At 48.4% G+C, this 120,424-nt stretch overlaps 3 protein-coding genes across 15 annotated transcripts; 1 reads left to right on the top strand and 2 right to left on the bottom strand.

Moving 5' to 3' along the window:
• Positions 1 to 12,651: 12,651 nt before the first annotated feature.
• OLFML2B (olfactomedin like 2B) lies at positions 12,652 to 28,469 on the top strand. Of its 2 annotated transcripts, none has more exons than XM_037403880.1 (8): positions 12,652 to 12,795; positions 13,593 to 13,856; positions 17,372 to 17,479; positions 21,085 to 21,261; positions 22,944 to 23,172; positions 24,111 to 24,764; positions 25,231 to 25,407; positions 25,709 to 28,469. In XM_037403880.1, the coding sequence occupies exons 1-8, from the start codon at positions 12,652 to 12,654 to the stop codon at positions 26,308 to 26,310; spliced, it is 2,355 nt and encodes a 784-aa protein (XP_037259777.1). In that variant the 3' UTR covers positions 26,311 to 28,469. The 2 variants fall into 2 exon arrangements, with proteins under 2 accessions (XP_037259777.1, XP_037259776.1); XM_037403879.1 differs by having other exon boundaries at positions 22,944 to 23,181.
• ATF6 (activating transcription factor 6) lies at positions 27,753 to 109,339 on the bottom strand. 3 transcript variants are annotated; one of them, XM_037403881.1, is made up of 16 exons: positions 109,211 to 109,338; positions 109,058 to 109,134; positions 107,184 to 107,271; positions 106,763 to 106,857; positions 106,133 to 106,262; positions 105,683 to 105,889; positions 102,956 to 103,176; positions 97,013 to 97,198; positions 96,524 to 96,615; positions 84,600 to 84,743; positions 82,671 to 82,790; positions 81,643 to 81,745; positions 80,398 to 80,462; positions 76,475 to 76,589; positions 47,514 to 47,598; positions 27,753 to 30,185 (listed from the first exon to the last, which is right to left on the bottom strand). In XM_037403881.1, exons 1-16 carry the CDS (start codon positions 109,278 to 109,280, stop codon positions 29,977 to 29,979), a joined length of 2,007 nt encoding a protein of 668 aa, XP_037259778.1. In that variant the 5' UTR covers positions 109,281 to 109,338; the 3' UTR covers positions 27,753 to 29,976. The 3 variants fall into 3 exon arrangements, with proteins under 3 accessions (XP_037259778.1, XP_037259779.1, XP_037259780.1); XM_037403882.1 differs by having other exon boundaries at positions 76,475 to 76,586; XM_037403883.1 differs by lacking the exons at positions 27,753 to 30,185; positions 47,514 to 47,598; positions 76,475 to 76,589 and adding an exon at positions 79,586 to 79,846 and having other exon boundaries at positions 109,211 to 109,339.
• Positions 109,340 to 109,536: 197 nt separating this feature from the next.
• LOC119155343 (P-selectin-like) lies at positions 109,537 to 119,517 on the bottom strand. 10 transcript variants are annotated; one of them, XM_037403868.1, is made up of 17 exons: positions 119,405 to 119,517; positions 118,771 to 118,861; positions 116,148 to 116,537; positions 115,943 to 116,050; positions 115,648 to 115,830; positions 113,327 to 113,512; positions 113,003 to 113,188; positions 112,685 to 112,870; positions 112,369 to 112,554; positions 112,049 to 112,234; positions 111,728 to 111,913; positions 111,408 to 111,593; positions 111,038 to 111,223; positions 110,757 to 110,879; positions 110,331 to 110,361; positions 110,083 to 110,138; positions 109,537 to 109,863 (listed from the first exon to the last, which is right to left on the bottom strand). In XM_037403868.1, exons 1-16 carry the CDS (start codon positions 119,405 to 119,407, stop codon positions 110,084 to 110,086), a joined length of 2,472 nt encoding a protein of 823 aa, XP_037259765.1. In that variant the 5' UTR covers positions 119,408 to 119,517; the 3' UTR covers positions 109,537 to 109,863; position 110,083. The 10 variants fall into 10 exon arrangements, with proteins under 10 accessions (XP_037259765.1, XP_037259767.1, XP_037259766.1 ...); XM_037403870.1 differs by lacking the exon at positions 112,049 to 112,234; XM_037403869.1 differs by lacking the exon at positions 112,369 to 112,554.
• Positions 119,518 to 120,424: the final 907 nt, after the last annotated feature.

The raw sequence follows: 120,424 nt of genomic DNA, 5'->3' as shown, positions 1-120,424 counted from the left end.
GAGCACCCCTGCGAAGTATGGGGTACTGCTAGCATGGTGGTGTCTGTAGTAGGAAATAGTTCAGTTCTGAGTTTGGGCTGAGCAGCACCTCTCAGCTCAGCCCTCACGTGAGGCTACCTGAGCTCCCAGCACCGGTGTGGGGGGGAGCACGGTCTGTTTTGGCCTGACATCCGAACAGAGTGAGAGGTTGGCCATTGTGGAGTGATGCTTCCCTCGGCTATGGCTGTACCTGTTCAGAGTTGTGAAGCAGCTTGGGGTGTGCTCACGTGGACTTTTACATAAATGCGATAGTGTCTGTCCCAGCACCACATCTGGGTGCTGTGGCTTTGTTCAGTTGCATCCTGAAACCCCTGGGGCTAGAGGCCCCCCCCCTTTTTGGGTGCCTTTCCTTCTCCATGGGGAAGGAGTCAGTGGCTGCCTGTCCCTTCAACTTGGTGTGCTTGATCCTCACAGCATCTTACAGCAGTATTTGGATCCTTGTTCTGGAGACTAATTAAGCAGGTCTTCTTGATTGGTTTTAAATTAGCATCCTGAACTTTGCTGTGCTCTGCCCTGGGCTGTAGCAAGTATCCCTCACTGCCTCCACCTTTAGGATTCCCCACCTTATCCCTGCTCTCACTGTTCTGATACTGCTCCTGCCTCATTTTCTTTCCAGGGTGAGATAAACAAAATAGCAAACATTACTCAAAACGGTCTGATGCAACGTTTCACGAAGCACGTGCAGGTTACCAGGTGATGGGAAGGACAGGGTGCTTACGCTAAGCTGATCCCTGCACTGCCTGCCTGCTGGCTCTGCGGCTGTGGCAGCCTGAGGGTTAGAATGCGGCAAGGTCTGGAGATGCTGGATGAGGTAGCTCCGAGTAAGCTAGTATAGTTAGGAAAAATAAGTGTGTTCTGGTACATGTGGTTTTGGTTTTGTTTCTTTTTCTAGAGCCTGGAATAAAGCGACAAATTTCTAGGGTGGGCAGGGATCGATGACCACAGGTAGGACCTTTGAGGTGTTTTTCTCAATTGTGTGCCTGTGGGCTGAAGTTGGGCATTTATCGGGGAAGTTGTGCCTGATGGGATGGGGCGAGTGCTTTTTGCCTGTGGAGCATGTAGGGGCTGGTGAGTGGAGGGGGCATGTGATACACCACCACTACTTTTGAGCTCTCCATAATGTTGGTGTCAAGTAGAGCTATGAACAGGTTTCTGGTCTCATCTTAGAAGCACTCTGTAGCTCTCACTTGAGGATTTGGGGTTCAGGGTTAGAGAAAATGTGTAATTCTGTCCCTTTGTGTCTGAGCTTAGCCTGCTGCGTAGTCTAGTTTCACTTGAGCTGCTGTGGAGGCACCTGGTATGCTGCATTGTTACATCCTGGGAGATGCAAGCATGGGATTCAGGAGTTGCAGAGCATCTGCTGCGGCATGTAGTTCTGGTTGGGGTGGATGCAGAGTGGCCTCTGGAGGTCTCTAGCTCAGCCTCCTGCTCAGAGTTACGTGAAGAAGAAACAAGAAGTGCTAAAGCACAAGCTGAGCCTCTCTGGAGAGATGGGACAGCCTGAAAAGATGGGACAAAGCTTGCGGTTTCCCATGCGTTGGGTGCTGCATGGAGCTGGAGATGCACAGTCATCCCAGGTGTCTCCAGAAGACTGGTCTTCAGTTGGAGGAGGTGCTTTAGTGGCCTACAGAACTTGTCACAGCACCCCACTGCTCCATAGGCATTTCTGCCTGCTTTTGTGACCCCAGGCATTATTGTCCATGTCCTTCCGTTGAAGGAAACCTGGCTGTGCTCAGCCTCACCTTCTGCTTCTCTCCTCCATGTTGTGAGAAGCTGGACATCTCTGCAACCAAAAGATGGGACTGTTCTGTGGGATGGGAACTGTAACCACTTCTGAAGCTTCATTTTTCATCCTGACACCACAGGTAGACCTGGTGCCTTGAAATGTAGACTGCCCAAAGGACAGCAGGTGGCTTGCTGTTTGTTGCTTTCTGTGAACTTTGCCGGCTGAACCTGGCCCAAGGGGTGCTATGCCACCTGTTTGGCTGCCCACCACGCAGGTGACCATGGACAGAGCTGGCTAAATGCTCTCGAGCTGCCAGGCTGCAGGGAAGAATGGCTCCTCGCGCCCTGCTCTTGGCTAACAGATGCTGATGCATGGAGCTTAATCCCCCAGCCTAATCCCTTTTGGCCGGCAGGCACATCCAGGCATGAAAGCAGTAATGGAGAAACAGCAACTGGGTCAAGGAGAGCAGGCAGGTACGCACATTCCGTCAACCTCTTCCCAATGCGCTCCTGTCCCCTTGCCTTCACTTGCCAAGGGAGCAGAGACACCGCTGATGCCATTGCATGAGTCGGACGCCTCTGTTGAGGTCATGCACACGGAGTTGTTGAGCGCTTTGTGCAATGAAAACAGGTCCTGCCCAGAGCATGTGGCCCCGTGGTGGAGCTGGGGGTGATGCAGGGCGGTGAGAAATGCCAGGCGTGGGATGGGGGAAGAGCCTGCAGTGGCAGCTCTGAGTCAGTGCTAAGACAGGAGCCTTCTGTTTGTGGTCCTCAGATACGGAGCTTTCCAGAGAAGTTCCAGGGCAGGTCTTGAGCCTGAACACACGTTGCGGTTGCTCTATGACGTCCTGCGCAATCGGGCTGTGCAATCTAATATCTAACCATCATACCTCATCCCGAGTCACCAGTTTCTTATCTTCATAGGCAAACGTGTCGCCTTGCTTCAAACACAGGGCAAGTCCTCCATCGCTTTACAGCTCAGCTGGCTTTCAGCTATGTAGGGCACTGATAACAGGAGCGTGGGTAGGAACTGCAGGCCAGCTGTGGCCCAGGGAGGAGAAAGCTTGAGATCGGCGTGGTAGGGCTGAAATCCCCACAGCTGGGTGGCATTTGCCTCTCCAGGAGGGGAAGGCAACAGGATTAAAGGAAACAAGGACCAGGATGTGCCCTGTAAACAGAGGTGGATGTAAGACAGCCAGTTTGTTTCCAGACACCCAGGGGGTCACCTTCAAATGGCAATTTTGATGTTGACAGTGTTTGGAGGGGAGCTGCTCTGAGGGCGGGGGAGGGAGAGACATAGCTCTGAAGAGCTGGGTGAGAAACAGGGAGCAGAAACCCCTCTGGAGCGCTGCAGGAGCATGGTGGGTCTGTCTGGCAGGGGGCAGCCAAGAGGGACATGGATCCCGGTGGGTTTTGCTGAGAATGGGCAGATTGTAGAACCCCACGAAGTTTGTGGCTGGGAGGGAGAGCTCGCACCTCCAGCCAGCCCCACTCCAAGCAGATGGCCTCGTGGCTGGCCCAGGCAGCTCAGGAAAATGTCCAGGTGAGTTTTGAAGTCTCAAGGGATGAAGACCCCACAGCTCCCCCGAGCTCTGTCCCGGGGCTGCTCCCCCACCCCACCCCACCCCACTCTGCAGCTCCCCAGGGGAGAGGAAGGCTGAATTGCTTGAAGGGTGAGATGTCGGAGGCTTGGGGCAGGCATGTGCCACACAGCCAAGGAAATGGGAAAGTCCATAGAGAGCCAAGTCTGCCTGCAGGGTCAGGGAGGCTTTCCAGTGTTTCTTTGCAAGACATGGAGCTGTGCCCGGAGGAGAAACCAGGAGTTTAGGAACAGTGTATGCGAAAAACTGGAATGAGTAATAAATCCTTTATCTAGCTCATCAACAGATGCTCCTGGGTAAGAGCAGAGCTTGGAGAGGCTACAGTGCTGTAATTAACGTTTTTGGCATTGGTGCTCAGTGAGAGGAGTCTAGGAAGGCTGCTTGGCCAGAAACGCTCTTGCAGATGCAAGGATTTACTTCAAACCAAAGTGCTAGCAGGGCAGGTGGGTGAATGACCAGGGCTGGATGACTTTCATCTTGAGGCAAAGTAGCTGAACTGATCACTGTGCATTCATTTCTCCCTTAAAATTGCCTCAAGCAAAGCAAACAGGAGGAGGGTGGCTGGATACTCCGCCTGGGGTCAAGCTGTGCAAGGTCTTGCTGAGAGGTGGCACTGATGCTAAACGCTTATATAAGATCCTCCGCTTATATAGGATCCTCCTTCCCAATCGAGAAGCTACTAAAGACAAAGACGACCGCAGGGTGCAGCGGGGAGGCACAGCTCCAGTCTTGCCCTGCTCCTTTTTTTCTGTCTGTCTCAGCAGAAGCTCTGGTCAGTTCCGTTTAGTTCAGCACATGCCTGCCTGCAGGAATCACGTCCCCTGGAAGAAGCTGCGTCAGCTCCTCCAGGGCAGGGGCAGTGGGGGAACCTGGCAGTCTGGCAGAGTGGAGGCAGTGGGGTGTTCAGGGCTCCCTCCGGGGCTGGCTGCATGGGGACAGCCCCCGTAACCCAACTTTGGTGCCATGATGTGAGACGGCGTGTTGTGCCACCCGCCGCTGAGCACAGTCCCACCCTCAAGGGACAGCACCAACATCGGGGCGGGGGATCCAGCCAGTCTCTACAAGTGGCTGTGTGGGACAGGGCTGAGAGGACAGCCATGCTTTTGAGCATCAAATTCAGTTGCAGAGACCTAGGCATGCTCGCCCGCAGCTCAGGTACTCCTGAGATTCACCTCTGAAGTAGCTCCATGAGTCACTGTGGCCTGCGCCTCTTTGGGAGGCATAAGGCGGGTGCAGCAATATCTTATGTCCTTGTGATCTGAATAGATGGTGGCTCATCCATGGTGAGCCAGCAAAAGCCGGACCTGCTGAGATGGTTTGGGTACGTCATTTCCAAGCAGCGGCACGTGGAGGCTGCAGGGATGCTGCTCGGCACCTGTCAGCCTCATGGAGCCCAGGGACATGTGCTGCTTAGCCTCCAGGCACTGGGGATTTATTAATGATCTTAAAATGCAGTGGCACCACTCAGGAGCAGAGCAGAGCCTCACACTGCCTACCCATGCTCTGCCTGTCAGCAGCTGCCACAGCTCGGGGGTCAGGCGAGCTGCATCACATCCCTGCCTTGAATTCCCTGGATATCTTTCAGCAGGTCATGGCTTCCTTGGCCTTGAGCAGCTCTTGGGCTGACTCAGGGTCTCCCTGCTGTGCCCAGCAGCTCCCCGTGCCATACTAGGCATTCTTGTCTGGAGAGGAATGTGTTGACACCTGGGGCTGGGCTGCATGGGTGGGAGCAGGCAGAACATGCTGGGGGGGGCCACCTGGGTCTGTGGCACAGCAGAGGTGTCGCAGAACAGAAAGGGTTGGAGGCCAGCTGTGAGGATGGCTCCACCTCTGGGCTAGCTGCCAGGCAGCGGCAGAGGCTGAGGTCCATGGAGTTAGGGAGAGGAGGCTGTAGCGTGCACATGGCCTTGTGTTTAGTTGGGAAGGGAACGTCAGATCTAAGGCCAGAGAAGCTGGATGGGTGGGAGCAACTGGTAGTTTGGGCATTTCTCTGCGTACAGGCAGCGTGATGTCTCCAGATGGTTTATTCTAGACTTACTGGAGTGTTGATGACCGGAGGTCCCTTGTTGAGGATGTCCTTCTTGGAGCAGGACTAGCACCCGCACTAATAATCCACCCCTCTGTCCCCTGCAGGGCCCCACGGTGCTTATCATGTCCTTGGGCTCTCCTGCTCTCCTTTCATGCCCTGAGTCACGAGGCTTTTGCATCCAGGGCCTTGCAGCTCACACCTGAGGTAAGAGATGCATCCTCACACCCAAACACCTCCTGTGGGGTGAGCACTCTCCAAGGGGGAAGATGTGCCAGGGCAGCGTAGCCCCCGGGGTGCTTAGCCGCGGGGACCCCTGTGGCAGGGCTCCTTGCTCTGCATGGGATGGGTGTGTTGGCAGCTGCCTTGTCACATGGTGGGCCTTTTGGAGACCCCTCTGCCATTTGCGGTGGGACCAGAAGTCAACAGAGGTCCCCCTGGCTGGGGGGAGGCCCGGCCAGTCACATGAGTAGCACTCAGTTTGGCTCCCACAGCAGACACCGGGAATGGATTTTACCTTTCTGAAATCCAGCCCTTGGGCTGGTGAACCACCTGGCAGGCAGCTCTCGTGGGATGCCAGAGACCTGCCTCAGCACCGTGGGCATCAGTGGCTTCCTCCCACCCACGTGGTGATGGCCCTTGGCGCTTCCTTCACCAACAAAGCCCTTGGCAAGTTTGATGGCTCGCGTCGGGGCTGTTGGGGTCCCGGGCATGGCATTTAATGAGAAGGGACCGTGAGTGTGGGAAAGCTCCTGCAGGTGATGTCACTCCTCGGTGTGCACAGTTGTCCTCTGACCGCAGAGGCTGAAAGCCAGGTCCAGCCTCTGCTTTCCTTTCTTTCCCCAAATGTGAGGACAATGCTGTTGGGATGTAGAGCCATAGTGTTGGAGAGGTTATAGGGGAAAAGGGTGAGCACACAGTCTGGGTGGTGGGATTAGAAGCTGATGGTGTCTTCCCAAATATCCCTTGGTTCCCCCATGAGCCTTCAGGATCCTCAGTGAGGCGTGGACACCGAGCGCAGCAGGGTGAGCTGCTGCTGCTATCCCAGGGCAAAGAGGGAGCACATTGGGACAGGTTTGGTGATGGTGGGGCTGGTTCCATCTCCAGATGTCCTGCCAGGGGCATCTCACCAGCAGGTGCTGCTGGCACGTGGTGCTGTGTCCCAGAGTGACCTGCCCTGGCGCATCCACCTGTTCAATCACCTGCCCTGAGTGCTGCAGATTGGGTTGATACTTGCTGCTCACTGCCTGACTAGCTGAACTTAGTAATTAGTTACAGCTTGACCTGCCAATACTCCTTGTGACCCAGACCTCTGACAGGGAGAGGTCATGTCTTTATCAGCCCTTGCTAATCCCCATTTTCTCCCCACCTTTTCCTCTTGACTGTGCCCACGTGTCCCTCTCTGAGGTGCTCAGCAGTGACGCAGCTGCTGCAGGACAAAGGTTGGCCTTTGTGGTGTTTAGCAGGGCACCGGTATGTGAGCTGTGGGTCCAGCCACAGTGTCCTGGACACCACAAAGCCAACGGGCAGCTCACATACCCATGTGTGTACGAGTGTTGATGGAGCAGCCACGGCAGCGTGTGGGTGTGCTGGAAGCGTGCTGATGCGGCAGGGCATTGGCATTGACTACGTGGCCTCAAAACCCAGGGATGGTCTTGCACAGCCCCACGCAGTGGAGAGGGCACATTGTGCTACTGTGATGTGCGTGCTCGAGGGTATTTGTATTTTGAAACATAGCAAGGTGGAACCTTGCCTTGATCACAGGGGCTCAGCCAGGTTTAATTACAGCGTGCAGTGGGGCCGGGTACAAACAACTGGCATCTCAGGGAAGCAGGATGTGTATAGCTGCATCCCTGCACCGGGGAAGGCGACGGTGGGTATGAGCTGGAGGTCAGGGGTGAGGACACTCCCTCCCATTACCCTCTGGCTTTTTTTGTCACCTTTGGTGCTGCTCAAAGCTGGGTTCCTAGCCAGACCTGTTTTCCTGGCCATGCCAATTGTGGGGTAGCCACAGAGCAGAAGTTTCCATGGATAAAGAGCAGGGCTGCAAGGGTCTCCAAGGCTACCCTGGGAGCTGTGCTGCCTGCAGCCCGCAGGTACCGGTGCCGGCACAGGGCAGGCACCCTCGTGTGCAGGAAGGCCCAGGCGAGTCCAAAAAGCCTCTGACACTGACGGTGTCAGACAGGCCCCAGAGTCTTGCACTGCTTGGTGAGCGGGAATAGGAAGCCATGAATTTCAGCATAATATGGTTTTAAGGCAGAACTTTTATGAAGTCCCACTTTTCTCATATTACAGTAAGCTGTCCTGAGCTTTGTACTTGGTGCCTGTGCCACTCAGCTTGGTGCAAGTTCTCCTAAATCCAGCTTTCGGCTGCTCTCATAAGCTCTTACCAGCTCAAACAGACCTGCCTGGGAAGCCTGAGGCTCATCCCAGCCAGCTACCCCTTCTGACACAGCGCAACTCTCCTGGCCTGGCCCAGGTGTGAGAAAACACTATTTTAAAGTTGTTGTTGTTATTATTATTAGCATATTTTTAAATACATCTCCTATTCTGGCTTGGACAGACCTCCTCTGTCTGCCCAGGGCTTGCTGAAGGAGGGATGCTGAAAGGTCAGGCTCGATGCAGTCGTGCCTCCCGCAGGTGACATGGCTTGGACAGCCTCCCAAAGGCTGGCTGCTGGGCCGTGTGCCTGTTGACCCAGGTCTTGTTTGACTTGCAGGCATAAACACAGGTGTCACCGCCGAGGTCTGTAGGGAAACCTCTCAAATTGCTGTGCAACTCAGGGCCATGTGATGGGCTTTCCTGTCTAGTCAATTTGCTTATGGAGATGGATTTCCTCCTTCAGCAGATGAAGGTAGGAGGGAGCTTCCCTCCCCCTGGGCACCTGCAGCAAAGCTGTGTGGTGGAGCTGATGCCTGAGAGACTGCTTGCTGCAGCTCCTCGCCAGGCTGCCTGTTCTCCTGCCATCCAGCCCTGTGCTGTCCCCAAGTGAGTGGCATCTGTTGAGTCCACCTCTCACTTCACATGCTCAGCTATCTCTCCGCTGGCCCTTGGCAGCTACAGAAGCATTGCCTGTTGGCAGCAGGCACTGAGCTGCAGAGCCCAGGGCCATGGTGGCATGTCCCGCCAGCCTCTCTGTACGTGACCTCTGGAAGGCACAGCTGGACTAGCTAGTGCCTGGCAAAATCCAGCCTGGGAATGCTGACAAGGAGACCTACCTCCTGCAACATCAACAGGATGTGGTGCTGGCACCTGAGGCCACGGGACCAAAAGCCACAGGAGCTGAGGCCACAGGGAGGTGCTGGGAAGAGCAACAGCACGCACAAGGAGCGTGCGGGGATCAGCCACAGCCTCTAGCTCACCTTGCTCACCTCTGGGCCACACAACAAGGAAGATGACGTGCACCACTGGCGATGCTAAGCATCACTCAGATTTTGGCCCTAAGTGAGCTGGGGTGTGTGCTCTGCAGGTGTGTGTCCTTCTCGCCCCCGCCATCAATACCAGCCTGGCAGGAGTGGCTGACACAACAGAGGGTCAGGCTGCCATCCAGAGACAGGCGGGAGAAATGGGCTGACAGGGACCTCATGCAGTTCGGTGCAAAGGCCTGTGCTTGGGGAGGAACAGCCCCCCCCCCCCCCCCCCCCCATCCCCACATGCTGGGGGCCACCCAGTTGGAGAGAAGCCCGTCGGAAAAGGCCCCGAGGGTGCTGGTGGGCACCAAGCTGCAGCTGAGCTAGCACCCTGCCTCTGCGGTGATGAGTGGTGTCTGGGGGTGCCATGGGGGAGTGCTGTCGGAAGTTGAGGGAGGGGATCCTTCCCTCCTGCTCAGCACCGGGGTGCTGTGTCCAGTTCTGGGCTGCCCAGTACAAGAGAGACATGGGTGTACTGGAGAGGGTCCAGCGAAGGGCCACGAAGCTGATGGAGGGACCGGAGCATCCCTCCTGCCAGGACAAGCTGAGCCAGTTGGGCTGCTCAGCCTGCAGAAGGCCCGGGGGGGTGGGGGGGGTGGGGGGGTGGCTCGGGCAGGCAGCGCTGCCCCCTGCCCCCAGCAGGGAGCATTTTAATTGCAAAGAATTTTACCGAGCGACAGCCCCGAGGACCCGGGCCGGGCCGTGCGGCGGTGCCACGCGGGGGTGCTGCGGCCCCGCGCAGCGGGATGCGGCCGGCGGCGGGCACGGACCGGCAGCGCCGGGACCGCCCGCCTCGGTACCGGGCATCCCGGGCAGGGGGCATCCCGGGACACCGGGCATCCCGAGCACCGGGCATCCCGGGGCACCCAGCATCCCGGGCAGTGGGCATCCAGCGCAGCGGGCATCCCGGGGCAGCAGGCATCCTGGGAAGCAGGCATCCCGTGGCACCCGGCATCCCAGGGTACTGGGCATCCAGGTCAGCAGGCATCCCGGAGCACCAGGCATCCCGGGGACTAGGCATCCCAGGGCAGCGTGCATCCTGAGGCAGCAGGCATCCCAGGGTACCAGGCAACCCAGGGTACTGGGCACCGTGGGCAACAAGGCAGCGGACATCCTGGGGTACCGGGTATCCCAGGGCAGCAGGCATCCCTGGGCAACAGGCATCCCAGGGCACCGGTCATTGCAGGGCAGCAGTGCCCGGGCAGCCATTCCAGTGCTGAGGATGGCAGCGGTTGGGTGCTCTGCCACTGTATGTGCTGTCTCCCTCCGTCCTGCCAAGCTCAGCATCCCCTTGCATCAAAATTAATAGCTCATGATGGCACTAGCGTCGGGGTCAGCCCAGATCTTAAGCTTCCCACCATCATATGACCTGACTTGACCCACAGTGTCACAGTCTCCCTGTTGCTGATGCCTCTCACAAAGTGCTGCCCAGACCTCATGGGGGAGGCAGGGAGGTAGAAGGTGCCCAAGGACATGCTTTCCAGGGGGGGAGTTGGAGCTGGGGGCAGGTTTTTTGCACTCACAGCTTCAGACACAGAGATGCTGTGTTGCTTGTCATGGGGCTGTTAGATTCCCTTTTTCCCAGAGCTGGCGATGTCCTCACTTGTGGCACTTGAAGAGCACCATGTGCCTGCTTCTTTGGGCAAAGCCCAGCTTTGCACAAGACCAGTCACATGGGATGGGGTCAGGCATGGGGACACTGGGGCCCCCTGCTTGGGCCAAGGTTTGGGCCAGTCTTCTTCAGCAAGACCGAAAAGCCAGAGCGACACTTGCTTGCTCCACTGTCCTCCTCTGTTTGTGGGTTTGTCTTGCTCTTGTCTTGAAGGGGGAATGCTCAGCCTTTCCAGATGATCACGGTGGATCCAAAGTGCCTGTCACTGTGTCCTCTTGTCCCCAAAGGACCAGCTGAAACTTGCCTTAAGCCAAGCTAAATACCACCAGAAAGGCTTTCTTCCCCTCAACAAAGGATGTCAGTAATATGTGAAATCCTTCCTTTTCGTTTTGAAATACTGTGGTCGATTTGTTTTCCTTCTTTTCCCAGCCTTTGGAAGTGACTTAGGAAAAGGCTTAAAGAGTTTTAGGTGCTGTTTGCCATGGGACCTCTCGGGGCTGCTCTCAGCTGCCAGCCCGGACAGTGATGTGACTGTCTGGGGGTCTGGCGCCCTGAGCCAGCTGGGGACCCCGGAGCTGGGGGCTCAGGGAGCCCCTGTCTCGCAGCCCCAGGGCAGCCTGTGCTGACAGATGGAGCAGCTGCCCCCAAGGAAGCTCGGCTGCTGTCAGCACGGAGCAATGGAAACAGAAGTGAAGGAGCTGATGCCCAAGGGATGTTTCATCCTTGAGAGAGGTTGGTGGGGGGAGGCTTTTAGGAATGACTTCCCCCTCCTACTGCTCTCCAGATACCCAAAGGCTGGATGTCCTTGTCCTCCCATTCTCCCTGGCTGCTTGCCCTTCCGCTCTGTTCTGCTCAGCCTTGCTGCAGGGATCTGTACATCCCTTCCCCCTTCTCCACAAGCTTCATTTCCCAGGGAGGCTGGAGGAGAGGGAGGCACAGCACCATGCCACACAAAGCCTGCGGTCCTGGCCCTGGAGTCAGCAGCTTCTGCTGGCCTCAGTGCCACAGCCGCTTCCTCTCTCACGGTAGATGTTTTCCTTGTGTCTGCCAGCTCCATCCCTGCAGACTGTCCCTGGGAGAGAGTGATATGGGATGGGAGAGCTGGAGCCCCCCCAGTCCCAGGGCTGCAGGCACAGCTTTTTGGTGGTTTTGGGATGCCTGTGCATTAAGGTCTGGGGGTGCTTCGCTTGTGCACAGCCGTGCTTCAGCAAGCGTTGGTGTGGCCTCCTGTGCCACCCACTGTGCCTGAGGCTTCTCCCTCCGACCTGGGGGCAGGTTTGGAGGAAAACGTGAACCTGTGTCACACCTGGGCGCGCAGTGCTGGTGTGTCTTTGATTGCATAGGTGCGTTTGTAAGAGTATCTCATGTTGCTTCATGTGTCAGCGAGGCCTGTTGTAGACACCTACATGGCGGAGGATGCTGTGCCCATGCTTTCCCCGGGAACAGCACGTCCAGGACGTTTCCCTTTGGCAAGAGGTGCAGAAGGATGCGGGGCTGCCAGAGCACGGCTGCTTCCCGATGGCGTCAGCTGGGATTTGAGTGAGTGCATGGAGGTCTGCGCTCATGGCTGGGAGCCTGGCTTCTGAGACACGAACTGCGGCATGTTCCCAGCGCACGCCGGGTTAATGGAGAGCCACAGGCGCTGTGTGCCACGCCGTGCCGTGCCACGCCGTGCCGTGCCATGCCATGCCGTGCTTTGACATGCCTTGCTGTGCCATGCCATCGAGGCATGTGACCCCAAGCACATGGAGGAGGGAGCCAGGCTTCGGCAGGGGATGGACAGGAGCCGGGCGGGCTGCGGTGCCTTTCCACCCCGCAGCAGCCCGGGGCGAGCCGCAGGGATGCGCAGGCCGGCTCGCTGCGGTGCGCCCGCTCCGGGAAGGTGGGTCGCAGCCCCCCGGGGCAGCCCCACGTGCGGGACCTGCCGCGGGCAGACTGTGTCCGAGTCCCCCCGTCCCCGGAGCCGGGCTCGCCCTGTGCCACGGAGGCAGCCCCGGGGCTGGGGGGGAGCCGCCGAGGGGCCCCCGCCGCAGGTGGGAAGCACCGCCCGGGGCGGCCCCGGTCCCGCCCCGCCGCCCGCCCCGGCCCCCCCGCCGCGGGGGGAGGAGGACCGGAGGGAGGAGCGGGGAGGGCGGCCCGGCGTGGGGGGGGGAGCCCGGCCCCGCCCGCGCCCGCCGCGCCGCACCTGAGCGAGCAGCGGCGGCTCCGCGCCGGCCCCGGCCCCTCCGCCGCCCGCCCATGGCTCGGCCGCTGCCGCTGCTGCTGTGCCTGGCCGCGCTGGGCGCCGGCTGCCGGGCGGGGTCCCCCCCCGGCGGCACGGCCGGGCCCCCCCCCCAGCCGCTGCAGGACGAGGCGGACAACCAGGAGAACATCCTCTCGCAGGTACCGGCCGGACGGTGCTGGGGGTGGGCTGCGGGGACCCTTATGGCCCGGGGGGACGGCCCGGGGGGGGGGGGGGCAGCTCCCAGCCTCCGTCCTGCAGCCTGCGGGGGGGAGGATCGGGGCAGGGGGAGCCCCCCGGGTGGAGCCTCTTTGTGTGCAGAGGGTCTTCCCCCGCCGGCGGGACGCGGTGGGGCCGCGCTGTGCGCTGTCCCCAGCCCTCGGAGGCGGCTGGCGGGGGTCAGTGGGGGCTGTCTGTGTGCCTGGGCTTCCCGAAGCGCTGCCTGCAAAGCTCCGTGAAGGAAATTCCTGGCATTGTACGGGGCTAATCAGAAATGCTGCTTTGCCACCAGTTAAGCTGCCTAACGGGTGGCTGTGGGTCGCCCAGCCGGCGCACACTCGTGCTCTTCGACCGTGTAAACCCACCTTGCTCAGCGCAGCAGGTGACTTACTGGGGTCTGGTGGACACGGAGTGGTAAAATCCAGCAGGGAGGGTTTGTGTGTTAAACCCTCCTGTTTGCAAACCAGAGCGGCTTGGTCCGATTTGCACGAAGTGGAATAAAAAAATGCCCTGTTGGAAGAAGGCAGGTTTTATTCCCCGTGTAGGCAGGGATGGGAAAGCTCTGTGCTCTCTAGAAAACCTCCCGGTCAGTGAATTTTTGGGAAGAGCTGGCCAGTTTCCTCGAGGCTCAGGGTGTCCAAAGTGTCCTTGTTTGGCTCTGGAGGCACAGAGTGTCCTTGTCCCTTGCTGGGCGGGTGGCAGAGGAGACCCTTGCTCACTGCCGGTGCCCTGTGCTCAGTTGTTAGGTGACTACGACAAGGTGAAGGCGGTGTCCGAAGGCTCCGACTGTCGGTGCAAATGCCTGGTCAGACCCCTGGGCCGCGGTGCCTGCCAAAGGATTAACGAGGGCACTTACAAAGCGGAGGATTTTTACACGGTGGAAACCATCACGTCAGGACCCAGCTGCAAGTGTGCGTGCGTGGCCCCCCCCTCAGCGCTCAACCCTTGCGAGGGGGACTTCAGGCTGAAGAAGCTGCGGGAGGCAGAGAGCAGCGACCTGAAGGTAGGAGAGCAGCTTGAATACAGGGCTCTCTGGGGAGGGGGGGATCTTCTGAAGCCTCTTCTTTCAGAGGTTTTGTCTAAAACCCTTTTTTCCTAAACTTTTTTGTCTCTAAACCATCTCTTAGTTACTTTTATATCTGCGTGTTTGATGTAAAAATCAAGCTCAGCTTAAGGGATTGATTTCAGCAGCTGCAGTCGATGATTCATTTGATTCATCCCGTGCTTCTTGGGGTCCCCGGTGGCTGCCTCTGCTGGAAGCCCAGGAGGGACTAGGCTGCTCCCTGCCCTTTGTCCAGTCGAAGTGTCCCTAGGGGACGGCTCTGCTCCGCTCACCAGCTGCCAGGTCTTTTTCCTGTCGCAGAGAGGGGCTCCCAAGGACCCACGCAAAAAGCTGCTCTGGCTTGCAAGGGCCGAGAGCCACTGATGCGTCAGCGTGAGGGTGTGTTACACAGCTGGCTGATGGCAGGATGGGGTTTGTTGTTTTACAGTGATGAAGCTTCTATACCGTTCAGTATGTTATCTCTTTAGTAACATGTACCTCTTTTCCAAATGTGACAGTGTTTGTTCTAAGTACTTGTGACTTTTACGGGATGCTGACTTTGCTGGTCTACCCGCTGGCAGCAGACCCTGCTGCATTTTCCAGTGTGTTACCTGTACGGGGCAGCAGAAACCCTCCCTGAAGGGCCACTGGCTTGGTCCAGCCCTGGGGAGTGCCCGGAGTAGAAGGCTGAGTGCTGGTAGCACTCGTGTGCAAGGTGATGGGACATACCCCTAGGCCGTGCTGCTAGCCCTGGCTCAGGCGGGAAGGCAGGCAGCATGCGAGGTGGGGTGTGTGGGGCAGCCTGCCGCTGGGGCCACCACGATGGGTTTCTTCTAATTAATTTGGAGCTCAAGGATGTGTTTCATCTTGTCCGACTGCAGACAGTTAGAAGCTTCTTGTCCAAGCTCCCCTGCAGCTAGGGAAGATAAACAGGCACAGGCAGGCAATCCATCATTTCAGGGAAGGAGGAGTCGCAGCCTGGAGTTGTTTGGTGGTCCCTCATCTGCAGGAGAAGCCAGGATGTCCTGCTTAGCCTTAGATGAGGAGCGGTGGGCCCTCAGTGGCTAGGGGAGCGGACAGCCTCCGAAGTGACCGAGCCAGCCCTGTAGTCCCTTGCCGGGCGGCAGGCAGAGCTGCTCCACCAGCAGCTCACACCTCTCTCCCTGTGCTCTCCAGAGCCGGGCAGCCTCCAGGAGGAGCCGAGCAGCGTGGCGAGCTGGGCCCTTGGCTCCGGCTGCCTCTTCCCACCGGGGAGCTGCTCACAGCCAGCTGTGGTGTGAAAGCTTGTCCTCTAGGAACTGGCCCAGGCTCCTTCGCTCGTTTTGCAGGGATCTGCGGCCAAACGATTTCACAAGGTTTATCCAAATATACACATGTGGGGTTTTTCTTTGCTGCAAGTCAAACCCAAGGAGCTGTGAAAACAGGCTGGCTCTCTCGCCGAGCACAGAGCCCCTCCTGGGGTCGAGCATGCTGGGAACGGCCACTTCTTGTAGGAGAAGCTGGGAAGCAGGAGAGGATGCAGCTCCAGTTCCTACGTGACTCATGAGGAGCAGCTCCCGTGCTCATGGCAGAGGGGGAGCTGGGGCTGGGAAGGATGAGCCAGGCCGCCTCACCTCATTGCTCCTAACGGCCCCAGGGGCTTTGCTGCCCGTGCTGGTCTGATCAGCATCGTTCTTGCCCGCTCCAGCAGTGGGAAGCACATGGAGTTGTGCTTTACGTCTGTTGTGTTCTACTGGGCTTTCTTATGCTCCAAGACAAAAACTCTGGGGACCCATGTGTGGGAGAGCCGTGGGAAGTTCCCCCAAGTGGGAGCCCTTCCTTATGGTGGGTGGGCTGGGGGGATGCATCCCCGAGGGAACAGCGAGGAAGGGAGTAGAGAATCCCAGGCAACAGGAACGTACCCTTGGGACACCCTGACTCAGTCAAATGGCTGTGCTGGGCATCCCAGCTGAAGGGTCAGTCCCATCTGTGCCTTTAGTAAGGTCCCATGGGAATTCATGGACCGTTAGAGCAGTGAGAGCCGAAGTCTGCGCTGGGTGAAGGGAAGGAACCATCGAGCTGATGTGTTCAGGGAGGGTCACCTTAGTGTTGGTGGGGGGTAGTGAAATCTAAGATCTGTTTTTTGTGAAATCGCAACGTGCTGCTCCTCTGCTTTGTAGGCACAGGGTGCGTTTTGGGGGTCTTGGGTGCAGAGTCTGGGCAAGGAGCCTGTGCTCAGGAAGATTTGGAAGGTGGTTAATAAAGTCTGCAGCCTTTGTGCGCTGATGGAAGTTATCCAGCCTGGAGGGAAAGCGTATGTCTCCAGTGGCTGTCTGGCAGGTTGCGCGCATTGTATCGGTCGTCTCCGTCCAGTTCTCAGTGGAAAGTGGATGCACAGCCATAAAACAGTCCTTGTCTCTTACATGCTGCCATTTTATCTGGCCCAGCAAATCTTTCCTTTGCTGTCAGCTCCACAGGGAGACTGCAGAGGCTGGGCTGGAAACTCAGAGTGCTGCCAGCAGTGCTGCCTGTACTTCTCCCATGTTTATGGAGCTCTGTCAACCAGTTTGTAGCTGCTGGGAGAAAATGTCACCTTGTAGTGATTCCCATGCATTGAAAATACTTCTCAGCCATCAGGGCTTTAAGTTCTGCAGCACCACGCTGGACACGTGGGACTGGGGGAAGCAGGAGTGTGTGGGAGCTGAGGCAGGGAATGGTACCGGAGTCCTTCTCACCATCCTGTGCCTCCCTCAGCACTGTCCTCTGTGGAGTGAGCACTGAGAACCCTGTGAAATGCAGACCAAGGGTATTGCTGTCTGGATCCCCGGGATCGGTGAGCAGGGGCTGATGCAGGACAGGACACAGGGATGTGACCCTTCCCGCTGCGGGAAGGGGGTGAGTTAAATACAGGGTGTCTCTGAAATGGGTGGCCGAAAAGAAAGCAGCACCCCTCTGACAAAGCTGTTCACCAGGGAAGCAAACTGTTATTACCAGGCTGGCACTGTGTTTCAGTTGCTTCACTCTTGTGTTTGTGAATATTTTAAAATTTTTTAACAAGTTTCTTCTTGTTCCAGGGGGAAAAAAGCACGGGACGGCACAAACTGAGTCTGATCTCAAACTCACTTTTATTTGAGATGCTGTTCTTTTGTTGCCTCTTTTGCTGCTAGTCATGTCACTGATGGAGTTGCTAAGCCTTTGGGCTTGTGAGAGAGCCTGCCTTGAGCTGGCAAGGACAGTGCTGCTCCTTGCTGTGCTTACAAATCCCCAGCACCCAAAACGTGCTCCTGAAGCCCTGCAGAGGTGGTGTGTGTTGCTGTGCATGCTGTGCACTGACCGCAGCAGCAATGCCGCAGGGCTGCCTGAAGAAAAACTTGCTTTTTAGTAAACTTCTTGCACTCAGACGTGTGCCTTGCCCTTGACTTTTTGGCTGTAGAAACCATGCAGGGTGTTTTGCAGCAAGTGTCTCTGTCTGATGGTGCGCTCCCTTTGCCTTGCAGCTGTCTTCCATCGTTGAGATGCTGGAAAGTGCCTTTTATGGCTTAGACCTTCTGAAGCTGCACTCGGTCACAACCAAGCTGGTGGGTCGGGTGGAGAAGCTGGAGGAGGTAAGATGAGTCCTGCTTTCCTTCGAGGTTATTGCCTTAGGTGGGACTGGCCTCAAATAGAGTCCTTCGTGCCTTTGGTGCATTCAGAGCCTCGTTCCTTTTGGAGGAAATGTTAATTAACTGTTTGGCTGAAACTAAACTAGACTAGACTGTCCAGACTAGACCCTCCATGGTTCCTGGTGGGCAGTGCCCAGTGCCTCCCCTGTCAGCCTCCCCGACCCTCTCCAGTTCCCCCCATCCCTCCTGGCCCAAACTGGGTGTGGGGTCCCAGCTGTGGTCTCGCCAGGACCAGCACCTCCCCGGGGGCAGAAGAGCCTGCTGCTCAGTTTTTCCTTGTCTCTGTTTTCTGCCTGTGCCGGTTGCTCTGAACCGGCTGCTTTTGCGCTGTGTGATGTGGGGGCAGGAGGCTCAGGGCTGGTGCTGGGGCATGCTCCCCAGCGCTGCTGGTAGCTAAGGAGGTCACATTCCTTAAGGACCAAGATGGTCTGCATTAAAAAAGAGCTGAACCCTCAACACTCCTAAAAAGATATATAACGTACCTTCAATTTTTTTTTTTTTCTTAGTGCAGACTTCCAGTGAAATAATTTTCACTTCCATACAGTTTAATATTTCTTTGGCTAGCCCAGCGTAGGGTTTGCAGTCTGTTAAGCTGTGCTCAGCTATGTAGGAACAGGTTGCCAGATTAAATACTGGAGTTTTCTCCCGTGGTCCGTATCTGGGACAGTAATTCTACATTCTTGTCGGAGCGGAGCAGTCCTGTTCGTCTGCAGCCAGGAGCTGAGAGGCGATGATTTATAAAGCCAAAATTCCACTTGCAAAGTGTTTCGGGAAGGCACAGCGTGCTCCATCCCGGGGTCAGGAAGGAGACAGCCGAGAGGAGCATGCCTGCCTGGGGGCTCTGGGTTTCCAAGCACGATGGTTGACCCACAAGGGGGAAAAAGGGGGTTTGAGGTCTAAAAATAACAAAGCCCCAATGTTTTTGTTTGAATCCCACCCTCTTCCTCTGTGGTTTAGTGTATTCTCCAGTTTTCGTTGGGTTTGCCGCTGAGTCTTTGCTGATTAGGGGTGAGGAGCAGGGGAAGTGGAACCATGCCGCCAGCCCCATGCCGCGCGTCCCCACTGTGGAGCTTCACTGCTGCGGCACTGGTGGCCACAGGTCTGGTGGCAGAGCGAGCCCTGTCCCCCAGCATGGCAAGCTGGGCTCGCCTGGAGCAGGGGATGCTGCACTGAACGCAAAGGGCCCCATCAGGGTTAGCACCCACAGTCGGCTGGGTTAGGGATGATGGTGGGGAGGAGCCTTTTTTTTGGGGTATCGTTTATGGATCTGTGGCCCATGAATTGGTCTCGCCCTGAAACTAGCTGAGTGAAAACGGTGCTGTTAGACATTGTCACCTTTAAACTGGTCAGACCAGACTGATGCAGCATGTCAGCCCAGTGAGTTCCTCAAAGACCTTGCTGGTGGCTGAGTCAGAGGCTAAGGTAAGGGTTAGAAGTTTGGGTGTTGACAAATGGCGTAAGGCATTACTTCACGTGAGGGTATCGCTTCTTCGGTACCAAAGCGGCCCTGTCTCCTAGCTGGTTCCTGCACAGGGGTCTCAGCACGAGCAGTGCTGGTGGCACTTGTGTGTCTGGGTGTGTTGGGGTGACCTTGCTGTGTGGCTGTGCTGCTCGCAGCCCGTCGCAGAGAGGCAGGCAGGCAGAAAGCTCGGTCTGGCTGAAGTAGGGTGACTAGGGATGGAGCAGTGAAGGCATAGGATGGGGGAATTCACAGGTTTGGGTCTTTAATTTCCCAGAAGCGGGGCTGCTGGATTGTGTAACAAGCAGCTGAAGCTGCCTGCGGGCACTCAGCAGGATGGAGAAGGGCAGGAGGGGTCCGGGTTCGATGGAGATTCCCCAGTGCCGCTGGGGCAGGGCAAAGCTGATGGAGACAGCAGGTGTGAAACACTGGGTTAGCACGTAAATTCCTGTTGAGAGGAGGAGGAGGAGGATTGCACCCGGCATCGGCCATGGGATCTGATACAATGGGCAGCTGAGATGCTGAAGAAGAGCCTGGCATGGCTTCTATAAGCATCAGCCTCCCAGGCGGGTGCGCGTTTAGCAGCTGCTCCCCGGTGAAGCAGCTGAGCGGCCTTGAGCAGCGTCACAGGCCAGGCTTTGGTGGTGCCCCCCCACTCAAGGGGGAGCAGATTTTATCCCGAAGCAGGCCATAAAACAACCGTTACACAGAATAAACGATAAGGACACAAGGCTGTCGGAATCTGTTCTCCTCCCAAAAGGAGGCTGGTGTCGAAGCTGCTTCTGCGCTGCTCCTAGAAGAGCATCATGAGATTCCCTGTTCCTTTTCCTTCTACAGCAAAACGCTTGCTGCAGGGTCCCTGTGTGATTGGGCTCAGCCTCAAAACTTGCATGACAAATCTGTGGCTCTCAGTTCCTGAGTAAAGGCTGGGAACTCAGATGCCCGTGGAGGGGGTTGGGGGTTAACTGAGCTCAGGATGGTATTTTTGTAGAGATGAGAACGTATTGCGACTTGTTTCCAGTATAATGAGGTATTTTACACCAACGGTGTTGGTAAAGGGAAGGAACCCCCAAATACTTGGTCCGCAGGGCTAGTGCCTTGGCTAGCGAGGCAGCTCCTCTGCTTTGTCTTTAGCTTGCAGCTGTTGCATCAGCTGCGATTCTGAGGTCGCAGGTGGAGGTCACAGTGCTTTTTAGCAGAAATTAATGGCAGGGCAGATTGAAAATGAAGGATTGGGGGAACTGGCCCCGGTCTCTGTGCAGAATTGCTTTGATGGATGTGCCATCTATTCAAAACTGTCACCATTTAAGATGTAAAAGACCAAGGAGTGATAAGCAGAGACCGCAACAACCCCTTGGATACAAGGTGCGCCTGTGGTTGGGGGACTGAGAAGGGCGAAGGGGATTGCCTGCCCTGGGCTGCCTGATGAGCTGCAGCCAGCCCCAGCTCCCTCCTGGTCCCAGTACAGCTCTCTGAGGGTCACTGGCTTTCTTCCTCTCCCCAAATACTTCCTCTCTTCTGTGGGAGTGGAGAGCAGTGGGGAGGAGCAGTGCTAAGCATGGGTGGCCAGGCGGCAGGGCAGGACCGGGGGAACAGAAACCAGAAAAGTGGGATGCCCACCCCAAGGACTTGTCTCAGGGGTCAGGCAGGCAGCAGCCAGCCAGGACGGGACCCTGCTAGGAAAGTGGGTTTAATAAATGGGAGATAAACTGGCTGCCATAGGGAAAGGAGGTGAAGCTGGGACTCTAGATGTTTTAGCTTGTCTTTTCCTCTTCCTTCCGTAAGCCAGCGAGCATGGCTGAAGATGGATGTTGAAGAACCTCAAGGCCACTCTCCTGCTCCATGGGGCCCTGTGGCAGAGCAGATCTGGGATGTGCACACCAGTGATGGGGTTTCTGGATCCCACTGGGGTCAGGGGCACCTTCTTAGCATCTGAAGTGCCCAGCTCTATGGAGAAGCACAGCTGTGAGCCCAGGGTGGGAGCACAGAGCTTGCTGGCTCCTGGGCTGTGGTTTGGGGACTGTGGAGCATCCCCTGTGGGTAAAACATCCCTTTACACGCGGTGAAGTCTCCTCTCTCCCTTTTCTAGGGCATATCCAGGAACTTCATGCAGGAAGGCCACCGGGCAGGAGCCAACGTGGACGAGCATCTGCAGGATCCCCACCACAGGGACAGGGAGAACTGCTCCAGCCTCATCACCAACAGCCTTGCTGACATCGAGAGCTCGCTGCAGCGGGATGCCGAGGCTGCCTACACGCACACAGAGGTGCGACCCCCAAGCGCGTTGCATGTCTCGAGGTCACTGCTGCCGCGCAAAGCAGCCCAGAGGGTGTCTCCTGGATGTGGCCCCTGGCAGGCCACCAGCCCCAGGTTATTCTCTTCTTGGCACAGCTGACCCCATTTCTGTGCCTCTGGCTCCAGCCTGCTTCTTTCGGCAGAGCCCAGCTGCGCCGGGCGGTGGGAGGGAGCAGGAGCAGGAGCAGGCTGCGCTCCTGGCCTCCCCCCTTCCCACGGGGCTGTTGGTTTTCGAGGTCAGCAGCGGCTGCGCTGCTCGGGAAGCGTGATGTCATTGCGGGGCCGGCTGGGAAGCACTGGGAAACGTGGAGCCTTTGATTAGCAGGGCTTGGGGGCTCGGTGGAGGGACAGCCTGTCGCCCACCTTCCTGGGCAATTACCCCTCCCAAGGCAGCCCCTGTGCCTGGCAGGCTCCGGGCAGAGCCTTGGGCATCCCACTGGCTCCAACACCCAGCCCCAGATTGCAGGGGGTCCCAGTGCAGGGACATCCCCTGCCTGAGACAGTGGTTTCTCTGCAGCCCCAGAGAGAGGTGTTTTGGGAAAACGCCTGCCCAGAGGGTCCTGACCCCCTGGCTGCTTCGGTGGTGCAATCTAGCCTGGCATCGTGCTGCTCTGAGCCATGCTGGGTGGCTCCTGGAGCGTCCTGCCTTCACCCCAGGGTCCCCTCTGCAGGGCAAAAGGAGGTGTCTGGGGAGGGGGGAAGAAGTGCCACATCGTTTCCAGCTCCAAACAGGGGTGCTCAGCTCCTGGGAGCGAGGACAGCCTGCACATGCGACCCCCCAGCACTGAGAGCGGGGGTTGTGGGCCCTACGCTGGGGTGGGCTCCCCGAGCCCTGGTGGGGACAGGGGTGGGCTCCCACGCAGGCACTGGGGGTCAGCATGTGGGGGAATGGCATGTGGCGGGGGGGTGCCTGGCCCCTCTCCCTCTGCTCCCCATAACCTGAGCTGAGGCTCCACTGCCCACTGGAGAGGAGCCAGCCCTGGCCAGGCAGGAGAGCGAAGCGCCGGGCTTTTATTACCCCGAGTGACCTCATTTCCCAATGTTCCCCTTCACTCGCTGTTAATTGCAGCAGGGTTGTGAAGGAACCCTGGGTCCATCTTCTCAGCCAAATGGGCACCGTGTCAACCCTGGGGCTGTCTTTCCGATTTCCTTTAATGAGATGAAATCCTTCAGGCATGAGGTGGCTGCCTCAGCATGGAGCTCCTGGTCCCTGCCCCGCAGGGGGTTTTCCAGTTCTGCTGGGACGGTGCCTTCGGCCTCTCTGCTCTGCTGGAGCTGGGTCACGTCGCACGCTCCTGCAGATGGGCTGCTGGCACTGGTCCCCGCTGCGCGAGGGGGTGTGCGTCGGGTGCGTGGGCGAGTGGTGGTGGTGTGGGTGGACCCCTGCATGCTGCCCCCGTGTCCCGCAGCCTTACGGAGCACAGGGTCCCGGGTTTGCAGGGAGGCATTGGGGTCATGCAGAGGCAATGCTGGCCAGCCACCCCTGCTGTCTCCTGGAGGGTTTCCTGCAGCAGCAGGGACAGAAGGTGACCCTGAGAAAGGAGGGAGGACCGAGCATCCTACCTGCGCTTGGCTAGCCAGCCTGACCTGCCCCATCCCCCAAAACGCTGCTGTTCTGACCCGTCCCATAACAACCTCCTGTATCTCTTCCAGGGAAAATATGAAGAAAAATTCCTGAAAGATGAAACCATCTCCCAGCAGATCAACTCTGTTGAGTCCCTTGCAGAGCTGCACCTCTCTCCGGAGGACGACAAACCCAAGCAGCTCTTGCAGAGGAAACTGCACGTGAGGAGCCGGCCTCCTTCCAAGCCCACCATCATCCGAGGGGTCACCTACTACAAAGCCCAGTCCACGGAGTCAGAGAATGACATCGAGGAGCAACGTGAGTCAGGTTTGCAGCTGCGTCCCACAGCAAAACCAGCGTCTGCCCTCAAGTCCTTTCTCATCCCCTGGGAACATCTGGGCAAAGCGCGTGGGGTCACGGCAGCAGGGAGGGCTCGGAGGCAGGAGGAGGTGGGATGGCTGGTACCTCACCACTGTGCAGCCTTTGTGCCCTGCGGGGGGGAGCAGGGCAGCATCGTTATTTGGTGGCAGATCCCTGCTAGCTAAGGAAACGGCTCACTGCTTTGGTTTAAAACACCCAGCACCTTTCCAAAAAGTTGATGTGTGTTAGTCCTGCAGATCCACCTGTCTGATGGCACCCAGGGAGGTTTGTGCAGTGGTCCAGGTGGTGGGAGGCAGCTCTGAGCTCCTGCTGGCTGCTGCTCGTGGCTCTGGCCATGGCAAGAGCCCTGGGGCTCAGCCCCCCAGCACCGTCGGTGCCTGGCAGCACGGGCCAGCAGGGCAAGTGCCCTTTCTCTGCAAAGCCAGCTCAGCGGTGAGGTGGGCCAGCACAGCCACGCGTGGGCTCCTGAGGTATGAAGGAGCAAAGGGTGGCCGGGGGGCCCAGGTGGTCCCTGTGCCCTGGTTTCCAGCCTGGGTTGGGTGGATGGGAGCCGGCTGGGCGCCATGGCTGTGTCCCCATCCTGCCCCGTCTCTGGGAGCTGACAGGACGGAATCGCTCTCTGTCACCTCCTGCTCTGCCCAGCCTGCAGCGGTGGATGTGGCCGTGATGGGGTCTCGCTGACCTCCTAACGTGGGCATCGTCAGCCCCCGCAGGTCATGCGGCCCTTCTCTGGCTGGAATTTAAGCGGCGGATTTAGTCCAGGACAGGCTGGAGGAGCAGGCGGAGGAGCCAGAGCGGTGGGGCAAGTGCAGAGGGGCTGTGGGGGAGTTGCTCCTGCTCGCTGTGGGGCTGACACCCGTGCCTGTGTTTGGCAGCGGATGAGCTGTTCAGTGGGGACAACACCGTGGACCTGCTGATCGAGGACCAGCTCCTGAGGCCCAGCAGCAGGGCGGGTGAGGGCGTGAGGAAGCCCTCCCCGGTGGGATGGCCACCCACCCCCGGCAGCGACCCCACCACCCCGCCAGCCGCCGACACTGCTGCAACGGCCACAGTGCCCCTGTCCCCTGCCACGTCCCTGGGGCCCACGCCAGACCCCACTGCTGTCAGCAGGTTGACCCCCACCCCGGAGACCACAACTGCCTCGGTGGGGCTGGCAGAGGAGGCGACCCCGCAGCTACTGGCAACCTTGGCCAGCACAGTGGTGGCCACAGCCACAGTGAGCCTGTCTGCAGCCACCACCGCTGTCCCCACCACCGCTGTCCCCACCACCGCTGTCCCCACCACCGCTGTCCCCACCACCGCTGTCCCCACCACCGCTGTCCCCACCACCGCTGTCCCCACCACCGCTGTCCCCAGCCCTGCCATTCCCACCACTGCTGGGACCCCGAGGGACGTGGGGACAAGCCCTGCCCCAGAGAGCAGCTCAGGAGCCTGGGGACAGGCGAGCACCCCTGCGATGCCAGTGAGCCCCAGCATCCCCGCCACCCCGAAGCAGGCCCTGGAAGAGGAGGACATCAGGAACATCATCGGTGAGTGCCTGCAGGTCCTGCACTGATCCAGCTGTGTGCGTGGGGGCTGGCTCCTGCCCACAGCCTGTCCTGCTAGGCGCAGCACACCTGGCTTTGCTCATGGGTGGGAGGTGTCCTGGAGATCGAGGCTGGACAGCACTTTACTGGGGCACCAGGTTTACTTGCTTGTTAACTCTGGAACCTCCTGTAGTCTCCTCCAGTTTGAGGGGCTGGGCAGGGCGGAACGAGGCCTCCCTGGGGATGGACCCGAGACAGGCGGCAGCCTCCACTGGGGCAGGGACACTGCTGAGGACGTGGGGAGCTCTTTGCAGGGTCTGGCGGGCACTGCTGGGCTTCTTGAGGCTGTGGCAGTGGGGGTACCTGCTGGGTGGGTAAGGGGCTGGGCGGGGGGTGATGTCCCCCAGCAGGAGCAGGGAGAGCATGGCTACATGCCTCGAGCCTCACGAGCCTTTCTCTGTCCACGCAGGTCGCTGCAAGGACACCCTGTCCACCATCTCGGGGCCCACCACCCAGAACACCTATGGGCGCAATGAGGGGGCCTGGATGAAGGACCCCCTGGCCCGGGAGGAGCGGATCTATGTCACCAACTACTACTATGGGAACACGCTGGTGGAGTTTAGGAACCTTGACAACTTCAAGCAAGGTAGGCTTGCACCATCCACTGATCTGCTGGTCCAAGTAGTGTCCCTGTTCCCTGGGATGCTGCACCGTGCGGGGATGCCCTGCCTTCCCTCCTGGGGGCCAGTGCCCAGCATGTGGGGTTTGGAGCATGGGGCTGGTCAGGCTCCTGCGGTGGCTCTGGACTTTCTTGTCACCGTGCCAGGCTGGGGCTGGTGGCTGGGGAGAGAGTGCAGGCAGTGCGGAGGGCGGAGTGTGCTGGTGGCAGGGCCACCAACCCCAAAGCAAAGGGAGGGTCTTGCCAGCAAGGTGTCTCTGCCCCGCAGGTCGCTGGAGCAACTCCTACAAGCTCCCGTACAGCTGGATTGGGACAGGGCACGTTGTCTACAACGGCTCCTTCTACTACAACCGGGCCTTCACGCGCAACATCATCAAATATGACCTGAAGCAGCGGTATGTGGCCGCCTGGGCCATGCTGCACGACGTGGCCTACGAGGAGTCCACCCCATGGCGGTGGCGAGGCCACTCGGATGTGGACTTTGCCGTGGATGAGAATGGCCTGTGGGTCATCTATCCGGCCATCAGCTATGAGGGCTTCAACCAGGAGGTGATTGTGCTGAGCAAGCTGAATGCAGCCGACCTCAGCACACAGAAGGAGACCACGTGGCGGACAGGGCTGCGGAAGAACTTCTACGGGAACTGCTTTGTCATCTGTGGGGTCCTGTACGCGGTTGACAGCTACAACAAGAGGAACGCCAACATCTCCTACGCCTTTGACACACACACCAACACACAGATCATCCCCCGGCTGCTCTTTGAGAACGAGTACGCCTACACCACGCAGATAGACTATAATCCCAAGGACCGCCTGCTCTACGCCTGGGACAATGGGCACCAAGTCACCTACCATGTCATCTTTGCCTACTGAGACCCGACCCCCCACAGTGGGGCACTGCGAGTCAGGGGCCACCAGCACCTTTTATTATTATTTTTATTGTTATTATTGTTATTTTGTACAAATCAAAGAGTAAATGATGGGTTTTGTTTCAATCTGGGTTTTTTTTTTTTTTTTATGGTGGATTGTAGATCAATCCCCCGGCCAGAGCCACCCTCTCTGTGTTTGCTGTAATTTTGCTTCTGGATTCTTCCCTTCCTGCAGGGAGGAGGTCCTCCTTCAGGAGCTCAGACCCAGCTCTCCTGCCCTGGGAGGAGGAGGAGGTGGCCCAGACATGGTCCTCCTGATGAGGGTGGGGTTTTTTTGGTTTGTTTTTTTTTAGCTAAAGATGATCAGCAAGAGACCCAGAACTAGTGCAAAGCTGGCCTTTCTGCTGCAGGCACTGGGTCCCAGCGGGACGCCCGTGCCTGTCTGTCCTGGTGGAGGATGTGTGTGTCCCGTGGGAAAGTCCCATCTCTCGGGACCACCTTGCCAGCAGGCCCTTTGGAGATCCTGCTGTACGATGGGGCTGTGAGCTCAGCTCTGACAGCCCCTGGTGCTGGCACTTATGCCGAGGACTGTCCCCTCCGGCCAGGGCTCTGCCCTTTGCAATGCTCTGGGGGGGCCGGGTGCACTCTGAGCCCTGACTCACGTCTGGAGCGAGCTGGCGGTGGGAGGGGGACACTGTAAATACGTGTAGATGGCTTTTATTTGTTCATTTTGTAACCCAAAATAGTCCCCTTTTGGCATTTGCTGGGCGAAGGCTCTGCTCGGCCAGGCGCTGGGCTGGGGGGCTGGGGGGACCCCTCGGGGCAAGGGGAGCCCTTGCTCCCCATCCCACTGCCACTCCGTCTCCCACGTGCCCTCTTGCTGCCGTGCTCGCCCTGGTCCTGGCTGCTGGCCATCGGGAGCCCCTCACGGAGACCCAGCCCCCGCCCCTCTGCCCGGCAGCACCTTGTATTTACCTGCTGTCAGTAATAAAACATCAAGTACCTTTGCAGCTGTTCGGGACTTTCTTTGGGTCTGGCTCACCCTCTGGGCGCCCAGAAGGAATACACAGGGGCTTTGGGGTGGGTTTCGGTTGGGGGAGTGCTGCTTGACACACCAAGGGGCGGTGCTGGAGGGGGCCTCGGGGTGGCTGGAGGCTGCTGGGCCCTGGCCCTGGGGCAGGGTGGCGTGGCTGGGGCCAGCCCTGCGAAGGGCTTGGCTCTCTCGTGCCTGCAGCCACCCTCGGGCTGCGCTGAGACCCCTCACCGCCTCCTCTTCCCTGGGCTCTGGGTGAGATGCCCCCTCCCCAGGAGCGGAGTTTGGGTGCACACACCTTGGGCAGTGCCAGCACCGTGCTGAGCAGAGCCGCGCTGCGGCCCAAGAGACAGTGGGAGACAGCGCTGCCCTTCTAGTCATTTGCTTAAGTAAGCCAGTATTAACAAGCAAAATAATAATAAATAAAAGAACCGTTTTATTGCCTTCAGTGCTAGGGACACAAACAGAGCTACACGGGACGAGAGGTGCTCTCCACCCCTGGAGCCCACGGGTGCTGACTGAGGATGCAGTGCCGCAGTTGCCCCCAAGCCCCTGGCCCCCCACAGTAGCCCCTTGCACCGTGCCAGGCTGTGCGCCCACCACCCCAGCTCCCCTGCGGCAAACACCCTCCCGGAGCAGCCTCTGCCCAGGGCTGTGGCGGAGCTGCGCGCCTCCGGCTGGGGCACCGCTGGGGTTTTGGGTTTTGCCTATTGTGTGAGCTGGCCCACGGTCAGGTGGGGCCGAGGGCCAGGAAAAGGAACTGGTGCAAGGAGCGCAGCCAAACCCCTCGCCGAGCCCGGCTGCTTCCCAGCAGCGCGAGCGCCGAGGGGACGGGGGCCTGTGCAGCTCACGCTGACTACGTGGCAAAGGGCAAAGCTTTTCCATAGTGTTGCAAGGCACATACTTCACAGGGGTGTATTACTCCTCGCTCTCCTCCTCACCTCCGCTGAGCTGTTTGTCTTGCTGGAGGAGCAACCTTTATTTCCTAACAGTGCCACACACAAATAATAATAATTATCAACAGTAATAAAAAATCCACATCGGTCAGTGGTTCAGACAATGAAGGAAAGGCAGCTGGCTGTCAAACTGAAGCCCGTCATCTGTGCTAAATGCAAAGGGGGGAAAAAAAAGTAACATGCTGAAGTCATTACAAAAGGCCGATGCTCTGCTGGCGCCTCATCCCAGCTGAGCACCGCAGTGCACCGTGCACCGGACCCCTCAGCCCAGCTCTGGCCCAGGGCTTGGCTGACAAAATTGGGACCATTAAACAGAGCTCTGCAGTAGGCTCTGTAACAGCAGCAGGCGACTGCAGCAAGAGCCATGTCTAGTAGTTCAGTGCTTGGGGACAAATGGCATGCTCCCCTGCTGCGTGACGGGCGGCTGTCAGTGCTGGCAGGGCAGAGGAGGGGTGGCGTGGGGGTGTGTGTGCGTGTCTCTGGGGCTGGGTTTCAGGAGGAAGGTGCTGTAGCTGCGTCCCGCTGAAATGAAGCAGCTCTTCTGCCCCAGCAGGGCCAGCACTGCTCTGTAGGCTGTTAGCAGCAAAAAGCATCAAATATTACACCCTTCCCCTGCCCCCCGAAAACAACAAAGCACCAAATCCCAAACAAAACGGGAAGGGTGGGGGGGACACCAACGAAAAACCCAAACGAAAGTACAATCTTTAGAAACACTGCAGTACATCACCACCCTTGGGCAAAGCCCCAGCTGCCTGCCAGCTCACCACGCTGCTGCGCGGGCTGGGGACGGCAGCAACCGGGCACAGGAGGGCTCCGGCAGGTGAGGGAGGGATGTGTACCCCGCCCCGCTGGCAGCGCAGGCTGCTCCGCTTGTAGTGTTCTGACTGTAAGCGCAGCTCCCCACCACCCCACCGGCTGCTGGGGCTGGGCTGCCCCACAGCACTGCTGCAGCCCTGGGAAGCAGCCCGGGGCGTCCCGGCGAGGGAGGCTGCTCGGGCAGGGATCTGGGCGGGCATGCGGGGCTGCCGAGGAGCGGGGCTGCCTGGCCAGGCTCGGCACAGCCACTCTGGCAGAGAAGGGATGCCCCTGCTCCTGCTCCTGGGGCACAGGGCCGGGGCTGGGGTGCAGGCCTGCGGCTGTCCCCACACCCACAGCTGGGAGCTGGACACCGCTTCCTCCTGCTGCCCCGAGCGCCCTGCGGGGAGGGGAGCCTCATCCCGAGCACGGGCCCTTCAGCGGTGTCTCTGGGCCAGGGCCCCAGTGCTCAGCGCCCCACCTCCAGAGGTGGTTTAACAGGGACAAAACAAAAGAACCAGCAAACCCAACAATTTTACACAGTGCATAAGTATCAAGGATGGCCCACGTGCCCCCCGACGCCAGCCCTGGGCACCTGCAGCTGATGCAGAGCCCAAGACTGCAGCAGCATGCCTCACCCGCACCTCTGTCACCAGGCACTGCACGCTGCGTGGCTCTGTTCCTGGCAAGGGGCCAGCTGAGCTGTATAATCCATGGGCAGGATGCGGCCACCGGATAGGGTCAGGCGCAGGAATGGGCTAAGTGGGCCTGCCCTTGCTGTGCCGAAGGGCCAGGAGCCCCAGGGACCTGCTAGCAGAGAGGCTTAGCCCGGCAGCAGGACCTGCTGCACGCCGGGTGCACAGGCCATGCCACTACGCCGCAGGAGCTACTGCAGGGATTTGACAATGGCTCTCAGGGCATGGGGCGTCTCTGGGACGGAGGGAGACGAGCTGTAGAAGGTGTCGGTGTGGTTTCTGCGCTGCTCTCGGAGGTACGGAGGCACAGAAGAACTTTTGATGTGGAGGATCCTGGTGTCCATCACTTCACAGTCGATCTGCATCATCACCTCATAGTCCTGCCCATTGATAACATTCTCTGCAAAAGTAAGGACAAAAAAAAAAAAAAAAAAAAAAGTTTGAGTTAGTCCTGTAGTCTAGTGACCCAACAGAACCAAGAAGAGAGCTTTCTGGACCTTCTTCTGTCTGGTAGAGGACGGCAGCCCCCTTTCTTTTTGCAGCTCAACACATGGAGCTCCATCTCAGGCAGTGCAGCCCCAAACTCAAAGGGCCCAGGCCACGCTTAGCATGTGCAGTCACACGTAGAAATTCCTGTCCTTTTTTTTCTGCCCTTCTTCATCTGCACATAATTACCAACGGAGTTGGCGTTGTGTAACTTTTAATACTGAACTGTTGTTCTTGAGCCACTAAAGTATAGGGGTGATTGAAGATAGGGCTTACTTAAGCAAGCTGAACGTTTCGCTTTCTTTTTATTGGTTTAAGAATACGTATGTATTCTTAAAAAAAGGTATGTAACCCCCTTGACACTGAGGATCTAGAGGAATCTCTTCACCAGCTTATTAATAAAAAAAAAGTTAAAATGCAATTTCTGGAAAGAATTAACTGTCCCTAATTACCATCCTATTGTACTTGCATGACATTGTGGTGGCACTGGCCAAGGCCATTATTACCCCAAGACCTCCAGACACAGGGAGACCCAGGCTAGTGCATGGGACCCTAGCACAGGGGCATGCCGGGCTGCATCACCCCAGCGCGGCCCCAGGCTGGGCACATCTGCTGCTGCAGAAGCTGCTGGGCTTACAGGCAGGGGCTGTGCACATGGCTAGCATCTGCTGCCTGGATTTAAAGGTGGGAGACTATTCCCTGCATAGACAGTATGTCCAGGAATGTGAGAGCTGAGATTGGATTTCCAGGCACGACCAATCCTCGCCTTTCAGAGTCAGAAGACTGCCATCGGCAGGGTTTTCTTTCTGTGCTAAGGAGGATGGAAGATCACCTAATGGAAAGCGTATGGATTGGAGGAATGCAATATACATTACTGATTTTTACTGTTTTCCTGGATTAAATCTGACTCTGGATGACAGCTGACAACCGGGGCTGGACCTGCTTGTACCCCACGCCACCTGTAGAAGCCATTAGATCAAGTATGTCTGGTGTAGTAATGAAAAGCAGGAGCAAACCCTTGCTAAGGGGGCTGAGAGCCTGCAAGGGAAATCAAAGCTCCCACCTGCAGAAATGAAATGGAAAAAGCTCCGTATGTGCCACCGAGCGACCGAGGCCAGGAGCAGCTGTGCATGTCTGCGCTGCTGACCCCAACACCCTGACAAGCACCTCATCCCTTCCAGGCACAGTGCTGCTGCTAAAGCCCTACCATGGCTCGGGGTGCCGTATGCCCAGCTGGGACCCTTTTAGAGGCTGTTCCTCCAGGTCACCCTTTCCCTCATCCTTTGGATGTGCTCTTGGTTCCCACCCGACAGGCTCAGGAGAAGATGGTGGAGGGGGCTGGGCTGGTTGGTGGTGCTGCTCAGGACAGGAGGTTGCATGGGGCAGCAGAGGGGCAGCTGTGAGGGGCAAAGAGCCTGGAGGCAGCAAATGGGAGCAGACTGGCTCCCTGCGACACAGCAAGCTGAAAACACCGCTCCTCAGCTCTCACATTGCATACGACAGCTTGATAGGACCCTGGCTATGTGAGAAAACGTGCTCCAAAGCCACAAGTGGGTGAGGTGGGATGGGACAGCGGCCAGGGCCAGGAAAACCTCTCGGTAAAGCAGTAAGGCTTTCCCACATCTGCCCGCAGCAGCCAGCGCGGCGGGGTATCATTAGGGTCCCTGGCATTACACAACACGGAGGAGAGCAGCAATCCCAGGGAGCAGCCCGTGCGAGGGAGGGAGCTGTGCTGTGTGGGTGGCGGCGCCCAGCATGGGAAACACCGGCCCACCTCGGCCGGCTGGGATCCCACTTCTCCCCGCGCTGACACAGGCTCCCCCTGCGACTAAGTGAACCACGATGCAGTAAGCCACAGCTCTGCTACCCGCTGCAAGAGGTGCTGTGTCTTCCGAGGCCACCACAGCTGAGATGATAGCTGGGAGGGATCATGCTCACAACGAACCTCTGGCCAGCAGGCACGGAGGGGGCTCACACACCCAACTCGGACATCCACAGAGTGCCTGAATCCTGCCCGGTGTCTGTACGCTCAGGTTTAAAGACAGGTATCTGATTCTTTCCCCTTTCGGGTTGAAGGTGTTGTCTATGAAGAACTGCTGCAGGGAGCTTCTGCAGAGGGTCTCACCTCACAGGGATGAGGACAGTAGCAGGAATGGCTCAGTTCCCACTACAGACGTTTCTAGCAGCCTTTCCCATTACCATTAGCACCGAAGTGACCTAAAAGAGGAGGTGGGATTTCCCACAAAGACAGCAGTTACTGCTTGGTGATGCTGCTGGGCACCTGGACCAGCTGCATCGCAAGGCGCAGTCTGAACGCCGTGCCGGCCCTGGGACAGCTGGCCACCACGGGACAGCCCTGCCCGGCCCACCCTGGCCCAGAAGGTGGAGGGGCTGATGCTCTGCCTAAGCCCACGTGATGCTCTCAGCAAAACAACAGGCAAACGTGACCTGAATGCAGCCGGCACGATCCGCTGTTTGGAAAGACTAGCTCACTGTCAAAGGGGCAGGCATTGCAAAAATGATTCCACATGGCTCCATCCTGAGCTTGATGCCATTAAACTGTTTCATGACCTGGATGAGGAACAGAGAGCATACTTATAGGATTTCTGGAAGATGCAAAACTGGAGAGATTTCAACCACCTTGGAGTATTGGATTAGACTGCAGTTTCGATAAAACAGAGAAGCTGTCCAAAATCTTCAGGATGCATTTCAACCAAGGCGAGAGCGAAGTACAATGCTCAGGAGAATTGGAAAACACGAGTACAAAATGGGGCTGGGCAGAAGCACTGCAGAAAAAGCCTGAGGACTGCAGAGGATCACTGTGGATAAGCCAACAGCAAGGCAGGACTAGAAATGACCAACTCGAGTTCAAGAGAAACAGGTTTATCTTTGACCAAGTTTCTAATGACAAGGAAACACAAGCCCTGTGTGAAGCTACCTCAGGAGACCACAGCATCTCCGTGACTGGCAGTTTTGAAGCACAGGCTGGGTGACCGCCTGTCGGACAAGACCCAGGGTACTTGACCCTCGCTCTGCAGAGGCACTCGCAGCCACTCGTGGTCCCTCTGGCCCTGCCTTTCTGTGAGCTGCAGGTGCCTGTTCATGACTGCAGCGCCTTAGGGTAGACTGCGACCCCTCACTAAAGAGCTGAGGTCCACAAGGCAGCCAACACATGTCAACGGAGCTCCTCTTTGCTCATGACAGACAAGGCAGTGCAACTTGGGCAAAGGCCTTTCAGTGAGACTCGAGCTGATGTTTGCCACAGGGTAGGGGCACACACCTGCAGCGCCCATGGCTCAGACGGCAGTGAGAACTGTGCCCTGTTGCCTTGAGGCCCAGCTTAAACCCAGTGGCCATGTTCAGCTGCGCTATTCCTAATCCCTTGTCAGCAAGTGGGCACTATCTGGATGGAGTAGAGCTGTGGGTTCTCCATGGGACCCTCAGTCTGACCTCATCCACAGAATAGGCCAACAATTTTGCCTGGTGATTCCTGCATCAGATCTTTTAAAAATAGCCCAGTCCAGCTTTCTTCCCTTCCCCTCCCATGAGGTCACCCAGCAGCACCAACATCTGGAGACACCAGCGGAGCACAGAGAGGCCCTGGCGAGTGCTGAGCTCACCAGTTGCACGTGGCCGATCTCTGGAGGGGTCAGTGTAGGTAACCAGAGCTATCTCTCAGCGCTCAGGTCAGCAAGTACTGCCCTGCCTGAGGCACAGCAGGCAGGGGTGTCTGTGCAGGCAGGGTGACAGCCCCAAGGTGCTGCTCCACCGCTGGCTGGAAGGTCGGCACTGCTAACGTGCCTTACACTGTGCCGCCTAATCGCCCAGGGCAACACTGACACCGAATTATTTCTAAATTTTATTGTCTTGAATTACCTATGACTGGTATTTTTGGGGATTACCTAAGTGAAAACACAGGAGCGGATCTCCTGTAGAGGTGTCTGGATTTATAAATAGATTTACTGCTCCTCTTTGAAGTTCAGAACATACGGCCTCTCACATGGTACAGCCTCGGGCTTAAGAAGCTATCCTTCCCAGGCCAAAAGGCTGTGTTGCAGTTAATTATTTTTTAACAGGTTTAAAAGCCGTGCTTCAGATGATAGACTATTTCAAATTAACAGCAAAGGTAACCGTGCCAAGTGTTGCTGTTCCCTGACTGCACCTTCCCAACGAGGCTCACTGGCTCGCACAGGCAGCACCGAATTCCCAGCACGAGCTTGGTCTAGGGAACAGAAATCTAATTCCCCAGTGCTGCTCTCTAGGGTTTAAGGCAGCTCCTCTTAAAAACAAACATGTTGCAAGATCCAACTGATGAAAGCTGAAGTCTGCAGTCCAAACCAAAAACATTTAGCAAATAAGGCTGAGGGTAATAACTACTGTTACAAATTACCGAAGATGATGGAAGATTGTCTTCATACTGGAAGCACTAGATTTTCAAAATGGGCTTATTAGAAAGACCGTAAAATCAAAATCCTTCTTCTCCCCTTAACGGTACTGACACATATTAATCAGCTGAATGTTCAGAAGTCCATCTTCTTGGTATTAGGCACCTACTTCTACAAGAGATGCTCTCTTAGAGAAAAGCAGAAGGCAGGTGGAGAGCTTTGACAGGCATGCAATGAAAATCTTAGTGTCTGTTCTGGAGTAAGTCAGAACAGACGGTGATGTCAGTTGTCTCTCTAGAGTTAAACTCTACACATGTCAGTGGGCTGTTTGGCCCTACAGATGCAGCCATAGAACAGGGACACGTTATTCTGGTAATTTACCCTTTCCCACCTATATGCACCTTCTTCCCTAAAAAGCTTTGCTGCAGGAAAATGCTTGTCTTGAGAACTGCACGGTTTGAGGAGAGGCTGAAACAGAACTCCTCTAAAACGCTGCCTGACCCTGCTGGAGAGTTCCAAGGCTGTAACCAAACACCATGGAAGAGCTCCTTGGCTTTCTGAAGGTGTGCTCACGCCTTAGGTACATGGATAAAGCCTTGTTCTACCAGATCAACTATGAATTTTACCTTATTCTGGGCAGCCCCACAGTGGGCTACCTAAAAATCATTCTGACAGACCACTACAACAATTCAGGGCCTGGACCACCGAGTTGACATCACCGATTCTCAGACTCTTCTCCAAGGCCCCAGCTGCCTTTGCAGCAGATAGCCCACACACCTACTGGCTGCTTCCTTAGTCAGTGACTTCTAAAAGTGGTCAGAACCTGCCCAGCTCTACTCCCACTGTGCTCACTGAGTACACAGCTAAGCTAGTGTCAACCACATGGATGTTAAACATGTCCTTAGCTCTTCCAGTAAGACAAGGAAGGGAAATCGCTTGCCCCGTCTTTAATTTAACTACCTGTCTTTGTCGGTAAGGCTAGAGGATCATCCCCTCCTTGTGGATAATAATGTAGAGTGATTTTGCTATCCATGGGACTAGTTTAGTTGATGTCGAAGTAGGTGCCAGGGAATTATCTCTGCGTAAGGTGATACAAAACCACCAGCTCTTTTAAAACCACTTTTGCTGAACAGCTACTCATGCCCTTTATACTTTCCACATTTCCTTCTAATGAGAAAGTTTGCTTTGCCACACCAGATTCCAAAGACAGTCTGTTCCAGTGTTAATTTACACTTGGAGCTCCTTCCGCAGCCCCATCTACCTCACCAGCAGCCAATGCAGCTTTCAAAGAGCCACCAGACGTGTTCCAGTACCTGGTTGCTTTGTGCTAGCTGCGCCAAGATGATGACGCTAAAGTTTGGTTTAAAGAATGATTTAGCACCAAATTACCCAAATGATTTATACTGCAACCTGCCCTGGCCCAAAACAGAGCCAATGTTCAAGGCAGCAGAGGGTTCAGAAAGCGCAGGCTTCAGGAGAAGGCGAGGGCACCAGCTGCAGGCAGCTCTGGGGCTGGCCTCCTGGAGGGCTGCAGCTGTCCCCAGCCATAACGCAGGGGGCTTCCTCCACACTGTCACCTCTGCAATCCTCCACCCCATCTCTGCTGAGCAGCCCTGACTGTCCTACCCAGCACATCTGGACGATGTTTCCATCTGAAGGGTTGGTATACACTACCAAATAAGTATATAAATGAAGCAGTGTTACTCTAACAGCTACGCAGACTAAAAATACACTCACTGCAACAACGCAGCAGGGCTCCTAAAACATTTACAGATTTACTTGCTATACGGGATTATTTGAGGCAAAGGAGAAAGTTATACTGTGACCAAAATAACTTCTCTTTTTAAATGTAAACTCCCGCTTAGAACTGTTTGCAAACAAACCAGATGCAATGGTGTCCCCTCTCAGTCCCTGACACAGGTTAAGTGAGACCCTGGGCATTGCAGGTCTTCAGGTGTCCTAGCACCCCTCCATCAGCGAGCCAGGCTGCTGGGTCTACATGCATACAGGAGCAGGGGTCGCAGTCAGAACCACTGGATCTGCACAATCAAAGTCACTTTGACAAGCCACAAGATGCTAGCAAGGAGACAGGGGCTGTCTCCATGTCTAAGCTGTTGGAGCACTGGTGCCAGGGGCTATCCAAGGGGGATACATACAGGCATGAGAGGTAAAACAAGAAACCTGGAGGAAACAAGCTCTCTGTGACCTCCTAAGTAAATAATGGAGCTGCAGGAGAGATTGGCACTGGCTGTGGATGAGGACCAGAACATGCCCTGAGGTTGCGCCACTATGTTATTTTTGGAAAAGGCCAGTGCCTGTGGGCACGTGGTCAGTGGCAGGTTTGTGCCAGACGGTGACCTGCAGCACCTGGTCCAGAATGGGAGATCTTGGGGAGGGGGAAGGAAAGTTGGCTCTTCCCAGGGACCACTGCCCACCTGATCTCCTCCCATTCCAATCTTCTTTCATGCTGCACAGTCACTTCCCTCTAAGAGAAAGAGCAGGAACTACAAAGGAGAGGGCCCGCCATTTAAAGCTCCCTCAGGTAGAGTATTTCTCAGAAATACTGAGATATTTTTGAGAGCACTGGCTGTGCATATGTGTGTTGTTGGCAGAGTATCATTGCTGCAGGATGGCCATACTTGAAACCTAACCAGCTGTGGCAACGCTAATGACAAGGGGAAAAAACAGAAGAGGAAAATAAGACAAGACGCAAAGCAGTTCTGCTGTGCAGGAAACTCTGTTGGGAGTGAAGGAAAGAGGCTGGAGAAAGAGCAGCTCTGTCAGGCAGAACCATCCCGTTCCTGCTTGGGAGGCACAAAAAGTATAAACAAGCTCCCCACACAGCCTGCAAACCCAGACATACCCACTTACATGACAAATCACTGTACACAGGAGAGCAGACCAGAGAGCAATTCCAGTAAAGGCTTCTTTCAAGAACAAGGGCTGGAGGGCTTGTCCCATCACCCAGGGGACTGCTCCCTTTGAGAGTGGCAGGGAGGGACTGGGAGGCGTGGGCACAGCCCCTTTGGTTCCTACCACAGCCATAGCATCCTACAAATGCTGTTATTGCTGGAAAACCCTTCTGGCCCAATGCTACCTTTAGTTTTAAAGGCCAGAGAGCTCCTCTTTTTCCCACTGTGCTGGTAAACGGGCTGCTCTCCTTTTCCAGCCTTGGTGCTGCCTAAGGACGGCGTGTTCTGCGCAGGCAGGAGAGCAAAGTCCCGGCAGCAAAGTCCCATCCAACGTTCTGCCTCTAACACTGACCAGTAGGACCAGCAAAAGTCAGGGCAAGCGTGTACTTTTTGGCGATATGTGAAACAGTAAATAACTGCTTCCTAGCTACCTCATCTACGCCGTTCATGGTTCTTCAGGTCTTGTTATAACCCTTCCCTCAGCCATCGCTGTCAAACTCAACAGTCGCTGTGCTAAGGGAGCTGTTGCACTTGATGTTCATCACTGTTGCTTTTTCCCTGCATCTTTCATTGTTTTATATACATCTATAAACATCTATGACAAAATATGTATAGCACAGAAGATGGGGATTCAGCAGGGCTGTAAAGATGGTTCATGTTTTGTTTTCTACTTCCTCTCTAATAAATCACAGTGCTCTTCCTCCTTGGCTAAGCCAGTGCTCCAGGGAAGGATGCACAGTGCCTCCTCTGAGCAGCAGCAGCTTGGTTAGAACCTGCCATTGTATGTTTGGTCAGGAACATTTTTCCCATGCAAATCCTTTTGCATTTTTTTCCCACCGAGTTTCAACTACTGAACAGTTTTGCTCCCTCCCAAGATCTTCCAGCCTGTGACTGGAGATGTACAGGCATCTCCCCAGCACAGACCTGCGTGGGAGTCTCCTGGTAACACCCCCTTTATTGGGGGAACATCTGTTTCCACCTTTTATTTACACCTTGTAGAGGGATACTAATCCACAAGGCAGCCTTCCCTGTTGTCTCACAACAGCTTGGTTTCCTTTAGCAGTCGCTGAAGAACTACCTTTTCCCAAGTTTTTCAAACGCTCAGGTATGTTATTGTGCTGAAGAGGCCACCCTTATCTTCACACTTGTTATCCCTCTGAGGCCTCTGATGGAGCACTGAGGCAGGACCTTCCCCTGCAGCAAGCTGTGCCAACTCTTCCCAATCTATCGCATGTACCAGGGCATGCCCAACTCTCACAGGTTCAGCCAGCTTGTGCAGAAGCCAGACTTGATTTTTCACAGTTGCTGAGGCTATTTTAAAACAGTTCACCTTATTTGTCACTTGCAATTCTCCTGACACTTACACAGCCTCAGTGGTTAACATCAGCACAAGAACTTTTTGCTCTTCCCTTTGACAGTGCTGATTTCAACTTCAAGTGCTCTTTTACACCTTGGTCCTCCACAGGCACTAGAGATTCCCTGGCAGGCTTCCTCTGAAAAATGTTTTGGTTTTTTTTTGGTTTTTTTTTTTTTGCCTCAGGCACACTGTTCCTCAGTATCTTTTTCTGGCTTGACTTCTTATGGTTTGACATTTAGTTTGCCAGAAATTGTCCTCTTTTCTATTCCCTCACTTGGCTACAATGTCTATTGTTTAAAAGATATCTTCTTACTTCTATGAATCGACATTAATGCGTTACTTAAGCCCGCTGGATTTTTTAGGGTCCTTTTAAAGACTTTTGCAGTGAACTTTTAATCTTTAATCAATCTTCATAACATTTGCCAGCATTTTACCCTAACGGTTATTCTTTTAATATGTTTTCCTATTCTTTTTTAGCCTTTACCTTTGAACTGTAGTATGTACTTCATCATTTCACTTAGTTAAACTAATTCTATCAGTAAGTGTCTACAATTTGAGTTCATTATTTTTTTCCAAGAGGCAGCATCACTTTTCCATTGACATGGACCTTCTCTATCACCCAATATCATTTGTATCCTAGTCCTAAAGAGTCTCACTGATTTAAGAGCGAAGGCTGGTGAAAGCCTGTATTCACTTCTAGTTGAAATGGCTTTATAGGTTGGATGGTATCCAAAGCATGAGCTGAATTTTCCACCTGTCTCACTTGGACACGTAAAATTACCTCATTTATTTAGATACTGTGATCAGCTCTTGCTTATAGAAGAATATTTTTAACACCACCTCTGTGAAGATTCTGTCTGTGTGGGGTAAGCACCTTCCTCCACATGAGCTTCTCTGATTCAATGCATTCACCAGTTAATTAAAAAGAAATCATACACACACGTTGCAGAGCACCTATCTGAATGCTGCACACTAATAAAAGCGAGACATCTGATTCAAAGATTTCTGTCTCCCAGCTACAACAGCAGGAGATTCACACCTTTAATGTGAGTCCTGCTCTGAAACAGAGTGCATCCTTTCTCATGGTGAGGGGCAGCTCGGGCTGGCAGTCTTTTTCTTCATCCACAATCACCCAGAAAGCATTTGTGCTGTACACGGACTCTTCGTCTCTTCATCTGGGGCTACTACAGACAGGATGGAGGTAGGTGGTTTGCAATGAAGTGCTGGATGACCAGAAATGTTCTTCAGATGCTCAAGATGTATTTCTCAAGTGCTTTCCTACAGCAATCCCGCTACAGAGGATCAAGCCCAGAGGATGCCCAGGAAGCACACCATGAAGTGCCAGAGGTAAGGTGGACAGTATGAAGAAGTTGAGGAAAGCTGTAGCATGGAGGACAGACCTGGGATATGAGAGGAAAGCAAAAGCCTCTCCCAGCCCCGCTGGTGGCAGTCTCCTTAGAGATTGCAGTCCAAACGCTGAAAAAGACCGTCTTAGATGGCTGTGTTTTTACTGATCTCTAGGTTTACTCCAGTGATGTTCTCAAGACAGTACTCATAAATATGAACCTCCTCTACCAGGTCTGTTGCAGATTTTTATGTTTTTACAGGGCGAGCTCATTATGGATAATTATGTTTCAGATCATTGCAGAAATAAAGAGCTACCAGAGTTGGCCTGTGTATCGCAAACATAAAACTGTTTTAACACTAAAAGGAATTATGTAATCCTGAATTTACAACATTTTAAAATGTATTAAGGCAGATCAGCTGGGCTCAGGGCTAGAATTACGATGTGCTGCCCAAACACAGTTCAGCGTAGCAGAGATGGCAACGGTAATCTGACGGATTGGGAAGCAAATCTTCTCTTCGCTTTGCAGCACAGCTCTCGGCACAGGGCCTTCTGCGACGCTCGGTGGGAGAGCATACCTACATGGCAGTATGGGCATCCAGGGTTAACGGACACCTAGAAGACAGGGTCTCTGCAGCGAGAAGCATAAACATTCAGTTCTAAACTGAATTTGGCTCCTTCTGCAACTCCATACTGGCATCCATACTGGCAGCTAATGTCACGGGTTTCTTTTTTCTTCTACTTCGCAGATTTTATAGAAGTGTGTCTTTTATATGGAAAAAACAATCTGGTGTAATAACTCGAACACTGGCGTTGGAAATACTAAGTACGAAGTCCAATTAATTTATGACTCATTCTCTACCCCCTTCGTGAACAACATGTTCCCAAGAAAATGCCATCTGCAGCATTTATCCTGCCTATACAGGGAAGACCAGTCACACTGGAGCTTGGCCTGCTCCACCACACAAACCCCAAGAGACAGTCTTTTTTTGTATTAATGAAGGGGCAAAAAGGCACAGAAGATCCTCTGAAATCATCTTCCTGTTCTTTTGAATACACAAAAATAGGTTACTCATTTAGCAATTTAGGTAAACAGCTCGTTATGAAAAGTCATTGGGGAATAAGATATTATGATTTCATTTCTTGATTGTTTCCTGTCTAACTAAATAAACATGAACTCAAGTGACACAGATTCCATTACTCTTGTGCGCAGATTCCTGAATGATGTCTTTCATACTTTTCTGAATAATTTAATCTCCTTTCTGTCAAAGACAACATATATTAACAGACAATGGTTGGGGAGAGCAAAGTCTCTCAAAGACAGCAAAATCTGTTGAAAACTTCTCTTTAAGGTTGAATCTAGGCAATGATCGATTCTGATGTTCAAAGAAATGTAGGAAAGTTTGGGGGAGGTATTATGTTTCGATAAACTGTGCTTTTACATCGCTTTGAACAGAGAATGGGAGTGAGAACAGCAGCATCTTACAACATGACTAAAACCTGTCATTAAAATTCCTTGATAAAGTATGTTCTGCCACGATTCCAATCCTGACCTCTACAGCACAGCTTTACCTGAGCACGAGAGCTGAAGTACAGCTGTGACATTAGCAAACCATCCTAATTACAGCAGAACCATAGCGACCTGACCTGATACTTGCCCACAACTGCACACAAGGGGTGGCAGAATCTCCCCGTTTCTCAATCCAGGTTCAGTAATCGGTTATTGCAGTGAGGTCTAACCCAGAGCTAACCACAGCTCAGATTCCTCCCTAGTCAGGCTTCACCAAACTACTTTTATCCCGCAACTGGCAGCCCAAGAAGCAGAAGGGTGGCGTTTTCAAAATAGCCCGTAGGTTTACGGCATGGAGACATTCTCAGATATATTTCCCTGCATCCTGGTTTAGAGATCTTGATGCTTTGAAGGATTCTCAGTGACCTTCCTGAAAAACCTTAGCCGTCGCCCTTCTTTCATCTCACAGATAGGTTGCAATCCTACATACACAACTTCCAGAGCCTTCTGCTCACACACTATAGCTTATAAGGCTGTGCTGAGTTCTCAGCACTTTTTGCTAAAGCCAGATATAAAAGCAGAAACAATGAGGGAAGTATCTCTACAGATCATGCTGGTGTGGCCAAGAGATGTGCTCTCTGTACCTACTAGAGTGGCTGAGCTTCTCAGCCTGGGGCCAAGGACAGCAGCTGGGAGATGGAGCCACACAGACTGAGTTGTGGCTTCTAAGCGTGATGAGAAGAATGAACCAACAGCTAGAGATAGCTGGGGCCATCAGCCTCCTGGAAACCATTCCCAAGCCATCCCGAGTGAGAGAGAAGGATACCCAAAATGTTAAGCAGCAACCTTCAGGGAAGCAGCTGCTGTTGAGCGGTACGTATTGTTTTAGATCTTCCTCATTCAATGACTGACTGAGAATTTTACTTCTTGCTCTGAAAGACGGAAATGGCATCTTTTGTTTGCTTGACCCTGAAAGGCAGAGGAAGTTGGAGACTTTATTTATTTAACCCCAAGACATGGGAACTTACAGAACATTGTCACTTCCCAAAGAGCTTTTGTTTTTATTTTCCTTCTCAGCCTGTGTGGGTTCTGTTTGCCTTATGGATTTTTCACAGACAGTTTGCTACCAGCCTTGGACATCTGTGAGTGGCCTGCACATGGCTGCAAGTTGAAAAGAAGGTTCTTTGTAGCTGCATGCAAATAATCATGCTGCTTGATGGCAGAAACAGGTCTAGCTTTGATCAAAAAGCCTTACCACTAGATTGTTATTGACCTTTTTCATTAGAATGGGTGTTATTTCAGAGCACTTTTGAAGTCTGTAACATCAGTATGATGATGGATGCTAGGAAAGAAGGCTGAGGAAACTGGTTGCAATCACAAGCTGGCCAGCACAACAGAGCACACGGACTTTGCAAAACTCACCATCCCATTCGCAGTACATTTCTGCCCTTAGGAGACTACTTTGCTGTTGTGTGTCACGACAAAAAAAAAAGGAGCAGGGCTCCTTAAGAACCCTGAAACATACAAGCTACAGAGGGTCAGGCACACAAACAGCCCTCTCAAAGGCAGACTGTGACATCTATCCAGAGTCTTTGTAAAAAATTCAAAACTCTCTCTGTCATGGCTGCCAACTCCCAGAAAATGAGCCTCAGACCTCACCAGGGGCTTTCTCATCAGGTCTTTCACTTTTGTTTGGCTGTGAGTGCAGACACCAGCCTTCAGTTTAGAGACAGCAAACGACGGAAGGACTTTCAAGTAAGGGCAACTGTTCTGCACAGGGATCCTAGTGAAAAAGGCCGCCTTAGCCTTAGTGCTGCTAAGGCCACCAGTACTCACGGTGAGCACACACCTGCACAGACATACACAGCTGCTCCTACCAAGAGGACGTGCAAGCTGTGAGAGTGCCTAACCTCACCCTAGGGAGAAATGCATTAACAGAATGGGCTAAATGCTGAATGCTGTCTCCTACGCTGAACGGCTGTGCACACGTTAGCACTTTAGTGTGCTGCAAGGAGAGGACTACTGGTGGCGTGTGTGGTGCTGCAAAGCTGCAGGCATTCTGCAGAGACAAAGGCTTGAGCTTTGGGCAGGAAGAGTGGCTTAGCTATGCTGTACTCTATAGATTATTTTGATCCAAAGATCGATCTTATAACCCACTGCATTTTTTACAGAAGTTAAGTAAATAGAAAGCTAATCGCAGATGTTTTCATTTAAACTTCAAGAAAGGCACCGCCTATATGTCAATCTGGAATTGGTGTAATGAGCCAACAAGACTCTGAATTACAATAAAAGCAAATTTAGGAATGAAATCTACTGGAGACTTAACTGGTCTCAAGTGCATAGTTAGATTTCTAAAATAATAGCTGCGATCCAGCATAACAAACATGACTTGCTTAAAAACAAAAGCCAGAGTTTAATTGTACATTGCAGTTGGCTTTCATTCCCATGAGAAACTGCAAGATATTTCTTTTTGGAATGATTTCTCAGTAAAGGCACACCAATGGTGCCCGCAAACCCATGTACATCAGGACAAGGACTACCCAGTCCTGCCTTTTTCCTTCCAGGCTTACCACCCCTAACGTCCTTATGTACCATCAGGCAGATATTCTGCGGCACTGCTTGTGTCCACAAATGCCGGGGCTTTGCCGTTGGGCAGAGGAGGTCAAAACGTGGACATGGCTGGCTGCAGGGGCCAAGGGGAGAGCTGTACCCAGGGAGAGCAGCCAGCAGGGGAATGGGAGAAGGGTAAAGGGCTCGCGAGAGCATCTGAGGAGGCAGAAAGGGAGGAGCTGACAGCAAGTACTGGCTGTGAACTGGGGGTGGCCCAGCAGGCTTGGAAAGGGGTTTGGAACAGGGCGGGGAAGGAGGAGAAGAGGGTAAGAGGGGGAGAACTAACAGGTACTGGCATGTAATGAATTACTATAGTTTTAAAAAAATGATTAATACTTAAATGTATTTAACATGTTAACATATGAAACATTTAAATATTTAAACATACTGCTGTGTACCTGCACAGAAGCCCACAGAAGGGGATTTCGCTGGCTTACCATGCTTGCAAAGGGGCATGGGCGATTCAGGCTGACCAGGAGAAGAAGCACATAGGAAAAAGTTACATGGTAATGGCCATTTTTACTTTTTTCCAATATGCAACAACTGAATAGTTTTTATCAAGTTTTTAACTTGAAAACGAGTAACATACTGTTATTGCTTTGTACAATATTGTTCTCTTATTTCCACCTTATTGAATGCATGCGTGTGCACATACACGCATCAGTCTACTACAAAATTTTTGCCATTAGCTGCACAGCACTGGGACTGCCACTGGCCAGGCTTACCCCAGTTCTTCCCTCCAAGAAAAACTCTCCCAACTGTAAACCTGATTTTGCTTCGTACACTGGTGAAAACTGCCAGACCGATCTCACACAACCTCCATGCAGAGTCATGCAGGACAGTGACTGACAACTCCTTTTACTTCCTAATCTTTGCCCATACCTGTTCTCTGTCTCTGCAGCTGGTGGTAGGAATGGCTCAAGCCAACTGAAGGCAGAGTCTCTAGCGAAGCTCAGAAGGCACTCAAGCAACCAAAATGCAATCAGAAAAGGATGATGGTCCTACTAGGAAAAGACTGTCCAAGTAGTTCGAAGGGTTCTTGGATTAGCAGTAAGCTGTTTCGTGTTTGGAAAGTGTCACGGCTAAACTGTAATACACAGACAAATAAAGATCCTGCAGAAGAAAGCAAGTGACGGAAGTCCTGAAAAAGTTCCAAAGCACAGACCACTTTCATTCCCTTTATCTCCTCTGCCAGGCTGGTGGCAGCAAAAAGGAAGAGCAAGGAAGTGGCAGTGGAAAAGGTTTCCCTTCCTCCACAGAGATCTAGCTGAGGCACAAGAAAAGGCAGGAGGGGACAAGTTCTTTCTCTGAAAGTTTTGCCAGTTCCTCCCAGGGAGACCTGTCCTCTTCTAGCAGCCAACTCTCTGCAGGTGGACAAAGAATTAAGGTGGGCTTAAAGAACAGCAGACAGCTGGGAGGAAAGCTTTGCTGTCAGCTAACTTCCAGATGCTTGTTCAGGACGTGCTCAGTCCCCACGGAGGCAGAATAGGGTGTAGAAGCAACGTTCTCAAAGGAGAGAAATGGGTTCTTCTCCAGGCAGAATTTTTAGTGAATCATCTCCAGGTAATCTACTAATAATCAAATTAAAAATCAAGACAAGTTACCTACTGGCTTCTGTGTATCTTGTGATTTTTTTCCTAATACCTGGCTGAGTGTCACAGAGGAAACAGTGTTTGATGCTGTTGTTTACTTAATGCTATCCTTGTGTCTCATCTGTTTCAACATCTCTGCCCAAATCCCTGGACGTGTTTTTTTTTATTTCCTGGATTATGCTGATGTTCTGAAGAACTCAAGTAACTAGAATTTCACAATGTTTCATTATTAACAAAGGATAAGATTTGTCACTGGATTCTGATGTGTATTTTCCAAATTCTATTTCCTCCAACAACTGAAAAGTTATTTCAAGTGATACAAGACTCAGTAACATGTAAGAAGAAATACTTTGCAATCTTGAAAGAGTGTTTGTTCTTCAAGTGATAAAGTGCCCATTTGCATGTGATAATTCAGCTCGGCAAGAAAAGGATTTTTGTAAAGGACATGAAAAGGGAATTTCAGGCAGATAAATGCCAAAAATAATTCTGATACATCTAATAAAAATTCCCCTAAGATAGCTGGTTATAGACTATCACACCCTACTTACTGTATGGCATGGGAAAATTTAATTATCAAAATGCTGAAAGCCTGAACTGGTATTTTTTTTCTTAGTTTATGGAAATTTGCATCATCAGATAATGTTCTCGGCATGCCTGAATTTAACAAAAACATTTGAGTTTATGATTCACTTGTACTGTTAAACACTTAAGTTTTAAAAAGCATTACGTCCACAGATATTCAGAAAGTAAAGTTTATACTACTACAGGATTCACGATGTGTTTTGATGACTGTGACAGTGACCCTGTGCCCCAAACATGTCCTAACTTGGCAGCTCCTCACCATATGAATTAATGATATATTTATACAGTTCATGTCCTGTCTTTCACGTGGGACTAAGATGCAGATCAAGAATATTTCACTAATAAGCCTGTGCTCCTAGTGCAAAGCTGTTTTCTCTGCCATCCTGCAGCACTGTAACATGATTATTATTAATCCTGACCATGCCGTGCTGAGAGGTCCCACTCACGCTGAGTGTTGTATAACAGAGCGGTAAACAGCTGAGGAAGCTGATGGAAGGCAGTCAGCATCCTAACAAACCAGGAAGGCCAAGGAATTTACCCTGCTAAGCAGGCGCAGGAAAAACCCAAAGGAGAGGATGAGGACAGTCTCCACACTCGACAGGATCTTTGCAGCCACCAAGTTAGAGAAACTAGATCACATTCAAGTAACCCTTAATCAGCTGTGCATAAATCACTGGGACTGGATGGCACCGCCCCCGTCCTCGCAGGAGCTAGAATGAGATACTGCAGAACTGCTGGCCAGGCCATGCAACCTCTCATTACAGTCCCGGTGACCAGGCTCTGGTGATTTGCCAGCACCCCAGCTCCAGCGGGGACCCCAGCAACTAAAATGACCAGCCTGACTTCTTTTTCAAATCTACAAAGACAGACATTTGGTCTAAGTTTGGTTTCCACATACAAGTTAGGCACATCTCTGAAATTATCGTTCTCTCTCATGTTTTGGACTTACCATTGATGTTTACAGCTGGCAAAACTATAGACATCTTTGGTCTTCTGGTCTTGTTATGTGTGGTGGCTGGCAATAACAGGTGGTCCTGGAAAATAGGGGAAAAGATGTGTTAAATCTACCCTGGAAGTACAGAGCTGGGAAAATTCCTTTCCATTCTGTCTTACAGGCATTCCACATAAAACTATTTATGACAGCTTAGCAAACTCAAATTGTTGAGGGAGTCTTCCAACAGTCACAGCAATTGTTCATGCTGTGTAACAGAGAAGAAATCCCTATCGCATGCAGCAGAATATGAAAAAGCCTTGATCATGTGGAAAGAGATGGAAACTACTATTAGGCCCTTGTTCAACAGAGTACTTATGTATATGATTAAAGTAATTCAACTTGACTTCAATGATATTTAAACATGTGGTTAAGGGCTTTGCTGAACTGGAGCCTTTACTTGCAGCGCTGTCTGCTTTATAAATAAATGTCATCTTGCTGTATCTATGTCAAGCCCTACACCGCATGCCTCGTGCAATAGGACTGTATCAGTCAGGGTTGTGACGGGGTGTGAAATAGGAGCTCTGCTGACAAAACGTACCAGAGAAGTTCAACGGCAAAGCTGTGCTTTAGTAGCTTATCTCAGCTTCGAGGTGGCTGGATGCTGCTATAAGACAGCAGTGTTCAAACTAACTACCCCAGGTTTTGGCAGTGCAACCTGCATCTGCAGGAGATGCTCTGGATGTGGACCTGACTTGCCAGGAAAAATGCAGCTTTTCTGCAGTTTTTTAGCTGTTGCTGAACTCAAGTTGCTCAACTTGCAGCCTGGGAAAATATGGTTCTGCCCTTACCAACAGAAGTAATAGAACGTAAAGCGCCAGTCCAAGCATCTCCCATATTATTGTGCTATGCTGATGTAGACAGACCAAAAAAAGACCGCTAAGGACAGGGGAAGCATCGCATGCCTTGCAAAGCTTAGCTTCCCTCACAGAAGGTTGCTTCACTGCACCGCCTCAGTATGCAGTGGGCGTTGCAAGGGAAATGTATTTGCTCTCTCTTAGTAATTAGGAACAAAAGACTGTGTTTAGACAATTGACAAATTGAGTTTAAATTTCTGACTCTGGCTCTAAGTGAAATGAAAACCTGCCAGTCACTAAGTATCTCTTCCAGGTCCCAAAGAATTAACAGAAAGGTTTATTTTCCCAGCCCCTGTGTTTGCCCCCTCCCAATCCCAGCAATGCCAAACTCACTCCCAGTACCTCTGAAAAGGATGAAAGCCAGCAGTTGTCACCATGTTAAACAGGCGGAGACCAACTCATTAAGAAGTCTTTGCAACTGTCCTTTGCAACCAGATCTAAACATCTGTCGTTCACTTTACAAGAGCCAGCATCTACCTCACATGGCTAAAAAGCAGAAGCAAGTTCGATGCTCTCATCTCATTTCATGCTTTCCCATTTGTAAAACTCCCACGATATTTTACAAACCCAGCATTCAAGAAACTTTACATGCAGCTTTTCAGCTCCCTGCTTAAGGGTAAGAACAGGCACGCAAACACCTCATGCTTTTAGGCAAGGTTATCTTTTTGGCAGACAGAATAAGACTTCCATCAGGACACAGTTAACTTCTTAATGCCAGGGTAACTGTATTTTCCCCATTTCAGTACCTAAACACTACACTGTCATGTCTAAGATGCAGGGAACTGAGTTACACAGGAGGTTAGGTATTAAATAAGTCAAGGTAGTCTGCAGATACATTGCAGAAATACCACTTTTTTTTTTCCCCACCAAAAAAACCCAAACCCAAAACCAAATGACTGACCATGAGAAGAAAACATTACTTCAATAAACGACTGTAATTAAAACCATCTTGGTACCAAAATTATAAAACCACTCTGGCATAATTCTCAGACTACATATGTAATTCCCATCTCGTTTCTGATCCACTGAGATTAAGACAACACTCAGGAAGACAATGAACTTTACAGAAAAACTGTTCTTGAAATTCAGCGTTCCCGAGGGAAGAGGCCAAAGATAAGACATCCATTAAAACTACATTTTGCAACAACGTCCTCGCTGTGATTTGATGACGATTTTTAAAATCACTTTAAAAAAATGCTTATCCTGTTCTTTTTTTTTTTCTTTTTCAGTGCTTCTGAGAGCCCACAACATCATTACCTAGCAAAATGCAAGTACTGCAGATTACAAGTAACTACTATTTTTTCGCTAACGTATCTGAAGATAGGTACATTAATCGATGCTGGCTTAGTTTTGTTTATAATGACACCTTTATTTACTGTAAGTATAAATTGTATTAAGAATTATCACAAAGACTTAACAACTGGAGTACCTCTACAGAAGTAACATCAGTGTCACACAGAACCACAGGATGGTCAGGGTTGGAAGGCACCTATGGAGACCATCTAGTCCAACCCCCCGCTAAAGCAGGGTCTCCTCCAGCAGGCTGCAGAGTCACGTCCAGGCAGGTTTGAGCGTCTCCAGAGGAGACCCCATGGCCTCTCTGGGCAGCCAGTGCAAGGGCTCCGTCACCCTCAAGGTAAAGTTCTTCCTCACGTTCAGATGGAACCACCTGTGTTGCAGTTTGTGCCCGCTGCCCCTCGTCCTGTCGCTGGGCACCACTGAAAAGTGTCATGACAGAAATGCCAAATTCCTGGATAGCAACAAAATAAGGGAAATTCCTCTGGCACCTCCTGTACGATTACCTTTCTTGGCTGCACCATGAAAGGTTCAGGCTGGATGTTCAGAAACAGTTTTTCACTCAGAGCATGGTGCAATCCCGGAACAGGTCAGCAAGAGAGCTAGGGGATCTTGGAGTTTTCCAAGCCCCAGAGCCACGGCTGCCCTTATCTACTGTCAGCAACAGTTCTGCTTCAAGGGAGAAAGTTGGGCTAGGCACCACCAGAGGTCTTCTCTACCCATTTTGATGATCTTACGATTCTCTTTCTGCAGTCCACAGGACAGATGCTGGCAGTACCAGCTTCTCCTAACAGTCCTATGGTAACCACAGGGGCAGCGCAAACACCTCAGACTTGGCCTTTTACAAGCTCTGCATCTCCTCCATCATGGTTAAATTCAAAGACTTGGCTCAGACTCACCTGCAAGTAACAAATTGTACACCATGACTACAACACAGCCAAGCTATGCAATAATACTGCTGGGCAGGTTCAGATTCCACTAAACTGATTTGCTGGAAAACAATACTTTAAACCTTGCATTGAAAATGAGATGTAAAATTCACATTTCTTAGTTCTGGTATTAAAAAAAAAAATAGTTTCTAGGTGAGGCAGGAGTTAGATTTAATCTCAACTAATTTTAGACTTCTGTGAATGATGTTTCAAGAGCTGCAAAGAAGAAACAAGCAATTCACTACTATCTGCATTCTTTCGTCATGATCTGGATTAAAACAAAAACGGTGAGTAATTTTCTGTTACATCAGTCAACTAAAGCAGGCAGGTATTTTGCTCTACACTAAGACAGCACTGGAGACAACAGGAGCTCCAGAGAAGCCTGATGCTCTCCAGTGACTCCCATGAGAATGAGGTCTAGTTCAGACCAGTCAACCAACATCCAAACGCCTGAAGCTGTATGAAGTGAATCCCACCCAGCTGTCCTCCTTTCCCTGCCTCAGGAGAACCAAAGGAGTGTTGTTTTCTAGACAATTACAGACATTCAAAACCAAAGGACTGTTAAGGAGGACAGATACACAAAATGTCAATATTCTAAATCAGTCTAACCTAGTGAACCTATTTTACACATGGCAGGCCCAACACATCCTGCTCAGCCACACAAAATCCTGTTAGACAGAAACAGATAAGATAAAAATTTTGCTGCCTATTATCTGTACACCATTGGCAGTAACCCCTCCGCACACAACCTGACAAGATCAACTCACCAGATCTGATATAAAGTCCACAGGGAACCATTTTCGATGCAGCTGAAGGCATTAAAACTAACTTCCCGTTAGCTTCCAGACTCTGAAATGTCTCCCAAACCTACACAGCAAAGTGGTACGTTCACGTATCCATTCACCTGCTGCTGTTTTACCGGACCAGTTTGAGCGGTAGGAGGGAAGACCCAGGGCCTTCTCTCCCACAGCAGACAGCGAGACAACAAAGTAATTTCCACTCGTGTTTGTGTATCCAAATGTGCTCTGGAGTTGCTGCACAACTCCTCAGTGTTTCAACGCCACCTTTGGAGAAGCCAGTCATGTAAGAAACCAGTCAGCTAGAAGTCCAAACTGCTACTGGGAGCTAACGTGCAAGACACATGGATTAGATACTGCCTACCTCTACTAAAGCCAGCCGTTTTTTAAAATCTGGAATTAGGGAAATTTATCCATCTCCCTAATAACCTTTATCTTTTATATGCAGGAGTGTCCCTCTGACGACTAGTCCTAATTTGCAACATTTCATAACTACCCTCATTCTACACTGAAGGCAAAGGTAGCAGCCGGTACGCTGCAGAGCATCATAAATATTCTGCCTACAGTTTAGGAACCTCCAACATTCTCAAGCCCAAATGTCTTCATATAGTCCACAACTTTTATTTAAAAGCAATACCTGATTATTTATATGCAACATAAATGAGTGGATGGGTTAGTGACTGGGAAGATATTAGGCATTTAGAAACACTGTTTGAACACATATCTGAAACATTAACTATCTTCTCCTATCCTGTCCTATCCTGTTCTGAAATATGCTGAATTGCATCCCAGAGGGGTGTGTGATGTTATTACTCACCCCTAATTTTAAACACTAGACAAAAAAAAACCCTATCTAAAATTAAAATGCTGGTTTGTGATATTAACACATGGTATAAAACTGAAAATGAATAAAAGCAAATCCTGCAAGTCAGCATCTGGCCCGCAAGCATGAACGTCAACCAGAGGCAGAATAAATCACAACTATTACCCAGCAACAGATGGCCCTGGCTTGGGCCAAGATCTGCACTTAGATGAGATGACAATTTAAACAGACGATGCAGACCTGAGACTGCTGGCAGAATGACTGGAAAAATATCAGCCTGGAAAGACAGTATTTCAAACACAACCCTAGCTTCAGCATTCTCATTTTGCTTTTGATCACCTCTACAATCCAGTGATATTGAAGCCAGATGAGACGGACAGACAGATAAATATAGATATAGATACTAAAAAACTAGCCACAAATGTATTACCTTAATTTAATAAGTTGGAATACAGAGACACATTTTTTTCAGGGGATAAGGTCTGAAGCTGTTACTTGTTAAATTTCTGATTAATAACCACGTTTATTAAGTCCTTCCCACCACAAAACATTCAGGACACTATTATTAGAATACAATTAACCAGAGTTGTAAACGCTTAGAAATTAGGCACCTCTATAGAATTAATTAATTCTTTTTACTCTGCTGGCTAATTCAGTGCCTGCTGATCTGCTTCTGAACTCAACAACACATGGAACTGAAAATAAAGTTTTTAAGGCTTCTTACATAAGATCAGTGTTGTCAGGGCTCTAACAGGGATTAAGCTTTGGAGCCTCATGTATTTCTAACCCCCACAGTCAACTGGCAATAGAAATCCTGTTCCACTGTGCTAGAATATTCCAAAACCCACTGCCTCTGCAGCTTCAGCCTGAGTCTTATGACATGTGGTTTGGTTCCCAAAGTTCCCACTACCTAGATACATGAAAACTTGTGGGCATCTTGGCTTTCATTTAAAAAAAATAAAACAATTGTTTCTAACTCTCATAGCTAACAGACATAAAGAAAACCTCATCGCTGCATACCATGAAGTTTCATTAAACAGAGAAAACATGCTCAAAGGGTCTTTTTGGTATTTTTTTTTTTTAACTGTCATCATTTTGGAAGTTGGATTCTTAGCTTTTAAATTATTAGACTTGGCAATATTGCTTGGTTTGTTTTTTGCAATGCATGTCCCGTCAGCAACATGCACCCAGCAGCAGCCACCTCCCTGGGGAGCAGTTTGCCCCCTCACTACAGGCAATTTGTGGAGCTCCTCCTCCATTTCTGTGTGTTTGAAAGAAACACGAACGAATTAATCCTTGCAGCATGCTTTTGAGAAGGAAAATATTACCAGTGCTATGCAGAATGTTTAGAGATGTGCACGCATTTGAGGGATGCCCAAGTGACAGGGGACACAAAGGAACGGATTTCCAAACCAGCCAAGGGTCTGCACTCCCAGCATGAGCTGTCTTTCCTCCCATCCCTAAGGTTACTTATCTATCAAATTAATTCCCCTACATTTTTCTTACCTGCTGTGCTTAGGTAGGGATAAGTATCTTTCAAAAGCCTTTTCTACTGTCTTGAGGAAAAACATTACCTACTAGAAAATAATGAACATAACTTGATTTAAACATGCTTTGTTGCAGTGTATTTAGCACATCTGCCTACGTAACCACTGTTTGTCACGCTGTCGAAGGGCAAGCCATGCCTCTGACCCTTCCCAGCGGTTCGGAGCGTGTGCCCTGCAAAGTACAGATGTGATCCGTGTGGGAGCCACGACTCCACTCCTGCAAGACAGACTCTCTTGCTTCTGACAAGGACTTTGCCAAGGTGTCCGAATGAGACCCACTCTTCGTTAAGAGATCCATCTCCGATGAGCTAAGGATAATCTTTTAAAAAACAAATGACATTTGTTACTTTACAGGAATAAGAGCTCCAAGGAGACTGGATTAAAATACCAAAGGAAGACCTTCATGTGCTGTTCTTGTAATGCGCTGTTCTCGTAATTTGCCTTGATGAGGAGATTTGATCTTTACCATTGCCTTGGAGACCAGCTATGGACGAGAATACTGCAACTAACGATAGCTGCCAGAGCAGAGTGGGCAAATAAAGCCAGGCGCCTCGGCATGCCAAAGGGTACTCTGTCCAGGCAGCTTCACAAGACTTCTTACAGTAAACAAACGCTGTAGCTGGACATTTTTTCATCTCTGTTTATGACTAAGAGGTCTCCCAGGGAATCGTGCCTCAATCTCTTCCAGCCTGAATCTTCACGCTGTGATCCTAGGACTGCGTTACAACTGCTGCCGATGCATGCTGAGGAGCTTCCCACATCCCACTGAAGTGCTGGCAGCTTCCCAAAGCTGCTGGGGGTACCAGTTTTCTTTAACGGCATTACTTTAGGTACTGTTCAACAAACCCTGACAGCTTAAAAGCTTATCTATTAACTATTTGACTACACCTAGTGATCTCAAGATGAAGCAGATAGAAAGCAAGCGGCTTTTTTGACCATAAAAAATTGTGCATCAAATCCATGTATTGTCTTTCAAACCTGTTTTTTGTGAACATCATCAGGGATTTCAGGTCAACAAGACAACACCAGATCTTCTTTAGAGGTATGCTTTTGGCCATAGAAAGAGTGTGAAACAAAAATGTGCTTTCACAGGCCCAGAAAGCTGTATGCAACTTCAGAGACCGCCCTGTACAGGTCCTCTGAGGAGCTGTACTTTTTAAAACCCTGTGCTGACAGAGTCAATGAGCCAGCTTTTCTTTCATAAACCACAGATTTCACACGTTTTGAAAATTTCAAAATAATTGTTTCAGGCTGTCTAGCTGTTGCCAGAGATGTGATGTTTCCATCCTGACCTCCTCCACAGGCCACTGGACCTGCACTGAGCAGCACCGCAGCCTTTGGCACGCGGCTCCTAACCGTGAAATGGTACCCGTGAGGCTGGAACTTCATTCTCAGGACATCCAGGGCTGAACTTCAGCAGCTCTCTGGACACAAAAGGAGGCTGTTCTCCAGGGAAGAGAACTTACTGCAATGCGCTCATGGCCTGGGAGCTGATTCTCATTTACCCCAGCAGTTCCCAGTGCTGCAAAGCACATAGCACAGATCACGGTGTAAATGAGAACTGGGTCTTGGCATATCTGTTTCTGGTTTCCTCTGTGAGTTTGAAGAGGACGTGTATGAAAGTTTACAAATTTGTAGAGGAAACAGCTGTATAATTTCACCATTGGTTTGGTTGGGTGATGGCAACCATATGGTGTCCTGAGGATACACCACACTGGATACAGCACTAGTCCATCTGAAAACACCAGAAGCTCCTGCAGCGTTACTTTGGCTATCAGTGGATATTAAATGGGCAGTAGCTGTAGGGGGGAGGGGTGCTCTGAAACTACCACCATCCTACCATTTCAGTCTGACCCTTGTATCTGAAAAGCTTGGGAATGGTTTTAAGAGCAGAAAAAAAAAAAAAGAGAGAGAAAACCAGTTAAAACCTCTACACAAACTGTGACTCATAGCCACAATACTTGCTCATTATACCGTGAACTGTAAAGCTGTCTTGTTTTTACAGTTGTGTCTTTTTTTTTTTTTTTTTTTTTTTTTTTAAAGGTAGACCTTATAAATCCAAGCAGATTTACTCACCCCATCATGGATCCTTACAGGGAATCCACGACATGCAAAGATGACTATGGGAGTGAGTGAAAGGTGGGATAATGACTGCAAGGAATCCACAGAAAACCCGCAATAAAAATTCACAAGGTCTGAGTCTCTGCACCCACTCTTGACAGCCCACCTTGGGAGGCCCCAGTAGCTTTACTGCTTGGCGTTTAACAATAACTATTTAACATAATTTGAAAGAGTACCAGCTCTGCATGTATTAAACTGGAGGTTAGCTAGCATATATTAACACCGTTTGGTTTTGCAGCACACTTAAAGAAGACAGTTTGTATTCGAGAATTCAACTCCCAACTCCTAATCATAGAATTTACTCAGTCTTCTAAGTTTTAAGCCTATCTGAGGTGGGGAGGGCCACACACACACCACAGCGCGGACGGGACTGTCCCATAACAGGAAAGCTCCCAGAAGTGGTGGGAATGGAGCTTCTCTTTCCGATTTTATTTTTGCCCAAAGCACTCCTATTCACACCGATGTGGTTCCAATCCCAGTGTTTCTGAGCACAGGTGGTTTTTACAGCCTGTACTTTGCACACAGCAATGAAGTGATGAGATATGCTTTTTATTTAAGCATTTTACCAGAAGCAGCTCAATCCCTCAGTCAATAAAATGTCCTGTAGTGTAAGATTACACCTTTCTGACGTTCCCAGACCATTTTTTATAAATAACACCTAACTGCACTCTGGAACTCTTTCTGGTCACTGTCCCTGCAGAAAAGGGAGTTGCTATCCAGTTTAGTTCCCACATGAGAGACCTTTTAATGAAGAAGTCTTTAGTGCCTTTTATTGTCAACTGTGTTACTGCCAGATGTTATGTGGCTTGGGCTCCAAAACTAAACTAACTGGAAAGCACCTCGCTGTGAGTCAGAGAGCCTTGTGAAAATCCCAGAGACTTCAGCAGAATGGAAAATTCACTCTGCCACCAGCTTCCTTCGGAGGAGTTTCCTCCACTCCCTTCAGTGGCAGCACTGCTGCTTCTCTACAAGCAGGGCTCAACTATGGAGCATTTTCTTATTGGAAAGGAGAACCAGCAGCAAAGGACCTCTTCTGGATTAAGAACTAAAAACATTATGGAGACTACCAAGGATATGGGGACCTGCTGTGAATGAACCGTGTCCTCCTCTGCAGTTCACAAATGGAGACTGCAAACATGGGTAAAGCAAGAACTACTTTTTGTCCTTTCTCCTTTTGGGTTGAATTTATGTTACACTGCCTTAAAGACAAAAAGGAACCTAAAAAACAGAGGCCAAATTAAAGAGACCTAGTTTAGATTTTTAAATGGACAGCAAGTGTCTCGACATTTCTTCACATCATCCCTCCAGCAGCTCTTGACTCCCAAAAGATCTAAGACATAACAGCAATCACCATGATTCCATTTTAGAACAACAACAAAAAAATATTTCCAGGTATAAAACCAGAGGACCTAGTTCCACAACGACTTGAGACAAATTAAGCTTTCCCGCTGCTGAAGATGTTCCTGATTTCCTCCTCCTGACTGTCCTGGGCTGAGCATTCCTGCTGCTGCCCCAGAGCTGATGCTGACCTCTTCTGCCTCCAAGGAAAACCAACTCAACTTGCTAAGATGGAAACAAGCAGCACGCACAGATATGACAACTTCCCCTACCTGTCTTCCAGCCACCAACCGTTTTCAATTACTGTTATAGGGATTTTCTAACAAAGATGTGAATTGTGTGTATTTAGTAGGTATTAATAGATTTCTCTTCCATGAACTTTCTCAGTCCTCCCTTGAATACATGTAAACTTAGATCACCTATAATACATTTCTGCAAGAAGTTCCACAAGTCTACTTCTATTGTACACATTGCTTCCTTTCCTTGGTTTGAACCCACATGCTCCTGCTTAATTTGCTGCCCTTTGTTTCATCTGGTATCCTACTCTGTTCCCTCTATGCAGAAGATCAAAGTTACAATTGAGAAAGCAAGAATAAAAATGCAAGAGGATCTCATTACTCCATCAAGGTTTGAAAAGACCAACACAAGAAGTTTCTAATACACAACAGACTATAATGCAAAGTATTACTTAGATGCACCAAAGACAGCTGTAAAGCAGATGTCATATAAAGGTGAAAAAAATTCATATACTATTCAGTTCTTTTTTTTTCCATGGTTTACAATCCCTTTATTCAACTTCCAAGGCTGAAGAGGAGGAATTATGCCTTACGATAACACTGAAATATGCCAGCAATTAGGTATCCATTAGTCAAACTGTAGAATCTACCTAGTGGCCTCTGAGAAGGAATCCTGTCTCCCTTCAAGAATCAGAATATAAGCCTACTTTGGGAAGAAAGGCCCACTACCCTTCCATCCTACCGAAACAGCTATCTTCGTTTGTTAACAAAGTGACACCAGCTGCAAAATGACTGGCTATTCTCAAGCTCCCTGTCCCCCTGCAAATTCCTCTTTCTGGAGTTAGCCAAGATGAACCCGCCTCATTTCTGTCCAAGCTTTTTTGACTCTCACTTTTGACTTGCAACACATCCTAAACAAAAAGCACTAAATATCGTCAGCCTCCTCCTGCGAACAGGAAATCCTCCAGGAAATCGCAGTCAGTAGAAGCTTGTGTGTACAGATGTTAATTATGCACACCAGGAGGCACAGCAAAGCCACTCAACTGCAACAGAAAATGAGAAGGCACCCCATTTGGACTTTATATCTACCATAAACACACTCTTCCTTGTAGTTTTGTCTTTTCCCCCTCGTACAGGAAAGAAAAAGAAAGGCCATGTGAACAAGGAGGGCACAGGACAGAGACTGGACAGAAATCCAGCCAATTAAACTTGTCTGCAGAACGGCTTTGCAAGGCCTGAAAGTAAAGAACAATGCATGCATTTGCTATGATGTAATTTTGGTTTGGCAGCAGATTAAAAAAAAATTCCTAAACACAAAGTAAGAGGATGTGAAGAACAGAATTCTATGGTTAAGTAAACAGTTTGGTTAAAATCATATAGGAAGGTTTTTAAGGACTTGAAAATGCTTTGATAATTTGTGTGTTATTTGTGGAAATTAGTTGAATTTCAAGATAAACTGGAAAAGATAAGCCTATATGGAGAGTTGACTCAGTTCTAAGCTTCCATGAAGAGTAAAAAAAACCAAAAAACAACCAGCTTGTACTGGTGGAAAAATTCTTCCTATTATGATGGATAAGGATAAAATTTTCTTATAAAGGCTCTCTCATTCAAACCAGCATCATAAAATTTAAAAATTTTACTCCAAATTATTTGAAAATTATGTTTCTCTGCCATTTTCTGTCCTTCCCACGGGCTATATAAGCACAGAAATGCAGTTCATTCGTAACTCCCAGTTCAGCCTGTCAATTATCTTTGTAGATTTTACAAAGTTGTAAGACTCAAAAGGAATTAATTGTTTTATTACTACTACCCATAAAAAGAAATTCCCCCTCCTTCTCTAATTCATTGCAGCAGAGTTCTGCTTTTGCATAGCATCTGCAGGCTATTAGTTTTGCAACTGCAATCTGTAATTGCAAAACCATGTAATTTAGGTAGGGCATGTGAATAAGGTCCAGTAAAACCAAAAAGGATATAATCCAGATTCTTTGCTTCTCTGACAAAACCTTAACCCAAAGTTTCTATATTTGCTTGCAAGACCTCAGGTCTTCTGCATAAGAAAAATTCTGGATTCCCAGAATTATTGCCCAGCTGGAGTCCCAAAAGAGCGCACACAACACAAACTGAAGCAGGGAAAGTTATTATCAACAAACACCTTTTCTCCGCTGTGCTGCCTTTGCAGCCCTGCCACATAAGCAGAGAGCCAACCAACGCGCAGAAGCGATGCGGTTTCGTGGGCACGCTCCTTGGATCCAGCATCATGAGATGGGCTAGACTGTAAATCCTGATTTCTCTCTAGATCAGAATCCCCATGAAACAGAAGCTGGATGAGTAAAAAGAAATTTATGTCAGGCTTTCTCCAAATGCTGGATCAACATAACACTGTGGTTTAAAATCCATTTGCTAATATGGCTGTCCTCTGCTTGCTGTTCTGACTGAGTTCAAAGGACAGTGAAGTACCACAACACTTTGATCTCACTTTGTGGTGAGACCTCCATCCTTAGAGCTCTTCAGAGCCCACTTGATGATGCCACAGCCAACCTCACACAGCATCAGTGACAGCCTTCCTTCACACAGGAGGCTGGACCAGAGGGTCTTTCTAACCAGCATCTCTACGATCTGTAAGGACCTTGTCTCAGATTTGGAAGAGTCTGTCAAGATTATACTTCTACCTCACCCTTTCCCTGTCTTACTAACTCGCAAACCACTCATGGAAAGACCATATGAGGAAGATGTTGATCGCAATCGGGGCTACATACACATGAGAATCCCATGAAGTGCCACACAATCTGTGACTGCGCACTCTTCTGACAAAACAATTTCTCTTCAAAGGAGAAGAAAGCATCCTTTCTTACAGAGCAAAAATACACCACCACCACCCACCCACCCCAGGTAAGTAGGGAACGCAAGAGAACTTTAAAATCCTAACCAGAAACAACTGCCAAGTAGAGTCCAGACTTCAACCTTTTTTTAAATCATGGCAATTCATTTGATCACAGTGTGTTCAGTCCTACAATACATATGGCACAAGATCCAGCCCTGGTTTGAAATGACTGCCTTCTTCAGCAACAGAAATCATTTATTTGCATCTCTCATTGAATCTCCATACTACGTAAGATAGCGGCAAGGCAAGAAGTAGATCACTTGCAGTTGTCAGTGCAGCAGACTCATCATCTTGGACAGCTCAGGCAAAGAGCTGAACAGACCACAACACAGATGCAGGATTCGGTCTCAAGGGCAATTTTTATAAAATGGATCCAAAAGATGTTCTCATGAAAAGAACAATTATATTTATTACTGGTGCACAGGTGAATATACAGTTAAAGTTTTGGATGAAAATACTGCTAGACTGCAAAACTCAATTTTACAGAAGCTGTTAATTACTCTAAAAAGTAGGTACCTGCTCCATCATACTTTACAAAAGGACCAAAACACTTCATTAGCCCAAATGCTGCACGTGAGCCGATGCATTCTTGAGCTAAAGACCTAGCATGGGATTTATCTTAGAACATATTTCAGTGCCTGCAAAAAAGAACATATGCGTCCTTTGCAGCCAGGACATTAAGTACTGGATTCAAACCTGGTCTGAGGGAATAAAATGACATTTGGCCAACAGCAACTTATATATCACAGTTACTGTGACTTTCTCCCTTTCCCGATCCATCTACTGATCCGTGACTGCTTCTAACTTCCTGGCAATACACTCACTGGGGAGGGTAATGCATATGGAGGAGGAAACAAAAAAACGGAAAGCAATGAGCGGCAAAAACCAGGAATAGCTTTCAACGCTAATGACAGGAGAGAATAAAGTAACAGTCTGAATTAAATTCTAGGCCAAAAGCAGTGAAAGGCAAAGGGCAGTAGCAGAGGACGCCCCTCTCTGTTTTCCCCACTGGGACAGCCGCACTTGCTGCTGTTCGCCTTCGACTGCCCACGAGCAGACAGTGGCAGCCCGACTCTCATCTGCAGCCAAAGAGATGCTGCTCCTGAAAGTGCAGTAGATGTACAGGAATTTAGCAACAAACCTTTCCTAATTGTGGAAGTTGAATCAGCTACACAGACATACATCAGAAGGACTGGAAAGTATCTGTTCAAAATATTTGTTATCCCTCAATTTTCTGAGAAAAGCAACTGATTGTGAGAGTTAAGCCTCTGGGGATTTCCTCCTGCCCCCCATCCCTTAGCCTCATGTGCTCAAGGTGCCTGAATATACCTCTTAACCTCGCCAAGGGTAATTCTTCTTCACTGAGGTAGGGGTATCGCCTCCCAGCAGAAATGATGTTTTGGATCACAGGCAGAAAGGTGTTTTATAAACACAGGCAGTACTTTCAGCAAACTGCCTTTGACCTGGTTTTAAAAATTGAGGTCCCATTTGCACTGTCAGTTCCTGCCGGTCAAAGCGGCTTTAGAAGCATCTCTCTAAGGAAGCCAAAGAAACGGGTGCTCTTCCTTCTCTACTGACCTACCGTCTCCATCCTCTGATTTCACTATGGCAAACTGTTTCCCCCTTGTTCCACATTCTGCCAAAGCTGAACAAAAGCATGCCTTTATAGAAACTTCCCAGAGTGCAAATGCCACTGTCAAAAGCTCAAGAATAAAGGAACACGAGAGAGACAGAAAGAAACACAACCAGATAACAAGGAAACAAACATTCTTCTCAGTCAGCAGGAAGACTGCATTTTTGTCTGAATCCCCTAGATTTACCCAGAGCTCTGTAATGACTTCAGCCCAGACTTGGGTGCGTCTCTGCACGTCTTGGCAGCAGGGACAGGCAGAGTTCCTAGGCTGCTGATGGCTGGACGGTGGTCTGGCACACTCGGGCCAGGGCTGGTGCTCCAGATCCAAGCTGCTTTTTGTTTTTCCCCAAATGTTGGTTCAGAGTCAACAAGGTTTTAATATCAAGATGCAGTGGGCTGAATCCAAATTTGACGGCAGCGTTTTAATCTGTGCAATGTGTACTGCATTAGAGATGCTTGCTGGAAGATGTTTCTCATTCTGCTGATCCCAGGACATCTGTATGGCTAAGGATATATCAACTATTCATAGCTTCTTCTAATTAAAGAGATAGTCAATATAATAACATTAAAGAAGCTGTCACCTCTGTTACTAATAATCTCAGTTAAAACTAGAGGATGAAGTTTCCTTTCATTATTTTGCCTGTTGGTTTGCATAACTCTTATTTACCCCAGTCTGATGAGCTTCCTTCTCTTCACATTTGTAGCTAAGTTTCACTTCTAAATCTCAATTCTGAGTCCAGTTTTGTTGCCAAGTGCCTGCTCTGTTTGAATTTCTAGTGTTGCTGAGGAAGACGTAAATCAGTTCTACAAACAGACTTAATTTTATAAGGGGGGAAGAGGGTCTACAGATATCTAACATTTTTTCCCCGAAAAAGAAAACCTCAAACCAAAACACAAAAACAACCTGATGGAAATGGCCTTAAAAGGCATAAATAACTTACACAATTAACTCACACTCGGTGGCAAAAAGGATCTTGGGTGCCTGATGTTGAGGATGCTTCCTTCATCACCCCCAACCTACCTTACAAAAGTGCACTTTAGAATGGCTGGGCATAGCCTACAGGTGGGCTGAGCAATCAGACCCCCATGGCCACCAGAAACAGAGGGTTCCTTCAGCGTCCCTCAGTCCTTGCACCTTCCCTGCCAACCTTCTGGCAATCGTCAGACCCTCCTGCAAGTCCCCTGAACTCTTCAGGCTGTTTTTCTGCCCACACGATAAAATGGCTCAAGGATGGATCTGACAAGAGCACACACAACCAAGGGAACACTGACAACAGGAACTCTCCTTTCTGGTGATGGCAAAATGTTTAATTGACTCACTGGTCTTTACCCTTAAAAAATCCTGGAAGCTGCTCATGTAGCTAGGAAAGAGAAGAAATCATCCAACTTCGAACAGTGTGAAAGCACAGCATTTTATTTTTTTTTTCACTACAGTGCTGTAGGAACTCATACAAGCCATCTAACCTTACAGCCCTGTGATGGAGACAAAGCACTATGCACTTTTTGTGACCAAAACAGCAGTTTCCTTAAAAAAAGCTTTCTCTTGTGACAACAATAATTTACTTGGGTCCTGGTCTGATGCCTGACTGATAAAGGATAAACAGGGATATCAGGTGGTGCAAGAACATCGCACTCCTTGTCCATCTTGTGACTGACCATGTGAGTAACTGCCTGTCTGCCACAGCAATTGAATTAGCAAGATCACAGGCACCAGATTAGATTAAAGAATGTGAAAGGTCAGCTTCAGGAAGATAGAAATGTAGAGAGATGCTTGCTACTCAAAAGACACATCAGGCTACAGCTTTCAGGCTGGCCCTGTCTCTCTTCCTGGAGACCCATGTGTTTTCTTCTATCAGTACTTGCCAACTCTCAACCACATTTAAAACATAACGGCTTGAGCAAATAGAAGCCTTTCATGTCCCCACTTAGGATGAGATTAATTTTTTCCAGCTTTAGCTGTCTGACAGAGTCGTCTAGGCTCCCTTCCAAATCTACAGAAGGAGAGAGGCACCTCTGGAAGGAAATTCAGTCCATGCAATAGTAGGTGTTTGGGACAGGTGGGAAAAATTGAGGGGAGCTTTTTTGCCTCCATTGAGTGGAGAAGAAGCCTTACGCAGTGCACGAGAATTTGTGGTGCCTGGTAGTCCATAAAGCAGCAACAGCAGTCTGCAAAATGATTTAAGAAAAAACACCCAGATGCAGAGAAATCAAGGAAGAAAAACAGAAGTACTGGAGGAACACTGCAAGTCAAGCAACCCCAGGCCACATCTAGGCAGCACAGCCAGGGCATTGAGGAAAGTTTTGTCACCTTCTGTTCAGCACTGGTGAGACCATAGCTGGAATACCATGTAAAGTTTTGGGTCCCCTTCTCCCAGGCAAAGGTGGATGTGGGGAAACTGGAGAGGGGCCAGCAGAGGCTATGAAGATGGTCAGGGTCTGGGGGACGTGGTCTGGGAAAAGAGATGAAGGGAGCTGGGCTAGGATGTGGTCTGCTGGAGAGGAGACAAGGGGGCCTACCTAGGAGCTACCTACAACTACCTGAAGGGAGTTACAGAGAAATCAGAGCCAAATTCCATAGCACCAGATGACACGCCAAGCGCAGTGGTTTGGGACGTTCAGATTCTTCCCCTGCCAGGTGGTGCAGCCCTGCAATGGGTCGCCGCAGAGGTGGAGGGTCTCCCTGTCTTCGGAGGGTCCCAAGACTTGGCTAGATCAAGCCAGAGCTGATCTGATCTAGTGCTGACAACAGTCTCACTTCAGACTAGAGAGCTGCAGAGGTCCCTCCAGCACACTCCCACAGTTCTGTGAACATTCACAGTTTGAGTGCAATTGTTAGCAAGTGAAAAACAAAATGGCAATACTGCACAAGACTGTAAGCGGATTTTTACAAAATATTTTTCATTAAGGATTATTGAGAAGCTCTGGTGTAAAGGGAGATGGTGCCAGTGATACCAAACAAATGAATGTGTGCAGTTCTCCGCATTTATCTGTGCATATCTCACTTGATATGCACCACTAACTTAAACACCTAGAAATACAATAAATGCGTTTGCCTTGAAGTCCTCTAATTACATACATTTTGCTTGTGAAACAAGAAGTCTCAAGCTAATTTCAACATTTTCTGCCAATATCCTGCAAAGTATGATGCAACCATATCAGAGAACCACAGAAGCTGTGTTTTCATAGATGTGGGTTTTAAAAATGAACTGTCCCATTGACAACATTTCACCAAGCCAGTGGAGTTTCCAGCTTTTCCAACTGTTCCAAAATACGGGGGACTTTCAGGTCAAAGAAAGGCTCCACTGGAATTCTAATCATAGAAGGAGGATGTGAAGAATGATGCATGAAGGTTTTCAGACGAGTAAGTACATCATTAGACACTGAGGCTACAAACACTATGGCAAAATAACTGATTTCACTATGTGGATAGCATCAATTGCACCGGCACTTTTTTAATCATCTGAACTACGCTCCCATATGAACCCTCGCCTCTTCTTACTACTGTAGTGGTTTTAATTCTACACAAAAAGCTGGAACATCCTGGACTCACCACAATTACTGCAAAACATCAGAAAGGTACTGAGCACCCTGAAGGCACTAACTACTAATCCTCTCCACCAGCACAGCTGGAGGGCCACTCAGCTTGTCATTAACCAATTCAGTATGTGTAGTCTCCGTTCTCTTTTACCCCAACTCTTCAATGAAAACACCTAATCAGACCCTCAACGTGAGGGTATACAGAAGAGCAAGAGCCTGAGGTTACTTCATCCTGGTGGATGTGCTCCCTTTCATCTCCATTCCCTCTTGCCCTCTGAACCTCTCCCGGCTCTGCAGAGCTATCCCTGACCTGCACAAAGGCAACCTGAACTCCAGGCAGTCCCCGAGCTGCAGATCATTTTCCTCTCTCCCTCTGATCACACAGAAATCTGTTTATAAGGATATCAAAAGTGCACACAGCCCTGTAACAACTGCACATGCCATTACTGGGAGGGAAACACAGACAAAGAGCACAGCAACGCATCGTTTGATGGGTCAGATTCGACACTGTAATTTCATACAAGCCAAAGCAGCTGCATCAAGGCTTTGTCAGGATTTCTGTTTTCAAACAGAAAAAGCACTGCAAGCAGATAAAGGTGATCTGTAACAGAATCAAACAAAAGGTGCCGTAGCCGAGGTACAGGGTTCTGGGTTTATTTTCCTTCTTTTACAGACCATTCTTGTTCTTAGGTGTCTATTTCCTATGTGAATTAAGTTACTGGGAGTGGCTTTTCTAAACAAACCGGTGAATTCTTAAATCAGCTATCGAGATTTGGAGAGACTATATTAAGGGTTGTCAGTTTTGATCCAGGTGAAGAAGTGCTAATCCACAGGAGGCTAATGGATGGTAGCGGTTGTAACTGCCAGGATGGCTGAGGAGGAACAGCAGCGCTGTAGGGAACTAAATGCTAATATTTGAGAACATACAGGACATCAGGCTGCTCTCCCTGACAAGGTCTGCAGCGGTACTCTCCTGTTTGCAGACACATGTGTGCAAGACAATGAGAATGAAGTAGAGACGAACCACTTTCTACATGCATTTGTTACATCCTTTTGACAAGTCACACGATGTAGGTAAAGCCCTCATCCTGGACTGCCATACCAAACGGACACTAACCAGCTTTACACTGAAACAGAAATACCCTGTTCACAACACTGCAACAGTTTACCCAGCTGGCTTAATGCTCCTTTTTTAGCATTTGTAGTATCACCTTTGTGTTCAGCCTGAACCTGAAGAGTTCCCTTGTGCTTGTGTAAATGTAGTTCTTCACACCTCCTCTTACTCTCCTAGAGCCACAAGTAACTGCTTTTGTCAAAATTTTACACCAAGAATGTGTACTGCAGAGTGTTACACTGCTGCATCTGTCCCTTTTTCTCCAAATGACAGCATGTTTATGTCCTGTTTAATTTTTGTACGCATTTCTCTAAGCTGCCCCTTCAGAAACTGAGCTTGTGAAGTTAGGAAACCTCTTGCCTAGACCGTATGCAGCACCTTGGTTGCCTGCTGGGGAGTTACAGCTTACATCTGGTAAGCAAATACCAAACAGATGGTTTACGAAAGGAAAGATAAACCCACAGTGTGTTTCCCTGATGGCAAGAAGATACTCTTCTGGAGACGCTGGCCCCAGACCTACCTGAGACAGCAAAATGGTTCCTTTTCAACCTCATTTTCCAGCAGTCACCTGCCCAGTGATTACCTGCTGAGTTCCTGATCCTGATGTAAAACCCCAGGTCCAAGCATTTAAGACTGTTCTTAGACAGCAGGAGAGCTCTGTACTGGTTTCCTGGAAAGGATATTAAACCAGGGCCTCCCAGATGCTAACAAGTGACTCAACCCAGGAACCTCCACACTGGCCAAGGTTCAAGGAAGGAACCCTCAGTGAGGAACAGCTTGGGAATGTCCACTTCTGGAGCCTCAGAGAGTATTAACAGTGTAATACACAGAAGCTTTGCCGGACTTAGATCCAGAGAAGGCAGCCTGTGTACCTTCCTTGCACACAGTGAGCTCTCAGTCTGCACCCAGCTTAGACTGTTTTCCTCATATTGGATACCACCTCTGTTTGAGACAGCTGACACTTCAAACCTTATTTTGGATAGTCACAAAACCAGGGAACAATAATAATCACTTATGCAATGCAACGCTTAGCGGAGCTTTGCTAACCAAACTCCAGGGGCAGTGGCCCATGGGATTTAACAGACAGGCCATTTCCACCTCCGGCTCACCGTGGTGCAGCATGCTGTTTGGGTTGTTCATGTGCCCCTCCAGCATAGCTTTGCCTTCTCTTGATGAGAAAAAAGTATTTTCTAGGGCCAGAATTATTCGTAAGCACATTTTAACATTTGCAATCAAAACACAAAGAGGATTTCCTGAACAGTGGATTCCAACATGAAAAATCTCTTGGCTTAGCCCAAGGTATTCCAAATTCTTTTATCACTGACCCAAAGCCGGACAGATTCCATTAGCTATGCTGGCGAAACTGGAGTTTATCCAACTACGCGGTAAGGAGCAAGCCATATCAGGCATGAAGCAAAAGGATCTCATTCTCAGATCCATCTCTCCGCTTTAACTACCAGTCAACCCTACTGGAAGCTGGTATGGAAGTATATTTTGAAAGAATTAAGTGGTGAGAAGCTGCTATGGACATAGGCAGACACACCTATACAGGACTCTTAAGAAAGAGTGTTTAGCCACAGAGCATACACTTCTGCAACAGATCCATCCTGATAAAGCACAGTGAAGAAAAAATAGATTGCATTCTGGGGAGAAGGCCCTACTGCTTTCTAGTATTCACAGAGAGAAGATTTAGGTGCCAAAGAGTCTCCTTACACTCCTACACTTTATAAGAGCAAGTGAATTTCTGCAACTACTACTCTGTCTTTATATCACTCATGCCGGTAGACAGGCCACAACCAACCATGAGTCCCAGAAGTAGAAAACAAATTTTATGTTCCGCTCTCAAACAGTTTTAAAGCTAGCTACGAGTTTCAAAGCCAGCTGAAAGATAAAAATGTACAGTTAATTTTACTTCTATTTTATCACACTTCTTGTCCTAAGGAGCACAAGTGATTTAAAAATAAAACCTGGAAGCCACAAGTGTTCTGTTTGGTCCAGTGGGAGGTGATGATAATCCGCATACACTCATAATAGCACCTGGGCTCTTACTTCATAAAATAAGCTTTGTGTGCTGTCCAGCTAGAAATCTGGCAGAAGGATTAATTCAAACTGGAAGCAAATAACTTCATCTGACCAGAATTAACTCTAGAACTGTGCCTAAAATTTTAAATAACGCTCTCAAATGTAACGCTGTAATGATTAACATTCACTAAGAGGTAGGATTTCTATTGTGGACACAAAGACTACCAAATGAAACCAAGAACATCTCAGTTCTACACATTTTACTTTTGTAAAGACTCTGCCTGGGCTGTCAGATATAAAAACTGAAAAGGAACAGAAAAAAACAGTAGTCTGAAGCTGTGGAAGTATGAAGTTCAACTAAGAAAATAAGCATGGGTATTTCAAAGTGCTCGCTGCACATACTATCATTCAAGGCAAATGAAATATCATGAAGGTCATTTTTTACATGAAGCAGCTCATTCCTACCAAACACAGGTCAATGCTTTACTGGCTACTGCAGCTCGAGAGTTGAAGGTATCATTTATGTCTTTATACAGTTAGGGCTCGGTCAGCATCGACTCCATAACTAAAAACTGCTACAGATCATAAGCAAAAGCCCATCATTCCCTTCTGGGAACCATTCAGAATAATCTGAGCCAATTTTTCTTCAATTAATACTGTGTTGTCATTAAAGAAAAACACATTATTATCTGGCATTATTAAAGTATTATTAATGCATTATTAAACTTGGGTTATTTCCTGAAGGAAAGGAACGGCTTCAGAGCTGCATTTCCCCTGCCTGCTCTAACTGAACGCACATTCCTTGTTTGTGGAAAAACTTGTGTTCCTGCTGACTTTGTTGTCTGCAACTGTCTGTTCTCTATTCTTAATAAGTGAGATACTGCTGTCACTTCCTTTACCAAGGAGGCAATTCCCACTTTATAATCACGTCTTCCTCCCACATTTCCCAATTATACTCCTCTAGCCTATGTCCACACAATTTCATAAGCAGTGGGTCTTTTACAGAGGCCTTCCAAAACCAGCAATCTTCCTCTACTTCTTGCCCACAACTCTTTGTCTGTCAAACTTGCAGCACATTTTAAATACATGTATACTATTACTGGTCACATCTGTCTGCAACCAGTTTGGGTTTTGGAGACATTTTTTGCAGTATGTTTTATTTTCACTATAATTATCTACAGTGTATGTTGTCCTTCCAAATACTAGTTTAAAAATAGCAAAGTATTAGTTAGGCCTGGGACATATAACGCTGAAAGTAGTCCAGTGACGGCATTAATATGATTCATGAAGTTCCAGCAACCATACAGAAGACAAACGAATCAAGACGATAGACACAAAACCCAAAAGTATCTTTTGCTCCATGCCAGAGAGATTCAAGTGACTTTTCTGTCTCTGCTTATACATTTGTCCTCAACACCACATTCATTCTCAATTTTATTTGGAGGACAGTGCGGTTCAAAGGGACCCAAGGAGATAAAAATCAGAGTGACTAAGACTTCGCTTCCAAAACGTCTTGGAGAGCCGGGAACAGAACAGACATTTCCAAAGGATGTCTGATGCGACAGGCATTACCTCCCTTCTCAGAAACGCGTTTTGCATTCTCATTCCGGTCCGTCCTAACCACTGTTTGCATCTGGCGGAGCCAAACAGCTGCTGCCCAGAAGAGGCCACACTGCAGCTGGTACTTGCTGGCTGCTCCTCTTTGGCTCCCACCCACTGCACATCCAAGATGTCTCATTGCCTGGCTCCTTTCCTTCCTTCTCCGCTCAGCCTGCTCGCTCTCTGCAGCACACGCAGAGCCCTTCGCTGCTTCACTCCTTAAAGTATGTTCTTACATAGGAACACAACTTCTAGGTGTTGCAGAGTGACAAGTGAGAAATAATGAAGCGATCAGAGGTTTTGCTGGAAAACACTAAGGCATTGATAGAAAAGGCTTTTAAAGAACTGCTGGCCTGTAGCTGTAAACCTAAAAATACTTCTTTTGAGTTCCCAGTTACCTAAATGGGGAGTGGAGTTGTTCTCGTACACGTGTATTTTGATAATTCCAGGAATGAGGTAAGGCCATTTATGCTCTATATACCAACATACATTTTTAGACTTAATTTTAGATTCCTGAACTTGTTTCTGGAGGTTTTTAGACTAAGATGCTACCAAAAGCAACATCTTTCCCAGCTGAGTACGCAAAAGATGACAGCGAACCCTCTTCCCCACCACCTCTTAGTCCCTTTGATATGCTGTCAGCTCTCCCTGCTCCCCACCTACCAGAAATATTCTGCACTCGAACAGATGACAGTTTGAGGAAGACCAAAAAGAAAGCTTGCTTCACTGTTTTCACAGGGACACCTGGGACTTGGGAGGAGAAAGTTCTCGACACAGAGAGAATCCACAGTTTAGCCAGAAAAGAGGGAATTTATAACAAAGAATGCAGCAGTCCAGACTTCATTTTCACTCAAGACCCTTAGATGGAAACAGGAGGTTTTCATAATGGATTTTCAAATTTGAAAGTCAAATGCAACTGTAATTTGACAGAGGCCGGCTCACTGAGCTTCAGGGCATACTGAAGCACAATCACACACACTGTTTGCTTTTTCAGATTTTCCCAGGGAGGCAAGGGTTGACCTCACAGAGAAGACAGGCTAAAGGGTGACCTCTGCTTTGAAAAAGACAGGCAATTTTATCATGGATACTATGCCCCAAGACTCAATTCTTTCAACAGGTATTATTCTCAGCATCTGTATACAATATAGGACAAGACCTTAAAATACTAGGATCCTGGGTAAAGTAATTTTTTGCTCTGCATAGCTAAGCTCAGGCTCCCCAAGAGCAAGGGGATTTTGTAAAATCTTTCAAAAATCTGCATGTTAACTTGCAGCAGTTGCAAACCGAGAGGACTCAAACATATAAAACAGCTACCATGTCTTTAGGAGCAGCAGGACTATGTGAGTCTAATCAATGTATTTTATCTGAATGAAAGAGCAAATTATACATCCCAGTCCACAAAAATGCACAAACAAAGTCAACAGCAGAAAACTTCTTGTTCAGTAAAAACCACCCATTGTCAAGTGCAACAAAATAGGAGAAAATTATATGTTAGGACTGAATTTCTGGCTACAAAACATCATCTCAAGCCGACTTCTTACAAAGCAGTTTCGCCTGCAGGACGTAGATGGCATCAAGAGTGCAGTGAATTGGAACCTGCCTCACTCGTGCTCTCTGAACAAATTCAAACTATTGCCAGAATTGTGTGTGCCGCACAGCAAACTACTGCTACACAAGCACGTCAAAGCTAGGCATTACAATCTTTACCTGTCTGAAAGTATCACCCCAAATTCAATTAACACAGCACAAGCACAGGCTTATTACCAACAAATGCAAAACACAACCTAGATATTTTTATTTCTAGCACATTGAGCGTTCACACAAAGAATGAACAAAAGTTCTGCTTTAAATTTGGCTTAATGACTTAAATGAAAGTTTGTTTGTAGAATTTGAGAAATCCTTAAATGCTCATTGCAGATGTTGGCTTGTAAGTCCAGAAATTCACACCCATAATAATACACTTCCCTGAAGCTCTATGGTTGAAGTGCCATGGCACTGAAGCAGAAAGTTACAAAGTGAAATTCTGGTCCTACTGAGGCTGGTAAAGGCTTGCCACTGATTTCCATAAGGCCAGCATCAGTCTTGCTCTAAGAAATAATAACCAGAATCACCTTTTAAGATCTAATTTTTTTACTGAAATATACTGTACAATAGCGTATAAACGCTGCATTAAATGTAATTGGTGACTTTGCTACCAGGAGTGATTTGTGCTTTGAAATAAATAGTGAGAGGAAATGCTAGTAGCCTTCTAAGTTTCCCAAGTGAAAACAACTTTAAGCCACGCTTTCTTTAAAAACAGTAATTACATCCTTACCCTAAAAAAGTCACTGTCTTTAATAAGCCTGCAGAGATGTCATCAAAGGGTCACTGGCAGAGTCTTCCAGGATGGGGAAATCTACCACTTAACCACCGCAAGTTGCGGGGACTCTGATGCTAACCACAGAAGAGCAGAATGATCTGTAGTGGCATTTACCAGCCAAAGTAAATTGGAACAGATTTGTTTTCTCCCATGATTTACTTAATTACCTTTCAAATTAAGCCTAGCTATTCAAGTAATTCTAGAAACAATCTCAAGGTCTGAATACTCCATGGCCAAACAGATGTGAGCTCTGAGAGAGAACTGTTTGGGTGCCAGGCTTACAGGAGAACAGCAGCCAGGTGTCTATCTCCCTCCTGACACAGCATGTTGTACTAACTAACTTGAATTTTATAGCTGTGCTCCACTGGGGTTTTAGAACAGATCAAGCAGACTTGGTATCACAGACATTAAAGGGCAGAAATCAAAGGTGCTGGCAGAGCAACAGGCTCTCAGTCCTGCATCTCAGACCCGGGGGAAACGGAAGGAAGGTTCAATGCCAGCTGGAGACTCCAACGTGCTCCAGCAGAGCTCAAATTGCCACAGTCTTTTCACAGAAGCACAACTTTTCTCTTGGTACCCGCTGCACAGACCTCTCAGCTCTGAACACGCTCCCAAAGCCAACCCAACACAGCACAATTAGAGGCACGCTACAAAGACATAGGTTTTGAGTGCTGGAGCAGAAGGCACAGCTGTGAAGATATACAGCTGGGAACCCACATTTTGTTACATTGCCAGGTGTCAGCTTAGGCAATGCTAAATGACTGCTGAAAACAATGGTTTCCTAAAAGTTAAGCAGCAAGAAAAAATTAAATTAACAAGTTAACATCCCAAGAAATAAATGGTGGCAAGTCTTGCCTATGAGGGATGTTGGCCGCTGAGGCCTGGCGGAGCTGGGAGACTACTCTGCTTCTGTTCAAGAATTCTTTACTCACTGTCAGTTACACATTTCTTCTTGTTTAAAAATGACATTACAGATTCCCCTGGCACTAGGAGAAAATTAACTTCTCTAGACTCCCCAGAGTGAAAGCCCTGCTTCTTGTGTGGACTCAGCTGAACCAAATACTACTTTATTTTCTTCTCTCCTCCTTAAAAACAAAATCAAATTCCAACTGTAAACATACAGACATGCAAGCCTTCCAAGGCAAGGAAAGAAAATCAAATCGATGAGATCATGAGAAATTCAGTCTTACAGGTACAAGCAGTACCAGAGGATGACACAGTACATGTGAACTTTGCTCCTCTCTACCCTGTGTCTCCAGAAGCCCTGGCTGAGTCTTACTACATGAGAGGTATGGGCAGCCCCAGCAAATCCCATTTTCTAGAAAATCCAAGGAACTCAGGTCACAGCTCCTGCAGTGCAAGTGAGAACATGCAGAAGACACACAAAAAAGGAATTATGTTTCAGCACATGCACCCAGGAGAGATGATACTGCACACAGAGCAGATAGCGTGTGGTAAGAGGATCCCAGAGACATCAGGTAGAAGGCATCTCTGGAGATCCAGTCCCACCTCGCACTTGGAGCAGGACCATCACCAATACCAGAACCATCCATATCCTAGAACTCTTAACTGGATGATGCCTATTCTCTTGTATATGGCTGTTAACAGCTTACTGAGTGTTTGGGAGCGTCTGCATGGCAAACAGCCAGAGAGAACAAAGTCTATCATCTCCAGACCCCGCCTCCTAACTTGGACAAGTAAGCAAGCAACACAAGTGAACGCTGAGGAGGAAACCAGTCCCCTCTCTCAGCTCCTAATCATTAGTGAAAAGGGAATTGTGGTCCAAAGAAAATGAGCCAGCGGTACTCAGGAGAAGGTGAAAGGGCACCTCGTGGCTGGGGGCCTGCTGATAGCAGCCCTCCCTCGGGCTGTGCAGGAGTCCTTTCTTCTGCACTCACAAAAGAATCCAAGCAAGTCATTTAAAAGTGCCTCAGGGCAGAGCTTGTCACTAGATCAGGTTTGCCCTGTTAAAATAATAAATGAGGTAATGCGTAAAATGCCTTCAATTTGAGGACATTTTTCATTCATAAAACAGAAATACCAACAGCTTTGCTACCAAATAAACTTCATGGATGGTTAAAGTCCCTGCACCTCTCCTTGCAATAAAGCAGAGCCAAGCAGTAGGGATTCTGCGGCACAAGACACACTGTTTCCAAGGACAGCTCTGCAAGTTGAAATGAGAGCTGACAACTTCCAGGTCATTAATCCGACAGCATAAACAGAGCCCATGTACCAGTACATGCATTCAGGTGGACTAGAGCAACGGCCGCAAAGGAAGAACTAGACAACGCTATTTTGCTTTTTGTTCTGAGTTTCCAGAAAAACTTTTATAATCAATCCTCCACTCCCTTCTACTCATCCTCAGGATATGTGGAGCCTGATGCCGGCTCTATTTGTGTTGCTAGCTGAAAGAACAGCAGAACATGCCAAACATTTAATAACAAAATTCCAGCCTTGTGACACAACCCAGTAATCCCAAGACTGGAAACTAACTTCATGTTTCTACTCTGCATAAAACCCTAATCCTAACAAGAGCAACGTTATTTTTATTTTGCCTGAACCTTTTCTAAAGACATGTATCTCACAAATTAACAAAGCTACCGCAAAGCATATTGAACGTGGTTGTGTTACCTATGTACCTATGGCATCTACAAATTGGCAGAATTACGACAACACAGAAACAGCTAAAACTAGTTATGCTTATCTGTGTGCTCTTACACTGAATTGGTTGTAGCTGGATGAGCTGTTCTAGTAGCAATTGCTTGTTCCCCACCACCTTGGGACACCTCTCAGGACACTCTATGATAAGGAAACAAATGGAGAGTTGCAGGGTCCTAGGAAAACCATGGCTGGGCACGAGCACGCATATAACAATTCTCATCTAATATCACAACTGCAAAACAGCAAGGCAGGAGGCTTCATAAGCCAAGACCCCAGGTTCAAGCCAGGGACAAATATGCATTACAGACATGTCTAAGGACTCATCAAGACCTCTGCAAAAGGGAGGGAATAAACTCTCCCAACCCCCAGCTGGTGTTTCAACCACTGTTTGCCATGATCATTTCCATCACCAGATCCCAAGCAGCTTCTCACTGCTGCAGCTGTTCTGGCTTCAACACCACCCAGGCTTGCAGTACAGAAAGTGCCATCAAACACCTGGAATTCCATTTTAAAACAGCTTGTACTGTCACTAACTATGCTGCAGATGTGAGGCTGTGCCTGACAAAGCTGTAGCACAAGCCTATGCTGTATTCCAGCACCCACAGCAGCACTGCTCATCTGTCTTGACTTAGAAGTCACAAAACAGCAGAAAAAATGTGCCACTGCACACAGGCCTGTACAGCTGCAATATGCGACACATAAAATCTGCAAATGCAAGTGTTATAGGGGAAGGCAGAAATAATATTATGTTAAGCTAGCAGAAATAATTTGTGCATAGGGTACATTTATTCCTATACCCAGAAGCACAGAAGGTTTACGCACCCATTAAAATAAATATCCAGTTAACTATTCTGATTATTGGACTGCTACCCATGCATAAGTATTTAACCACAAGGTTCATGCAATTTTGTGCTGCCTTGTCCCAGCACTACAATGTTTTCTGCAAAGCCCTCTTCCCATTCCTAACTGTGATGGGCATATTTTGCAAAGACCATGCATGATCTGGCCATATTACAGTAAAGGACGTACAGAAGTGTCACTTCTGAAGAAACACATTTAGCTTCAACCTTGGCTAGGTCATCTTTTGTATTCTAAAGAAAGACACTCAGCGTCAGAAACAGTCTTATGGATACACATAAAAGGCAATACTGAACAACTACTATACTTACTCTGCGAAATGACACCACGTAGAATGTATCTTCCCTTCTGCGAATAGCTTCAAAAAAATCTTGATAGCTCCTTGGAGAGGCGTAATACACTTGCAATTCATTCCCTGAGTTCCTGCTGAAATAAAGAGGGGGGGGAAGGTAATTATTTTAGACAAGACAGTTAACTTCAGTGAGACAATGACTTTAAAGACCTGATATTCAAAAGAACAGCAGCTCTTCATCCATTGAGAGAAGCATAAGGAACATTAAACACAGGTGAAAACAGTAAAACTACTAGGCATTTTTTGAAAGTTCAAGGTACTTTAAAGGTCTTGCTGTGGAAAACTTTTCCAGCCTTGATTTTATTCATGTTTTTCAGGCTGGCAAAAATCTGCTTGCTAGCTCAACAGGAGAAAAAAAAAAGTTTCAAGTCAACCTAAAGTATCTGAGAAATTGTGATGACTTCTGAAAATAGTTTTTTTAGCAAATTTTAGAATGAAATGTAATTTCAAAATAAATAAAAAAATCAAAACATTTATTAATTTTCTTTTTACTGCTAAGAATCCAAACCACTCAAATTGAAATAAGTGCAAAGTATAAACAGAGCTTTTCATTTACTGACAAGTGAGAACCCCACCTTCTCTCTCACTCCCTTTTTTTTTTTTTTTCCCCACAATTCTTGTCTTACATGTATCAGACATCATCCTAAGCCAGAACACTGGCAAGTCATACAATCCTAGTACTTATCCATTGTTTATCTCTGAAAGGTGAGAAATTCCTTGCACATACTGCTATCATGTGTACTTCTCCAATCTCATTCAAAAGTAACATATTTAATCAAACTGGAAAGCTGTACTTACACACACCATTAGCTGGACCTTCAACCAGTCATTTTAATTCTTTCCCACTTTAATAGCATACCGTCTGTTTGCAGTATTTGTGGCAAACACACTGATTAGGCTATCCCTCCCGAGCTGTCTTCTGCTGACACAGTGTTTAAACTACGGTGGCTAATTCAGATTATTTTGGTATGTTTCTAAAATATACACAACCATGCACCCAAAACAAGGCACAAATCTATCATCAAGTGATTTTCTCGAGCAGCAGTAATAGTAGACCATCATTATCTCCTCTCCTACTGCTGATACAGTCCCGTTGCAACCGAAGGACTGCAGCTGCCAAGCCAGTTGCCCTTTAACAGGATTGGGAGTGTAAGCCCTGGGGGATCAAGAGCAGGCAGCTCTACCCTGTACGTCCTCTTCAGCACAGCTACGCAAGTGAGGAATCAGATCGCATCCTTCACACACAGGAAACAAAGACTGAAGCTAATGTGAACTTGATTACTCATTCCAAAAAACACGTAGGCCCACCAAACCACCCCTGAGATTCAGCATTGAAGTTTTACTGTGATAAAAGGCATCACGCCCACACACTGCTCAGTAAAACACATCCTGAAAACTGAAACAGGTCCCACAGATCCGTTTGCTCGCCCACACTCCAGAAGACACAGCTAGACCTAAAAAACAGCCTTTTATAACTCTAAATCCAGCCATGGAATAAAATTGTTCCAAAGCACTTGGAAAGCATTGAGCCTTTACAAAGCTCTCCTGGTCCATAGAACCAGTCTAACACTAGTCCCAAATTCCAAGTGACACCAGTGGATTACAGGTATTACAGCGCACCTACCTTTGAGCATCTAAGGGTAACCACAATGGACTGCTCCATGAAAGGAAGGGAGGAATTTAAGATCTGAAAACAGGTGCGAAGCTACCAGGTGTTTTAGTAACACCTTACCATATTACAAGAAAGTATCATATTTAATTGCGTATCCAAAACAGTGGTGCTGAGACTGGCCCTTTATTGGGAGATCAAGGAGTCTTTATTTCAAAAGTTCGAAGGGCACCCTGTTACTCATCGCAGAGCACTAGGATGTTGCACATCTTGTTTTAAGAAGGAATGAGGTTATGGACAGGGTGCCTTATATGCACCAAGAACCACAGTTTTAATAGTGCAAAATCTAGAAACAGGAAAGTAATTGAAGAGTCCCAGTTTGGTATCTGGATCCCTAAAAACACACTTGCAGAAACCCTCATCAAAATTACCCCTCAAGAAAGCTCTGAAATAGACTATAGAGAGCTGAGGGGTTCTCATGATTTTCTTTGAAATCATCTTGAATTTTTATCTTCCTCTTCTGCTTTGACTTCACTGCAGTACTTTTCAGTGCATCAATTTTCTTTTGGAATCCAGGACCAACATGACAATGTTGGTATCATCAGCGCTACAAAGACAAACCTAGACCCTGCTAATGTGGCCCTGTTCATGGATGCAGGTCACCAACAAGGATATTGTAGAAGGTAAAGGTCACTCAATTTCCAGTCACAGTATTAATAATATTTTTTTAATATTAAAAAAATAAACACCTTGACCGTATACTCCACAGGGGTAGCATCAACGACAAAACTGAATGAACAGCACCTTCCTGTGTGCCCAAGAGATGAGGAACAAGCGCTGCAGAAAGGACCTGGGGTGCTGGCAGGCAAGCTGAACGCCAGCCTGTGGGGCACCTGGAGGGTAACTTACCAGGCTGCATTACAGTCAGGGCCTGGAGCACAGAAGGTACCAGGAGAGACAGGAGACAGAGGGAACAGGGCTTGTTTAGCCTGGAGAGGCTGAGAGGGCTCTAAGTGCAGCCCTCAGCCTCCTAATGAAGATCACGACAGAGATGGAGACTGTCTCTTCTAACAGAGACACACAGTAAATCTGAAGTTAAACCTACTGTGAGTAGGAGGTTGGACTAGAGATCTCCAAAGGTTCTTTACAACCTAAACTACCCTGTGGTTCTACGATTGCATAAAGCATCTAATAGCTGATGGCTCTGGGAGGAACTGGAAATCTGTTCTATGTTCATGGCAGTTTCAGGACAGTCACAGCATGCAGCTGCCATGACTCACTGGTCCTGTTCATTTAAACATCATTCATCTGAAAAAAAAAAAATACAATCTCACTTCCTTCTGAGCACAGCAGATTATTCCATGCAGAGCTGCATGATGTTGCAGACTGTTTTTAATAATTCAGATCATTCAAGATATGCAAGTCAAGACATACCAAAATTTGGCAGCCTGGTTTCCATAACGTTTGCCTGCAGCTTGCTATTTTTGCTATTTTCTCCCAGGCTGATCCTGCTTTCAAGGCAGCAATGCAAATGGAAGGTCCACAGCTGTCTTACTTCCAACAGCAACATTTCAGGTGTTCTCAGCAAAAAATCCCCTTTATACTCCATTCTGCTTGTATACTCCTCTTTAGCACTTCAAAGCAGAGAATCTTTTAAACTGTGTCACAGAGCATTCAGAAGAGAGAAATTCCATTTCCTTAAGCTCTTCTCTCCAGTTCGTCCTGTTGCCAGGGAAGAGGGACATGACAGCTAGGGGTGGGGGCAGGCTGGGGGCATCAGGAAAGTTGGGATTAGTGTGTTCTAATCATCATCAGGGAAAATCAGATGGAGACAAACCATACAAATAAGATGTAATGATACTCTGTCATTACAATTTGGTGCTTGGAAATAGTGAAAGAAACCTTCCTCTTACTGGACTCACGGCCCTTTGAAACCTTCTTATAAACTAATTACGTTCCCCCAGACAGTCCTAAGACAATTACCCCTTTTTTTTCCCTAAAAATTCAAATCTGTTTAGGAAGGGACTCTGTACAGTGAAGTAAAGGTTTTCTCATTGGTAGAAAGACCCCAGCTGTGATACAGGAATCCCTTCAAGAGTAGTTTAAATCATTAGAAGCAGTTATTTGCTAAGGGACAGAAATCAGGCCAATAAACGTAGCTAGCACCTGGCTTAAGAATCCTGATAAAGTGAAAACCGGCAGTTTCTACCATTATTGGCAAAAAATTAGGTTATTAAGTAGAAAGCAATAACAAAGGAGTTGTTCTGCCTTACCTGAGGCGGGTGTCTGTGTAAGGCATGGCCATTAGCTGGGAATCTGCCTTCTCACTGAGGGAGCTCTGAAAAACGGGGAAAGTAGAAAGAAGACACAAAGTGAAAACAATAAGCCTTTTCTTGGTTTTGCATGACGTAAAATATGATGCACACCTGTAGCAGAGTGTGAATATATAATGGAGTGCAGAGGTTTATCAGTGCCCTGCACAATAAACGTGCATTTTTCCACTGGTGAAACATGAATAACTGAAATGGCCAGCAATCAAGCTGGAACCACAAAAAAAGCAAGTGTTTTAATACAGCCAAATTTGAAGTCACACATTCAGAGACAAAGAAGGGAGGCTGGCACCATACACAACAGTATTGTGTCATCCAATGGCAAAATTTGCTATCACCAATGTCAGATTTGCAGAATTCTTCTGGCTTCACATTCTCTTTGTACCTCTGCCAAAACATACTATCCACAATACGCTTCTGGTGTTTGAAACACCAGAAGTACCTGAACTTGCCCCTACTTAGATGTTCTACGATTCTCCTTTGGACACCAGTGAGAAGAATGTGAAGTTTAATAGTCAATATTTTTTCTCCAGAAAAGTGTGGTATTTCCCACATTGCTAAGCTGAATTCTTTTTAAAGCTGTTACTACCTCTTAATCAAATGAAACACTTTGAAAATTCATGGGCTTAATTTCATCCTCGCTAGCAGTATGCCATGTAGATGAGTGGGATTTTAAAAAGTTGGAAATATGAGCACAAAGCTCATAATTCTGTAGTCTTACCAAAAATGTAACCCTCCAACAAAAGTCTGAAAAAATGAAATAGAAATATTTCAACAAAACCAATCAGCTGTGACCCTTAATAGTGAGCCAGATGAATGTGTTGTAGGGTGTATTTCTCTCCATTAACCAACTGCTTATCCTTATCCTTACACAGCCTTACCGAGAAGCTGTAAAAAGACTAACTATTGATTTCATTTTAGAAAACACTGAACATATTTTGATGACTGCTAAAAAAATTAAAAACTTCTAGCCTGAATCCAAGAGCAGGAATGGAAGCAGAACTTCAGCAACATAATAATCAACCAAACCCAGCAATTTAAAATGGGAAGTGTTGGGTACCCTAATTACAGGCACCACTGCTACTTTTGTCTATAATGACAAGTGCAGACAAGTAAGACAGTATATTTTGTTAAGTTGCCTGAAATTATCTTGTCATGTTATTGACTCACGAGTATAAACCTGCCTACCTGCATAACCCGTGCCTTCTGCTGTTGGTTATTTGACAGCCTTCTAGATCTTGTTCGTTCCACTTCATGTCTATGAACCCATCCTCGAAGTTCATGATTCAGCCTAGAAAAACCCACAGCATTGACAGATGTTTCAAAGAACAGTGGCAGAAGTTTTTATTTCAGAGAACACTTCAACTAGTCGCTATAAAGACACTGTAAATTACTACTTGTTTACCTTATGATAATTTATTTTTAATGCTAGAATAAGAAAATATAACTACAAAATTAAATTTATGATGGAATTCGTAAGGAAGTATCTGTAAAGTACTGGGGTCATGGATATTCAACATAAAGCAGATAGAGTACTTTTTTTTTCCCCAATGAACAGAAATTCTGAAATTACTGGAAGGACTACTGAAATTTAAAATCAAAAGTTGATTCTATTCAATTGGTTAAGAAAGCTAAAATACAACAAATAAATTTGAGAAAAAGAATGGACAAAGCAGAATGGAGATAAGGTTAGTGACACACTTGTATCTTTGGAAAAAGTGGAGGTAGGTGTTCTCTAGCAGTGAATAAAGCACATCTGCAACGTCAGGTGCAGTCTGCTTGTATTGGAAGCTGAAAAGCTGAAAAGTAGGAGACTATCTTTAATGTATTTCAGATGGAACAGGCTTTTAGCTGGACTAGATTTCCATATTATGAACATGAACATCTCTACATATGGAGTGATTTCTCTTTCAAGTCACGAACAACCTCCAGGCAATCAGAAAATTGTTACTAGGTTATTGCAGATGACCAGTGTGAAAACAGTGAAAATCATTACTAAAAACATAAATGGTTACAAAGATCCAAGTCGATTTTCTGTCTCTATGGCAGTAGAGACCGGATGGCGCAGACACTTATAGAGGTACTGGTCACATACTGGATGAACACTATGAATGGGCAATAACATCATTCACAGTTGTCTGTACAGCAGCACACACTCAACATACAATTTGTATCCTAATAAAAGCTTAAATGCTCAATAAAGGTTGTTTGCTCACCTCAGCGACTCTGTCCGGTTGATCAAAGGCTGACAGGGGGGTGGAGGGGGTGAAATATATAACAGTGGTTCTTCTGAGACTATCATCAGGGCTTTGTTATCAGATACAGAATGATCATACCTGTGAAAAAAGAAAAAGACATCAAGAAATCCCCTAAAATAGTTTTTCATGAATCTTTGACCAAAACCAGAGAATAAGCACTACCATCGACAAATCCATAAAGTTACAGCTGCTCCCATGGAACCTCTGAAGCAGGTGAATAACAACTTGTATCAAACATCCAATGGTCTCAGTCAATTCCCCAAAGGGGTCTGATAGCACTCAACACAGGGAAGACAGATAAGCATTAGCATATGTTGGATCTCTTCCCAAACAGGCCAGATATTGAAAAAAAACATAGCTTATAAAATATTCCTTATAATATGTGAACTATGAGATCTCGGCAGAAGCAGCTTTTTCTTTCATTCCAGAGCTGTTCAAGATTTTCTACAGAAATACTAAATTTATTATTTACTAAAATCATGCAGATGTAAAGATCGTGAGCTACATGACAATGGAGCAGCCACAAACTGTATCCAACAATCTCCAGAAGCTAGCTTGGCTTTGATAAAAAGTGAAAAAGAGCATGTATTTCGATACAAAAGTCCACAGCACTCTCAGCCACAAAGCAAAGACTAATATTCCTTTCTCCTGGTTATCTGTACCTCGTCAAGAGTTAACTGCTTATCACCAAATACCTATTACAAGTTCCTCTCTTGATAGGGTACCAATATAACAACCTTCCTCTTGGCGTTGACAGAGACCTGTAGCTCCTAAACCTCATTTTCTTCCTGAAGAACCAGGTGTAAGAGCTGATGAAAGCCTTATTCACATTCCCCTCCCTTTCCCAGCTTCCTCTCCATCTTCATGCCTGCTTCTCCTGTTTACTGCATCTAGAACTGATAAAGGAGAACATGCAGCAAAGAGCTCACAGCTTGCCAAAAACCAGGGTGAAAGAGTGTAAGAAAAGGAGGAGGTACAGGCACTAGCATATCCCCCCAAGAGAGCCACTCTACTACTACGTCACTTAAGTCATGGTCTGAAATGTGCCACATAGGACACAAAGCCCTCACCATGGCTACAGCCTTAACACGATCTTGATTTATTGCCTTCTTTCTGCATGGCAAAATACATTAGGTCTTTTCTGCACATCTGTGCCTGGCTTTGTTCAACCAGCCAAAACACTCTACTGGAAAGGGACAATCTGAGAGGATAAATCCTGTAAGGGGAAAACATGAGCTGGATTAGCCAGACTTCAATCTGGAGACAATTATATGTTCGCTTATGCACTGAAAGTGCTAGAGATCTAGGAAGCTTGAAAGCAACTACATAATTAAATAATAAGCATAAGGACGGAGTCCGAGATTTCTAAAAAAGAATGAAGTGCTAAGTTCAGAGTATGTTCTTAATTGTAAACTTCCCAAGTCTTCTCTTGAGCAACTACAAAAATAAATACTCCAGCTTGAAAAGTAACATGTAGTTAACATGACAAATACTGTAACTATGCAAGCGAAAATAAATATCAGGGGAAAAAGCAGACAGATGAAGAACTGAAGAAGATCATGAAAATCTCCATGACATACATGTGTTTATATGCTCTCTTCCACCACACTGTCCCTAACCATACAACATAGCCATGTGTAGACTTCTGAAGCTGTGCATATTGGCTGCTCTTGGAGACAAAACATCATACTCATTTAAAAATCAACATTGCAAATTTTGTTAAATAATAGAAAAATAAAACAGATCAGCTTTCAAAACACTGTGTTTGTAAATTCAATTGTTCTACAAGAACAGCAATAACACTGGCCAAAAAGGTTAGCAAACAGTGAGGTCTAAAAGCACCACTGCCCTCTGCCACCTGAAGTATGTTAACCGTTTTCATTTCACCTGTTGCTGTTCTCCGGAATGATGCCCCCAGGTATTTTCTGAGCTGTGCTGGATTCCTGTCTAGCTGAGAACTCCAGAAGATTTCTGGTCCGGTGGCTGGAACTTCCAGTGGAATCAACTCCATTGGGATCCTTTTCAAACACACTGGAAAACATAATAACCATAGCAAAACATAACACATACATAAAGGCTCTGCAACACACTTAAGGTTAAATACTCAGGTGAGTAAGTTTCTGGCTGCTGCTGTGTTACATGGATAAGGTTCATGTCATAGCTGATGTAAAAATGTGATGTCTTGTGTCATATTACTGTTGTGTAAAGCATTAGTAGACAGAAAAGCAATTCCATTCTCTTCTTCAGTTTTAATTCTTCGAAGGATTTTGATGCTTTGGTTTTCATGTTCCCCTATAAGCTTCATCTGATGAAACTGAGATCAGTCTGTTTGTAACCTAGATCTGCAGGCATAAGAAGATTACCTATATTCATATCAAAGTACCCCTGAACTTTAACTTTCATCAGCTTCAAAGCACAATTGACATAGTTTATATGAATACAATATGTAAGAAAAATATAGCTACCAAATTCCATGCAGCTGCAAGCCTGGAGTATTATGCCAGACATCTAACAAAACCATATACAAACGTACACATGTTAAATTCTACTTGGATTTAGAAACACTGGCAGGGCTGACAACCCCCATTTACATAGCAGCAGCAGGCCATGGTCCCAGATACCCTGTCGCCCTGGTCTGGGCTGGCAGTGATCAAAGGATCTCCCCCTGGGGGCTGCACGGCCAGCCAGCCACGCGGCATAGGAACCTCTGCGCTGCTCTCCACGCAGAGCCAGGCAGGAGCACTTCAGAAGAGTGATTTACAAGTGAGAAATCTTGAAAGCACAAAAGCAATACTTCAATACATGCTCTTCAGAGACCAAGCTTTACTCTTTTGTCAACATGGTTGCTTCCTGAAAGATGTGTTTTTACAAAACCAAGTTCTAACTTCTTAGCTGACAACAGCAGAGCATCACCAGCAGCAACACAGTGGAAATACACAAATACAAGAAGACCCCAGCATGCCAGTGAGATCTTTGCCATGCATGTTGATCACCACCTACAGAGTACATTTTAATTCATCACCCACCTCTCCTGTGCAGCAGAGCATAAACTCTGCAGGGGAAGATCTCATTTTCCTATTTGTTATATGGCATTATTTTGCAACGGGCAAGGAATACAAATGGTAATAACAGAGAAAGGCAAGGCCTAGCAAGGAGGGCAGATTAAATACTCCACAACTAAGCAGAAGGCACACAGACATAGTTGCCTAGCAATCCTCTCTCTTTTGCCAATACATCTGTGCTCCTGTTAGCAGTAACCCAGGTCTCCCTGTGAGTAATTGTGTCACGTTCTGCAGAACCGCTGGAGCCAGGGCAATACCAGATCCAGCTGACGTCGCTTTGACTGCCTCCTCTCCTTCAGGTTTCCGGGCAGCAGCACAGAATCAGGGCAGCAGAAATGCTACAAGAAAGGCTTTGTTTTCACTAGTGACATTGGGCAGAAAAAATACAGTTTCCTTAGTGTATACGTACACTAGCATCCAAACATCTCATTGCTTCTACTGCACAGCATGGAAAGTTGGATGGTTTATCCACAACCTCATAGATCAGGCAACAGCAGGCTACCTAATTTTACTGAAACAATCCCCACTATCTACTGTATTTTATGAGATCGTGTTTTTTCTCTTCCAATGAAAGCATCAGCACAGCTGGCAGCATCTCAAGCCCAGAACCAGAGCTCAAAACTAAGGCTGATGCTTAAAGTGCTGGAAGTCACTCATCTGTGAAATGTCACTACTCTTAGCTAACTTAGAGCCATGACTCTAGACAGCTAAAAGTATATGGAAGTTTATTCATTAAACCAAGAATATCCATCAGAAGATCTGAAAGTTGTAGCTCTCCTGCAAACCATTTCTCCACAGCCTGATGTATATCAGCCATCCAATCCAGTGTGTCCATAGCCCTCCTGGGTCTGGCGCTTTATCCTACCCTACTTCTCTCTGTTCAAAATGACATGTTGAACCAGAGAAACTAACAAAGACCTAATCAGCAGAAGTGTAACAAATCTGCATTTTTCCATGATGATTCTTCCTTCCTATCCTATTTGCCTCGTTCTGCAAAAGCAGTTCTTGTTATTTCAGGTTCCAGTTAGCACGGTGACTAGTTTGAGGTGAAGTGCCACATGTAACATATTGCTACTCCAGTTCACCCTGAGCTCTGAACAAAAGTAGTGAAATCCAAACCAAGTACATCAAGGATAAAGATAAGTACCACTCTTCAATCACAACTAATTCTTAGTTTTTGTAATTTAGTCATTTTAGCTGTGCAGCCACTCAAAACCACACACAGCTGCTCATTTGATTGTATCAGCTTTAATAGAGAGGAGACATTTATTTTCCCTCCTCTTATGCTTACAACATCCTAATCTTTTCATCAAAATTAAAATTTCACTTTTGGCACCAGCTAAGTATGGGATGTTTCAACCTGAACGAAGATATCTTCAGCCATAAAAGACAATAGAGGTGGCAAACAGAGCATGTTTTGACATCCTTACAGGCACAAACCATTGTGCTCACTTCTGAGAACATGGGCACCAAATGACGACAAAATATGGTATTGTTTACAGTATTTATTCCAATGTCATTTCCCTTATTGGGATAGTTTTTTTCCACAAAATGCTTCCTTGGAAGCAGGGCTAGCAGAAATTTCTGCCCTAAGCTACATGGGCTACATTTGCTTCCCCTTTCCCATTCTTTTTTTAGGACCTTGAAGATGAGAAAAAGCTTCCTTCTGGAAGTCTTCAATATGTCTAAAAAAAACCCCATAATTCCCCTTCCTTGCTCCTTTGGTTTGTGGCAGTGACCCAAAACCAAAAGAACTTCCATTTTGGATAAGGAAAACCCTTGCAACTTGAAATACTGTCCTGCTTCTACCTTGTAATTACTTGGGGAGTTTTGTCAGTTTTTTGCCCATCTGAATAGAAGATGTCCTTCTGTTGTATCATTTCTTCTCCTTCCTTCCTCCCACGAGAGGTCACTTGTAGAGTTTGTCTGTAAGCAAGGCTCCATCTTCGGGTGACAGAGAGGTGAGGACATGCAGGTAACTGCCCATACCCTCTGATCCCTCATTCTCAAAGACCTTTCCTTGCCAAGTGGGTACATGAGGGCATGATATCAGGGTATCAGAAATATTCCTCCTTGGACATCTCAAATTAACATGGGGGGAAAAGCATTATTTAGGACCAGCGAGAGCAGCTGGGATGAAGGACAGACCTCTCCTGCAGAGCTACATTTGGAAACACCTGCCCACCTGAGGCATACTGAGCTTTACAAGTGCTACGCAGAACAGCAACAATACAAGCCAGAACAGCAAGGGTCTACAGAACAGCTCCCCAGTAGCATGACACTAAAGATTGAGTCAATATTGACCATCAGAAGCATCAGGGAGAAGACATTACAAACAGTGAAAAAGAAAGGTAGGTGATCCCATTCAGGGGAAAAAAGGCTTCTGAAAAACAGTATTTTCAGCTAAGATATCAATAGTCACTTCAAAAAAAAATTTTAATATGACAGGTGGTAAATACATGGAAAATTTTTTTTCATTCTGTTGGGCTACAAGATGAGAATTTGGAAAAGAAAGAGCACTTATCTGCCCTGAGCAAGTCCTACCATGTGCAGGAATGGAGTTACTGCTCTACATTAGAAGTCAAGAAAGACTGAAGCTGAGAAATGGCTTTACTGGACAAGATGAGCAGTTAGAAGCTGGAACCTCTTCTGTTTGGCCACACCTTACATACCTGGGGTGCCTACCATGGCTTTGCAGCCTGCATTTGGACATCCCAGATATCGTGAGCAGTACAGGGTTTCCAAACAGCCACAAACACCCTGTCCAAGCTGGCTGAGCTATCAGCTTGTTTAAGATGCAAAACCAGATCCAAGAGGAAAAAAGAAAGAATCACTAAATACTTCATGAAGATGTTTGTTCAGAAGTGTAGATCAATCTGATTATAGGAGGGAGAGAAAAGCAACACTCCTGTCATGGTTTCTCCAGGCATTCAATGGCACCTGATATTTTAGCTGTATTTTTACTTCTTTGGTTTGAACGTCAGTTTGATAACTGTGAAAGCAAGTCTTGCCAGGAGCCCGAACTAAATTTCAATTGAACTTCTGGCTGAACAAACCCTGTGTGCTTCAAGTTTGGAATACTGACATTTAAGTTGCACAGTAATTTGTAGATGAAAGCCAATAGTGATATCATAACAAAGAGTTTTCTGGGGACAGAACCACCTCTGAGTATGAGCTGGGATGCTTCCAATGGGCTAAAGTTGACATTGCAAGGAGACACCAACCAAGGACCTTGTCCTCTTCCTAACTGATTCCAGACAAGGCTGCTGCAGTGCCAAATGCTGTCTGGAAAGTATTTCTCCTTTCTTATTCCCGATGAGGGCACCATCTGCTGACAGCAAGGCGCTACCTTCTCCTGCCAGGCTGCTCCAGAGTTACCCTCTGCGAGCGCTGGGCTGGCAAGAGCACCCCAGCTTCTTTCCTCTGCCGAGGACCATGAGGAAAGCAACCCAGACTGGAAGGTTTTTGTGTTTTGTTCTTTTCAAAACCTCCATGTTTTTCTTGTGTTCTTTTCTTTAAAAGACAATTTACTTTTAATAAAGCTCTTGGAAAAGAAAGGAAGCAAGCAAGTATCGACACCCAGAGCATTTATTCTTGCCTTCCAAATGATATACAGTTATCTGGAAGTGGGCTGGCTTTTATTGCCAAAGCTTGGGCAGGCCTTATGCAAGCAGTCTCAACTGCAACGTTCATTCAGGGCAAAAACTTTCTGCGCTTCACTCCCAACCCAGCAGATGAACACACGGAGGAAAGGGTAAGTTATCAGTGAGTGCACCTGGCATTCTGCGCAGGCTCTGCAACCGTATCAGTGGCAGCAGGCCAAGGCAAGCGAGCACAGCTAGGCCACGGCAGAACTCTGCCAGGATGAACGTGTGGCTGTGATCAGTAAAGGAAAGAGAAAGGAATCACTTCCTGCTCCTGAAGTTGTAGTTTGTAAGAAAATCAAGGGTATTCCATTTTATTCAAGCACCAATCCATCAAGAGAGGTTCTGAAGGTCTGGAACCTGAACCCAAGTCCAAATCACTCAGCCTGCCCTTTTCCTCTCAATTTCTCCCTCTTTTCAAGGAGAAACTACACCACACGACCAAAGGTGTGCTATGGAAGCAGTTTTCTGGCTTTGGGCCACCTCCAACACAAATGTACACTCAACTCAGCACTGAAACATATTCTTTCAGTGTCACAAACATCAAAGTAAGTTTCCTGTATTAAAAGTGTTAATAACACAAACATCTTCCAGAGCTTCTGCTGGTTTTGCTAAAACACTCAGAGGGCTCTGTATTTCCTCAGCAGCCAGAAGGAGCTGGCTAACGTGGCACTATTGCATGTCGCTTGCACTCATCTAATAGTTTTCGCATTTCACCAGTTCTTCTCTACTAGTAAGAAATGAATAGCCTTTTGACTGTCAAAATTTGGATGTATGTTTCCTAGCATACTTCAGGTACACATTACATTTAAGACTATCAACCTCCAGAAGACATATGGAAGGCTACTGAGGCTTGCAAAAAGCAGAGAAATAATCCTTTTCTATCCTTCACCAAGTGCAAAAAAGCCCAGGATTGGATAAACTGAGATTAAGAAACTCACCCTTGTTGTACGGCCCACAATTAGTGGTTCTCTGTTCTCAGAACATCTTTTAGAGATGCTTTAATCAGTCAGTGTTTAGACAACACCATCCAACCTGCAGCTTGAAGGAAATCACAGGCCACAGGTACAATGTTTAATGGTCACAATTCAGCGCCGCTCCCAAACCAGGCTGAGCTGGAAGGTGGCAACAGGCAAGCAAGGAGCCTGGCTGGGGAGTTCCTCCTCCACTGCACTGCAAGCCATGGGTGGTTTCAAGTAACCTGCCCAACTTTGCACTGGAATGGAGGGAGGAAGAAGCACACACACAATCAGGAAGAAATTTTAAGGCAACAGGAAGAAAAAAATGCATTTCAGTTGCTAGTCATTACCCTTCATTTTAGGCCACATTATTCATCAGGACATTTCGAGTGTTTTCAAACGTGCCATGATGCTGCTTGATCTTATGATCGAGCTCACCTGCCAGGGCAGCACAGTGATGGGATCCAGACCATAGTGAGACCTCAGTCCAGGACTGGCTGCTGTGGGTGGGATCTGCACCGACAAACCTGAGCACACAACTTCCAGCTCAAACATCTCTGCCGCAGCACAACACTTGCTGCATGTGATGTTATGGTGACAAGATTAGCTTCTTTGTCCACTTCAAGGGAACTACAAAATTATTTCTCTAACTTTCCATCATCCCACCAACCAAGGTAATCCCTAGGCTCCTGCCTGCTGTAAGACAAGTCTGCTTCTTTAATCACAGAGTCCGGCATTAAGGCTCAAACGACAGCAAACTTGCACAAAATCACTGCTGAATGCACCAAGCCTCCAAATTAACCTGCTCTCTCACATACCAACTCAAGACTACCCAGCCTGAATAAGGGCTCTAAACCATACTGACACCAAAACAGCTGTGCTCCACGGATGGTGCTTTCAGCAGCCCAAACCACATGTGCTCCAAAAGCTCAGCAGGCAACATTAGTACTGACTAGCAGCCTGCACACTAGGTGGGATGCTAATCTGGGTGCTGGTGAAAGACTTGTGTTTACTTACTTCATCCTTACAAGCAGCAATTGCGATAGCATGCAGCTGAGCTATTTCCTCATTTTTAGTAAAAGAGGATTAATCTTAACCACTTCTGGGGGTTTTTTTTGCCCCACTGTTTGTGTTACTACCTAAGAAATGAGACACACCTGTAAGTCTATCAGGAGACAGAAATCAGTGCTTCTTCATTTGTTGCAGTTTATGACAACAGCAGCCAAATCACGTTTCTCAGCTACCAAGGCTGGTGTGTCTTTATTTGCAGATTGCTCAATGGATCTAAATTTTTAATAGATTATTCAGTTTCCAGGATAGTCCTGGAAAGTAGGGGAAAAGCCATCAGGACACTCTAGAGAGGAACTGCAATGAAGTTTCTACAAAAGGCCAGCAATTCTAGTGCAGCTGCTGTAGGTCAACAGGACACAAGAGATTTTGAAGCAGCAGCTTTACTTAGTTCCATCAATCACCACCTCAGTCATCCTCCACCACAAATATGGCTTAAGAATTTTTGGTTACATCATCAAGTCTGTTTTCCAGTTTGAAAGGGGTTCCAGCCATACAGAGGTGGCCAACTTGTAATAAAAAATAAAATTAATAAAAAAAAAAAAAATCACACCACTTTCTCAAACCCCCTGTTCCAATCTCTTTGCAGATCTGCCTTTCCCCTCCCTAACTTCACATTTTTCTTTGTTTTCCATCATTAAATCTCTGAAATGGTAGTTAGGACACATTCTGGCTGGCTGACACCTTTATAAATGCTCTAGACAATGACCACCAAAGTAAGCTTGAGCAGACTGATTAGGGGGAAAAAATAACTAGCTGAACATTTTTCATAGCCAAGAAAATAATGCTAGGGCCACTAGCAAGTACCCAGCTTGCATGCTTTGCTGCTGCTGGCTCAAAAAGCAGAGATATAAAAATTCACCTTTTGCATCTTCCATGATGGTTCTCCATTCTTACTTCTTACACATTTATTGGGTTAGGTTCTGGAAAATATCTTACCGTCACATGTAGGACTTGTATGAAAAAAAAAAACCCAAACACACAAACCGATTTATATTCAAATGGGCACAGGGAAGAGAAACAAAAGAAAAATACTCAAAAAAATAAATGCAAAAAAATAATAAAACCAATCTATATTCAACTGGGCACCAGGAAGAGAAACACAAGAAAAATATTCAAAAAATAAATGCATGGATTGTTTAGACTAGAACATGTGCTTGGTTTCCATTTGTTTCAGCATTATTTGTGCTTATTTAACACATTTTCAGATCTGGTTACTACCCAGGCCCAGCCTAACACAAATTTGAAAATTAAACAAGGGGGAGGGGAGGGGGGGGGAGGGCACCTAGGGATCGTAATAGTTTGAAAATTTTCAGATTTCATGTTGTAAGTAATTCGGGAAAAAAAAAACCACAAAAAAACAGCAGCACAGCTAACTAGATGTTTCTTAATGCCAGAAGTCAGCAGTCTTTCAGGGGTGCTGTGTCAGCTGAGAACGCAGCCTTGCTGACCAGCACTGGCTATCTAGCAAAAGGCAAGTGTGAAAGCAGGAGATGCTGCCTCCCACAGATACCTGTCTCCAGATGTCATGGTTCCAGCTCCCAACCCTGCTGCATGCCAAGGTTTGTGGGCTCACTGCCTTTTGTGCAAATACTGCAGGGCTGCCAATTCCTGTCTTACACCTCATGGTACGTGAGACTGGGGCAAAGGGGTGACCTCTGCAAGCAACAGAATCAAAATGTACCCTTCTCCCTTCATACACCTCACCAATCATTCTTAAATAATAATAAAAGGAAGTTTTTATAGATGTTAAAACCAAATCCAAATAATTCACAAAGATTAGAGAATAGTTCATTGACACACAGACGGGAAATATCTGGGCGCCTTTCTTCTGGTATAAGACAAATAGATAAAATAGAAACTTACACTAATATAATTCCTGCTGAATTACTTCTGCTTTTAATAATTGAAAGCAGTTTTCTATACAAAATAGCAACAAACCCAAAAGAGTTTAGTAACACAGTACCATGTAACGCGGAGTTACCGTTTATACAAGCCACTTGCAGGACCAGAAAGTATTCAATTCACATTTACATTAGATTTATATTTAATTCAACTTGCGTTCTTCTCTCAGAGATAACATGGTGCCATGTCCAAGACTGAAGGATGTTCTGAAAAGCTTGATGGCAATTAAGCAGACTGGACTAGACTCTCCCTCCAATGTTTTCTTAACAGGTTTCCTGGGTTGATATGCCAGCTTCCCTACCAGACATTCAGTGCCGCTCCCATATTCCCAAATTAAATGTTACAGATTACCCATACACTTAGTATATTTGTCAGCATGAAAAAAATGTGTCAGCACAATAATTTTATCTGCTAAACTTGTTTGCCAAGGGCTGCCACATCCTGGACTGCTTCCCATAATCTTAAAGCAACAGAACAGCAGAGCCTCAGAGTCCTCCATGAAACATCACAAACATCCCACCACTTACCTACGCAGTCAATGTGATGTAAGACCAATAAACAAAATTACGTGTGAACCAGTGTTAGTGCAACAGCAAACACAGAACTAACTACAGAGCCAACCATTCAGATTTTTTTTTTGCAGAACTCCCTGTTGTTCAGCTTCACATCCCTGTCCCAGAACAACCAGATCACTTCCCTGCTTCCTCTGATTTGGTGGAAATGGGCAACTAAAGAGAAAACCTATATATCTGTCCTTTTGTTCTACCTCCAGCCTTCAAAGAATCCTATCCCTTCCAATTAAGAGTCTGAGAAGCATCTTACAATAAGGCCAGCTAAGGGAATTTTAAAGTCTGCTACCTAATTTAGGGGGCAAATTTCCTATGATTTTGCTTTTTTTTGATGTAACTCTCCTTTTGCAATGGTTTGTTGGTTTTAAATAATAAAACATTCAGTGCTAATATATTTGAATCAAAATATCCCATGCCCAAATGCTGTCACACCTCCATACAGGTTTGCAAGTGAAATGGTTTCCTACATAAAAGAAATGGCAACACTGTCAAAGTTTCAAATCGTAGTTGACAACTGCATAGAAATTAGGTATTCCACAGCTAGCTAACTCAGGGGGAAAAGTACTTCTGCTGAACTATAAGCTAGCATGTATTATAAAAAAAAAAAAGATTACTTATTTCTGTAAGAAGTTGCAGGGATGGAAAAACATCACGTGTACTGGAAGCTCCTGTTTGTTAAGGACCAAGCAGAACAGCAATCATGACTATCACGTTCGTGGAGCTACTATTCAGTGACACCTCTATAAAAGGAAGAAAATGCGTATGGGAGGAGTGAAATCTTAAGTCATGGTTTGCATATCCCACATTCTAGGCCTTCCAAAGAGTACTGCACAATCAACATTCATACCACCTTGATACAGTCTAGTATTTTAATTGCAATGCAAGCATTTACTCTGCTAGGGGGAAAAAAAAAAAAAAAAGCAGAAAAAGTAATTACTTGCAAATTTGCAATTACATTGCTCTTCACTGCCTAAATCCAGCACTGATGCAGACCACCTAGCTCAGGTACAGCAATCACACGGATATGCTCAGCTACTACACCGGCAAGAAATTTCTTTTTATCTACTTTAATAAACATCAAATGGGTCACGACATTAACCCCGTAACATTTCTACAGTTACCAATTGTTGCAAAGGTATGAACACAAACCGACCTTTCAGCCTACTTTGACAGCAGTTTCTTGCCATCAAGCTCAACACCTTACTCATTCCTGAGGGTAGAAAAGCTGACACAGGAACTTTAGAGCACTGTGCTAAAAGACTTTCCACTCATCTTCTGTATGTTTCCAAGCCTCTCAAAACCAACTAGAGCTTCACGCATTCCAACTCCTCACTGTAATGTGGAGGCAACTAAAATTTCTGCCAGCTTCAGAAAGGTTACTGGTTCTATTAGTTCTCACCAAGTGTCTCTCAAGTGTGTGGTAACATTTGCAAATGCAGATTGCTTAGCACAAACGTACAACTCAATCACTTAGTATCTGATTTAGTATCTGGAAGCTGATTTTTCTGCCTGATTGTCAAAAATACCAATACAAACCCTAAATGCACTAAGAAACAGTCTACCTTAATTTTACCTTGATATGGATGAGTTCATCAGCTGTATTTCACTGCCAGAGATAAACAATATTTACAATAAGTGCAAATACTTCAAAAGTAATTTCAGCTTTAGCAATTTTTCTAATCTTATTAAAAATGTACAAACACCAACATTGTAAAAGCTTATCAGAGTCAGAAACAGCATCTTCCTCCAGATCTATCCCATCCCATTCCTTCAGCTTGACTGGGGTTTTGAGAACAAATGGAGACACTGACTGGGAATCTACTGAAATATTCTCCCCTTCTGAAAAAGCGAACAGATTCAAATAAAAGGTCTCTATGTTCCAAAGCCAGGTTAAATAGACAGATGTGTAAGAAGTATCCCTTTTTAGTCTCCTCTCTTCCACAGGTTTCTTTATCAAGTGTCTGGGAAATAACGCAGCATTTCCTTCCCGCTGTCTTGGTTCCTATGCCCCACTGATACAGTTTGAATAAGAGAGGTTTCTGATTACCGCTTCAACTAATTAAGGAGAGGAAACCACCTCTTCACCAGATCTAGAAGACAAATAATACAGGGCTTACACTGTAATGAGGAAGGCTGCAGCAAGACACACCTAACGGCCAGGATTGCAAAGCACTAGAACAAACAGTGGGATTTCCTGCATTGGGTACTAGAAGCAGCTTAAACTCAGCTACTTACATTAGCACAAGTATAAACAAGCAGATGAGCTCTCAAAGTCTGCGCCTTTTTTTCTAAAAGGATTCTAAACACAGCTCTGTAACCTCTTCAGGTATAAATGGAGCAGACAAACTGCTGTACGCTGTATTGATTAACAAAGTGCCAAGCCAAGAGAAAATAAAAGTACAAAACCTATCTCTTGTGGGCAGAAGGATTCCAAAAGAGGAACTATTATACAGATGAGTCTTCCCCTATGCAGGAGGAGAGCAAAGGATGTAAGTCAAGTTTCAAGCTCAAGACTAAAACACAACACTGCCTGTATTAAAGATTCAAACAAAAATTGCAGGACAGCAAACTTGCTATGCAAAGAGGAATTCTTAGGCAGCTTACCTCAGTGGACCGTAATTCAACATTATGAAAGCCAGTATCACCATCACACACAGGGTCCTTCTCTTTGGAGATGATACTTTGAGCTTCTGGTTCTACACAGGAAAAACCAGAGAAGACGTGCAATATAAAAGGGGCACAGACATACAAAGGTATGTCATGTCAGAAGCTGAACACACCAAATTATTCTTGCTCTTTGGATTTGTATTTGCCTGATTATGTATGAATACAAGCCAGGACTACTTAAAACTATTTTGTTTGTGCATTATATTTAGCTTCTATCCAGTCTATCTTCTCAGTGATATCTTCAGAAGTACCATGAAATAAAGAACTGAAAGTCAAATAGATGTGACAGCTGTCCTGACCTAGAGCTGGTGAGAGTCCTGCTCAGACTAGGAGCCCTGGGCTAGAAACCCCCAAAGGTCTTCCAGTCAACATTTCCATGATTCTGTTCAAGTGCCTCCCACCTGAGAAGGTGGGACAATCTCTTACCTCTAATACTACTTCATCCAGCTGCCTCTTCAGCATGCTGTTTTCTTTCTTGAGCTTCTCATTCTCCAGTAAGGCTGCCTTCAGCCTCGTCTCTAGTCCCAACATGTATTCTTTCTTTTTCTTACGTGACTGGAAGGCTGACTCCCGGTTTTTGATCATGCGCTCCTGCCGTCTCAAGACATTGATCTAGATTGACAATACGGAGGCCTGTTAATGATCCACAAGTTAAAAGCGTCTCTATTTCATGCATAATTTCTGCTCCTCTATTTTCTCAAAAGTTTGTACAGATAGCTTCCTGCACTCTGCTTCAAATGAGCTGAAATGGTCAGCACAGAGCCAACTAGGAATCATGGTACACCTCCAAGAGTTATAGCTCACGAACAATGAAAAACAAGTCTTACACTGTCTTGTTTTCTCCAGAGTTCTCAGCCTCCTAGGTGTAGGGGACACAAAACATATACCTGAGCAGCAGTTTTATTTGATCAACCAAATCACAAAGACAGATAATACCTACCTTCAGGTCTGCAAGGTAGACTTTCACCTTGACTTTACCATACACCATATTTTATAGGCCACAATCAATCAGTCATCTGTTTTCTTACCTGGAAAGTTCTATGGTTTTTTAGTCTGTCCTGTATGGAAGCCATTTCCACACTGATCACACCTGTGTCTGTACCTTTTGCAGCTAAGCTATATAGTTTTTGACATCTTGAATACTGATGCTGACCTCAGACTGCACATTCTATGAGTATCAAGCACTTACATGGCAGTTGAAATGCACTCTCTGGGTGCATCTATGCTAGCATTTTAATTCAGATCAGGTGTGTGGCTTTGATGCACATTTCCTGAGTGTCCCACTGAATATGCTTTGGTTCACATCACAGAACAGTCTCTGATAGAGCACACAAACTGGATTCCTTCTGGCTGAAGCTAAACCAGCAAATAAACTCCAGGAGGGCACATAATTCACTCCAACCACTAGCAGGCATTCAGTCTGCACGACCAGACCAGGACAGTTCAAAGTAACCCTTCCCTATCCTCCAGCAGTCCTGATGACGTGATTTTTTTTTCCCCAAGCAGGAACAGCCTATCATCTTTTACCACTTACTCATTTTGTGGTTTGGTTTGCACTGAGTGAGTGGGACAATCTAGACTGAAAGCATCTTGCTGCTGACGAGGATAATGATGATCGATACTGCAGAGCTATACAAAGCTACTTGAAATCCTAAGTTTAAATACTACTGTGTTGATTTCCTTTCCCTCACAGATTAGCAACAGCAACTCTTTTTATTAAAAACAGAAGACTTCCATCACATTATTAAGCTAGAACAGAATGTGTCTTAATGATGTATACATTGAAAAAGAACTGAAATGCCACGTCTTACACAGAACTGAATATCCTCCAGTAGCTACCAACATATGCACCGGTGTAAACTGTATCTATTAGAGCATAAAAACTAAAGAAAAAAAAAGATGAGAACTATTCTAGAAATATCAGTCTATAGAAAAAATAAGTCACAGAATAGTAACACTAACGAACTCAGTGTGCTCTGGTCAAGTTCCGGCTGCTTAAACTCTCTCCCTATATATACCCACACACAGACAGTATGGAGCTCTAGGGCTTTGGTGTCTGCAAGAAAATTTGGCTACAGGCTGTTTGAAGAAGTCATTCTTCTTCACGATACCGCAGTCTGGTGACAGAGACTGAGAAAAAACATTACAGTGCATTAACACTTTGGGCTGTCTCCATGTTGATCTAATTGCTTTCTGTAAAGATCATTTATTCTATGTCTAGTCTGCTGCCACCAAGAAGAATCTCTGAAGCTGTTTGTACTTAATCCAGTTTCTCTCTCTAGCAGAGAGTGGAGATGGAAAAGATTTTAACATTCTTTCATTAACACTAAGCTTTGTCTTGAATTTGTTAAGTACTACAATACTTAACATAAGAAAACTTCTGCAGACGTATAAAAACTTTGGGGGGGGAAAAAAAAAGAAAGATTCAGGCTAGCCAAGGACCGCAGTGTATAGAACACACCATTCTGGAGCCAGGATCATTTCAACTGAGATGAAATAATAAGGAATGAGTTCATGCAGCAGCTTTGGCTTCAGCTGTGTGATACTCCAAACAAGTAGTTACATTCTTCTTCTTTTTAAAAAGAAGTTTTTCATCACAAAGTCAAACAGAGAAGACCAAATTGTTTACAGCCATTCTTGTTTGCAGACCTGCTTAGGACTACTCACTACTGGAGAGGTTTTGACTAAGCATCTGGAACCTCTGACAAATCTCCTTACTGCCCTGGAGAAAACATGGGAGTTAAAGCACCAGTGCAGTGTTTGTACACTAAGAGTACATCCTAAGGTACATCTATCGTTGTTTCAGACACCACCAGCTACATTTCAGGCTGCATTTATCTAAACTGTCCTCCTTTACTCAGTGTTCTCCAAATGCTGTCAGCTCTCTCCAGTCCGATTCAAGGTACCCTGCAAAATAACTGCATTTTAGTCTATGCCACACCACTTTCACTTTGACTCATTTCTTAAGCTTGCTTAAATGAAACCCAACTGTTGTGTCCTTGAGTTACTTTGTTTTAATTGAAAATCCCTAAAACAGTTTAAGATCCTTGGTCAACCCTCTAGCACTTGTCTGCCTTTCCTTGGGGAATAAAGTCACACTACCTGATCCTACCTAAATCTGATGCAGGAAATAGAGCTCTGTGTGTGAAACAGTGCAACAATGCTTGAACCTGGAAGCAGTATGGCACTAAGCATTACATAGCTGGCTTGGCATCAAGATAAACATGCCCTTTGCATTTTGGTAATCAGAAGAGAGAGAGGAACATTATAATATATAAAGTCAGACTGCTTGACCAACATTGCTTTACACAAGTGCTGAACAAAGACTCAACGTAGCAAACAACTCTAACTTCTGTTGCAGTCTCCCTCTTTGTAGGTTGTATTGTATTAATTTACCACTCAAGATAGCAACTTCTGGTTCCCAGGAAACACCTACCATAACGGGAAAACGTCAGCATTAAAATCAAACATTAATCAGTGCTGCAACTTCTGTTACCCAGCTTTCAAAACTACACCACCACACACATAAAAAATATGTTGTAAATATTGAGAGGTGAAAGGTTCATTGCAAAATTGCTTCAAACTACCAACTAGATTCGGATTGTCCTCTAACTTCAGAGTCTTTGCAAAGAGTCATACACTTTACAAATAAACACCGCTACCTCAATTCAGTCTTCCAAAGAAAAATCAGTTCTGAGCAAAATTTAATCTCCATTCCAATGCTAACTGTATTTCTAGCACAAGGCACTAAGAATGCCTCCCACGCACTGCAGGTTTTGGTACACACACTGGGAAAGTTAACAGAAAGCTGAAAGTACAAACCATTTCAACTTTACATTGGCTAGATTCCTGCCTCAACTTATGAAAGCTGCTCTTTTCGAAGATGCACCTTAAATGCAGGAACACAAAACCTACGCAAATGTTTTTTCTGTTCTTATGAAAGACCTGGGTTTTCTTGTTTCTAACTCAACAGAACACAACTTGACTAACGAGTTTATTTCATATGAAAATTACCTAAAGTACAGCACATAAAACAGGATTCTTTAATAGAAATGTTGAAGTAATTTTGCATACATAAGTGTGAACTAATTTTTTCTAAATTTTCAATACTTTTTTATCAACAGAACTGGAAGGCAAAATTAAATCTTTTCTTGCTACAGAGTGGAAACATGAGAAAAGGGCCCTATAAGGACACACCTAAACTGGATTCCCGCACACACCTACTGTTTATGTCCTCATATCACTTCACAGCAACAGGAAAGGCAATCTGCTTATTTGATTAAGAGCCTCCTTCCTTCATCTGGAAGAGTGGCTTGCTTAGGCAGCATTTCTTTTGTCCAATTTCCTAGTGGGAAGTTCTTCCTAGCGAAGAGTGACGGCACTGAAAGCCTAGCACTTCCCCAGGGCTGGCAAGCTGTGTAAACACGCGCCATCAGGACACGCACAATGTACGGCCTCACAGCGTACAGCTTGCTGTCAGCCGATCTCAGCCTAAGCCACTGGAAGGGCTGAGTGTTAAGCTAACAGTTTATCCCTCCTAAACCCAAAAGAAAGTCCTGCAGTGTTTCTTTTTATCCTGCAACATCTGCTTAGATTACCAAACAATAAAACTTGTTACAGAGCTCAAATGACAGCTACATCTGTGCAGCTCTGTGCACCACATATGGCATCTAAGGCGGTCTCAAGATCTTTTAACCCCACTGGCACCAGCTGTATCCTGAAACATTTGTTCTTTTTCAAAGTGCTATGACACAGTATGTGCTGATGAGCAGTTGCAACTGTTTTTTTCATGTTTCAATAAGCACAGGTAAGATACGCAGCATTTAGGCTGATACCAAGTCTAAAAACTGCCTCCCTAAAACAGCTTCAGGTCAAAATATCCACACAACCATCATTCAAAACAAACAGCTATTCATTATCACAGCTACATGTTTGACTACTGACTGTCAACAGATGCGTATATGAAGTGTGCTGACAATTAGGCGGTTTTGTCAATTAAACCTTATATTCAGACAATGGCAAGGTGCCATGCTAGTCCTGATTACAGGGAGTCACAAACCTAGTGACTGCTGACAGGTCTCCTCAGTTTGGCTTTGTACAGCAGGCAACTATCATTTAAAAATGCAGTGCTCTTAACTGGTCTAACAGACCTTTGTCAGCTTCTTGAAAATTCAAGACTGGGTTTACAATGCAGTCTGAGTGCTGAATTATTTGTAGCAAATGATTTTTCATTTAAAAATGCAGCCCCCACACAAACATGAATAGTGAGGAAAATTTAACATCAAGCATGAGTGGCAATTCCCAGACACTAGGAAACCGTACAACAACATCCCTCCAAAGAAGCCAGAAGACACATGCCTTTGCGAAGCAGTGCCCTGCACTGCTAATAAGCAGGTGACTACACGGCAAAATTTCATGTGAATGAATACCAGTGTTTTCTCCCTCACACTGAGGGATGCAACAGGACCTTCAGCTCATGACAGCAGCACTTGGAACACCACACTGGAGAACAACACCCTGAGAGTTTAAAAGCCACAAACAAGAAGCTTCTGTATTCTTCCCAACCATGCCTTCTTTCGGACAACAGAATGCAACAAAGCAGCTCCAGACTACTAGGAACTAAATCAAGTTAACACCCAGCTTCCTAGCTAGTTAAGATGTCAAAGCTAAAGGAGGAAAAAAACCCTGCACATCTCGAAAGTTATTTCTCTTTACTGCTTACTGTGAACTACCGTGGAAAAACATATCTATTTGCGCAGTGACTGTCGAGAGCTTACCCCTTTTCTACTCATTCAGCATATGATCAAAAGGAAGCCTGAAGAGATCAGGATCATATGAAACTCTGTATCTGAAGTTTCTAAAAATCATTAATAAATCTGGGAAGATAAACAGCATGGAAGAATCAGGCCTACTGCTGACACTTCAATTCATCTACTTCCAAAGCAGTGCTTTTATTACACGGATTAGAAAAATGGTTTAGCACTAATCAAAAAGCAGACATATCAAACCTTCATGTATGTAAGAGAGCTCCAGTCACTGAGAGTCTACAGTTGAGAAGACAAACAAAGGGGGGGGAAAATTTAAAAAAAAAAATAAAAAATGTATCAGCACTGTCTTCTGCCACAGTGCTTGCACACCTGGTCTGCAACTCCAGGCAGGCCAGCAGATATCAACCTGTTCCTCCCCACTCCTTGCCAAGCTGCCAAACTCCATTTACTGTTAGAAATCCTATTAGACAAGACCAACTGCAGCTCTGTCCTCCTGAAGACTCTAAAGCGACATGGTTCTCCCATCATATCCCAGACGCAGATAACTGAAAACTCTTTCTGAGCTTCAGTTATTAGCTATCATCACACAGCCAGAACTTACATCCAGCCCCATTGCTGGTGTGGTGCTTTGAAGCAGGGGCTTAGTCGCTGGTATTTTGCCGCTTGTTGAGCCATTCGCAGCAGCTGCAGGCAACGCATTCACTGTATGACTGTGAAGTGGTGTGGTCCCTCCAGGGACGGCAATGACTGGCTGGGAGGCAGGAAGCACCCCAGAAGCCTGGAGCTGTACCATAGTGGGCTGGGGGAGCACCACCAGTTGACCTAGAACACAAGAACAAACAGGAGTGCTCAGTGTATAGTATGAAATGGATTTGTACATGACCAGTTTGTAGGGCAATACTGAGGTAGGACATAGAAAGCTTTTGCTTCCTCTCCTGCCCTGCACAATATATCTCAAGTTCAATTCTACAGCACTAGTATATTCCACAGGATAGGAATAAAAAAACCCAACCCAAAACCCTCAAAAGTTTGCAGGGGTCTTAATCCACCCTGTAAGCCAAAACCACACATATTAAAGGGATCCAATAAATCAAGCTCACTCCCAAAAGCTCTTCAAAGTCAATAAAAGTCAACACTTGTTAGAAACATTACTCATTTCAGTATTGCTAACACTTGATGTGCTTTGGGCAACTTCCTCAAAGAACTTAACCGGTCTACCTCAATCCTCATCCTCCTCCTCCCTTTTGTCCGTCCCTTCTTTATTGCTGTATTCTGTGTGGTAAGTTTTCCACTGAACTGACTCATACTATACAAACCAATTCAGAAACAGCATAGAGAAAGAAGATGAAAAAGAAAGAGCAATGCCAGTTACACTTTCAAAACGTAAGTTAAAGCCTCAATTCATACCAAGACAAGACCAATTTCTTTTTGAAAAATGTCTCGTGTAAGAAATTTTATGCACAAGCTGAACAGAGCTTAAAAAAAGGCAAGCAGGAAAAATGAGGTAATTTTGACAGTCTGAAATGGAATTAAAAACAATCACTTCCAAGAAATTTCAGTCCAACAACGACATTTAACTTAAGCAGGTGCTTGAGTTGTCTGAAAACACATGAACATCTCTCCAATCCTTTGTAACAGGATGACCTCACCACCTTTCAGAAACAGCATGTTCCAGCTGAGCATTCCAACCAAAATGCACGGCAATGTATTACAGCATCTACCCAACCTTCTGGAAAGTGACAAATGAAGTAACTTACCTAGCGCCAAGATCTTTTATGTATGAGGTGTAAGATTAGATCTCCTTTTTTTGCAGACATAATCTTGAAGTTAGTACAACCCTATTTAAGAACCTCAAATGGTGAATTTGAGATTTTGACAATTGTTTTTAATGCATAAAGATCATGCTTCCTTCTTTAAGCTTTTATGAAAAGGACCGTAAAAGTATCATTCCTCATGCTCCTTTGAGGATAATGGCATATTTCAAACTGGTAGCTCCAACTCATCATGTGCAGGAGATTTTGATGAACTAAAAAAAAAATCCTTATGGTTCTTGTTATGGAAGCAGCACAACAGAATTTTTAAACACACTATCAGATAAAGTAAATACATGGCATGGAAACACTTTCCCAGAAGTGTTTTCTCTATAGTGCCTCACAAAAATTACTCTCCTGACTTTTCTTCAGGGAAAAAGAGAAGTTGATCTTCACAGTATTTCACTATACTTATATCCAAAAAATCTATATTGCCAACATTCCTTATTCCAGATGGTATTTTATCAGCTGGAACATCAGAAGGAGTAAAAAGTAGGTCATGCTGACTGTGCTGACCTGTGTTTTAAGCGGTCTAACAATCTTAGGCATGTTGTAACAAGTGTCAGTGCCTCCAGATATGGCTTAACGCCTGATGGAAGAGCAATTAGTAATGGAGACAAGTATTTCACTATTGCAATAATTTCTAGATACATGCCATTAAGTATTTGTCTCATTTTCCTTCCATGCCTCCACGTCTGAGTCAACGGCAAGAGGCTGCAGCCATCAGCTGGTGAAAACGAGCAACTGCATCTGACTATTTCAGCAATGCAAGTAACGTCCCTACTGCCTTAGCTGAAGAGCAAAACAGTGCTTTGGATTCAGAAGCGAAGGCTCAAGCTACTTCAAGTATCTGTTACAGGCCAACAGGAGGAAAGAATAATTATCAGTGGACTGGAAATCACTTGCCTCTTGTTAACATCAGCTTGCAGCTATAAGCAACTTTTCTGACCTCTGACATGCCTCTCTGTGCAGATTTCACAACACCCTATTTAATGTTGTTTAGCCAGATAAAAAGCCATAAACTCATATTTCCACCATCCTGTGGCAGATTGTCACATGGGGAAAAAAACACTTTTATCACTCCTCCCAAGTTTTCAAGTTTCATTCAATCCATCCTAACTGATCCTGCTGGATCTTCCTTTGGTTGTCATAGAGTAGCACCATTATCACCTTACGCATCACTTGCCATCACAAGTAGATCAGAGCTAAGGGTTCCCAGACATCCTTCCAAATCAACAGTTTTATCCCCACAACTGCCAGTGCTCAGCATAGTCTCTTCTGCTTTACTGTCTTCCAGTAAATAATGCCCAGGTGAGGGTTGCTTCCCTTATAATTATATGAGAGAGGAATAAAACCATCTTCTCAGCCTAAAGCTTTTTCGACAAAGCATGTAGAACCCCTCTTTTCTCCTACCCCTCCCCATTTCACCTGCAAAACCTAACTTCATTCTAGTGACCATCCCAAACAGGTGCGGTGTTTACCCCTGAGACCTGGCTCAGTCAAAACAGTTCATCTACCTTTAGGAGGTGCTGGCTGGATGTTAACAACTGGCTGATGCTTTGGCAGTGGAACAAGTGTGGGAAGAGTCTGAATAATGATGGTTTTAGCTGGTATGCCAATGTTAGCCTGAGCCTCAGGTACAGCTGGCAAAAGCGGTTTGGGTTGTATCAAAGGCCTGGACGCTGCCTGACCACACCTCTTCAGGGTCTTCGCAGAATTATTCGCTAGGAAAGGAAAAAGAGTCAGAGTTGGACCAGAGGATATAAAATGAAGAATTCGGGTAGTAATAACATGGCTTTTGGTATGGGGTTTTTTTACCCATCTATAGCATTTGTTAAGAACAGACACATCTGATTACAAATTCAAATCAGCAATGACAGGATATACTAATGTCTGTTAGTTAAACTTTCATATGCGAGACAGTATGCATATTTTCTATGGAATCAAAGTAACTCGGTCTCTCATACCAGACCGAGGAGTGATGCTGACAGCAGGCTTCTTCCCTCCATCTCCTTCGGGGGATGCAGGGCTTCTGCAACTCTTGCTGTAGAGAGAGATGGGAGACATCTGGGAACTACAGCTGAAGTCCACATCATCCTGCAGGCAGAAAGTACATGAAATTAATGCTTCAGAAACACAGAAAAGTGCCTACCAGCAGTTCAGATTATAACTGCCTCTCATCACATCTGTGTTGCTGCTGCAGCAAACAGGAGAAAGGTTTTGTTTTGCAGTTTTATTTTGGTCAACGCTCAGAATCACTGAAAACCAAACAAGTACTTCTCCCTATCAGCAGAGCAATGGGAAGCAGAGGCCAGCAACTGCTAGGTTCAGAAGCCTTTAGAAGGCATTTTGTTTGGCAACCAGGCTAATAAACACAGCTGAGGAAACAGAACTGAACATGCTCTTTTTAGACTGGATCACAGCGGGAGAAGAAAGAAAACATCACTGAAGGGAAGTTGGTTTTCAAGGGTTGGAAAAATAAGCTGTTTCCTCTTATGCCATGAAGTTGGTCAGAGAAGTAAACCACTGGGCTTTCTGTTTGTCACAACAGCAGTCACTCAGAGCCAGTTATCTGTTACACGGAGGTTTCTGCGTACAGGCACATTCTGCACTGGAGAGTCCACAGATGACGGAGAAGGGACCGAACAATTTGAAGCGGCTGGTGACAAGGGTTCTGTCTTCACACTTGAATCTGCAAGAGACAGATAATGAAATTTTACTGTACAAAGTTTTGTTAATGGGAGATCAGTAAAGGATACACTGCCCTACACCAGCTATTTAATTCCTGAAGCAAGACATAGCAGAAAACATAGTGAGACTAAATGGCTCAGCTTGTAAGGCAGCCCTCGCCAGCTGCACCCATCCTACAGAAACACATCATGACTTCTCATCACAGAGCTAAATGCTGTAAGGCATCAAATAGTTTCATTAAGTTACCACCATCCTTAAGTTGTGGCAACTCAACCAGGTGTGGTGGGGAGGAATAGTCCTGCCTGCAAAATGCAGAAGGTTAATTACCTGTATAAGCATGGCTCGTAATATTCCAAAGGTCTGAGTCCCAAGACATCAAATCCAAATCAAAATGAAAGTTATAGAGATCATTTTCCTGAAACGACAGTTCAGAAAAAGAAACAATACAAAAAGACAGTATACACTGAAGCCACCAGCCATTATGTTCACATTCTTACAGCTCTGGAAAACAAAACCAACACAATGATCACTTCAGTTGCCTTAAGACACACAAGAGATAAATGCCCTTAAGGGAGCAATTCTCAACTGGAATACACAAGACAAGGCTTCTTTTAAAGCTTAGACCTGTAGGAAAGGAGCATGTCAGTTTAAGAGCATCACTAATTATTACCCTGTTATCAGTAATTTGTAAAAAGAAAGTTCTAAGTCCAGTCATTGAACCACCTTATATAAAGCACAAGTTTTAGCAACTTGTTGCCATCTTCTCCCTCATCTGCACCAAAAGATTTACTTAATGCCCTTCCATCATCACATCTCAAAGCACTTTATAAACAAAAGCAGCACCAGGGGCAGTTTACCAGCAGGAAAAGAGACACAAGGACTGATTTGCTCAAGATCTGATGAACAATATGGATTAGGTCTCCCTATACTTGCATAAAGTGATGTCATCATCTTCTAAAGCCTGAGGCACCAGTTTCCTTTTCCAGCAGGGGAAGACAGGAAAAAAAACAAACACACCAACAAAACTGAAAAAAAAAAATCCAAGAAAAAAAGCCCCTAAAATCACTTCACACATTTTATTGACTGTATGACCTTTACAGCAATGTTGAGGGGTTTTTTGATCCATTTTTCCTGTTGATGCATCTGTAAGTCTCAGCTCCCTACTCAAATGTGGCATTTTATGAGCACTTGGCATGAAAAATATAGATATCACATACCTGACTTATACAAATATACAGCAAATATTTTCTTGCTAAAAACTATCCTGCAAACATACCTTTCCTGACATTCTCAACTTGCCTTATAAAGAGAGGCTCAGAAAGTCTGCAGAGTGCACAGATATTAGTACTTGCAAGCTAGGATGAAGAGAAAGCACATCAGAGTGCATTTATAGGAAGAATGACCAAAACCCACTGCCCGAGCTCTGTAGTAAGAGCCTCCACGCAGGTAACTAATGCTGACTTGCTGGCAGGCAATACCCTCCCCTTGTACAGCCAAGCAGTTCCCACATTTTCTCCAGCGCCTGGTTCCACAACACCTGTAGGAATACGCTCAGTACCTGGGGTTTATGTTGGACAACCGAAGGGCTGTGCTGGAGGTGGGTTACGACACGGTGAGCAGAGAGAAGGCAAGGGGAAGAACGCACAGCAGAGAATCCAGGAGGCAATTGTCTCAGGACAGAAAGAGCAGTACGTGCAACCATTGAAAAGCAAGGGGATCAACGCATAAGGTTGCAAGCAAAAATTTTAGGGGAAAATCCTACAATAGACACGAAAAGAAACCACCTTATAGGCAAAGTGATAAAGCACAGCGGTGGTGGGTGCAGCGGTAACATATTGTCTGCTTCTCATGCAACGAAGCCCCCCTCCCCCCCCAGCACTGCCTTCAGGGGGCTTTCCCTTCCCGGGGCCACCGACAGCACAGCTACCCCTGCGCTCACCACCTCAAACTTTCACCTTGAACTTTCCCCTTTAGACTCGGCGCCCGAATCCCTTTCGACGTCGACAATTTATTAAGCGACTGGCAGCTCTGCCCCTCGGCAGCTAAGGCGGGGCGGGCGGGTGAAGGCCGCGAAGCCGCCGGCCGGGGGGCGGCTCCGCCGTGAAGCCACAGCGCCGCTCCTCGGGGGTCCCCCGCCCGCACCCCCAGCCCCCGGGGCGGGGCACGGAGCCCGGCCTCCCGCCGTGCTCCCCGGTACTCACGTCGGGCTCGTCCCTCGGGGCCCGCCGCGGCTCCGCGGCGCCCAGCAGCTCGCTCAGCTCCTCACCCAGCACGGCCTCTGCGGAAGAGACAGCGGCCTCAGCGCCGGCCCGACCGGGGCGCTCCCCACCGCCCAGCCCCGGCCCCCCGCTCACCCCAGTCCAGGCTGGTCCCCGGGCCCGACAGCAGCCCCGCCGGCTCCCACTCGGCCTCCGCCGCCGCCATCGCTTCCGCCTTCCTCCCGAAACACACGTCTCCTTCCGGGCCCCGCCCCGCCCCGCTACGGCGGCCGCCGGCGGACACAGCGCGGGGCGCGGCCTCCTGCGCCGCCCTCACCCCCGGGCCCCCCCGCGCGTCCCCCGGCCCACGGAGGCCCTCAGGAGGGCCGCCCGCCCGCCGCTCATCCCCGGGCCCTCAAGGGGGCCGCCCACCCCTCGCCCGCCCCCCAGCTCACAGAGGCGGCTCGTTACACACAGGCGTTTATTCCGGCCCCGCTGACACAAGCCCGTCGCCACAAGCGCGAGTGGGGGGAGCCGCGGGGCGAGGCCCGCGGGCAGGAGGCCGCTCCCTACGGGGAAGGGCCGGGGTGGGCGCCCCGCGGGCCCGGGCGGGTCCTCCGAGGGCTTCGTGCGTGGGTGGGTGCTGCGGGGAGGCGGCGCCGCTCCTCGGGGGCCGGGGCGCACCTGCGGTCTCCGCTGGCAGCGGCGGCCCGGGCTCTGGCGGGGGCACGCAGCCCCCCGGGCCCGGGCAGTAACTCCCGCCGGGTCTGCGGCACCGGCGGTCGCGGTGGGGTTTGGTCACGGCCAGGCTGCAAGCACAGGAGAGCCGTCACCTCCTTCGGTGCAGTACAAAGCAGCGGGACCCCCCCTTCCCCTCCCAAGGGGTGTCCCCACCTGGGAGCACCCCAGCCAGGAGAGCAGCTGCTCAGGTGAATTTTCCACGGGTGCCTGCCAAGCAGGCGCAGGGGGGAACGCTGCCAGCATGCCGTGAGAGGGCAAGGTGCTGCGAGCATCTCACCAGCGCTCACCTTACAGGTTGGCATCGTACGCTGCATTGGTGAAGATGCCCGGTGATCCGAGGTCACTGGAAGGCAAGCACAAGGGTGTCAGCCGTGCGGGAGAGTGCAGGGTGTGAAGGGCAGGGGTTGGCTCAGCCCTGAAGATGCTCCCACTTATAAAAGCAGCCTCACCCAGGCAGGTCTGGGTGGCAGCGGGGTGACCGCAGGGCTGTGATGGGCACGGGCAGAGCCACCCTCCCGCAGAGCACAGCTCTCACCTGGTGGGGTTCAGGAGCTTCTTCTTCTCATCTGGTAACAGTGTCAAAACATCCATGGGGACAGAGCAGATAGAAAAGAAATAACCAGATTTGATTAGGGAAGGGTGTGGGAAGCCCCAGCAGCGGCATCTGAAATTGAACCATTTGGCAAGCATGGGATGGAGGGGGGAGTGGGGGCTGAAGCATTTGCCTTCTTCCCCTTTGCAATGAAGGTGTTTTTCTGGCTCTCCAAACCTGGCTGCCGACCCTTTGAGCTGGCCGAACTGCCAAGGACCCCCGCAACTCACAGCAAAGGAGACATGTGGACTGAGGCAATCACATTGTTAAACTCTTCTGTTCATCCCACCCTTCTCTGGGACTCCGTAACCACCTTGCCTGAGAGCCCCTGGCCAAAGCAACGGTGTGCTGTGGGAGGTGTTTCTGTACCTCTGTCGCTGAGCCGCTTGGCAAGGAGGGCAATGAGCATCCCAGAGAGCACAATGCCGGCTACTGCCAGAGCTGTGCCACTGCTGTAAGCCAAGACTTCCTTTAAGAAGGTGGCACCGTCCTCTGAAACAGATCCACAGACCCACAGGTTAGAAAGCTGTCAGAAGGACGTCACAGCACCCAGGTTTCTGGGGTGCCCCCCTGCCATGTTCACGATGTGCTGCAGGAAGCTAGACACCCCCCCCCCCCCCGTGCTAGAGGACCAAGCAGTCCCATCATACCTGTGCAGACAGGGGCATGCCTAGTCCAGTTCCCTGTGGCCGCACATCGGAGCACCTCTGCTCCCCTCCGAATAAACCCCTCCTCGCAGGAAAAAGTGCACGTGGAGTTGTATGTGAAGTTCCCATGCGTGTGAGAGCAGCTCAGCTGGCCTCTGCTGGGGGGGTCCAGCACCAGGCAGCTGATGACTGCAGATAAAGCACAGGGGCAGCATCAATTGGACAGGAATGATGGTGGTGGGGTGGGGACATGTGGGCTGGGGAGCCAGGGGATGAGCTGCCAGACCAGGGGTGTTAAGGGAAAGGGGACACTGGGGAAAGCAATCTGCTGCAACAGAGCACTTCCAGACATGCATGTGATCATGAGATCTACCTTTGCATTGTGCGGTGTCCCCAGTCCATGCCCCTGTGGCTGTGCATTCGCGACTCTCCATCCCTACCAGTGCAAACCCTGCCTGGCAGGAGAAGGCACACGTGGAGCCAAAGACAAAGTCCCCATGGAGGTGGGAGCAGTTCAGCTCTCCGTGGTCTGGAGCACTGAGCACTGGGCAGGCAATGGCTGCAGGGACAGAGATACACTTCAAGCAGGAGCTGGGGACTACAAGGCTCAACTGTTGAAATGAGAGGATCAAGACACTGGAGAACATGTCAAGGTCATTCCAAGGCCTGTGACACCTCAAGCAGCAGCTCTACCTTCACAGTGTGGAGGATCCCCAGTCCAGGTCCCTGTGGCCGTGCACTCTCGGCTCTCCAACCCCATCAAGGCAAACCCCGTATGACAGGAGAAGGCACACGTGGAGCCAAAGGCAAAGTCCCCATGGAGGTGGGAGCAGTTCAGCTCTCCGTGGTCTGGAGCACTGAGCACAGGGCAGGTGATGGCTGTAGGGACAGAGATACACTTCAAGAAGGAGCCTGGGGACTACGAGGCTCAACTGTTGCAATGAGAGGACCAAGACACCGGAGGACATCCCATGGTCATCCCAAGGCCTGTGACACGCTGAGCAGCAACTCTACCTTTGCATTGTGGGGCATCCCCAGTCCAGGTCCCTGTGGCTGTGCACTCTCGGCTCTCCAGCCCCATCAGCGCAAATCCTGCCTGGCAGGAGAAGGCACACGTGGAGCCGAAGGCAAAGTCCCCATGGAGGTGGGAGCAGTTCAGCTCTCCGTGGTCTGGAGCACTGAGCACAGGGCAGGCAATGGCTGCAGGGACAGAGATACACTTCAAGCAGGAGCTGGGGACTACAAGACTCAACTGTTGAAATGAGAAGATCAAGACACTGGAGAACATGTCAAGGTCATTCCAAGGCCTGTGACACCTCAAGCAGCAGCTCTACCTTCACAGCGTGGGGCATCCCCGGTCCAGGTCCCTGTGGCCATGCACTCTCGGCTCTCCAACCCCATCAACGCAAACCCCATCTGACAGAAGAAGGCACACGTGGAGCCAAAGGCAAAGTCCCCATGGAGGTGGGAGCAGTTCAGCTCTCCGTGGTCTGGAGCACTGAGCACAGGGCAGGTGATGGCTGCAGGGACAGAGATACACTTCAAGAAGGAGCTGGGGACTACAGGGTTAAAGTGTGGGGACAAGAGGTTGGGGAAAATCCTATTGTCACCCAAAGGGAGCAACACCCTGAGCTCTAGCAGCAGCTCTACCTTCACAGCGTGGGGTATCCCCAGTCCAGGTCCCTGTGGCTGTGCACTCGTGGCTTTCCAGCCCCATCAGTGCAAACCCTGGCCGGCAGGAGAAGGCACACGTGGAGCCAAAGGTGAAGTCCCCATGCAGGTGGGAGCAGTTCAGCTCTCCGTGGTCTGGAGCACTGAGCACTGGGCAGGCAACAGCTGCATGGATAGATATACACTTCAGCAGGAGCCTGGAGACTATGAGGCTCAACTTGCAATGAGAGGATCAAGACACTGGAGAACATCCCAGGGTCAATCCAAGGTCTGGGACACCTCGAGCAGCAACTCTACCTTCACAGCGTGGGGCATCCCCAGTCCAGGTCCCTGTGGCTGTGCATTTGCGGCTCTCTGGCCCCATTAGTGCAAACCCTGCCTGGCAGGAGAAGGCACACGTGGAGCCAAAGGTGAAGTCCCCGTGGAGGTGGGAGCAGCTCAACTCTCCCCAGTCTGGAGCGCTGAGCACAGGGCAGGTGATGGCTGCAGGGCAAAGGGGCACACTTCAAGCGGATCTTGGGGACTGGGAGGCTAAACTGCTGGAACCAAGAGGCTGGGGAACATCCTAGTGTCTCCCCAAGGCCAATGACACCCTGATCTCTGCTCTAGAAGCAGCTTTACCTTCACAGCGTGGGGCATCCCCTGTCCAGGTCCCTGTGGCTGTGCACTCTCGGCTCTCTGACCCCATCAGCTCAAACCCCATCTGACAGGAGAAGGAACACGTGGAGCCGAAGGCAAAGTCCCCGTGGAGGTGGGAGCAGTTCAGCTCTCCCCGGTCTGGAGCACTGAGCTCTGGGCAGGTGATGGCTGCAATGGGAGAGCAGGTCTCAGAGACAAGATAGATGAGGTTAAATCTAAGGATTAGGGCTGAATCCTGATCAGGCAAAACCAAACCTCTGGTGATATGTCTCTGATTTGCCTTTCCTACCCAGACAAGTCTCATCTCTTCAAAAACAGTAGTAATGTAGTTGGTGCAATGATTTTTCTGCCATAGGAATGATTTCCTGGTGGTGGAAGTTGCTGCTCTGCCAGAGCCCTGTTCATCCCCTGCACTACCCTGGCGTTGCAGCCCCCAGGATGAAGGACCATGGCTGCTACAGTCCTACTCGCCTCCCTCCCTGGATTGGAGCAGAGACCTGCCTCCATTCTTGTCACAGTAGCAGTGGGAAGGACACCCAGGTGGCTTTGGGGCTGTAGGGGATGGGGATGGGATGGCTACAGGGGCTGCGTGCCAGCCCCTCCAGGCTGTGCCTGGGGTGTGCTTCGCTGCATGCCATGGCAGCACCCAACATTTGCTGTGGCGAGCGGCTCTGCCTGCCTGCAGGACCACCGCAGGTTAGTGGCAGGAGCACACCTAACATCACCGGCACCCAGCCCCGGTGAGACAGACCCCATTTCCTACACCTTTCAGGCTGACACCGAAGACTTTCCTTGGCAGACTTTTCCTTTCACAGCTATTTTACAGGCAAGCCTGGTTTCCCACAGAATCCCTGGAGGTGTCTATCGGGGCCCCAAAACCCAGCACTGATGCACCTTCCAGCAGGCAGCCCAGGCTCTACCTTTGCAGCGTGGGGAGGGCATGCTGAGGGCGTGAGGGCTGCAGGCAGACACCCGGCAGCGCGTGCGAGGGCAGGGCAGGCAGCCTTGCCCCTTATAGTGTCTGCAGTAGCATCAGCCTCACTGCAGCAGGAACCTCTGCTTGTTTTTGGAGTAAACCCAACTGGCAACGTTTGCTAATGCAGCTTCGTAATTAGCAAAGGCGGCTGACTGACTCTTCTGATTCATTGCGAAAAAGAAAAATAAATCATACTTACAGCCAGCAGGAAAAAACAGTGAGCTGGGAAAGCAAACCTTTGGGAACTTGGAAAGCCTGGAGCAGGCAGGCTCAGCCCAGCTTGTGTGGGAGGACTTCCACAAAATTGGGAGCCAGCCTCTGACCCTGCCACTGTGGGGGCTGCTGGCCACGGGACAGTCACATCTCCATGCCCGTTCCCCTTAACCACAGAAAGATTTGCTGGTCTCAGCTGCCTAAAGCAAGCCCCGGGCTGGACCACAGGCCCAGCCAGAACAAGTATCATTGGCAGCAGTAACTTCAAGGCAGGATTTTATTTTTTAAATATCTATACAGAGACCCTGCCTGCCCCCGACCCCTCCTGCTGGGACTCCCAACACAGAGGGTCCCCAGCTGTGTTCTGTGTCTGCTCCAGTCCTTGCTTTGTCCCACCCTTGTGCAAGGCTGCAGATGCACCACGCAACAGCACAGGGAAGGTGGAGCAAGGCTCTCGCACGCCCCAAAAAAGCCCAGCACCTCTCTGGGATGCCTGGCACCTGGCTGTGAACCTTTGAGCCGCTGACAGGAAGACTTTCCCTGCAGCATGATGTACCGCAGCTTTCTCTCCTTTGTGGCTTCCTGCCCTGTTTTGTCCCTCCCAGCTTATACCTAAGCTCATCTCAGAGGCCCTTGCTGCCGCTCAAGGCAGCCCAGCCCCGCTGGGATACACCCTTCCCCTGGCCACAACAGCAGCCACCCTTTGATCTTCTCTGAGGATTCCTGAGATGCCAAGCACCTTCCCAAAGTGGATTGGGGTGAGCAGGGGGAGATGGAGATGGTGCCACCAGGATGATGGAGATGCCAAGACACTCTCCTGCCCTCATGCTCAGACCATGCAGGGTGCTGGCACCTGGGTGGGATTCAGGTCAGCAAGCAAGAGCACTGGGACAGCCAGGGCAAGCAGGGGGCTCATCCAGAGCTCACAGCCACTCTGCCCATTGCAGTCTTATCAGGGAACTGCTCCCCATACGGAACACCGGGAGCCGCTTCTGCAAAGGGCTGGGGCACAGCAAGTGCAGCCCATCACTTGCCTGAGCAGTGTTGGGCACACGGGGCTTGACCCCCCCAAAGCATCAATGCTGCATCCCCGAGACCCCCTGGCAGGCCCTACCTGTGCACGTGGGGATGTCTGCTGACCACTTCTGGGAAGGCAGGCACCGCAGCGTGCCAGCCCCTTGCCGCTCAAACCCCTCGTGGCACCCAAACACGCAGGTGGAGTTGTAGCTGAAGTCTCCGTAGGGATGGCTGCAGTTCATGCGTGCTCCCCTGGGCTCAAGCTCAGCACACTGCACAACTGGGAGAGATGTGGCACCGCCAGCCCATTAGGAGCACAACAGAATTGCCCGCTTTGATGCCAGGGCTCAGGCTTTCCAGCATGGATGGAGGGATGGGGATGTTTGCCTCACCAGCCTCGCACTCGGGGCCATAGAAGCCAGGGTAGCACTCGCAATGATAGCTCCCGATGGTCTCCACGCACTCGCCGCGCTGGCTGCATGGAATGGGTGGGCAGGAGGCTGTGCACACAGAGGATGGTCATCAGGAGCCACTGGTCACCCTTCTGAGGTCCCCAGCCCACCTGATCTGGGCCTGTGCCACAGTCCCCCCGCTCACCCTGGTAGCACAGTGCCTTTTTCCTCCGGTTGCAGGGCTCATCGTTCCACTTGCCCGACTCCCGTGGCCGCTTGATGTAGATCTCCACGCAGTCCTGGTTGGAGCGGCGGTTGTTGGGCTCCCCAGCTGCCCAGTTCTCCGCCTCCTTCGTCAGTGCCTTCTTGGTGCCCACCCAGGTCCAGATGCCGTTCAGCTTGCGGATGCCAATCCAGTAGTAGCGGTTGTGGAAGGGCAGGCTCTCATTGAGGTACTCAATCTCCCGCTTGTTCTGGATTGCCACTAGGTCAGTGAAGAAGGTCTGGCAGTAGTTCCTGGCCTGCTCCCACGTGTAGTCCCCTTGGTCACTGTAGTGGTACTTCCAGGCACCCACCTCCATCCGCATCACCACACCTGCGAGAGAGAGTGAGGTCCAGGGTCGATGCCGGAAAGATGGGAGCCAGGTTGGGGATGGGGTCCCTTGGGACATGAGGGTGGGCTAGGGCTGGCATCAGGGCCAAGAGATGCCAGTGAACAGTTGGGCAAGGGGACAGGAGGAAGGGATAAGAGTGGGCAATAATGGTGCTCTAAGGGTACACAGAGATGTGGGTGGATTGGGCAGGGCAGAGGGGGGACTGCATGGGGGTGAGGAAGGTGGAGGAGACGGGGTGAAGGCTGAGACAGAGGGAAGCATGGAATGGGGTGGGCAGAGCACAGGTGGCAGAAGAGTCCCAAGTGCTGATGCCTCCTCCTGCTCAAGGGGTGAAAGCCCAGCCCCACAGCCCTGCCCCCCTGCCCAGAAAGGTTTCCCAAAGGGGAAGACCCAACATCAAGATGGTTCCTTAAATGTGGTTCCTTCCTTGAGCACAGAAGTGTACCACTTCAATTTTCCTGCTTTATGCTTCTACATGAGAGTTAGCTTAGATCAAGGCAGAGGAACGAGCATGGCCTCACCCCCAAAAGCATCTGTATCCCAAGCTGCTCATCTGAGCCAGAGATGGTCAAAGAGTCTTATAAAATTCAGTGTTGCAAAACAACTGTCTTGCAACACTGAAGTTCACATCCTAGCCATGCCCACCATGCAGGGCAAAGCCAGAGATTAACTGGAACCCACACCCAGAAGTTCTCCTGCTCTTATTTACAGCATTTCTCACCACAACCTGATGCAATCTAAGTGTTTAAGCCACAAAAAAGTCTTCCTCCCTCCTCTCCAGTAGCATGCATCTCCACAACTACAGAAAGTGATATGGGGATTGTATCTCTATCTGCGCAGAAAATTAGATGGGGATCAAAGATCGCTCCAAATAACTGGCCTGGGGTACCCTGCATCTCAGGGGATCATATCACACTGTGGTCATGCAGGCCAGGGCCTGGGCATTGCAGATTAGATGCAAATCTAGGGCTTCCAAAGTCTAATTAGGGCTCTGGTTTGGTCAGTAGTTATGCAGTTTTCTAAGCAGAGTTCCCATAATTTGTCTGGTTTTCCTTGTGAAAGAGCAAACTATCCACTTCGTTCAAGAAAACTGAGGAAAATGTGGCCTTCAACAGCCATTCTCTTCACCCCTTGGGAGTTTGGAGCTGCAGAACAGAAGCTCAGGGCACCTCCTGGGAGCCTGCCCTGGCCTCAGCTCCCACCACCCACCTTCTGGCCCTCGCTGCCTCCCCAGCACAGCTCAGAGCAGCTGCCCTGCTGCCCTCACACACCCCATCCCTAAAACAAAAAGGACCCAGGGAGCCCATCCTCTATATGCTCTCCTGCCTCTTTCCTCCAGCTCCCCTAGCAACTCTGTAGCACAGCTCATCCTCACTCCTTCCCCTCAGCCTTACATTACCTCTCCCTGCCCCACCTGGAGTTGAACCCCATGGTGGGTGCTGTTTGCCTACGTGTTGACCCCTTGGCTTCTCTGGCAGCCCCCAAAGTCTCCTGCCCAGGGTGGTGCTCAGCATCCACAGCACTTGGGGTGCCTTTGCATTTTTGTTTTCCCCTCAGAGCTAAATCTCAGCCTCCCCCTGGAACTTCTGCATTTACTTCTGTTCCTTAGCTCAATCACAAAAGGTCCTTTGAAAATAACCCAGCTCACTGCAGGATCCCTAGGGACAAAGCAGGCATCGGCAGGTTTTGCTCTGTACAATGCCAAAATGAAGGAAATATCCTACAGGCAGTAAAACCAAATTAGTTTCTACTCTGATGTCTTTTCCTGATGTTAGTTAGCAGCTTTAACTCTGTGTGGTGCTGCCCCAGGTGTGTTCCCAACCCTTGCACCTGTGGGTCCTGTGGCTGTGGCTGTGCCCAGCTCTGCAGCATGGGCATGGGCAGGGAGCCGAGCTGCTGCTGCCTTTCTCCAGATCACGGTGCAATGCACCAGCTGCCATACTGCATTTGGGGAACCCTGTGGGGACACCACATGTGTCCTGATCCTCCCTGGGGGAGCATGGTCCTGCAATAGGTCTGGCTGGGGGGAGCTGGCCCCAAGAGATGCGGCCCCCTCCCAGCCCAGAAGGAGCCAGTCCTGGGCTAGCAGCTGCAGGGAGTATGACTGATAAGCCCCCAGAATAACATTGCTGTCCTCCTCCAGTTTCCTGGACCTGCAGGCTCCTCGGCAACAGGGTCCCGCTGGGCTTACCACGCCCGCAGCAGGTGGCTTACCCCATGTGATGGCAGCGATGCCCAGGTAGCAGATGCCATGAGAACTCAGAGCCCACGTCCTCCCAGCAGATCGCAGTCCCGCAGCAGTGCCCTGCATGCCAGGGAGGAAGGTGTGAGCATGCATGTTCCACGGGGGCTCACACACCCCACAGTGCACCCACACCGCTGCCGGGTGGTCCTGGTAGCCACAAACGCATGTCGCTTGTGCCAGCTTACATGCAGGCACGCACAATGCTGCCAGCCGGGTACAGCTCTGCTGCAGAAAGGGCCCCTCCGGCGAGGTACTTTTGTGGGGGCTGTGCCTGCAGCACAGCTGGACAGTGAGGGAGGCTGTGCCAGCAGTGCAGTTCACTCCTGGGGAGCCCCCAAGTCCAGGGCATGCCCTGTGCCCCCCACCCCTCCCCACCCACCCAGGGCTGGTATCTGCCTCCATAGCAGTGTGCCTGGCAGTGCTCTGTGCACCTGGCACAGCCTCGCTGCTCGGGGCAGAGTCTCAGGGGCAGCCTGGGTCCGTCCCAAGGGTCCCCAGCAGCGCTGCTGGTTCCTGGCAGCACCTGCCCGCAGCCCTGCTGTCCCGTAACCCCCTTTTCCAGGCAGACCCCAACTCGTGCCCAAGGAGAGGAGTGGGACCTACCATGTCGGTGCTGCAGACGCACCTTGCCCGACTGCCGGCAGCACCAGTGCGTCTGGCTGTCGGCGGGCAGCAGCGCTCACACTTCCTCTAACCACGCACAGCATCGCTCCCTGCCCTTGGCCTCTTCCCCTCCCGCCCCAGCCCCGCTGCCACCCGCATCCTGCCCCGCGTCCCCGCCTCCCCACCGAAGGGCTCTCCCACCCCCAGAGACCCCGCTCCCAGCCCAGAGCCAGAGGGGAACAGCAGGGGCAGCCCTGGCCACAGCCCTGCCGAGGGACCTGCGTGCATCCCCACGCTGCCATGGGCACATGACAGCCACAGGAGCCAACTCGCAACAAGCCAACGAGCCGAGCTTGCCTGAGCCCCCCAGGAGATGGAGAAGGTCCCCCCAGGGGGGTCCAGCCCCAGCCCAAGGTGCCCAGGGCACTGAGACCTCTTTGACCCACCATGTCCACGTTGCAGTGCCTGCACCAGCAATCAGAGGACAGAGGAGGGATGAAGTGTGATGAGTTCCCACAGGGGCTGAGCAGAAGCGTGGCTCGCAGCCTCCTGGCTCCTGTGCCGGATGCTCTCCTCACTTGCAGGCTTTTTGCTCTGGCTATGAATCCTCATATACCAATAAAGTTACACAAGGTATTTTCCTGTCTTTGCCTTCAAATCTGTATGAGAAAGGGCCATGAAAATGCCAGAGGAACTTCCCTGAGTTGTTAATATCCTTTAGGAACTTCCACTGATCCTTCAGGGACATGTCTCATTGTGTCCACCTCCCCTTGGATCATTCTTGAATCATCATAAATTTTCCTTGCCCTGTTCTGCTTCTAAATAAAATTGTCTTGGCCGGGCTTTCTGCAGGAATTGCTCTGCTCACTTCCAGCTAAAGCCAGGCAAGAGCCATGCAGGTCACATGCATTTTCCAGTTCCAGAGAAGTTGATGCTGCTCCAAGAGGACTTACACTAGACAAAAGGAGGAACCCATCCCACAAAAGCCGTAACCCACTACAATGACTATACTTTGCCAAT

This window comes from Falco rusticolus, chromosome 11 (assembly GCF_015220075.1).
Source record: "Falco rusticolus isolate bFalRus1 chromosome 11, bFalRus1.pri, whole genome shotgun sequence".
Taxonomy (NCBI): domain Eukaryota; kingdom Metazoa; phylum Chordata; class Aves; order Falconiformes; family Falconidae; genus Falco; species Falco rusticolus.
This window is presented reverse-complemented; position numbering and strand designations above follow the sequence as displayed.

Excerpts from the sequence above, each read along its gene's own strand:
- LOC119155343 (XM_037403868.1), bottom strand. Across the intron at positions 116,538-118,770 it reads CATCGCTGCCATCACATGGG|GTGTGGTGATGCGGATGGAG; the intron begins GTAAGCCACCTG and ends TCTCTCTCGCAG. Across the intron at positions 110,880-111,037 it reads GCATGCCCCTGTCTGCACAG|AGGACGGTGCCACCTTCTTA; the intron begins GTATGATGGGAC and ends GATCTGTTTCAG.
- OLFML2B (XM_037403879.1), top strand. The coding sequence starts at position 12,652 with ATGGCTCGGCCGCTGCCGCTGCTGCTGTGCCTGGCCGCGCTGGGCGCC. Across the intron at positions 17,480-21,084 it reads GGGTGGAGAAGCTGGAGGAG|GGCATATCCAGGAACTTCAT; the intron begins GTAAGATGAGTC and ends TCCCTTTTCTAG. Across the intron at positions 21,262-22,943 it reads CTGCCTACACGCACACAGAG|GGAAAATATGAAGAAAAATT; the intron begins GTGCGACCCCCA and ends TATCTCTTCCAG.
- ATF6 (XM_037403881.1), bottom strand. The coding sequence starts at position 109,280 with ATGGCGGCGGCGGAGGCCGAGTGGGAGCCGGCGGGGCTGCTGTCGGGC. Across the intron at positions 81,746-82,670 it reads AACCGGACAGAGTCGCTGAG|GCTGAATCATGAACTTCGAG; the intron begins GTGAGCAAACAA and ends GGGTTTTTCTAG. Across the intron at positions 30,186-47,513 it reads GCCAGCTGTAAACATCAATG|AGAATGTTATCAATGGGCAG; the intron begins GTAAGTCCAAAA and ends TTACTTTTGCAG.